This window comes from Larus michahellis, chromosome 2, assembly GCF_964199755.1.
Source record: "Larus michahellis chromosome 2, bLarMic1.1, whole genome shotgun sequence".
Taxonomy (NCBI): domain Eukaryota; kingdom Metazoa; phylum Chordata; class Aves; order Charadriiformes; family Laridae; genus Larus; species Larus michahellis.
Window position 1 is genome coordinate 165,592,658 of NC_133897.1, and position 143,530 is coordinate 165,736,187.

The window sequence follows — 143,530 nt, forward strand, 5'->3', positions numbered from 1 at the left end:
TGAATGTCTTCAGGGATGGGGCCTCCTCCACCTCTCTGGGCAACCTGTTCCAGTGTCTCACCACCCTCATTGTAAAGAACTTCTTCCTAATGTCTCATCCAAACCTGCCCTGCTCTAGTTTATAACCATTGCCCCTCGTCCTATCGCTACATGCCCTTGCAAACAGCCCCTCCCCAGCTTTCCTGTAGCCCCCTTCAGGTACTGGAAGGGGCTCTAAGGTCTCCCCAGAGCCTTCTCTTCTCCAGGCTGAACAACCCCAACACTCTCAGCCTGTCCTCACAGCAGAGGTGCTCCAGCCCTCGGATCATCTTCGTGGCAGTAGGTCCAACCCTTTCCTGGCCACCTCCATTGTCTGACCCAGGAGCTCCCAGGAAAGGGTAATGGGATGAGAGGAGGAAAATAACCCAGGGAATGGGTGGAGAATGTAGCTGGGACACATTTGGGATGGGACGGGAGTGGGATAAGGTATCCAGCCACCCCACCCCACACCTCCCCATGCATCCCTCCACCATCTCTTGGCCAGAGTTTGGCTCTGCCTTTGCCTCCCCCATCTCAATAACCCCCGCGTTAGCAGCACAGCAGCACACAGGGATGTACAAAACAGTGAACGCTTTTTATTTCGCTGCTGGAGTGAAACCACTGTAATTTCATAAAACTCAAAAAAAAAAAGTGATTATTAAAAGGCATACATTTTTTTTTCCTTTTTACACAAGACATAAGTAAACAGACAAGTTTCTTTTTTAAAAAGGTTATAAAGTGTCAAGATCCTATACCTCATCTGCATATTCAAAGTGATGCCGTCTGATACAAAAAGCATTGGGTATAATAATTTAGCTATGGCTCAGACCAAAAAAAAAACAAAAACAAAAACAAAAACCCAAAACAAAAAAAAAAAGTCATCTGGGCTTAATCTACATACTACTACGACTGCCCACGGAGTTAAAAAGGAAAATATGCAGTTCTTTGCCGCACAGAAAGAAACAGCAGGGAAGTCGAGAGTTCATTGGGAGATGGTGGTCTGAAGGGAAGGCGAGCGCGGCGAAACAACCAGGAATGTCTGGAGGAGCCTGTGAGAGGGAGCGCAGCCGGCCCGTCACCCCCTGCGGCGTAAAGAAACCAGCCACATTCTTCTCCCACCAGACAGCATCCCATCCAAATCCACCCGCCCAACTGCACCTACCCGGCCCGCTGGAAGCAAATGAGATATAAGACCCTGGAAAATGCGTGGAAGTCACGAATCTCCCTGTGTGCTTTCCCACTGGGACTACTAAAAAACAAACAAACCCAATGAAAAAAAAAAAAAAAGAAAAAAAAGAAAACGACTCGTTCTATTGTAGATAGAGCAAGACTCTCTGCTTCCTCGGGAAATCTGTTACTCATAAACCTCCTCATACGAAACTCTCAGCCCAAGCACCACAGTGTCAGCCTTATTGCAAGACTCATAATATGAATTTACAAATGCGAAGTCTTTAAATACGTGTCACCAGACCTTTCTGAAATAAAGAGCTGGCCATTTGCAACGGCCGTGTTGCCTTCCTTCCCACCGCTGCCCCCACCACGCGCTCCATCTGACTGGCAAACCTGGAGAACTTGGCAAACAAGGGACACACCAGCCTCTGAACCAAAATGCAGATGAGGGCACGTGTGTGCCACCGGTGAGAGGACACAGCTACAAATTCCTGCTCAGATTTATTCCCCCACAGAATCATGGAATGGTTCGGGTTGGAAGGGACCTTAAAGATCATCTAGTTCTAACCCCCCTGCCATGGGCAGGGACACCGCCCACTAGACCAGGCTGCTCAAAGCCCCATCCAACCCACGTCAGGTTCAGCCATGAGATTCCTGGGCAAAGCCCACAAGCTCTTGGTTTGATGGTTAGGGCATCTCTGCTTCACCATCCCTTGGGTCTCCAAAGCTCTTGCTACCAGTTTGGAGCCCTGACCCTGCAAACTATGGAAAGATGACAGGTTTCCATGGAGGAGTAAAGGAGGTGGATAGAGGTGAGGAGGTATAAAACCCAGTTTATGCCTTTGCTCCTGTAGATAAGGACAGGATAAGGTGGTTGCTTTGTAGCCAAAGCCATGGGGGTATCTGCTCCCTATGACATCTGCCAAGATCCAATGGAGACAACTGAAGCAGTAACAGAATAGGCAAATACGTCAGATTTTTAAGGCTCTCCTTTCAACATCTTGGCATCCGAAGTGAAAAGAGGATTAGCGTAGGAGAGACCCCAAAACCAGCCCAAACCATGAGGCCGTTCCTGCTTAGGCCTTGCTCTGGTGCTATATGTCTACTGAGCTCCAACCTTCCCTCTTCCCCAGCTGTCCCAAGATTTTTGTGAGGGAACTGGGCTCTTTGAGATTCCTAGCCCCAGTTGGAAGACCCCTCAATTTCCCCAGCTTGTTACGTTTGTGTAACCCCCTCTAGGCTGAACCACCGAGGAGCTGGTACCTCAGAGGAAGGAGCCCAAGTCCATATCAGAAAATTCCCAAATGTTTGGCAGTCCAACTCAGAGAAACCTTGGATCGTGTTCAAGCCCTCCATGCAATGACAGCAGCTCCTGGGCTGCCGAGGTGTCCTGTCCATGGAGTGGCACATGGGAGGTGACAGCAAGTTCCAGGACAGGGAGGTGACACCCATTAAAAAAAGGAAAAAGAAAAAAATTAGGACAATTAAAGCAGCATGGTTTTGGGTTTGTTTCTTTTTTTTTTGCAGTGACTCACAAAACTGAAGAGTATCAAGATGCTGCTCTGCCAGCCAGAGGCGCTCAGGATTTGGCCACATGGATTGTACCAGATCAAGGACTGCGCTTACTTTAGAAGCTCTCTGTTTTTAAGGTGGATGGGTTGATGCTACATAAAGCGAAGGAGCACTGCAGAGCCTGCCTGCCCCTGTTTTCCCCCCAGACAAGCCCACCAAGCTGAGATCTGAGCGTACTCTCATCAGGGCTCGGCACCGAGCGCTTCCGCCATCAAACCCTGCATGGAGAAGGTGAAGAGTTCCTTTTGGCCAAAGGAGGCTGAATTCAAGCCCCTCTGTCCCCATCCCAACCTGACCCCAACTCAAAAGCATCGTGGCTGAAGCCCTGGACCGCTTGCCCTGGGCAATCTGCCATGCGATGCTCCCATGACCGTGGGCGAGGAAACCATTTCTCCTCCTCTTGCCAGGGCAGAAACATCTCCAAGCCTCCAAAGCAACAGTTCCCACCACTTTATCCTGAACTCTTCGCAAGACATGGCACAGCCTGTTGTGACTGGGGAGCACATGGGGGCGCGAGGTCTCCTGGCTAAGAGGGATTGAGGCTGTCCCCATCGCAATGCCAAGCCACCTCCTATTGCCCCTGGGGACGAAGCAGCACCTATTTTAGCAGCAAGAGGACACACCTGGGCAGGAAGGGGATGGTGACCCATCCAGTGGGACTGCTGTAATACAGGATCAGGCCTTTTTATCAGCCCAATTTCTCAACCTTCCCAACCAACACAGACCCTTCAACCGTTGCCACCTTCCCCAGGAGACATAGGAATCAACAGCTTGGAATGGGGCAGGAGAAACTCCAGAGACTGAGGGCTGTCCCACAATGTGGAGGTTTGGACAGGCCCGAGGTGTGCCGTATGACAGCTCTGGGGCCATGTGTGGAAGGTCTCCACCTCGCTCAGCACCACAACCCGTCCCATGGGATGGCCATCCCTGCCATGCAACCCGTGGCTCCCATCTGGAGAGGAGCGCGTTGGAAACACCTCCAAGCTCCTCCTCTGCCTGTGTGGTGGTTGAAGCTGTCCCCTACCCTTCTGCAGGTACCAAAGGTGTCCAACCAGCCTTCCTCACTGCTTATGCCAAAAGATGAACCCTCTGAAGCAAATGCCTCTGGATAGTCTATGTTTTGAAAGGCACACAAACCTTTGGAGATACACAACACAGGGCACTGAAGGCATCTCAAGCTGGGCAGCCTACAACCACAAGATGCTGGATGACTAGCCCTCCTTGCCCCAACAGCTGAGACCCTCTGCAGCTGAGGGGATGAGCAGCAGCAAGTCCAAAGGATACCCGGAGCATCCCTTGGACCACACGTACGCCCTGGTGACAGTGGATGGCAGCCAGCTGTGACTTGGTGCCGGGGATCGGTCTGGGGGGGCCATGGGTCACCTCCCGGGCTCCACTGGGCAGCGACGGGAGAAAGAAAGGCCAGAGGACATGCGGAAGACAAACAGGTTTGGTTTCTTTTTAAGTTTTGTTTTTTTTCCTTTAATTAGCAAATTTCTTCTTATCCTCGTCAAAAGAAAAAAACCACCCCCATATCCCCTGCGTGCCCACTGCTCCAGCTGCTGCAAGCGTTCAAAGGCAGAAAGTTGAGAGATGTTTAATGTCCTGGCTCAGGGGCAGCTCTGAGTCCACCCCACCAGGGCACACGCCGGGCGATGGGGGGGCCGGGGGCCGGGGGGGGGGTTGGGGTGCCAGGCGCCGCGTTACAGATGTGGGAAAGGCAGGTGCCAAATTTGGTGACATGCTCTTGCCAGGAGCATCCAAAATCCCCCAGAAAAGCTGCAGCCCAGCCCCTTGGCCAGCAAACGCAACGCTGGAGGACATGGATGTGCCCCGAGATGCGTGTTGCGTCCCCAGGGCACCGCAGCCAGCGTTAGGGTTTGCACCACGGCTCGGTGATGGGGACATGACGGGAAGGAACCCACCACCCTGTGCATTGAATTTGGAAGCTATAAATAAGAGTACCCCACAATTTGGGGGACCCAGTGCTGCCCCTGCACCCCGGCAAAGCCCCACCACGGTCCCCGAGTTTCCCAGCGCCCCTGCCTTCGCTGCAGTGAGCCCCCAACGAGCCCCATCTGCAGCACCCCAGCCGGCATCAAGGCAACGGGGAGATGGTGACGTGGGAGAGGAGCCAGGAGAAAGGGAATGGCGCTGGGGAGTATTAGCTCAGCCCTTCCCGTGGCCACAGGGCCAGCACCAAGCTGCAAGCCCCCTTCACCTCCCCCTGCCATCACCATCTTCCCCCCCGCCTCGAGGCCACTGCACCATCCCCACCTCCGTCCCCGTTGCTGCAGCCCTTATTCATACGGAAGAGGTGGGAAAGGGTTTTCCTGGGGCGTGCTCCGGCCCTCCTGCTCCCCCCATCCCTTCTCAGCTGGCACAGCCCTGCCTGCATCACCCCAAACCAGGCACCCTCCACCCATCCCTCTCAGTGCAACGGGAGGGGAAGGGGAGGAGGAGGAAGGCGATGAAGAACCCATCACGTGAGCTCACTGCCTGCTAACGCCGAGAGTCAAAGGGCAGCGCTGCCTTCCCTCCTCGGTAGCTGGAGAGAGCAGCCTTTTTTCAGGTGTCTGGCAAGACGACGGTGCTGTGGGTGCTGGAAGATGGTGGTGGTGCTCCATGTCCCCCCCAGCCCCAGCCCCGGCAGTGGGGCGGCGTGTGGGGTGCCCGGGGCTGGGCAGGGGGGTGAGGGGGTGGGATGCGTGCGAGTGCCCGGGTGTCTGTGTGCACAGATTTTGGCAAGAGGTCATTGAGGTTACATGATGCAGCATTTGTTCTTGTGGTTATGAGGGTCCTTAAATCGGAGTCTTTGCTTTGGTCGGTATTTTTCCAAGTACGTCAGCTGCTTGCTGTTGATGGCTCCTCTGCGCTTCCTGCCGGGATAGAGAAGGGTTGGAATAGTCAGTGGTGTGGCAGGAGAAGACACCCTCCCCCACCCCTGTTGGGGAGCTGAACCCCCCTGCCTGGAGCAGGAAGGGATTTTGGAGGCTGCAGCCTTGTGCATCCCCCAGGAATGGAGACGAGCACCGACTCCAGCAGCTTTTCTCCCTCAACCTCCTTACGAGTCTTAGGACACAGAGAGCCAGGGAAGAAATACGTGGGGAGGCTGCCCAAAGTGGGGTGCCTGCCAAAAGCCCCGCAAGGATGCTCCCGGCTGCCACCTCAGCCTCCCGCAGCCCTGATGCAAAAGCTCAGGGGGCTCGATGCTGGCCCCCCCTTTCCCAAAAGAAGAGAAAAGCAACCCCAGCGCCCTGAAAAAACCCTGCGACATGCCAGATCTCTCCATTCCTTTGGAGAATCACATAGAATTGTAGAATGGTTTAGGCTGGAAAGGACCTTAAAGATCATCCAGTTCCAGCCCCGCTGCTGTGGGGGAGGTACGCTCCATGAGGGGAGACCTTATCACTCTCTGCAACTACCTGAAAGGAGGTTGGAGCGAGGTGGGGGTCGGTCTCTTCTCCCAAGTAACAGGCGACAGGACAAGAGGAAACAGCCTCTCAAGTTGCACCAGGGGAGGTTTAAACTGGATATTAGGAAAAATTTCTTCACCGAAAGGGTTATCAAACTTTGGAACAGGCTGCCCAGGGAAGTGGCTGAGTCACCATCCCTGGAGGTATTTAAAAGACGTGTAGATGTACCACTGAGGCACATGGTTTAGTGATGTTTTTTGTCAGTGTTAGGTTCATGGTTGGACTTCATGATCTGAAAGGTCCCTTCCAACCTACACAACTCTCTGATTCTGTGACATCTCCCACTAGACCAGGTTGCTCAAAGCCCCATCCAGCCTGGTCCTGAAGGGCTGCTCTCTCCCCCCAGTGCCAAAACGCCGCTCGACTTACTGTCGGATGAACTGGATGGCGTCTTCGTACTTCATCCCGCTCTCGATCAAGGCCAGCGCGACGAGGACGGGAGCGCTGAAAGGCAATGGCAGTGGCATGGTCAGTCCCCAGCCACGCAGCCCAGGGGCTGACATCCCGCCCCGGGGCGGGGGGACAACACTGCGGGGCTGGTGTGGTGGCATTGCGGGCAGTCGCCAGTGCTGGCTTTTAGTTTGTGATTTCTTGCCATTTGGCTGCAAGCGCTGCCCCAGGGAGCGGCTGATTTTGGGGGCAAAACCCTCAGGATGGGTCTGGCTGCTGTTTTGCTGCTCTTCTAATGAGCATGAGGATTTTGGAGGCAAATCTATCGGAAAACGGGATGTAAATACACACGCAAAACCTGACCTGCAGCGGGGGGAGCAGTATAATGCAGCAGCTCTCAAAAAGCATCATCTCCTGGTTTTAGTAGGAGGCATTTTGCAGTATTTCCACCATGAGCTCTTAGCAAAAGGAAAACAACCGCCGGGCACTAGCAGGAGAGCACCCATCACCCCGTGTCCAGCATTTGCCCATGAGAAGTGCAAGGAGGAGCTTGGGCAGCAGCTCCCCCATCAAAGGTCTCTGCTGCACGCAAAATCCCAGTGAAAGGGGGAGCGGGGCAGGAGGAGAGCAGGCGTGGGGCAGGCGGTGTGCCGGGCTCTGACTTACCGCCCCAGGCCGGCCACGCAGTGCACGGCCACGCAGCAGCCGGGGTCTTCGCAGAACTTGGTCTTCAACAAGTTGAGCCAATCTTCCACTATCTTGCTGGGAGGAGGCGCTCCATCATCAAACGGCCAATCCTGCAAGGTAGGGGCGGGGGAAGAAAGAAACACTGTCAGACCCTGGGGAAAAACGCAGGGGATTGCTTTTTACGCTGGGCGATGGTGTTTGGGTCCTCGGCAGCGGGGAAGCGGATGTGTGTGCCAGGAACCGGGCTCGCAGAGCAGCTCTGCGGGGACATAGCAGGTTTTACAACACTTTCCGGCAAGCAGAAATCCCCCGGCCACTTTGACTCAGGGTTTGCAGCCATATGAGTCTAGGTCTGAGGTCGTCCCATTTCCTATGGACGGGTTCAACCTTCAGGAGCACCTACAGGACCTGCAACACGGTCCCCATGTCCTCCTGCCTCTGGAGAGCAGGGTGGCCATCACCTGCCTGCTCCCCATTCGGGGAGCTGCAACTCCTGTCCTTCCCCCCAGCAGCTCCTGTCTAAACCCAGAGCTTGGAAGAGCAAAGCCACTTTGTGGGAAGTGTATGAGGACAGGCTGAGAGAGTTGGGGTTGTTCAGCCGGGAGAAGAGAAGGTTCCGGGGAGATCTTAGAGCCCCTTCCAGTAGCTAAAGGGGGCCTACATGAAGGATGGGGAGGGACTCTTTATCAGGGAGTATTATGATAGGACACAGGGTAATGGCCTCAAACTGAAAGAGGGGAGATTTAGATTGGATATCAGGAAGAAATTCGTTACTCTAGAGGGTGGTGAGGCACTGGCCCAGGTTGCCCAGAGAAGCTGTGTCTGCCCCATCCCTGGAGGTGTTCAAGGCCAGGCTGGATGGGGTTTGGAGCAACCTGGTCTAGTGGGAGGTGTCCCTGCCCAGGGCAGGGGGTTGGAACTAGATCATCTTTAATGTCCCTTCCAACCCGAACCATTCTGTGACTCTGTGATTAAGTTTGAGCAAAGGTGGCTTGGAGATGGATGAAACATGAGGGCCTGATGCGGTGCCAAAATTCACCTTGCTGCAACACATGGAGGGGAAGGTGAAGACATGAGTCCTGAAAGGATGCTCTGGAGACCCCCTAACACAGCCCTGGAGAGCCAAAGGGAAGGACTATTTAAACAGAAACCTTCAGGAAAGGCTGTTAAGAGACAAAAAACCAAAACCCCTTTTTCTGAGCTTCATCCTGAAGCTTCAGGGACTGAACATCAGAGCTCGGTGATGAAATGAGTAGAACGAGTGCTGCATTAAGCTTGTCCTGCCCCTGGGCTCTGCTGCTGGGGAAAAGTGTCCCCCAACCTTGCAACTGCTGCAGCATTTTGGGAAAGGGCCACTTTCTCCCCATAGAATCATAGGGTTGTAAGGGACCTCTGGAGATCATCTAGTCCAACCCCCTGCCAGAGCAGGGTCACCCAGAGCAGGTTGCACAGGAACGCGTCCAGGCGGGTTTGGAATGTCTCCAGAGAAGGAGACTCCACCACCTCTCTGGGCAGCCTGTGCCAGGGCTCTGCCACCCTCAAAGGAAAGAAGTTCCTCCTCATGTTTAGGCAGAACTTCCTATGTTCAAGTTTGTGCCCATTACCTCTTGTCCTGTTGCTGGGCACCACTGAAAAGAGCCTGGCCCCATCCTCCTGACACCCATCCTTTATTTATAAGTGTTGATAAGGTCCCCCCTCAGGATTCTCTTTTCCAGACTGAAGAAACCCAAATCCCTCAGCCTTTCTTCATAAGAGAGGTGTTCCAGTCCCCTCCTCATCTTCATAGTACTTTGCTGCACCCTCTCCAGCAGTTCTCTGTCCCTCTTGAACTGGAGAGCCCAGAACTGGACACAGCACTCCAGATGTGGCCTCACCAAGGCAGAGTAGAGGGGGAGGATGACCTCCCTCCACCTGCTGGCCACACTCTTCTTGATGCACCCTAGGATGCCATTGTCCTTCTTGTCCACAAGGGCACATTGCTGGCTCATGGTCATCCTGTTGTCCACCAGGACTCCCAGGTCTCTTTCAGCTGAGCTGCTCTCCAGCAGGTCAGCCCCCAACCTGTACTGGTGTGTGGGGTTATTCCTCCCCAGGTGCAGCACCCTACACTTGCCCTTGTTGAATTTCATAAGCACTGACATCCAGTTAAGACTCCACGTCTCTCCCAAAATGGGGATTTCTCTCCCAAAATGGATTTGGCAGGAGGAGTGCAGCAGTGGGAGAGAGGGATGAGCAGGGGAGCATCGCTTAGAGAGGATGGGACATGGTGTAGACCATGCAGATGTAGCTGTGGTGCTGAGGGACATGCCTTAGTGGTGACTTGGCAGTGCTGGGTTAATGGTTGGACTCGATGATCTTAAAGGTCTCTTCCAACCAGAACAATTCTATAATTCTATGGTGAGCCCTCAGCAGGTGGGAATCACGGGGCTGTAATCCTCGTCTTTGAGGAGTGAGTCACTAAGCTGCTGCGCTGAAGTCATCTTTGGTGTAAGATGGCAAAAGAAGCTGATAAGTGTCACTTCAGGGCTTGAACAGGTGATGTGATTTCAGCCGGGCTTTGCTAGGAAAGGAGCATGCTGGGCATCAGGGTGTCCTTATGCTTGAGCCAGCCCACCCTGCAAAACCTGTTGCCCGTCCTGCAAGACCATCTCTCTCCTCCCCGCGGTGCTCAGAAAGCACCACTTTGGCCATGAGTGCATGTCACCGGGCTCGCACTGGGGATGACCCACCATACCACAAAATCATTGAATCATAGCATGGTTTGAGGTGGAAGGAACCTTCAAATATCATCTAGTCCAAACCCCCTGCCATGGGCAGGGACATCTTTCACAACACCAAGTGGCTTAAAGTCCCATCCAACGTGACCTGGAACCCTTCTAATGATGGAGTATCTACAACTTCTCTGAGCAGCCTGTTCCAGTGTCTCACCACCCTCACCATAAAAATTTTCTTCCTTATGTCTGATCTAAACCCGCCCTCTTATAATTTGAAACTGTTGTCCCTTGTTCTGTCACTACAGGCACTGATAAAAAGTCTTTCTCCGTCTTTCTCATAAGCCTCCTTTCTATATTGAAAGAACACAAGAAGGTCTCCCTGGAGCCTTCTCTTTTCCAGGCTGAACAACCCCAGCTCCCTCAGCCTGTCCTCACAGCAGAGGGGCTCCAGCCCTCTGATCGTCTTTGTGGCCTCCTCTGGACCCACTCCAACAGGTCCGTGTCCTTCTGATACTGGGGGCCCCAGAGCTGGAGGCAGCACTGCAGGGGGGTCCCACCAGAGCGAAGCAGAGGGGCAGAATCCCCTCCCTCGCCCTGCTGGCCATGCTGCTTTTGATGCAGCCCAGGATACAGTTGGCTTTCTGAGCTGCGAGCCCTTTCTGGGGCTCATGTCCCATTTTCCATCCCCCAGTATCCCCATGTCCTTCTTGGCTGGGCTGCTCTCAATCCCTCCATCCCCAGCCTGTGCTGATACCAGGGGTTGCCCTGACCCAGGTGCAGGACCTTGCACCTCACCTTGTTGATCCTCATGAGGTTCGCATGGGCCAAGTCCTCAAGCCTGTCCAGGTCCCTTTGGATGGCATCCCGTCCCTCTAGGATATCAACCACACCATTCAGCTTGGTGTCACCTGCAAACTTGCAGATGCACTCGATCCCATTGTCTATGTCCCTGATGAAGATACTAAACACTATTGGTATGTCCAATAGAGTATATCCACCCTGCACCATAAACCTTCCTACACTGAAACCCACACAGTGTCAGTTCTCCGGCAGGATTTCTGCCCCACCTCTGACCTCCTGGAAGCGCTACCGAGCAGATGTCCATGGCACAGGACACCTATGTCTGGTACAACTTGGTAACTGCCATCAGCTTTAGAGATTGTGTGTGATTCCCCGTGGCACACAGAGGAGCCGAAAGCAGAGGAGGCGTTACAAAACACCCAGGGAGCGCGTCCAGGATGGCACCACCGTATGTGTGGGCACCGTGGCTGCGGATGCTGGTACCCAGGCACACCACGGCCCGTCAGCCCTCGACCAACCTGTGCCTCTTCTCCAAAGAAAGGGATAGGATATATAGATATAGTCTATATATACATATAGATTTGATAAAAGAGATATCTCTGCATATGTATAGTGATACCTCTATCTGCACAGATGTATCTCTCCATAGATACACACAGGATATAGATAACTCTCTAGATGAGATATACCTTATAGAGTTTCTATATAGTTATCGAAACTTATATACAGTTGTTATATAGTTTCTATACAGTATCTTATATAGTTCCTACACAGTATCTTATATAGTTTCTATATCTAGGATATTGGTATCTCCCTATATAAAACATAACCTACCTACAGATTTCTCTCTCTGTAAGATATGTAGAGAGGTATGTATATCCTAGACATAGACAGACCGGAGGACTCCAGCCAGAAACAGGGTAGGAAGCAGAACTGGGTGTGTAAGCAAGCAGATATGACATCCTACATAGAGATTCTATATGTAGGATACAGCTATCTTTCTCTAGAAGATATGTCCTATAGAGACATAGCATCTGTATCTGGAGAGATCTCCATCTGGAGGATCCATATCTAGAGAGAGACACAGGATCTATATCTACCTATATCCTAGATCCCCTAGCTCTATATATAGGATATATGTTACATAGAGAGAGCTATACAGAGAGGATCTACACACAAAGGACCACCCCAGGAGACACGAGGCGCTTCCAAACCCTTTCCTAAATAATGAGCTGAACTTTCCTCACTTTCCAGCTGGAGCAGAAGTCCCTGGCAGGGCAGTCACGCCTGACATCATCTCCAATTACTTATCAGCCACGACGCAGCCCAGGCAGCTGCCTGCTCTGCCTCCTTGCCTTTTCCTGCTTGCTGCCTGCTCCCTTTCATCCCCCAGAGCTGCTGGAAGAGCAAAAATCTCCCCCCTCTCCACGCTGCCCTCTCCCCGGATAAGATAACGCCGGGGGTAACGGCAACCACGCGCATCTTCCACGTGGGATCAGGCGCTCTCATCCCCTGGATGCTTTTAAAGCCCGAGCGACAGGCAGGGAAGGCAGCTGCCGACTCAAACGTGTGAGTCACAGTTTCGGGTGCGTGGGCAGGGCTTTCTTTTTTTAAAGCACCAGCCCCATCTCAGCCCGGGGAGGCAGGGAGCTCGTCTGCCTCGCCCCGAGGACGAAGCTGGGCTTCAAACTCCGCTCTCGGGCACGTGCGATGCCGCTTCGGTCCATCCGTAAGGCAGGGTGTTCAGCAGGCACCCCAGGGATGGGGGTATCTAAGCAGAGGGGAGATGGGCAGCCTCCCGCGGCACCCACCCTGCCGCCCACCTACCATGACGGTGATGCCGTCCTTCTCCAGGGGGGTCTTGTCGTAGGTCACTTCGCACACTCGCACCACCGTGGTGGCACCGTACTTCTTCAGGTCCTGGGGAGGGATGGAGAAGGAGGGGTCTGAAAAAAACCCTGCCAGTCGCACCCCAGTTAATTCCAACACATCTGAGCCCTGCTACGACCACACAGACCCCTGCAGACCCTAAACCAGTGCCGTGCCCCATCCCTGGACCCTTGAGAAAACCCCCCATGGTCCATCCAGCCTGGGAAGCACAAGGAAACATGAAATCTTTTTAAATCCCTGCAGGTATTTAAAAAGATGGGTAGATTTGGTGCTCAGGAGCATGCTTTAGTGGTGTTTTTGGCAGGGTTAGTTGATGGTTGGACTTGATCCCTTCCAACCTAGACGGTTCTATGATGCTCTGATGAAAGCCCCGTGGCCACGGTAGGATTTTGACCCAGCACCTTCACGGCTCCTTGGAGCCACTGGCACCAATATGGCCGTTGTTTGTTTTTAAGTCCCACCAGTAGGGACTTTACACCCCAGGCAAAGAAACATCCCCGATTCGGGTGCAAATCCCCCAAAGGGGAAATTATTTGTGCCCGATGAGGTTGCAGAGTCGCTGCGGGAATGCAGGGAGGCTGCTGGGGGGTGGTAGCGCATCCCTGCGACCGTGCTCAGCATCTCATAGATTACACAGGGGCTCTTCCTCGACCTCGCTGCCGTATCTTGTCATCATTCCAACGCACTGCAGGCTTGGGCGTCGGACTTGGGCTGTTTCCAGCCCGGCTTATCTCCCGCCGCATGGATTGCCCCCGGATTACGTGCCAGCGTACCGGCCCCGCCGGGCACCGCGTGAGATTGTCCCCCTTTAACGATCTGTCTCCTTCCTTCCCTCGCCAGATCACAGCAAACCCCTGCACACGCAGCAGCTCAGCCAAAAATCTAAGAGGCTGATGGGAAGGGGAATTTCACACCCTTCCCACGGTGCCATCCCCATCGCCTTGTGTGCAGCATGCAGGGTACGGAGTGGCCATCCCCAAACCCCAATCACCTTCCCCTGCAAGTTGGTGGCACTCAAACATATCTTTTCGGGTGTGCATTGGGAGGGTTTCCTTGAGCTCAGAGGATGCCTCTGGTGCCAGCACATCAGACCTCGAGGAGGTTTAGGTCTAAGGCAAAAACGCTTTTCCAGGCTCATGCTCAGCCCCAGGTACCCCCATGAATGCAGTAACATCCCAAAAAAACTCCTTGTAAGCAGAAGACGCTTGTGCCAGCTCACTTGAACCTGCGGGACACCATGTTTCCCCCAGGCACTGGTATAAAGAACAAGTCAAAGCCTTTCGTCCTGTTTCACAGACACATATCCATCAATTCCCCCCCTAAGTCCTGGCTGCTGCCAGTGCTGGAGGCAGTGCTCCCAGGATGGGCACAGTCCTCGGCTCACGCAACACCGAGCCCTCCAGCTCCTTGTGCACCACCCAACGCACCCCGGGCACTGGGAAGACGCTGGGGTATTTAGGATGAAAACTCCTTATTGAGGGGCTGGGAGATTGCGTGCGTCCATGCACATCGCCGCAAAGCCCCGTGACGTGATGTGCAGGCGATGCAACAGGAATGGGGAAGCTCTGCTCCATCTCCGCCATGCCCAAACACCACATCTGGCGTCCTCCAAAACATCCTACCCCAAGAAGCCAGTGGGGAGGGACCCACCACCCAGGGATGCCACCGGAGGCCATGGTACCAAAGGCGATGTCCCGCTGCCTCATCCTACACAGGACTGATCCCTGTTGTATCTCAATGTCAGCTTTTAGCCCCAAAACACACAACTGGGTCCTGGTATCCCCCTTCCAACCTCCCATCCTTACCTCCAAGAAGGTGCTGAGCGTGGCGTTGGTGGGGTTGTGGGTGATGAGGAACCGCATGTTCTTGTAGCAGACCTCCACCGGCGCAGGGCGGTTCATCCGGGCCATGGTGGGATGCGAGGAGGGCGAGGTGGTGTTGATGGTGGTGGGGGAAAAACCCAAGAAAAGCGTGGCGCGGAGGGGAAAACAAAAAAATACCCAACTAACAGCCCCTCTGCACTTCAAAAATAAAAATAAAACAGGGTCGAGAACTCAATATACAGACGTTGTGCAAATAATCCCAGCTTGTGGGAGCGGACCGGCTTCCTCAACACACCGCAAGCCCACCGGGGGAAAAAGCCAGAAAAAATAATATTAATGATAATAATAATAATAATTTTTTTTTTTTTTTTTTTTAAAAATCCCTTTGCTGTAGTGTCGGCGTCCTGGGCGTGTGCGCGACGGCGAGCGGCTGCCGCCTCCCTGGCGCTCTAGAAAGGCCTCTGCATATGGGGGGGGGTGGCGGGAGGGTGACCCCCGTCACGTTACCCCATCGGGGTATGTGGAGTACTTGGGGGGGGCACGGGGGGCCGGGAGCCTACGGGGCGGCGTCGGCGGCGTCCGGCAGCGGTCCCTCGCTGGGGCGATCCATGCACGGGAGCCTTGAATGGTTGAGTCGGAGGGTCGGGATGCTGCGGGAGAGGAGGCGAGGAGGAGGCGGCCGGGCACTGGTTCACGGGGCGGGTTGGCGGGGGCTGCGGGGCTCAGAGCTGCTCCTCAGCACCTCCATAAATCCCAGCGGAGAGCGAGGCTGCAGGGGAAAGAAACGAAAACACGATGGTGAGGGTGTCCTCCTCCCTAGGTTGGCTCCAAGGAAGCCCCTGGACGGTGCTGGGGGGGACACAGGCACCGACGCATCCCGCACGCGCATCCCTGAGCATCCTCATCTTACCCACAGGTTAGAAAGCGAGGCGGTATTTAAAGAAAAAGCCGGAATATGGTCTGAAAAGCTGAAATAGCGCTGGGAAATCAAGAAGGGCAACTCACATTTCCTCCGCAAAAGGGAAAAGCACACGGCAAGGAAGGGGCTTGCTCTCACCCCCCCCAACACCAGCGCCCAGCCCGTGTGTTTAAGCACCCGCGCCACGCGAGCCGATCCCCCCGGCCCCCAGCACCCATCCCTGTCCCCCCACCCCTCACCTTTGCGTCCCCAAAATGCGCGGGGCGGCACGGCGAGTATTTCCACCCCGAATGCAGCGCTCTGCGTGAAACCGGCCGCCGCTGCCCCTAATCGGCCACATGCTCCCGGCGCTGCTGGAGCGGCTGATGGCCACCAAATGCACCTCTAATGCTCTTAGGGCAACTAAGCCGCCCGCAAATGAGCTTTCTCGGGGAAGGAGGGGGGGGGGCGGAGGAGGGGGTGGTGGGCAAGCAAGTTTCACCGGCGCTGGTGATGGATGCGTCCCCCCGCTCGCTCATCCGCACCCCTTCACCGTCAGCGCATCGCTCCCCATGGAGCACCCCGGGCTCGCAACCCGGGGCATCTTTCCCTTCAAGGACGGCGATGGGAAGAATGAAAAAAGAAAATCAATTCCCCGCTGTGGAAATGCCAAAACCTAAGAGAGGATGGGCCTAGGGAGGAGGTGAGGGTGCTTGCCAGCCCCGCTCGGAGCCGAGGGAAACCCGGCGCTTCCCTGGGTATTTACCCGCCAGACTCTTGTTTTGAAGCTGGTCCCTTCCCCGGGTCAGCGGCTGCTTAGCGCCGCGTGGCCAGAGCCTCAAAATAGACCATAAGTACATAAGTAACCCGAGCTGGGCCAGCGTGAACCCCCTCGCCTCTCCTCCCGATACCCCGGCACCCACAAAATTTCACCCTTCGGGTTGTTTGACCCCGATGCGATGTGACAAGGTGAGAGCAGGGAGGAGAGCTGAGCACCGACCAGCTCATCACACCGCCCGGGTGCTGTCGCCAGGCTCCTCCACGCCACAGCATCATTTGCAACCCACCCGCCGGTTCCTGCTTGGCCAGCGGTCCCCGGGAATGAAAAAAAAATCAAAATAGCAAAAAATCTAATAGCAAAGGGGGTAAAAAACAAGCCAGGTGAGGTGGCCGGGGGCAGCGGGGCTGCTCTCCTAAACGCGCCCATTGTGGCTGCTAAAATCCCGCGCTTTCCTGCTGGCAGGGCACTAATGATTTATTGCTGGTAGCCCTGGTGCTGCCCCAGCGCATCCCTGCACCCGTGGCTTCACAGCCGGGATTTTGGAAAGGAGCTTAGAGGGGGCTAAGAGCTGGGAAAGGGCCAAAACTCAAGGGGATTTCGGCACCGAGCCCCCTCCCCCCCCCAGCTCCTCCACAGACCCCCACACGTCCCCTTTTGCCCTGATCCCCTCTGTCAGCCACGTCACATCACTCCTGACTCTTTTTTATTCCCCGCAAAAAACCCTCATAACGCTACCCCAGGGCCAGAAGAGATGGGACGGCGCCAGCGCTGCAGTTGGTGACGGTGACCCGTGGCCGAGCGCGGCTGACCCGCGGGCTCCTTTGGTTAGGGTGCCTTGGGTTTTTTCTTTTTTTTTTTTTTTTTTTTTTTTTTGAGGATGCTGAAGAAAAATTAATCATCCATCTTGCAAGGATGCTCTGTGAAGTTCAAATCCAGCCCGGGCTGTAGGGACGAGCGGGATGTCCCATGGGGGTTTTTTCAGTCCCCATTGAGAAAATCAGATTTAAGCAGCTGACGGAGGCTGGAAGCTCGGCTGAGGGATGGGAGTGAGGTGAGAACTGCCTCCCAGCAGCATTTTGGGTCTGATTCGGAGCAGCTCAGCGCCAAGCTGATGCTGACACCCCCGCCTCCCCGCCCTGGGACAGCTCGCCTTCCCCAGCTGGACCATGGCAGCCGGGATCTTTGCCCAAACCTTGCAATGTTCCTGCAAGATGGGACAGAAACCTGCTCTTTCCCTGGGCTTAAATGTGCTTTTCCAGTGGTGTTCCCATCATCGCTTCACTTGTGGGGTCTGCTCCCCCTGGAGATGAGCTCACCACGGCCGGGTAAGAAATGGTGTTTCTGGAGGGTAATTTTGGGCTGGTTTTGGCTATGCGGCTCCTACAGGTCCAGCCGCTGAGCTGCAGGCCAGCACGGCCATGAGAAGAGCCAGCAACCCAACGAGTGAATGTTTCCCAAGAAAAACCTGCCGGTAACCCCCTCAGCAAGCTTTTTCCTTCCTTCTCCATTTGCTTCAAGGGGAAAAAAAAAGTTTAAAACCTTCCAAAGGGACGGGAGGCGGGAGGGATGGGCAGCCACAGATGCCTGCCCAAAGGGAAGAGCTGCTGGAAAGCGGGTATTGCCCCAAATAACCTCCTTGCAAACCCAATTTCTCTGATGCAAAGGACCTGAGGATCTCCTCCTTTCAGCACCTTCATCTCTTGGCTTTTTCAGCTTCCACCACATTTAACCCCATCTTCTTCCTGCCCGTTCGGTCTCGATGCACTAGCATGAGGCGCTTGCAAGGAAAAGCAGCAAAAAAATCACGTTTCCCCCTCCAAACAACCTCCTACCTCTTTTTAACGGGCTGCAGGGTTGTGTTAACACAAACCGTGCCCACGTTTAACTACATACCGGATTAAACCCACCCATGGAGCCACCCCGTGGGTCCAGGAGCTGCTGTGATCACCACCAGCATTGCACACTGGCAGCGGCAGCTTGTTCCCCATCATCATTCAACACACGGTTCACGCTCCATCGGCGCTCTGGATACCATATAATTTTTTATTGGCTTGGGCGTGCTCGCTGCCAGGAATGGAGGTTCAGTGGGAACCGCCTGCGTAGGAGAACAGCGAGTGCTCCTTTCCCACAAGGTCTCCTCTCCAGTGGAAGCGTTTCAAGTATTTTGGCAATTGCACGTCCTGGCAATTCAGCCCCGAAGCCCATAAATCCCTAATGGATATTCAATCGCAAATCATCCCCAGCTCTGCGGGCTGCGATGCCGATCACCATATTAAGCATGGCAGAACAATGTGGAAAAGGGTATTTCAGCTCATATTAATAACCTGCCAAGTGAATAAATATCCTTCTGACTTGAGCGCTACGGGGGATCTGGATGAAGCACATGAGGACACAGTCCGGAAGCCCTGGATGAGGATGCTCAGCGGTGCAGCGCTGGCCTTTCGGGCTCAAACCCATCGGGGTGAAGCCCAACGAAGGAAATCCAGCGCGGACGACGGAAGGAGGTGGGTACCGTCCCCCTGCTGTGCCCAAGGCTGGGGAGGGATGGGGACCATCTCCCCACAATCATAGAATTACAGAATGGTTCGGGTTGGAAGGGACATTAAAGATCACCCAGTTCCACCCCCTGCCATGGGCAGGGACACCTCCCACCAGACCAGGCTGCTCCAAGCCCCATCCAGCCGGGCCTTGAACACCTTCAGGGATGGGGCAGCCACAGCTTCTCTGGGCAACCTGGGACAGCATCTCACCACCCTCACAGGAAAGAATTTCTTCCTAATATCTAATCTAAATCTACCCTCCTTCCGTTTGAAACCATTACCCCTCATCCTGTCATTACACTGTCATTACACTGTGTCATTACACACAGTGTCCCTCCCCAGCTTTCCTGGAGTCCCTTTAGGTACTGGAAGGGGCTTTAAGGTCTCCCCGGAGCCTTCTCTTCTCCAGGCTGAACAACCCCAACTCTCTCAGCCTGTCCTCACAGCAGAGGTGCTCCAGCCCTCTGATCATCTTTGTGGCCTCCTCTGGATCCACTCCAACAGGTCCATGTCCTTCTTGTGCTGAGGACTCCAGAGCTGGATGCAACACTCCAGGTGGGGTCTCACCAGAGCGGAGCAGAGGGACAGAATCACCTCCCTTGCCCTGCTGGCCACAGCAGGCGAGCACAGGGATGTGCCCATCACTGCCACCCCAACATCTGCAAGCTCATCTCAACGCCTCGTGGGCCACATTTGCCTTTGAATTTCCAGTATTTCGGTCTCCCAACCGTCTAGGGACAGACCCTGCAACAGCAGGGATGGGGCTGCTCTTCCTCCCAGCACCCCCCGAGGCAAAATAAAGGCCAGGGTTTCCTCGCTGCAGTTAACGAAAGGGCTTGGCCGGACCGGTGGGCAGATGCCAGACCCGACGGCTGCGCTGCTGGTACTCGGGCTAGCGGGATGCAGCTGGTGAAGCCAGGTTTTCCTAAACACAGCAACTCCCCAGGCAAAGGAAAAGGAAGCTTTGCAGAGCCAAATTGTCGCTCCACGTGGGCTTTATCAGCGGGACTTGGAACAAAGGCTCTCACTCACCCAAACAATATGTATCTTACCCATATATAAATATAGCTATCTCCCGAGTGAGCACATCTCACGTTCAAAGTTCACCTTCAGAAAAATCTAACAAAACACCCATCTGTACTACGTTTGCTTGACCTCTCTCCTGATTTCAGCCCACGTAGCAAGACACCGACTGGCCCTTTCCCCTTAAGGCTGATCAAGTCCTTCTCTCCCTGCTCCCAATCCCATCTCCGCAACGGGCAGTTCCATCACCCCGAAAACTGCACACAAGTTTCCGAGTAGTCCCGGTTATTCCCATGTAGGAGTTTTGTACATATCCAACAGTGCCACGTGTGACCACAGCAAGCAGGTCACAGGCAGGAGGAGACCTACCACCACCAGCAGCACTAGCAGCACCACCACTGCCACCACCGCCACCAGCATCACCACTGCCACCACCAGCAACACCACCACTGCCACCACCACAACCACCACCAGCAGCACCACCGTAACCACCACCACCACTGCCACCAGCATAGCAGCACCACCAATGCCACTGCCAGCACCAACTCCACCACCATCACCAGCACCACTGCCACCAGTGCCACCACCAATCATCGAGTCATAGAATGGTTAGAGCTGGAAGGGACCTTAAAGATCACCCAGTTCCAACCCCCTGCCATGGGCAGGGACACCTCCCACCAGACCAGGTTGCTCAAAGCCCCATCCAACCTGGCCTTGAACACCTCCAGGGATGGGGCAGCCACAGCTTCTCTGGGCAACCTGGGCCAGTGTCTCACCACCCTCACAGTCAAGAATTTCTTCCTAATATCGAATCTAAATCTACCAGCAGCACTGCCACCAGGGAGGAGAGGTCCCAGGATGCGAAGAGCCATGGTGCCGTCCCCAGCCCGTGACCGCAGCTGGGACCCAGCCAGAGGAAAGCCAACGCGCTGAGACTTCCTCTGGCCACATCCGCGATGAAGGAAACAGGAAAGGTCCAGAAGGAGAGCGACGGAAACAAAACACCCCGCAGGAGCTGGCGTCTGGGGGCAGGGGGGTAAGCGGCCAGCGGCACGTCCTGCTCCAGGTGCAGGGCCGGAAAGAGAAGATGGGGATGTCCTGGAAAAGCCGTGCCTGACACCGCAGGGAGGTGACGGCGGCTGCGGGATATCTGCCACCAGGAATAGAGCAGGGCCCAGCACTGTCTGCTGGGAGAACATCGTGGGGTTTTTTGCCCCAAGGGTCTTTTTTTGTTTGTTTCTTTTGCCACAGGGGATGTTTTCTGAACAGAACATCAAGAAGGAGGATTAAAATTGCACGGGCGCAGGGGGAGAGCGACGGGGAGCTTTCGGAAGCCCACTGAAACCCACCTGCGACATGAACTAGTTCACGCGTCTTCCTCCACATCCTTTTTTAGTGCACGGTAACTGCTGGCTCCCACGTAAACTGGCAGAAAAGAGCCGTACAGCCCTTGGCTCTATAGTCCTGCTCAGATTTAAGGAGTTCAGTGGTATTTAGGCAGGAGGGAAAGATGCCGGCGTGGGGATTTACAAGCAGGAGGCACTCAGGAGACCGGGAAAGAGGGAGGAACAGGGAAGATGAGACAACGAGACAGATAAAAAGAGCACAGTCTTTGCAGCGCTGTGCAAGCCGAGAACACACCGGAGGCCCCAGTAACACGATCGACCCCTTTTTATCTTTTATGTGCACCTTTTTTTCTTTGAAGGGAGGCGGAGACACAGCGTGGAAAGTGCCTAAAGCGGCCCTTTCGGGGTTGTTTTTGCCTCTCGCACGCTTTGGTGCCGGTCCACAACCCCGACAGGACAGGGACCCCATGCCGACACGAGGATGCCCGCGATGGCCACCGGTGCCGGGGCTGCCTCTCCCATCCGGCACGCGTGGGGCGACACTCCAGAGGCAACGTGAGATGCTCCAGGAATCCCTTGAAGAACCCTTTAGCTGCGATTTCAGGTTTTCCCAAAGCAACCCGAATTTTCCCAAAGGAACCCCCCCCAAGCAACCCGAATTTGGGGTGTGCACAGATGGCAATTTTTTTTTTTAACCAAATTCCTTTTTGCACCATAAAAGATTTAGCCGCTGGGAGAAGCTCATAAAAAACACAAAAAGGCACCAAATGTTCAGCACTGGCGGGGGGGAAGGACCCTCCCCAGCTGAACGCAGCCCCCTCCCGGTCCTTCCCACCCCATCCCCGGCAGCGGACGACTCACGGGCAGCCGCTCGCAGCGAGATCCTGGTTTTTATGATCCGGGATATCCCCTCTCTGCCGCCTTCCCCCAGCAGCCGCGAGGAGCTCGCAGCTGCGGCGCCGACGTCAGAGGCTTTTCCTGGCTTGGATTTGAAGGGAAAGGAGGAAAAAAAAAAAAAAAAAAAAAAAGAGGGGGGAGGAAGAGAGGCCCACTCCACGGGGAAAAGTTAATAGCAGGCTTCGGGCTGGCTGCCTCCCAAATCTGCAGAGGGTGCATCCCAGAGGGTTGTTTGTGCCGGGGGGCGGGGGTCAAAAGCTCAGTTGTTTGGGGATGGCTGGTCCACAGGGAAGTCAGGCACCCCAAATACTGGGGGCTAGCTCCCCCCACCATCCTTCAGGGATTTATTTTGGCCAGAGGAATCAGGGAAGAAAAAAAAAAAAAAGCCATTCTGCCTCTGATGGGGCATTTCCAGGCTTCCTGTCCTGCCCAAGAGTATCCTTGGAAAGAAAAAAAAAATAATCCCAAAGCAACATCCTCACCCCAAAACACACATAAGGGGGGAAAACTGACCCAAATGGTCCCCCCTCTGACAACTGCCACTGCCACGTGCCTCTCCCACCCGAATCTCTGGTGCGGCTGAACATCTGCTCAGCTTTTCTTGTGGTTTCTCGCAGCATTTCTAACAAATTTAATACTCGTGGCAGGTGTCTGAACGGCGAAATGCAGGGCGGGGGGGAAGCACCAGGAGCGCGGGCAGCAGCGGCTCACCCTGGGAAGGGCATGGTGGGGGCTGTCATGACCTGCCCTTCCAAGTACAGCTTGAGTCCGTGCCGAGGAGGCTATTTTTGCGAGAGGCGCAGCCTGCGTTCAGTTTTTCCACTGCCTTCCCCAAAACCGGTGTTTTGGCCCCTGGTCTTCAACCGTTCCGTTTTCCACCGGACCTGCACTTTGCTATTTGGCATGTCCCCGCTCGGTGGTGACATCCTGATGTGAAGATGTCCCTATGCCGTCTGGTCCTACCTCCTCGTCAAGCCAACGGCAGCCCTGACCAAAGGGCACCGGCAGCCCTTTCTGCGTCATCGGCACATCTTGCACAACCTCCAACACCAACCAGCCGCGGTGGCTTTGATGGACATTTGTTGACGAAGAAGGGGGCTCCAGGAACTCAAACTACCCAACAGGTGGATTTCGACCTGCAGATAGTGCTGAAAGTACACCCTGCTCCATGACACGCCGGGGGTGGGAACATGGGACAGAAGAAAACGTGCTCTGTGTGTGATAAGCCCCATGAAAAAGTCTTCTCTGGTGGCACCAAGCTATAGCCAGCATTGATGAGAGAAGCCAAGCTTGGGAGAAAGGCAGATTTTCCAAATCAATGGCACCAGGCTGAGATGGTGTTTGTGAGTCCTTGAGCTTCCTCCACCATCCAGACCCTGTGCTCTCAGAAGTTGTCCTCCCAAACCATCTCACCCTTGCTCCCCAGAACCGTGTCTACACATTTCACCCCACGGAGACAGGGTCACACATATCGTGACAGGCTACTAGGGTCGGCAACACCACAAGCCCTCTGCCTTGTGGTGGGAACCAGAGCACTTTTGAAGGCAGCCACCAGCCCATGGGGACAGTGCTGCATGGAAAACCCTGGGATGGCTCCTCCTTGTCCTCACCAGCCCCCACTGCTGCTTCTAGGGTTGTCCCCTTTCCAGCAGGATGGGACAGAGATGCTGCACGCAGGTAATAAGTGTCCCTCCAGGGCTACCAGTAATTCGGAGAGATGCCGGGGGGAACAAGAGGGGTGTCAGCCAGGATAACTAAAAGCTGTGGAGCAAGTGAAGGGAGATGGGAAAATGCCCTGCTGCTGCGTGGGATGCTGCAAGGTCCCACAGTGCCCAGGCATGCTGCAGACCCCTGGCATGACAAGGTCCTAGCACATCCCACCAAGCCTGGCCCATCTCACCAAGCCTGCCCGTCTCACCAAGCACCAAACCTGTAGAGAAGGTTTTCCATGATAACCCCTTCCAGAAGCCTCCTTAGCTCCAGAAAAAAGCCATGGCACAGCTCCCTGGTTGCCACAGGACCTCTGCTCTGCAAAGGCAACACATCGGCAAAGCTGTGCTTTTATAAGCAGGTACATCCGAGCTGCCGGTTTTGGATGCAGGACTACGGGTATGGCCTGATCCTGTACTCTCTCCTACCTGCACCCGGCCACCGCCAGCCACAGGGACAAAACCCTTTGGTCTGAGCCGCTGCTGCTCTTGCACGAGAATCCAGTGCCAAGGGATGCTGTGCTGGCAGGCGCCGAGAGGCGTCCCCCACCCGCAAGAGCTCGCAGAGCAAATAGAGGTGTTTTTTCTTTCAAATAAAAGATCAAAGGCGACGAAAGGCCAGAAGTTCCAGCTGTTCTCGCTGGCGAGACATCGGTGTGTCTGCTTCTGTGCAGAGCCTGCCCGTGGCCGAGCCCAGGTATGTAAAGCATTGCCTCTCCTCCTCATCCCAATTTACACCCTGACAACATGGGAGATGGGGGACAAACTGGAAGGAGGAGAAAGAAGGATTGACCATCACTTTGGAGGAAGAAAATTGAGCCGGTGCAAAGACTTTTTACCACGGCCTGTAGTGAAAGGACAAGGGGCAATGGTCTTAAACTAAGAGGGTAAATCTAGATTGGACATAAGGAAGAAACTCTTTAGGATGAAGGTGATGAGGCACTGGAAGAGGATGCCCAAGGAAGTTGTGGATGCCCCACCCCTGGAAGTGTTCAAGGTCAGTCTGAATCAGGCTTTGAGCAGCCTGGTCTAATGGAAGGAATCTCTGCCCATAGCCCTTTCCATCGCAAACCATTCTGATTCTATGACTGCCCAGTGGCCAGGGTGGCCAGGTGGCACCACGGCCTTTCCCTGAGGATCTCCATGCCAGCACCCTCCCAGCTCACCTCTTCAAACTGAATTCAAGGTTTGCCATGGGATTAAAAATCCTCGCTGGAACAGGACTCTCTGAGCTTTAGGAAAATGTGCTGAAAACCCCTTTTGCATTGGGACCAGAGTCCTACAATGCTGCAGCTCAGGACATGGCCTTGGGCTGCCAAAATGGGTTCCCCTGTTCCAATCAAGTTGGTCTCCCTCCAGGCTGTGAACCAGCAGCAGAAAGTGGGCTACTGGTGCTCCAGATGAGCACGTTTTAAATCACATCCTCACTTGCAACGCAATGGTGCTCTGTCATGCCAAGGCTGCTCTCGGCTGCTCTTTGAAGCAAAACCAGCTAAAAATGGATTTGATGGCACGCTATAGAGATCTGGGAGGTTCTTGTCACTTAAATGAGCTGTCTTTCAATACATAAGATGAACAGAGTTGTCTAATCATATTCCTGTCACTCACAGGAAGGATTTCCAGCGGTGGTTTTATAAAAGCCAGCAAAACGCTCTGGGATCTCAGAAAGAGAAATTGCGATGATTTGCATGAGCAAAAAGCCTGATCCAAATATGAGATGTCAGAGCCACTGTGGGATGCTGCTACTCGCTTCTCTCCCCATCCCAGCACGAAAAGTGAGGAGAAGGTCATGCAGCACAGCCCAGCTGGCTCCAATGCACTGTGCCCAGGTGATTCTGGAGACCATTGAAGGAGAAGGACCATGTCCTCAGGGGAATGGCAGAAAGAGAAGGAAAGACGAGATTCATAGAATCACAGAATGGTTTGGGTTGGAAGGGATCTTGAAGGTCATCTAGGTCACTGGACCAGGTTGCTCCAAGCCCCATCCATCCTGGCCTTGAACACCTCCAGGGATGGGGCAGCCACAGCTTCTCTGGGCAACCTGGGCCAGTGTCTCACTGCCCTGACAGTCAAGAATTTCTTCCTAATATCTAATCTAAATCTCCCCTCTTTCCGTTTAAAACCATTACCCCTTGTCCTGTCGCTCCACTCCCTGGTCCAGAGTCCCTCCTCATCTTTCCTGGAGCCTCTTTAGGTACTGGAAGGGGCTCTAAGGTCTCCCCAGAGCCTTCTCTTCTCCAGGCTGAACAACCCCAACTCTCTCAGCCTGTCCTCACAGCAGAGGGGCTCCAGCCCTCGGACCATCTTCGTGGCCTCTTTTGGACCCACTCCAACAGGTCCACGTCCTTCTGCTGTTGGTGCCCCAGAGCTGGAGGCAGCACTGCAGGGGGGTCTCACCAGAGCGGAGCAGAGGGGCAGAATCCCACCCCTCGCCCTGCTGGCCGTGCTGCTGGGGCTGCAGCCCAGGATATGGTTGGCTTTCTGGGCTGTGAGCGCACATTGCCGGCTCATGTTGAGCTTCTCATCTACCAACATCCCCAAGTCTGTCTCCTCAGGGCTGCTCTCAATCCATTCTCTGCCCAGCCTGTATTTGTGCCTGGGATTGCCCCGACCCACATGCAGGACCTTGCCCTTGGCCTGATTGAACTTCATGAGGTTCGCACGGACCCACCTCTCCAGCCTGTCCAGGTCCCTCTGGATGGCATCTCTTCCCTCCAGCATGTCGACCGCACCACAGTTTGGTGTCGTGTCGGCAAACTTGCTGAGGGTGCACTCGATCTCAAGGTTTAAAGGTTTACAATGCAGGAACCCCATTGCCAAGCATCATGTGAACACTGCAACAAGTGGGGATGCCACATCCCATGGGAATGGTGCACCCGGGAGAACCAAATCCAACAGTAGGATGTTGCAACCCGAAATGACCTTTCTGGACAACGCGGAGGTGAAGCAGTCATCGCACAGTGCTTTTCGGGCTGGAGGAGCCTGCGGTTTGCAATGCCACGCCGCTTCTCCCTGAAAATGCCCAAAAGGTTTCCAAGAGTGTCTGACTGCTCAAAAAATGCCCAGAAACGCTTACTCATGAGCACACTTTGGCTTTGACTTTCTTTCATCGGGATATTTGCATAAAACTGGTGCTGCCTTTAGGGAAATGCAAATTCCCCGCAGAAAGGGAAGCGTTTGAATGTGCTGGCTGCTCAGAAGCGCCAGGCAGGGAAGCAACGCTTTTATCACCTGAAAATTAAATAAAGGCTGAGATGTGAAGCCTCCCCACCCTGCTCAGCAGGAAAACTTCCTTAGCTCCTACAGCCGGATCCAGCAGGGATGGGACAGGCAGGACGCGGCGTTTCATCCGTGCTCTGCACATCCTCCCCGGCCCCAGGGGTACGCTTTAATGGCCTGGAGACACGCAAGCTGCTCCGGCTCTGCTCGGCTCCCGGATGGTTTCAGAGGTGTTTTGACACCCCGGCGTGGGTGGCATTTCCCAGCCACCCTTGCTGCGCTCTGGAGCAGGCTCTAACCAAGCTGAAAGCAAATGAGTTTCCCTGAATAAATTAAGCCACAACCCTGAATTCATCATTTATGATGAAGCCAGCAGCCAGCTACCGATGGTGGTAAAGGTTTTTGGGGATGCACGTGCACATGCCCTGCCTCTGTGCGGGGAAAAAAGGCAAAGGAGGTGAATGAAAAAGCAACCGCAAAAACAAGCAAAAAGCCAAAGCTGTTGTGGAGGGCAAAGTTCCCTAGTTCAAGAAGGACGGCCAACTACTGGAGACAGTCCAGCGGCGGGCTACAGAGACAACCAAGGGACTGGAGCACCTCTCTGATGAGGAAAGGCTCAGAGACCTGGGGCTGTTCAGCCTGGAGAAGAGAAGACAGAGGGGATCTCATCAATGCTGAGCAATATCTAAAGGGCGGGTGCCAAGAGGATGGGGCCAGACTCTTCAGTGGTGCCCGGTGACAGGACAAGGGACAACGGGCACAAACTGGAACAGAGGAAATTCCATCTCAACATGAGGAAAAACTTCGTTCCTTTGAGGGTGGCAGAGCCCTGGCACGGGCTGCCCAGAGAGGTGGGGGAGTCTCCTTCTCTGGAGACATTCCAAACTTACCTGGACGCGTTCCTGTCCAGCCTGCTCTGGGTGACCCTGCTTTGGTTGGCAGGGGGGTTGGACTAGATGACCTCCGAAGGTCCCTTCCAACCCCTACCATTCCGGGATTCTGAGAAAGGCTCTTTGTACACGACCCAAGGGAGAGGCAAACCCATGGAGCCTCATCCCATCCAAGCCAGCGATGTTCCAACCATCCCACTGCAGGCTCCTGGAGACCGAGTCGCTGTGCCGAGCTCAGCAAAACCAGTGGGACCAGCCCTGCCTTGCCATGGGGCATCACAGCTGGTGGTGGGACCACAGGGCAGCATCCCTCCAACGTCATCGGCTGCATGGACCACAAGTAAAACAGGACTGTGCCTAAAATCCAGGCTCCCCCACCACTGTCCTTTCTCTTCTCTGGCCACCCTGTGCTCACCGGGCACCACGGATCCCTTCCTTGGACTCCTTGCTCAGCGGCACCGGGTGTTCCTGCACGTATGGGCTCTACAGGAGAGCCACGGGACCTACCCTGGGTGTTCCTGATCTGCCAGAAACACAGGAGTGACTTGGCCGACCGGGTTAAATACTTGCTTTGAGATCCGGCCAGAGGAGGCCAGGGTGGTCCCAGCCTCTCCACTCCCAGGGGCGCACAGGATGATTTCAGCCTGGGAAGGGAGGCAGACAGCTATTCCCAATCCTGCCTGTCACGGGTGCACCCCGGGGAGCGTTTTTCTCCATCTCTTTCTCATGCCGCTTCCTAAAGAGCCGGGCCGCAGCAAAAAGAAAATGCAACATCGAGGAAAATCCATGGAGACCTCGCAGAAGCGCAGAAACACCCAGCGCTGACCTACTGCTGGATCAATTCCCCCATTAGAAGCTCCTGTGGTACGGAGAAGCAGCTAAATGAGGGCATTCCTATTAATGGATCTGTCTCCATGCTGAAATTCATACTATTTTAACTATCTTAGCAGAAAAAACACCCTACGGCGCCCTACAGGAGCTGCGCACAGAGTACTCGCAGCAGGCAGCACTACGGACGTTTTGCTGTTTAAAAAACAATTTAAATTTGGGATTGCACATGACAACCAACAGCAACACCAACCCAGGGATGGGCTGGTTCAGCCCGAGGGAGCAGAGAGATGAGGGCCACCGAAGATGTCCCCTCCAGCCACAGGGCATGGATGGGGCTCATCCGCTCCAGCACAAAGTCAGCCGCACCCCTGGTTTTACTCAGCCTTAACCGGCACGAGAGCATCGAGACGTTGATGGGCGCCTTGGTGAGGGCACCCGGGAGCCGATCTTGCCTTGGGGGAATTATTAAAAAAACCAAAAAAGTCTATTTTCAGCTTGATCGATTCCCACCCCGTCTCCCCGCAGACAGGCAGCTGTACTGGCACGGCACGGGGACGGGCAGCCAAGGGCCGCTAAATGAGCGCTGTAATTAAATGCTGTGGCACGGTGTGAAACTGCGCTGCGTGTTCCCAGGCGGGAATTTCCCCGGCATTTTCTTTTATCAGCTGGTTGATAAAACACTTCCCACCCCGTTTCCAGATCTACCGTAAGTGTCGGTTCACTAAACAGATGGAGTACATCCTCTCTGCCATCATTAGCATGCTCTAGACAGGCATTTACTAGAAACACAGCAGGACTTCCCCCAGCCTCTTCCCGTGTGCTGCATTTACTCCACCCCATGGTGGCACCTGAAGGACTTTGGGGACCTCACCAAGAAGCTTCCTGTCAGGGTCTGGAAACACCGACCCACCTCTCCTGTGAAGCTGGACATTCCTGGGATGTAAATTAATGTCTCCTGTGAAGCTGGACCTGCATTTGGATGGATGCACCCGTGAAGCCTTCACCCAACTCAACTGCAAAGGGGCACCTGCCCCAAATCTGCTCCCAGGAGACCAGCACAGCGCACGGGTCTTGCACTGGGGTAAGACTAGGAGATTTTGGTTAATACCGAGGATTAACTCTGAGCTCACTCGCTTCGCCGGCACCATGGCAGGCAGGAGCAGCGTCGTGGGCATCGCTGCCTCCAAAGTTGGTGACAGTCACCAAGCCCTCACCAGCAGCACGCCCCGGCCATCCTCCCGGCTTGCGGCCACAGCCCCAAGGACGAGGATGATTCCCAGCAACCGGGACCACAGGTACATCCCTTTGATGCCAGGGCGCTGATAAAACCCTGGTCCTTGACCTGTCCACTTCAATAAAGCAAACACGAGCTCAATGAAATCTCAGCTAACTTTAGCAGATGCCAATTTTAGCAGCTGGCAGAAGGAACCGCTGCCCAGCTGCGCGCGTGACGCCTCTTCTGCATTTTATCCCTCGCAGAGCCTCAGGCATATATTCTGATTTTTTTTAGCGCCTGAAGACAACTTTGGGGAATATACAGCGGTTTTTAAAGTAACAGAGGAAAGAAAGCAGGATTTTAAGGGGATGTAGGAAGAAAAAAAAGCCTTATTCTGAAACGGCATCCGCCAAAAAACCCGCAGTAATAGGATTTGCTGGCAAAACCTGCACCCACGTGCGGGACACCCCAGCGGGGGGCTTGTTATCTCAGAGGGAAGGAGTAAGCTTAGGTGGCTGTCCTGTGCGAATCTTACTGCACATTTGCCACCATTCAGATGGGCTTAAAATGTGGTATTTTTTTCAATTTTCACTTTTGGAAGCAATTTGCCATGCCCCTACAGTTTAGCAAAGAGCAACGTGATGGAGGATGCTCAAGAGCAGCTCAGGGATCCACAGCAAGATATCTCCATGTGAGATTAATCCAGCTTTAAATTACCAGATTTTGAAGTCAAATTTTTAGTCTCCAAATCCCGCCCTTTTCCACGAGTTCATTTTCAGGAAGCTGTCCTATACACTCGCCTCGAAAAATGTTTCTCTCTGGCTTGCGTCCATTAAATCAGATAATTGGGAGTTTATAAGTTCATAACTTGAACCCAAGTCAGAAAGTTTCGTCTTTCATTTTCCAGGGCTGATCCATTGCCAGCCTGGCCCGAAACGCGGGCTTGCTTCGAGCTCGCCGTCATTTCAGAGTTCATTTGCAGTTTAAAGCGATGCTCTGCTCCTGCCTGACGTCTCCTGTGCTCAGCGCTGGCGCGTACCGGCACGGCTTGTATCTGCACTCCCCAACGCCTGCGTGGACCCACCTTGTTGACCTTGATCGAGAGAAATGCCCCTGGATTTGCTTCTTTGCTAAGAAATTCAGAGGGATGTCAAGCAAGGATTTTGATCCTGCGGCTAGATATTGTGTTGTGGGCTGCCCCGTGCCCGAGCGATCACCCTTGATGCTGAGCGCAGGCAGCAGAGACAGGGCACACCACCTTGGGCTTTTACTTTTATCTCTAACGCGGGCATTTCAGCGTTTCCAGATTGAGCTTTTTTTTTCCCTCTGCTACACCAATACAAGAATTCGAGCTTCCTTGTTTCACTGAACCTGGCTGTATTTCTGCTCTGCAAAGTCAACAAGAAGAGCAGCCAGCTTTTTGGCTCCCTTGGAAACTTTGTGGTCCAAGAAAATCAGACGAAACATTTGAATATGCTCAAGCTTGCTCGTCAACAGTCTGATTTCTTAGGGACCTGACCCCGCGTTCAGGCTGACCGATGCTGCACCGACAGCAATATTTTTGGGTCCTGTGTGAAATACTCCTGCAACAGCCCCGCTGCCAAGTCTTGCAAAAGTTCCCAGGCTGAGAGGCTGCCGCTGGATGTGAGGAAGGAGCATCCATCGCAGGGTTCATGTGAGTTGCTGAAACATCTCAGGACACTGGGGAAGGGTCAGAAGCGGGGAGAGACATGCACCACTTAAATACAACTCAGTCAAAGCACCAAAATACATACAGAAGAGCGCCTGACATTTCATATCGCCTGTCACAGAAAGGTTAAGCTTGGAAGGGACCACCTCCAACCTCCCCAACTGATGAAGCTTCATGATGGGCATCTCACCATTGATGCTTTGGCACCTTCATGGACGCCCTGCAGATGAAACAGGTCACCACATTCACGTGTCCCCGACAAGCCTTGATGGACAGATGGGACTCCCGGTCCCAGCTACTTGGATTCTGCTCCCCTCAGGAAATTTAGCATCTTAAGTATATGTCTGGTGTTAAAGGATATAATTTGCTCTCTTGTTGCCCTGCCCAAGGTCGCCGAAGGACACAGACCCACACATAGGGCATTCCAGCCCAACCTGGAGACACAGACCTCCTTTCCCAGATGCCCCCTCTCAGCTCCAAGCAGCACCAAACTGATCCCATGGGGTCCTTCATGTGATGGGAAAAGCACCCCTCAACCCCAAGATGCCGTCATCACCCCGAAACCTCCATGGAGTCTTGTCCGCAAGGCCCGTCCAAGGCGCGGCACCCGGTCGTGGCCGGGGGATGAGGCATCCGGCCGAGCCCGCAAGGTGGAAAGTTCAAGTGGCTGCTGTTTATTTGGCTTTGCAGAGAGCAGTCGCCCAGCCTGAACGTAGGCCAAGCACCTTCCCATCGCAGGAAGCGCCGCGGGAGTCTTTAAATAACCACCAGTGGTCAGGGCTTTGGTTTACAGCTCTGCTGGATGGAAACCAGCCCTCACGCCACATCCGCTTCAGCCCTTCCTGGGTATAAATGACATGTGCTCACCTCCCTACCTCCTAGGTCTTCATCTGTATACCCACCAGGACCATGTGGTTCATGGAAGCTTGCTAGAAGCAGAAAAATATCTCTGAGCGTAAGCATAAAAACACACATGGGCTTTTCCTCCCTTGTGCAAGATGAATTGTATGTCCTACAGTCAAAGCTTCGCTTTGCTTCCGTGTAAACGAGCAGCTCCCTGGGGCTCTCCTCACCCTCCCTGCCCTGCCGTTAAGGTCCATATTGAACAACTCACCATACTTTAACATCCACCTGCATCCTTCCTTCACCACTATAAGGTGCTCCTCACCTTCCTGCCACCAGGCTGGTGCGCTGCCAGTTCATACGGTTAAAACCAAGAATAAAGTTCTTCCCCCAGGAGAAGGGGAAATGCCAATTTTCCCCCAAGAAAATGCCAAGATCCCCCCCCAAAAAGGCTTTCGCATGTATTTCCCCGGGGGATTTGAAGCCAGGAACCGTGCTAAGACTGGGACTGAAAGGGTCACCCAACAAATCCTGCTTTACCGATGGAAAGTTCCCAAACGCTGTTCGCTGGGAAGCCCGGCTGGTTGGGGATTTTGGCAATGCAGGCTTGCCAGGACTCTGGGGAATAGACATGAGGTTTTTTTACCTATAGCTGTCATTAACAGATTAACCTAAAATGACGGCTGGCAAGAGGAAGCTCCGTAAACAAGCAAAATAGCTTTTTACAGTCAGAAAACAAGACCTTGCCTTGACCTCCTCTTGGGCAGATTCACTGGCGCGCAGCAAACCAGTATTTTATTCTAAACTACGCCTCTGAAAAGTAAAAAAAGGCTGCTTCCTTGACACTTAAGTCAGGTAAGGACACAGCGGGCTGTTCTGCCTTATAAATAAGCCTGCTCTTGTATACACACGTGTTTTAAACTAAGCTTATGAAATGTAAACACACAGGCTTTTACAAAAAAATAATCGAGCCTCCCTGAAACCATTTAATCGCGGCTGAGCCAGGCTTCCTTCGCTACTTCAGAGGTCTGTGCAGGGGATGCTCCCTTAGACCCACAAAACCCCTTAGAGACAAATCTAACACTCTCACAAACGCACAATTCCATTTTCAATTTTTGCATTCCCTTGAAGGGTTGCCTAAAAACAATGCAAAAAGGATCAAAATATGGTATTTTTCCTAAGGACCATCCCTGGAGCTGCATTTTCGCCTTGGTTCCGAAGCATGAGGTTATAGGAAGGAGAGGGCAGGGTGGGAAGGGTCCCTTCCGACTCATGCGTACAGGCGTACTTTCCACGCTGCCTACCTTCTTTGCACCGAGATGGGCAATTTTTCTGTTTGTCCCTGTCCTCTACGCTCCAGGAGAGGAGCCAACCATCAGGAAATCTGGGGTGTAAAAATAAAACACAGTCTTGGCTTTGAAGGGGCAGGTGCAAGGGGAGAAACTATTTTTAACCCTTATTTCACAAGAGGGGAATGCCGGGACCCCTCTGCGCAGGGCTTGCCTGAGTTTAGGAGATTTATTTGGAGGCGGTGGCAGGGTCTGACTGGTGGTTAATCCTGTTGCTGGGGGATCGGACATCAAAGCATTCCTGGATCTGCTGGGGAAACGGGAAAGGCGGCAGACGGCAGCTCTGCCTCCTCCCTGTGCGGCTGCTGGGGCGACAGGCGGCACAAAACTGATGTCTGTGGCTCTCCATGACCCAGGAAAGCTGTCAAGATGTCTGAGTAAGCTCCTCGGGCTGGATCTTCCTGCTTGATTTGTTGGGTTTCCATCCTGATGCAAGCACAAGCCAAGTAAATCATGAGGAGAGGAGCTGGGAATGCCCAATGGGAAATAATAGGACCCCAATGGAGACCCATTGCTGCCACCAGCCAGAGAAGGTGTGTGTGACTTTCTTCCATGCCAGCTAGACCCAGACAAGCATCCTTCAGGCTTTGCGCTTCGTTCCCTCTCTAATTAATGGAGAGAGAAAGGGTAGTTGCCATCTATGTGGAGCAAACCAACTTGTGGAGCTATCTCCCCATCCTTTATACTAACTATGGTGGGAGCATGGGGCAGTCACCTCCCCAGTTTAGGAGGTATGGCAGGGTAACAGGAACCTGGAACAAGTTGCCCAGAGAGGTGGTGGAGGCCCCATCCCTGGAGACATTCAAAACCCGCCTGGACACGTTCTTGTGCAACCTGCTCCAGGTGACCCTGCTCTGGCAGGGGGGTTGGACTAGATGATCTCCAGAGGGTCAGGCTTGCTCTGTGCAACCTGATCTAGTTGAAGATGTCCCTCCTTACTGCAGGGGAGTTGGCCTAGATGACCTTTAAAGGTCCCTTCCAACCCAACACATTCTATGATTCTATGATAACTCCCAGCCTTGCTGTGCAAACATCACTGCAATGGAAATAAGTTATTTTGATCTGTTTCTGCTGAGGCCTTAGGACCTTTCCAACTACCCCTTGGCATCATGGTCTTAACGAAAATCCTAGCCATGAAGACGGAAGACAGCAACCTTGAAGAAGGTAGGATCCTACCAGCTGACGGAGACAGGCACAAGGAGTACACCTCAATAATGGAGATGACAGAGCACTGCATGAGTAGTTTCACCTCAAGCTTGACTAAGTATTGGTTTGGGAGGAGATTGCAAGGTGAATACTTTAATTTGAATAAAAGCTAGAAAATGAGTTTGCACTGAGGGCTTCCTGAAGTCTTCTGCCATTTGTTGGGGACACTTTATTCCCCTGCTGTAGGAACACACTGGTAAATGCAATGGTCTGGCCATCAGAGACCAACCACCCAGGAGTCAAACAGCTGGTCCACCAGTCCCAGGGGAGATTCAAGAAGGACCAGCTTCCTTGATGGGGAAGGCAAAGGGAAAATTTTAGGAATTTGCCCACCATGAGTAGAATACCAAGAGCTGACGAGTCAGGCAAGCTGCAAGGCCATGAGACTAGTGGCTGGCGTCCCTGTGTCCATCCTGGGATCCATGGTAGAAGCTTTTCCTACTGCAGATAGAAGATGGTTCAAACATCTTGTGAGCAGTGATCCCAGAGTTAACATTCCATCTTGGAGATGAAGAGCACATGGAAGATTTAGCAGGACACGACATCTTACAAAGAGTGGCTAAGGTTAACATTGTCAAAGGCTGGGCTCAAGACTTCTCCATCCAAGGAACCAAACATCCCCAGGCAGGCAGCCCTGGGGGACTTCTGGGTATACCACATAAATCTCCAATCTCATTAAAGCTCTGAAGACCATAGAATTTAGCTCCTGACCTTCTCTGGAGCAGAAAACGACAAAACGTTTCCTGTTATTTATAGCAGATGGAGAGCCTGATGGGAAAACCCCACTTGTGAAACGTGGGCTGCTTGCCATGGCTGCTCTGCAGAGAACGGTCAAGCTGCTCCGAATTCCTGCCTGACGGACTGCTCCACCCCTGCAGCCACTTCACCCTTGCCAAGACTGTGCCAAGAGGCTGCGCAAGAGGAACAGGAATATGGATCTTGCTCTCGTTGGCCCTCCCAGGCCATGCTTGCATGGCCCCCGACATCAGAAGGACATGGACCCGTTGAATTGAGTTCAGAGGAGGGCCACGAAGATGATCCAAGGGCTGGAGCGCCTCTGCTATGAGGCCAGGCTGAGAGAGTTGGGGTTGTTCAGCCTGGAGAAGAGAAGATCTGGGGAGACCTTAGAGACCCTTCCAGTATCTAAAGGGGCTACAGGAAAAATGCAGAGGGACTCTTTATCAGGGAGTGTTATGACAGGACACGGGGTAACAGCCTCAAACTGAAAGAGCGTAGATTTAGATTGGGTATCAGGAAGAAATTCTGTACTGTGAGGGTGGTGAGGCACTGGAACAGGTTGCCCAGGGAAGTTGTCAATGCCCCATCCCTGGAGGTGTTCAAGGCCAGGCTGGATGGGGCTTTGAACAACCTGGTCTAGTGGGAGGTGTCCCTGCCCATGGCAGGGGGGTTGGAACTAGATGGTCTTTAAGATCCCTTACAACCCAAACCATTCTGTGATTCTGTAAACTGAAAAAGGGTAGATTAAGATTAGATATTAGGAAGAAATTCTTTCCTCTGAGGGTAGTGAGACACTGGCACAGGTGGCCCAGAGAAGCTGTGGCTGCCCCATCCCTGGAGGTGTTCTAGGCCAGGCTGGATGGGGCTTTGAGCAACCTGGTCTAGTGGAAAGTGTTGGAACTGGATGATCTTTAAGGTCCCTTCCAACTCTAATCATTCTATGGTGATTCTACAAATTGAGCAAGGCTGAGTATCCCAGAAGACGGGGCTTCAGCCTTGGAGCTACCAGGGACCTGGCAGCCCTTGAGGACCACCCGTCACTCATATGACGTGTCACCTAAATGTGGCTGACCTTATTACCTTGGAGGTGTTTGTCAGCCTTTTAGGGAATCTGAGGAGAGGGCACAGCCCCGTTGCCCATCTCCAATAGGTGCTACCCACCTCCTCAAAGCATGCTGGGGCAAGCACTGGCATGTTTGTTTGCTGGCAGGCCAACTTCCACCACCCTGGCACGCACTGAAGGTACTTTCCAATGAGCTTAGTCACGCAAATGCAGGAAACCTGGCAGCCCACGGCAAGCTCTTCCTGCAACGGGACAGGCTTTGCCGTGGGCTTGTTAGGTGAGAGCCTCCCAGCACCAGTCCCGCTCAAGATGAGCGTTTGCTGTCACGCTGTCGAGGAGGATTCCCATAGCTTCTGTCTTGGGACAGCGCCAGCATGGGTTCTTCTGCTCGCTTCCAGGCCGAGGGAAGCAAGCTGTTCATCACACGCTGCCGTGAGAGGCTGTGAATGAACTTGCAGCCGCGACGGGAGCAGCCGGCGCTGGAGCTTGCCGGGCTTGGCTGCCGCGATGGTGGCTCTTGATCGGTTGAAATGCTGTGATGTACAACCGGGCCACGTATCGACCACTGCCCTGCCATGGTCTAAAATAAGTCACAGGGCTGGGGGAACAGCAGGGTGACAGTGAGCGTCTCCCACACCAACACAGTGGTCAGCAGCTGCTGAGATTGAGGACCACGCTGGGAGCAGCACAGGTCACACTCCTGAACTTCACCTTCACCAAGATGCTGTTGCTCTTGCCCAGGCAATGATGCTATGGGTAGGATTCAGCTTGAGAGCAGAAACCTGAATTTAGGGACCCAGGAGTCTCATTATAGTCATCATAGAATAGTTTGAGTTGGAAGGGATCTTTAAAGGTGATCTAGTCCAACCCCCCTGCGAAATGAGCAGGGACATCTTCAACTAGATCAACAGAGACTCGCCCTGAAGGAGTCACCTGGTGCCTGGCTTCTTGGTGGGCTTCTCCTGTCCTTCTCTAACTGCCATAGCTCCACCATCGGTGAATCCCCACGGTCCCGTAGCCACTGTGGGACCACATCCTCACCAATAAAACCCCAAACCATGGCCAAGACCCTAGGTGCATCTCCAAAGAGCCCTGCCAGATCTTCTCCCAGGGAGATCTCAGCCCTTGTGATAGACAAGTTCCTCCTAAATATCCCCAGGCGGTTTGCCTGCAACTCCAATTAATAACACCATATTTTGTCAACAAAGTCGGGTCAGCAGCAATTCATAGACTTCAAGCTGGTTAACCTTTTTCCACCAAACAAGCCCAGGGATATTTTCACTCCCTGCCCTTGAGAAGTTTATTTGTGTAGGACCCGTCCACTTACCAGCTTCTGGCAATTTAAAGACACGTAAGGAGTGTAACCGCTTTCTAATAGCTGGGGAAAGACTTTATGGTTGTGGCCAGGGCTCCCCAGCACTGGGGTTAGAAAAGCAGAGACCTGCCAAAGCTGCCTGAGAGAGTCCAAGAGGCTTGTAACTAGCCTGGGAGAGAAACCAGGGTGAGTGCAACGGCCCAGCCATCAACCACAGATGCAATGAAATCTTCTGTGGAGAACTTGTAGAGTTCTTGCTGGAGGCAAAACACAGGGACTGGGGTCATGGAGTCCCAAAAGAAGACCCAACAGAGAAGGCACATCAGAGAAAGCCATCCCTACTTTCAGCCTTTTCCATGTCCTATCAGCCAGGAGGAGATGACCCAACACCAAACCAGTTCAAGCTTCCCCAGTGCCCTCCACCGTCGGGACCACATCTCATCATCTGATGCTCCCACCATTTTGAAGCAATAGCAGATGTAAAGAGCGGAGCCAAGAAAATGGACTATCTTAACCTTTGCTGGCAAAGATTTCATGCCTTACAGAAGCAGAAAGACCATGGAGGGAGACTTCTTCATCTTCCTCCCAAGACGTGTGGGATGCACCTTTCACTGTGGGCTGCCGCAGCTCACAGATGTTTCTGCTCTGTGCAGCCCAGAAACCTTCGCCATGATTCAAAAGGGTTGGAAAAAAAGGGATTTAACCGAGACTCCTGCGCTGCCTGGGCTCTCCTGGAAAATGATTTACAGATGCTGCAACTGGCTGGCGTGCTCTTCACCCAGACAGAACAAGCATCTGGCAGGCCCATTATTCCTGCCTTGCGTGGAGGGTGTGTCCTGGAGATTTATTGTCCAGATATAAAGTGACTGAGCTCTGTCCCGGGAGCACTGTGAGGGAAAAGCAAAGAGTTTCTTCATAAAGAGCCTACTTATCACAACTGCAATTAGTTGCACATGAAGGGGAGGCCAGGAGGGCAAAGGCACCCCAGGGTGACATGGGGAGGTGACACGGGGCTGGCTCCAGCGGGCGCTGCCAGCCGGAGGAGGGTGTCTGGTGTGGTGGAGGAACGGCTGTCCTGGAAAGGGGCAGAGAAAGCCATGCCTTTTAACAGCGGTTGGGATATTTTCTCCGGCACATTCCTCTCCCTCCAGTAATCTTCTGGGAGCGTGGAAAGATGGGTTGTGAAACCCAATTCCTTGCCGCTGGCATCCCTTTGGGGACCCCAGTGGCCAGAGCAGCCTTGCACAGGGGATGGACAATCATCCATCACATTGCAAATGCCGAAGACACTGATAATTAAACCGGGTGATGAGGAGAAAGCTTTTCGCACCATATACCTCCTCCCTGGCCTGGCCTGTCCCTGCAGCAGGGTGGACTCGGGCAGAGCTTCTCAGACTGGGGCAAAGGATAAGAGCATGCTCTGCGTGATGCAATATTTACCTCTTCTTGAGATTTGGGTGAGGTCATGCATTTGCATCACTTGGGGCTGTATTTGCTCGGGGACAGAAAGTTAAATCCTCCAGGTTTCGGAGTAAGCCCTAGTTCAGAGCAGTAGGTGGAAGAAAAGCCTGGTGGGATGTGCTGGGCTCCTGGGCGGCTCCTCCAGGCTAAGTGGGACCTTGCATGACATCTCCATCCATCCCTCCGATGGGCAGGACATCGGGTTGCATCTGGCAGCGGTTTGCCAGGATGCTGATGACAGCCACGCACCGGGCTGAGCCGTGCGCGTCCCTGTGACGTGCCTTTGCCCGCCTCTGGTTTCAATTAAAGCCGCTAATAATTTTAGCAAGAAAACCCTGAACCAAGCGCATCCCGCAGCGAGCTCGCTAACGCCGGCCAGATGTGCTGCTCCTGGCAGGTGTCGCGGTGGCCACAAATGTGCAGGTGGCTTTGCAGGGGGAAAGTAAGAAAAAACCACAAAGTTATGGGTAATTGTCATCAAACCAAGTCTTCTGGGCTCAGGAAAACTGAACCAAGCTGGCCCTGGATGCTTTGCAGACTGGGCTTGGGTGAGGCCCTGGGGCTGTAATGGTTTTATTTAGGGCGTGCAATAACCTTTGGCTCCTATTGTATTTACGTTTGCCAGAAAGACAGTTGGTCTGGCTGGATTAAAGCCGGCGGTAATTACATGCCAATGCCTCCTCTGCAGCGAGGAGGGGCAAAATGGAAAAAGAAAACCGCGTGTGCATCTCCCCCGCTCACCGCTTTGTGCGGAGATGGCCCCTCGCCCTCCCACGAGCAGAAATCCAGCTCGTGCCCAGCTTTGGAAAGTTATTGATGAGGCAGTCCGAAAAGGAGGAGAGATGTGGAAATCACTCCTGGTGTCAAAACGCATTTTGTAAGCGGCCAGCTGCATCCCCTAAAGGACACCCTCCGCCTTGCCCAGCCATCGACCCAGCGAGTGGCCTTCCCCCCTTCCCCAAACGCACGCGCAAAATTCAAAACAGATGCTCCAAAACGCCTGGTTGAAGACGTTCCCTTTCATTTGGTAATTGCTGCTTCCGAGGGAGAAGATCTTAAGTGGTCCTCAAACCCTCTTGAATGACCCAGACACTGATTTTGGTCCTTCTTTGGCTTCAGAGCATCTCTGGCTTTGGCATCTAAGACACCCTGCTGCTCCTCATCCTCTCTCCCCAGCAGCTAATGGCCAGCCTCAGCCTCCTTGCCAGTATTGGCCCCCCTGGGGCTGGTTTATAGCCACCCACTTGCCACCAGCCGCGCGCAACCCCACTGCAAGGAGTGTCAGGATGCCATGGAGATGGGCACCACTGCTCCCCCAGCGCCAGGCAGGCACGGTGCGGGAAAACCAGCCCGGGGCACGCAAAAATGAGGTGCAAAAGGCAAAACTAAAATGTTACTTGCAATAATGGTAGTGATTAACACCTCCACGTGAAACTACAGCAGGAGGAAATCCCCCCGTCCAGCCGCTACAGCTATGCTCCCCCCCCCAGTTTTAACTTACGCAAGACTGAATTTAATTGAGGTACATTTGCACCGAGGTTTCCTCTTGTCCTCTTCAGCCACTGCATTTCTAGCTTTGACAAATAAACAGCCAGTCCTCAAACCTCGGGCCCTTTATTGCTTGTGGTTCCTTCCCCTTCGTTTCTACGAAATGAATAACAGGAGCAGAAGGTTGCAAAACAAGCACTGACCACCCCTGGCTCCAAATACAGCAAGAAAGCAAACAAACGGGGAGAGAGGAAGGAGGAAGATTGACTGCAGGGAGAAAATGCCCAGCTGCACCCACCATGAGTGCCGGAAGCTGTGGATGCTGATTTAGGCGGTGAGAAAACACAATGCAAAAAGCAAAACCAGCGATACCATCGACAAGCGCACGGTGCGATGCACTCCGGTGCTGGAGCTGCGGCGGCGAAGGAGCCCATGGGCTGCTCAAAAACTCAGGGTGGAAAGTTAATGCCCGACGTGATGTACTAAACAGCCACGGCCTGGAGAAGAGGAGCTCGGGGTCAAAAAAAAATAATCACTTAACGTGGAAAGGTCCGCTGGTTTCTCCCCAGGATCTGCTGCTGATCCTCGGTGCCAGATAAGCATCGCTCTCCCCGACAGCGGAGGCGAGCGTTAGGGGAAATTGCGTTGTGCCAGCCCAGCAGCTTCGCTGGAAACCGTGAGAGATGAGAATAATCCTGCTAATAACTGCAGAGCCCAGCTCCTCCTCAATGATGCCAATTTACGCCTGGTTTAATGAGGGCATGGCGTGATGGAAGGACTCTGTGGGGGAATATAAAATCCTGCCTCAAATGGACACACGTTGATACAGTTTAGATTAGGCAGCACGGAAAAAAAAATAAACAAAAATATGTTTCTAACTAAAGGAACTAACTTGGAGAAAGTAAGGAGCTGGTGAGTGATGGCACCTGGAGCATCTTTCTTTCCATCGAAGGTATCAGCCCGACTCTGCCTGCCAAGGAGAAGGCAGGGGTCCAAACTGGGACGGGCCAACCAGCATCCCAGCATCACCAGGAATAAGCACAGAGCTTCCACAGAAAGTGGAAAAAGGCATCTGTGTGCAAAGAAAACTTGCGCCAAAGAGGTTGAACGTGGCAGGGAAAAGAACACGCGGAGGAAATGAGACCCCAAGGTGAGAAATAACCACCCTTGGCGGGGAAAGCAAACACCTCGCAGCTCCTTCTACACCCGAGCAAGCTCCCAGCCACCGCTCTGAGCACAGAGTTTTGCAAGGTCTCATCTACAAAGCCTCAAACTCCCCCTTCGAAGGGCTTTAAATCAAAAAGTATTGCACCCCAGATGGTCCAACGTGCCCGAAAAGGTGGTAAGGAGGCACGTGCATCACAGAATGGCAGGGGTTGGAAGGGACCTCTGGAGACCATCTAGTCCAACCCCCCTGCCAAAGCAGGTTCACCTAGAGCATATTTTGCTCTGATGAACTTAGGTGTTGTAAATCCACTTCAGCCTTTGAGCAAAGCACCTGGCACAGCCGTGCACAGAAAACTTCGGCTTCAGAAAGGCCAGGGCTGAGATTAGCACGGCCGGGAGCACGAGCGCTCCTGCCGCTACCTGAGGTTGCCAACCCAAAGGAGAGGGAAGGGCATCACTGAAGGCTGCCGTCAGAAAAAAACACAACCTCATCCTCCACCAAAACGGCATTGCAAAAGAGGAGCATGCTAATGAAATTAGATGGCTTCAAATTGTGAGGATGGTCAGGGTGTCCTTCTGCAGGCTGGGACCATCACTGGTGAGAATGTGGAGAGCCTGCATAGAATCACAGAATGGTCGGGGTTGGAAGGGACCTCTGGAGATCATCTAGTCCAACCCCCTGCCAGAGCAGGGTCACCCAAAGCAGGTTGCACAGGAACGCGTCCAGGAGGGTTTGGAATGTCTCCAGAGACGGAGACTCCACCACCTCTCTGGGCAGCCTGTGCCAGGGCTCTGCCACCCTCAAAGGAAAGAAGTTCCTCCTCATGATGAGATGGAACTTCCTGTGTTCCAGCTTGTGCCCGTTGGCATGGTTGGTTTTCCTCTGTTGACAAGAGGATGAGCTACAGATGTGAGCTGCTGAGGCCGTCTCCACCCCAGGGATGGATCAAGACCAGGTTAGATGGGGCTTTGAGCAACCTGGTCTAGTGGGAGGTGTCCCTGCCCGTGGCAGGGGGTTGGAACCAGATGATCTTTGAGGTCCCTTCCAACCCAAACCATTCCATGATGGGGAAGCCTCGATGCTCTTACGCCCCCTCCATCCATTCTCAACCAGGAAAAATGGGCTTATTTAGGTTGGCAGACCCCCAGTGCGTGGTACAGCCTGCCAGAGGATGAATACCAGAGCAGGGAAAAACGCCACCCGAGCTAAAAGCCAGCGCGGGTACAAGAAGAACGAGGCCAAATGGGTACGAGTCATCCACAAATAAATTTAAGCTGGAAACGAGAGCAGTTTGCATCCGTGCGAGCAGCAAGGCTCCGGCAGCGGCTTTCCCGGAGGACTCGCCAGGGTCAAACGGCTCATTAGTTTTAAGAAGGAAGCTGGCAGGGGGTTTGCATCACGGCTGCCTGTAACGGCGGGGAGGATCGGCCTCCAAACCAGCCAAAAATCGGTGGTGGCCTCCGGGGCTGGCTTCAGCAGGATGTGGGTCTTCTGCCCCAGCCCGCATCCCGCCCGGCAGCCGTACCTGCGCCGGTGGGGTACCGAGGGATGCCAACCACATCTGCTTGCTCTGGGAGAGAAGAAAGCTGCACAGGGAGTAAAATAAAAAGCCCCAGCTGCGTTTTTCCAGCTGACAGGAGCTTAAACACCGGCTGGGACTTGGGCTCAGGGCCCTCCGTGTAATTCTACTTGGCTTGTCTTAAGACAGCGGCTCTACTCCCCGAGCACCCGATGAGCATTTCGGTAATAGCAGGGGGAATCGGACCTACTCGTCAAGCGTGTTGCTATTTGTGCAAATGCTGCGTACCGGAGGGAAGCTTGAAGAACAAGTCCCCTTTTTATAGCGTGTTGTATGCTGGCAGCCAGCCTGCAAATTAGAAGGAATTCAGAGAGGAGCAACAACAACAACAAAAAAGCCTAAGGGGCTGGAGGGATTAGTCTTGGAGGAAAGGAAAAAAAAAGAAAAAAAAAAAAGAAAGGGAAAAAAAAAAAGAGAACTAAGTGTGTGGTCTGGTGGATGGGACTTTGGGCTGGGATTGGACCCACTGCTGTCCCACGCGTGGCAAACCTCCCTCTGCAATTTGCAGGTTTCCCTACCTGTCCTTAAGCAGCAAGATGTGTTTTCACCTGCCTCAGGAGACAGCCCCGCCACGTCCACCCAGGAAAAAAAATATTTAAAAATTTATATATGCGATAGAAACTTAATTAAGAAGCTGCCAGAGCAAAGCAGAGCCCGCAAACAAAATCGGTTTGAACTGGGAGCGGGCTGAGCCACCCAATAAAGGGTGCGTGGGGAGGAAACCCGGGGTTTCTAGGGTGGTTTTACCCCAAACCGGCTCAGTTTATCCCCAAGCCCTTTGAAGGTCTACACAGAGGTGCAAGCTCCCTGCCTGTACGAGGCCCTGCTATCAGCATCCCCGCTATCAGTGTCCCCGCTATCAGCATCCCCATCATTTGGGGCACTGAGAGGGGCAGGAGGTGACCCGGACCATGGGTTTAATCGCCAGCCTTCAGCCTGGCCGTGCTTGCAGTGGTGGCAGGGCCCCGGAAAGGGACTTGGGCAGGAGCCCAGCACCGTCCTTGCAAGGAAAGGCTTGGCTGTCCCCAGCTCGGGGTACCCAGCCTCATGGGGACAGCCCCATCACCGGCAGGTTGTACCCCCCGGGGGATACATCACCCCGGGGGAGCATCAGCGCAGGGACATCCAGAGCCTTTCGGGGGCAGGGGAGGTGGGGGGAAAGTGCGGATGAGACAAATTTTCCTGTTTGTTGACAAAAATCCCTGTTTTTCTGCCCGCCACATAAGCAAGCACGACGCTGCAATTTGGCACTGCCGGGGTACAAACGAGGAGGGGACGCAGAGGCTGGGAAGCCGGGCTGGACAAGCCTCCCCTTAAATGCCCCCTAACGCCACCTTAAAGAATAATGAACCGGGGGCAGCAGAGGTTACTAGTTTGGTCTGAGAATTTTCATGAGCATGAGAAAAAAAAAAAAAGAAAAAGAAAAAAAAGACCACATTGCTCCAAAGTATTTTAAAAAAAAAAAAAAAAAAAAAAAAAAGCAAGCATCAGGGGCTCTGGGAGAGCAAAGCTCGCTGTAAAGTTTGTTTTCTGTTGTGCCTGTGTTACCAAGCAGAGCCGGCCGAGGAATGCATGGCGAGGGGCGCCCGGCCCCGGGTAAGCGCTGGCGGCCAGGTACGAGGACACGGTGAGGTTCACCGAGCCCCGGCATCACCTGCATCCCAAGACACTGCTCAGCATCCCGCCTTCCCGGCTTAACGCAAGCTTTGCCTCCAGCAGCGCTCCGTTTCTGATCACTGTGTTGCACGCACAGATAATAAACAAACATAATGTATACATTTTTAAAAAGTGTTTTCTAGTCGTTGGGATAATCAGGACAATTCCCCCAGCGCCCTTCCTCACTGTGCCAGGGGTGCAGCGTGGTAGCCGGCAGCTCCCAAACCCTTCTCCGGAAAAGTTCAAACCCTCAAATACTTGGAATTGCTCTTTGAGGGAATTTATTTTAAAGCCGCTTTAATGGCAGCTGGGAATTACCAGGGAGGCACTTTGCTCTGCAATTTCCCAGCTGCTGACCCCGTTCGCATGAAGTGGGCCCCGGGTGGCCGCCCAGCTTGGGAACATGTGCCGAACCAGCTCCGAGTTGCACCCAAATTTCTCCTCACCCCAGGTTGCAGGAGCAGCAGGGAGAGGGCTGTTGTGCTTTGGAAAAGCAAGAAAAATTATCTCCCGCATCCAGCAACTGGGATGTGGTGGGGTTATTTAAGACCGCGTTCCCTTGAGGGTGGAAAATTGCACCCAAGCGCATTGCTTCTTCCCCGGAGCAATAGCAGAGCTGGGAGGTTGTGACGCTCCAAAAACCAAGTCAACGTCCCAATGTATTGGTGGCACGCTGCTTTTTAAGAAGCATTTTGATCTTAAGAAAAAAAAAAAAAGAAAAAAAAGGGGTTATTGAGCAAAATCACTGACGGCAAGTACGCAGCTAAGCGCCGGCAGGACTGCGAGCAACAGGTCCTGCTTGAAGACTGGAAGATGCCACCACCGGAGCTGTGGTTGTTCGTCTTGCAAAACCTCCATGCCCCCCTACCCACCCCGTTGCCCTGAGAGGGTTATGGAGCCCTTCTCTGCTTCACACCTACATGGGGACACCTTGGTCACCCTGGCCGGGCTATACGACTCAAACCCTTGAGATGAGGTGGTAGCCCTGGAAGAAATGCAGGCAGGTGAGATGGTTCTGGTGGTGGGTAGAGGCAGCCCCACGCCCAACTGCTGCCGGATGCCAACCCACCTGCACCGCACAGCCAGTCAAGTCACCTGGAGCAAAGGGGACCCCCCCCCAAAAGCCACAGGCAAGGGTTGGGCTGATAGTCATCAGCCCCCCACGTCGCAGCAACTGTGGCCCCATACCGTCTTTCTTCTCCCCACTGTCATGCTCGAAAGACACTTGTGGAAAAACACAGCAGAAAGGAGAGGGTTTGAGTGGCAAGTTGGCGAAGGAAGGGGGGGGAAGAAAACAACTTGGCACGGAGGGAAGGGCTGAAGGACACAGGCGTTTCCATTTCGGTGCAAAAGTCCCAAGGGTGCTGCTCGGAGCGTTTATTGACCAACTCGCCTGCTCTCGACAAGTTGGCCTTGCAAACCACGGCAGGGAGGGACTCTATTTCTGGTCAAGGCGCGTTCAACGGTGACTCTTTATTAACTCTATCATCAACCAGAGACACGCACAGGACTCAAAACACATGGTCAAAAGCCCTCCTGGAGAGGTCTTTAGCTCTGCAGGCACCACGCCTGGTGTTGGCACACCAAAATCAGGACAAAAAAAGCCATCAGTGCTTCATGTGACCAAAAAATAAGTCGAAAAAAGAAGAAGGTCAAAGACCAGCCAAGCAGGTATAGTCTGCTTAAAAAAAAAAATTAAAGAAAATAATTAAGGTGTGTACCCTTGACTCCGGCACTGCAGCAGATACGGAGGATTGAGTTGTTTCTCTCAGTCTTAGAAGGAAAAATTATCATTGTCATAATAAAATTGAAAAAACTTAGATGCAGCCGGGTCAGGTTCAACACGGGTGAAAGGCACCGGTTTGACTCCAAACCCAGCTGTTCTCCCCAGCCTGAAAGGTTGTTGGATCGATACGATCTTCCCCAGCACAAGTCTGTGCGGGAGCCCGTCATTCCTCCCCCGCCCCCCGCCTCTTCCCTGCAACACGATAACACGCCACATCGCCCCCAGCTCTCAAGTTAAACATCTTATTAACTGCAGTGACGCAAAAGAGGAAATCGCCGAGAACTATCACAAAGATGAGAGGGAACGCATTTACCATCGATCGGCTGCGATACCGCTGCAGAGATCTGCACGTAAAGAAAGAAACAAACAAACAAAAAAAAAAAACAGCATTCAGCCCCTCCTTTCCCCCCCTCTTCTGATCGCTCGATGTCATGGGAAACTAAACCTGACATCCAAACAGCCCAGATACGAGAGACCCGCAGTGAAAAAATAATATTTTTAATATAAAAAAAAACCAACCCAACAGCACAAACCCCACAAACTTGCCTTTCAGGAAACCGTTTGGATACAGACCCTGCGCAGCTGCAGCCACCCTCCGTGTCGTACTCATCCCTCCTGCTTCGGCTTGGAGATGGGGCAGGGAGGGGGAAGGAAAGAAAAGAACAGAAAAGAGGAGACTGGGGGGGGGGGGGGAAGAAGCGATATTGCAGCTGATGAGCCGCGAGAGGCTGTTGGCAAAGTGGTCCAGCAATCGTCTGAAATTCAGACGGTCACGTGAGGATCCTGTCTGCAGCTCCCGCGCAGCCCCGGCTCAGCGTTTCTCAAACTGCACACGCAGCAATTCACCCCCTCGACATCCCCCACCCATTTTCCAACCTGTGCCCCATCCCAAACCCCACCCCAGCAGTTCCTTTTCACAAGGTGACCGAGGGCTTCACGCCGCAAAAGTGGATTTTTTTTTGCCCGCGCAAGGCACACAGAAAAGCATCGCTAAGCTGCAAAACCACCCCTCCTTTTTATTTTTTTTTCAAGTTAAATCCCAGCCCTGCAGGCAGCGGTGTCTTCTCCACCGGGATGCGCGTGGTGGCCCATCGCCCCACTGCATCATGTGGGGCTGGTGGGAGGTCCCCATCAGCATGAAGGAGCATCCAGAAGAACGTCCTGTGCATATATATATGCACATACATACATATATGCATACACCTACATATACACACACATATATAAATATACATATATATATAAATAAAAGGAATACCCTGGGCATGCCCAAAACCAGCCCCCGAGCAGCCACGGTTGCATCAGAGAGCAGCCAAGTGAGCCTCCAGGGTGAGATGGGAACCAGCTTTTTTCTTTCTTTATTTAATGATTTAATTTTTATTTTTTTTTGCTTTAGTTTTCACCCAGGACATTGCTTTGCACCCAAAAGATGCTCCAGGCTACTTCTTCCCCCATCCTGCGTCGCCTCACGGTGCAGCAGCTCCTGGGGTCCCACCAGGACCAAGCCATCAGCAAAGGTCCCTCTGCAAAAGCCGCGTGGCTGCACAGAGCCAGCCTCACCCTCCCACCCCCTAAAAATCTTCAGGACAACAAAAATGAATGTTTTTTTCATGTTTTCTCCTCCACCTGCACCCATTCTTCACCTAAATTAGCAAGAGGAATTAAGAAACCCAATGCTCCACGCTGCCTCGCCTTCACCGCCCGGCTGGAGACGCATTGCATTGCACTAAAGTCAGGCAGATACAGCAGGACTAAAAAAAGAGCATTTATTTTTTTTTTTTTTAAAGCCGGATTGCCTTTCACGGCGACTATATTTATAGGTAGAGCTGTTGAAATTTTAAGGGCTCCTTGCCACAGGAATCCGGTCGCGTCTCGTGGTCACAAAGTGGCGTAACTTGGCAAAAATGAACTTTTAATGGACAGAGGGGTGTTGCTTCCCTCCCTTAAATTTGGATAAAATCAAGAGGGGGGAAAAAGAAAAGATGCAAAATGCGCGGGGGAGCCATGCACGCTCCTGCCGTGTGCTTTAGTCTGTATTTTCCAGGTTCGGAGCGTAGCGAAGACGGGACTTCACACCGGCCCAGCACTTTCCTTTTCTGTCAATGACCAGGAAAAAAAAAAAAATAATGCTTTTGTGGGTGTTTATTTTTGCTTTCGGTTTGGCTACCAGTGGCACGCACAAAACCTCCTCTGCACTTCGTTTTATGGTTGGAAAACCCCAGCGGGGTTCAGCTCCGGAGTGGTAAAACTCACTCTCCTCATCCGAAGCCGCCCAGGAACGCCAACATGCGGCGGCACACAGTGCCCAGAAACCACGCGGTCTCAGCCCAAAAGTTTGCAATTTTCTTACACAACAGCAGGCTATGCCGCTAAAACCCTCTTTTATTTTAATTTATGCTATAAAAGCACGTTACGCCACATCCAAAGACGCTACCACCCCGCTGAGCGCGTCTGGATGCTAAACTTTTATTTCCCTATGGCAACGTGCGCCTATTTAAAACAAAACCCAAACCATAATTAAAGTTATTGATAGGAGCCCATGTTTACTGTTTGCTATTTTAATATCAAGTGCTGTTGGATTTCAAGCCACTGATTTCCATCGCTTGCAGGGGATGATTAAGCTGGAAACCTGCCTAAATGCTGGGTTGGTTTTTTTTTTTTTTTTTGACGTTTCTATGGGCACTTCTGCCGTCAAATCAAAGAAATGCACTTGAGAGGCCGATCCCAGCCTCTCATCAGGGACCGCCTCGCCTCACCTGAAAGCCAGCGAGTGATTTTTGAGCTATCGAGACACGCATCAAAATAAAACTAAAATAGCTGCAAGGAAAGCTTTTTTGCTCCTGCAAGCAGCGCTCTCCGTAAGCACATCTAACGTGGCGAAGGCTCGCGGGGCTCCAGTAACGCAACCATTTTCAGTCTCGTCAAAGTTAACAGAAGCATCACTTTTCCCAAAGGAACGAATTTCAGGTTGGAGCATTGACTAGAGGTTAAAAGTCTCTTCCTCCGCTTCCCACGTGTCAAATTTGGCGGCCGTGACGAGCATCCGATGTCCCCCAAAAGCGGCTGTGTCAGGGACTGTGCAACAGCCCCTGATAGCCAGCACATGGATGGTTAACTCTGAAGCCTAGTGACAACACACTATTAAGTTCCTGGATGTTCCACCTGCAGCATTTTCGATGTACGCTATTAGCAACAATACAACCAAAATATTAACAATCATTATAACAGTGGAATTTAAATCCAGCTCACAACAGGGTAGGGAGATGCAGGATATTTAGTATTCCAACAAGTCACCAGCCCCATTTATCCACACTACTCTTTTTCCACTGCTATCAATAAACACACGACTTCATTAAAGCTCTGTTTTCTTGACGAATCTCCTTTAGCAAGAAGGATGCGCGTAAAACCAACCCAGCAGCTCCAGACACTCAGTCGCCCCGTTTACGTTTCAGCTCCTTTGAGCAGAAAGACGAAGCCGTAACCAAATTAACTGGAAATTGGCAGCAGTGCAAACTTGCCAGATTCCAGCTAATTGCTTGGATTAGTAATTCCAGTCGCATGCAAAATCCATTTTACCTGCGGCATGCGATGTTCTCCTGCTACGCGACCTGCCTGCTCCTGCAGCAGGGCCCACCAGCCTCCCAAAGATCCCAAGCTATGTCCAGACCAGTGAAAGGCTCGTTAGCTTAATGGAAACATGCTAAAATATAGAATCATAGAATCGTTTAGGTTGGAAGAGACCTTTAAGATCACCAAGTCCAACCACTAACCTAACACTACTATGTCCACCACTAAACTATGCCCTTCAGCACCACATCTACATGTCTTTTAAACACCTCCAGGGATGGTGACTTCCCTGGGCAGCCTGTTCCAATGCTTGACGACCCTTTCGGTGAAGAAATTTTACCCAGTATCTACCCTAAACCTCCCTTGGTGCAACTTGAGGCCGTTTCCTCTTGTCCTATTGCCTGTTTCTTGGGAGAAGAGACCAACCCCCACCTCTCCACACCCTCCTTTCAGGTAGTCGTAGAGAGCAAGAAGGTCTCCCCTCAGCCTCCTTTTCCCCAGGCTGAACAACCCCAGCTCCCTCAGCCGCTCCTCATAAGACTTGTTCTCCGGACCCCTCACCAGCTTCATTGCCCTTCTCTGGACCCGCTCCAGCACCTCAGTGTCTTTCTTGTAAGTGAGGAGCCCAAAACTGGAAACAGCATTTGAGGTGGGACCTCACCAGTGCCGAGCATGGCCCAGGTTGCCCAGAGAAGCTGTGGCTGCCCCATCCCTGGAGGTGTTCAAGGCCAGGCTGGATGGGACTTGGAGCAGCCTGGTCTGGTGGGAGGTGTCCCTGCCCATGGCAGGGTGTTTAGAACTAGATGACCTTTAAGGTCCCTTCCAACCCGAACCATTCTGTGATTCTACGAACTGCTGATGCGGCGAGCGCAGCCCCATATCATCTGAGGCCAAGAGCCATTCTTGCCAAGAGGCGGGAAGCATCCATTGGGATGCCAGGACCAGACAGCATGGACCACGCGCTTCCTCCCGGGCCCCTCGCAACACGGAGCCCAGCGTCCAGTCTCCTGAAGGAACCAAGGCCCCTTGGACCCCGAAAACGCACACCCCCCCCCCCCCCCCCGATTCCTGCTACCGGGCTATGGCACCGTCCACACACGCCCATCCCTGCTCCCAAGCAGCCACCGGGGTTGTCGCACTGTGCACCCCCCAGACTGCCCCTCACATGCTGGTACCGGAGTTATAGCCCCATGCCCGCCCCCCCCCGCCCCATGCTGCTACTGGGGTTATTGCACCGTGTACCCCGCACATGCCCCCCCACGCCGCGATGATACCGGGGTTACTGCACCGTGCACGGCTCCCCTCATGCTGATACCGGGGGTTATGACACCGCGCAGCCCCCGCACATGCCTCCCCCCGCAGCTACTGGGGTTATCGCACGGTGCACGGCCCCCCCCACAAAGACCCTCCCACGATGCTACCGGGCTATGGCACGGTCCACGGATCCCCCCCCCCGCCCCGCTCCTACCGGCGTTACTGCACCGTGTACCCCGCACATGCCCCCCCCCGCCCCGATGCTACCGAGGTTACTGCACCGTACACCCGCACATGGCCCCCCCACGCTGCTATCAGGGTTATGACACCGTACAGCCAACGCACATGCCCTCCCCCTCCCCCCCCTACGGGGGTTACTGCACCGTACACCCCGCACACGCCCCCTGCCTCCCCCCGCTGCTACCGGGGTTATTGCACCGTAGACCCCGCACATGGCCCCCCCCCCACGTTGCTACCGATTTTACCGCACGGTGCACGCCCCCCACCCACCCCCGCCCCGCTTCCGGGGCCACCGCGCCGCGCACGCCGCCCGCCCGCCCACCCACCGGCCGGGCCCGCAGCGCCCTGCGCGGCCTCCCCCCGCACACCGCGACAGCTCGGCTTCCCCCCCGACCTCCCCGCCGCGATCGCAACACCCTCTTCGCCACGATCGCGCCGCTCCGGTGGTGGAAGGGAAGGAGGGGGAATCCCGAACGGCAGCCCCCCCCCCGCACCGGGCCGCATTGTTGCGCGGGCGGCCACACGTGCCGCCGCCTCGCCACCGCCTCCCCGCCGCCGCCGCCGCCGCCGCCGCCCCCGTCCTCCCGCACTGACCTGCTCGCCGGCCCCGGCTCCGGCCGTGCTGCCCCGCTCGACTCCGCTCCGCGCCGCCCGCCCAGCCCCGCCGGCCGCCCCGCGCCCGCACATGCAGCCGCCGCCGCCGCCGCCGCCGCCGGCCCGCGCCCCGCCCCCGCCGGGCCACGCCCACGCCACGCGTCACGTGGTACCGGCGAAGCCAATGGGGAAGGAGGACGCCCGATGGGGCGGGGAGAGTAGGGGCGGTGGGGCGGGAGAAGGGGCGGGGCTTAGCGAAGGGTATGGGGAGGAGCTACGAGGTGGGCGGGGCCAGGGAAAGGATATAGGGGCGGGGGCTATGTGATGGGCGGGGCTTGGAGAAGGGTATAGGGGCGGTGCTATGCGGTGGGCGGTGCTTAGGGGAGGGGATGGGGCGGGGCTATGTGATGGGCGGGGCTTGGGGATGGGGACGGTGCAGTGTGGTGGGCGGGGATTATGGGATATAGGGGCGGGGTTGTTCTGTGGGCGTGGCTACGTGGTGGGCGGTGCTAGGGAAGGCGTGTCTATATATGGAGTGGGTGGGGCCAGGTGAGGGGGCGCTGTGAGGCGGTGGATGTGAGGGGACCGTGGGAGGAGGAGGAGGAGGAGGAGGAGGAGGAGGAGGAGGAGGAGGAGGAGGAGGAGGAGGAGGAGGAGGAGGAGGAGGAGGAGGAGGAGGAGGAGGAGGAGGAGGAAGAGGAAGAAGAAGAAGAAGAAGAAGAAGAAGAAGAAGAAGATGATTGGAGAGGAGGAGGAGGAGGAGGAGGAGGAAGAAGAAGAAGAAGAAGAAGATGATTGGAGAGGAGGAGGAGGAGGAGGAAGAAGAAGAAGAAGATGATTGGAGACAGCCAGCATGGCTTCACCAGGGTCAAGTCCTGCCTGACCAACCTGGTGGCTTTCTATAATGGAGTGACTGCATCAGTGGACAAGGGAAGAGCAGCGGATATCATCTATCTGGACTTCTGCAAGGCCTTTGACACGGTCCCCCACAACATCCTTCTCTCTAAGTTGGAGGGATGCGGATTTGATGTGTGGACTGTTTGGTGGATAAGGAACTGGCTGGATGGTTGCATTCAGAGGGTGGTGGTCAATGGCTCGATGTCCAGATGGAGAGGGGCGATAAGTGGTGTCCCTCAGGGATCCATACTGGGAACGGTGCTGTTCAACATTTTTGTCAGTGATTTAGACAGTGGGATCAAGTGCACCCTCATCAAGTTTGACGATGACACCAAGCTGAGTGGTGCAGCTGACAGGCCGGAAGGATGGGATGTCATCGAGAGGGACCTGGACGAGCTACAGAGGTGGGCCCAAGCAAACCTTATGAAGTTCAACAAGGCCAAGTGCAAGGTCCTACACTTGGGTCGGGACAATCCTCGTTATCAATACAGGCTGGGGGATGACGTGATAGAGAGCAGCCCTGGGGAAAGGGACTTGGGGGTACTTGTGGGTGAAAAGCTGGACATGAGCCGACAATGTGCGCCTGCAGCCCAGAAGGCCAATTGCATCCTGGGCTGCATCAAAAGAAGCGTGGCCAGCAGATCCAGAGAGGTGATTCGCCACCTCTATTCTGCTCTCCTGAGACCCCAACTGGAGTGCTGTGTCCAGCTCTGGAGCCCTCAGCACAAGAAGGACATGGACCTGTTGGAGCAGGTCCAGAGGAGGGCCACGAAGATGAACAGGGGGCTGGAGCAGCTCTGCTGTGAGCACAGGCTGAGAGAGTTGGGGTTGTTCAGCCTGGAGAAGAGAAGGCTCCGGGGAGACCTTAGAGCCCCTTCCAGTACCTGAAGGGGGCCTACAGGAAAGCTGGGGAGGGGCTGTTTGCAAGGGCATGTAGTGATAGGACAAGGGACAATGGTTTTAAACTAGAGCAGGGCAGGTTTAAATTAGACATTAGGAAGAAGTTCTTTACAATGAGGGTGGTGAGACACTGGCCCAGGTTGCCCAGAGAGGTGGTGGAGGCCCCATCCCTGGAGACGTACAAGGCCAGGCTGGATGAGGCTCTGAGCAACCTGATGTAGTTGAAGATGTCCCTGCTGACTGCAGGGGGGTTGGACTGGATGACCTTTAAAGGTCCCTTCCAACCCAACACATTCTATGAGTCTATGATTAAGAAGGAGAAGAAGAGGAGACGATGACAACAAGAAGTAATATAAGGAAGACAAAGAGGAAGGCGAGGAGGGAGGCAGGGGCAGGCAGCACAGGCCTGGGCTCGCTGTGGCCGTGTCCCCCTTCCCTGAGGGAGCATAGGCCGGGTGCGGGGAGGAGGCCGCCCGTTCCTGAAGCGCTATAAAGGATTTATTGAACATCTTGCTGTTAGCGGTGCTGGGTAGGTGTGGGGCATAGGGATGTTGGCCATTGGGTCACCATCCCAGGGACTGGCATGATTCAGGAGCTGCCAAGGGCCTCGCCTCGTGTTGTCGACCTTTGTCTCTAGAAATCCCCCGTCTAGATCTGTGGCATAGTGTAAGGAACTGCCGTAAATTCAAAGGCATGGGAACAGAGCACCCGACTTCAGTGCAAGTTGCTTCTTTTTGTTTATTTCGTATTTATTGAGGACTCTTAGCAGAAGTTACCACGGGGGCAGCCAAGGGCTTTGCAGATATTAAAGGAATAGCAGGACAGGGCTTTTTGGGGTGACAGAGGAATGAGGTGATTCCTCAGGAGTCATACACAAATACGTCGAGGTGAAGGGACAGCAGCGGAATTTAGTGACATGGTTTAGCAGTGGTTTTGGCAGTGTTATGTTGATGGTTGGACTCGATGAACTTAAAGGTCCCGTCCAACCTAGACGATTCTGTGATTCTATGTCTGCACACTTCCCATGTCTTTCCTCTTCAACATGTCCAACAAGCCTGGTAACCACAGAGCACCCTCTGCAAACACGCCCTGTTTGCTACTCAGCGAACCCATCAGGAGATCCTCAGATATGCTTTAATTTCAAGAATATTTTTTCCTCTTCCCTGAAAGGCATTAAAACGGTGCCATCTAAATCAGAACTGCCTGACAGTGCCTTATGTTTCTGAGAAAATCCTTTGTTAGAAGGGCCAGGAGGCTTCCTCTTTGGTTAAGGGCCGACCTGTCAAGATCTACAAGAAGTCCTCCAGCAGAACTTGAGAAAGGCTGATTTGGCATATGGGATGTTTCCAACAGAAAAAAAGAATAGAAAAAAAAGGAAAGAAAATGTTCAGAATGTCTTAATGCATCATAAAAAAAAAGAATTAGTAAAGGAAAGGTGTCAGTTTTACCGAGGTTTCTTAATGCAGTGAATCTTATGCAACTGCAGTGTATGTCTATACGTTTATAAAATGGGTCCTTTGCTAAAACTTTTGCATCTGTTGACCAATGTCAAAGCATATTAGAGACATTCAATTTCTGCAAGTTTGAAAACAGGCAGCTGGGTAAAGGGATGTCCTTCGACATGCCTAACTCTCTCCTTCCCCTTCCCTTCTCGGGGGAGGCGTAGCATAAGCTTAACCTTGATTAGACATCAGCAAATTCACACCTTGCAATAGTCATCTGCTGAAAACAGAAAGAAAACTGTTACTTCCCCTGCTATTGACATTTAGGTTTTGCTATTTGACTCCCTGCTACTTTTTCTAGGTGAGAAAATTATCTCTTATTCGCATCAACGTTTTTAATGAATTACTCAGAGCGTGGCTTCCGGCGGCGGTAGGATCAGTCCAGCAAACTTAGCGAAAGCCCTGGAGGGCAGAAGTCCTCCTGCTGTTCCTGGTGATGGTAGGACCAACTGAGAAACCCTCCTGCGAATGCTTTCTTTAAAAGCATAAAATTGAAAACTGAAACAAACAAACAAAAAATCCAGCACAAAGAAAAACAACTTTGCAGCTGCTCAAGTTGGTTGGGTATTTTTGGTCAAATCCTTTCTTGTTAAAACAGCATGACCCCTTTTCCTTCCATGGGGATTCCCAGGCATGATGGGGAACTGCATTTGGCTCTGAGGCAATATGTTTGTTTTTCTTTGCTGTTTGTGAATCTGATAGACCCGCCTTCCTTTCAGATTCATCAAATGCCAGTAATCTGTTTTTATTTAGTTGGGAACCTGAGAGCGGTGGTTGGCAAGCCGTTCTTTGCTTACCATTTGAAATGTCACATGGCAAATTCTAGCACCCGAGCACAATCTCAGCTTGACAGCTCTGGCAAAAGAAAAAGGGGCAACAGCGTAAGCCTCCACCACATCGCCTCAGAAGTGCCGTCAAACCCAGCTTGATCCCTCTTGCATGGGTGAGGCCGAAAGCTTGCTGTGCCTGAGAGAGCGTAGCTTCTCGGCCAGTGGTGTAAATTCATACCCAGTTTTGCTGCTGCTCTTTGGTAGGGAGACATTTGTCCGTTGTAAGCTGGAGGGAAAATGGAGGCATTTAAAATTGATATGCAACGCAACTGAGGAACACCTTCAGGTCTCCTGGCAAGCCTGAGTCCATCTTCAGTCAAGCCCTGCCTCGCTTCTCCATATTTTAGAAAAACGGGCAGAGAGAAATGTTGCCACTGTCAGGTCACTGCCTTAAGAGGATCAAATAGGCTTCATGTTAGCTGTAATTTCCTGAATTTGAATGGATTTTCAACAAAAATATCGACAATCTCCTGTGCACGTTATCATCCTTGAGCATGTTTTTCACGCGTGAGGCACTGCAAAGCAATGTGGAAGGACTGTAACCTCTGTGCAGATACTAATCCCAGAGGGTTGTATTTGCGTTAGTGGAAAGCCTGGCCACGTTTTAATGTGCGCTTGTCAAAGTGCTTGTATTACAGCTAGGACACTTTCCTGGACCAAGCCCATGCAGGCTCCGTGTTTGCATAAAGGATGGAAATGCAATCCATACACCTGCTTTGTCTGAGTTTCTGTAATCTTTATTTCCATGGTCCTTCCCTACCCCCTTCTGTCATTTCCATTTCAACCAAATGCAGCTTTCTTCAAGCCAGGACACCATTAACACTGAACTGACGGAAAAAATTGCTCTCCTTTTTGCCACCTGCAGACAACATTTCTCAGGGCTGCTGCGTTAGAGAGGGAAGAAGCAACAAAGTGATAATTCAGGGTTGGTAAGGTTGCAGGAGGAACTACTCCTCCAGGGTAGGAAGTGAAACACGTATTCTTGATATGTCAGTGTTAACGTTTCTGCACCGATGCCTCTTTCCCATCCAGTAACTGAACAAGTCTCAGCCACTGGAACTTGTGTCTCGGCTCTCTACACCAGATATTTCTGCTCCTTTGGTGAAGCAGTTATCACATCCTGTTCCTCTGGAATTTCAATATCTGGATGAGGTTCCCAGTCGCCAGCCCTTACACAGACATCTCATTCACCTGCACTACAAGCAACTTGGGTTTCTCCAGCTTCCAGAGGTCCCAGAAGCTGCTGTGCATTGAGTAGTGGATACGTTTTCTTTCTGGGAGAGATAAGGAAGTGGGGAAAAAAAAAAAAAAAAAACAAAAAAACAACTATGCAATGGTTCTGTTTCAGGTTTTATTTTATATTTTTAAGTTAGCTTTTCCCCCAGGAGAGGCTTAAAATGGAGCACTTACCTTTTCAAGAAGAGTCATTTAATAGCTGGACCAGCACTTGGAATTCACTTGAAGGCACTGACTAATTCAGCACATGAACGAAACTGAAGTTCACTCATACGTGGTAACGCCTTTCCTTTTCCCACACTCATCAAAACCTTGTTTGCCTGCTTCACAGATTCCCCAGGTATTAATAGCCAACGAAGACTTCAGAACAGAAAGAGCCTGGGCCAGAGGCTCAGAGGTTGTATTTGCATGTAAGAGGGATGGGGGAGGCTATAAAGGGATCACTAAGGAGTGCTGCAGATAGCCTGGCTTCTTGCAGCTGCCCTCCTACACAGCTGAAGCTCACTCCTGCTTTCTCAGGCACATGGCAGAGTCCAGGGCTTTCGTCTGGGTTGAGAACGTGGTTAAATCCTTGCAGGCACCACAACGTGGAATGGCATTTTAACCACATCAGGGAAGGCAGGATGGGTCTCCTAGGGCAGGGCTTCTTCACATGCGGTCCCTGCACTACTGGTGGTCCCTAGTGTGCCTGAAGGTGGTCTGCAAAATGATTGCAATTAAAAAAACAAAACCATACACATTGCATTCCCACGCCTGCAAGCCAGCAATCAGAAAGGAGATGAAGTAACAGTCATAGATAAACATGTTGAGTTGTCGGTCCCGGCTGCAGTTCTTTCAGTGATGCTGTGGTCCTCAAGTTTTGTCCTTTTTTATGAAAGAAGGTTCACTTGGTTTAAGGAGGTTGGTGGGGGGCGGCTGGTTGCCCCACTTCATCTGGCACTGGAAACCTGGGCTGGTACATGCTGCAAGAACCCTGCTCGCTGCCAGGAGTTACCTGCAGCCAACCCCACATACCTATTCAAAGAGCCTTCGTTTTCCTCATTAAAGGACATACCTGCATAATCTTCCTTGTATGATAAGGAGCAGTGCCTACTTTCTATCTCACACCCAGGCCTCCAGACTTAGCCAGGCCTAAGGAATGGACTCTTCTGCGTAACCAGCTCTACCTGGGAGTGTAGACACATCCTAAGGACATGATACTATCGGCGTGGCGGGGAGAGGGTGTGCCCCAGGCGTCCAGCAAAGACAAGCACTGCAGCTGACAGGCTGGTACGGAGACAGCAATTGGAAAAGGGTGAGAAATACGGAACTCAGAAATGTCTCTGTGCCTCAGACGAGTTTCCTCCTTGGTCCCATGAGAAAAAAAACACAACGGTGGTTCATTTTTTTTTGGTCGAGGTTACTTTGCTGGGAAGAATTTTTGAAAGGTGCTGCTGAAAATCAACTGAGGGAGGGGAGCTTGCCTACCTTCATCTTAATCTTGGTGATGAAGTGTCTGGATTACCAGCTGAAGCTCAAATAACTTGACCTGGCACCACTCAAAGCCAGCAGAGTCCTGAAGCTGTATGTGGTGGGGTAGATCTCTGGCCCCAGCTCTGATTTGTTCTCCTGTGAGATCCATAGGATCAGGCATGCATTCATCCCTGTGTGGATGCTCTTAGTACAGACGAAAGCATCTTACTGGGGTTCATCTTAGACCGCTCTGGTGAAACCTAGAACTTTGGTAAAAAACAAGCACCTGGAGCAGGATCTGGCCTTTCCAAGGAGGTTTTGGTTGCGTTCAGTGATGGATGTAAAGGAAACTCATGGTCCCTGGGATGGCGGAGGCAGGGAATGAATGAATCAGTTTGCAGTTGGGAGTGTGGGAGGTAACAGGGCTTTTTTTCTCTTGTGCTTCTGGTGATCCACCACAGGTCTGCACTGTTCTAGGAGACAATAGCGACTGGTCTTTAAGCTTAAACTGGAGAGGTCTCCACTTTCGGTCTTCATGGGCCCTGGTTTAATACTGGTGGTGGCAGCAGCGTGAACAAGCCTTCTGCTACCTTCCTCTCCGTTTCATGGAAAGCGGAGGCAGGCAAAGGTTAAGTGACTTTTGCAAGGTCACGTAGGAAATCGGTAGGGCAGGAGGCTGGTCATTAGGACATCCTTTCTCCAGAATATAAGAACAGATGGACCAGAGGCGCAGAGAAAGAACGGGACTTGCCCAAGGTTGCGGGATCGTCCCACCTCCTGAGGCACTTGTCCTGGCAGCAAGATTATCACATACTTCCCATATCTCTGCTGCAAGAGGTGAATGGGAAGGGGTGTGTGGGGGAAACAAGCCCGTTGCTATTAATTCAGTTGAGCTTGACTGGACATGCACAAGCAATCTGGAGAAGGAAATAGTTCTAGTTCTGTCTGGTTCAGCAGAAACTCCACCCACTGAAGCTTTCCGGCAGGAAATCGAGTTACAAACATTACATGATCTGAGCAAATTCTCATACACTGATCCTACCCTGGGGACAGGACACTTCTGCGAGCTGCTTATTGAGGCAGTAGTTTTAGATACCTTAACCCTTTCTGGAGTGTCACTCTGAGGGCATCACAGCTTCTTGCGCTAGCCAGGCTGTAGAGATCACAAGCGAGAAGAAAATGGATTAACAACTGTTGGGATCATTCTTCATCAATAAAGAAATCCTGAATGCCCTGTCTTTATGTGGAGGAAAGAAGGGGAGGGCTGGGGAGTCTTTCTTCTACTTGCTTTTCCTACTGAAAAATTGAGATCTGTCGACAATATGTTTCCTGGAACACCCTAAAGATGACCAAAAAACGTGTGGTTTCTGGCACCAGCCCGACCGTGCAAGTGAAACCTCTCAATGGAGAAAGCAACCAAATTGTACTTGGACTGTTTCAGACCCATTGTTTTTTATTAGCAGAAATGCCTGAAAAACAATAGGAGAGAAGCTGCCATCGTAAAAACTCAGAGACCTACTGCTTCAGCTAAGGGTTAAGATAAATCGTAATCTACATGTTTAAATTATATAATGAACCTCAAGGAAATAAACCTTGACGCTTGCTAATAGCCCTGAGATTTAAAGCGAAAAAGCATAGAGAGGAAGAGAGCTTTTCTTTTTACAGAATAGGAAGCAAAAAGGAGCACAGCTCGTATTTTTCTCTTTATCCAGTTAGCAGTAATGTAGACGAATGTCTGACCCTGAGGAAAGGGGGAAGGTGGAAGCTGCCTGCAGCGATAGCGAGTCTGTTTTTCACATGATGGCTCTTTCTGGGGGCTTGCAGCCCCTCATCACGCTGCTGGAGAGTGGGAAGGTGGGGATGGCCGCTGCTAGCCGTGCTTCCCGCCGGAGCACGCGGTGAGCCGTCTCTCAGGTTTCCTTTTTGTTCGTCTGAGAAGCAGAGCGTCTCCTGATGAAGGTCACGGCTTTGATCCCCACAGCTTGCTCTTGTGTTTATGGATGGCCATTATTAGTAACAGGGGCTACTGCATGCACGACTCCGTGCCTGCCCTTGTCTGACTGCAAGGGAGCAGGGGCAGGATCACAAAAGAAAGTATAAATAGAGTCATTTTAAAAGCCTGTTAAATAGAAATAGACTTTTAGGGAGGAGAGAGAAAGGATGAGGCGTGTTACCATGGTAACTGCCAATGGTTTATTTAAGAAGGGCGAAGAAACAAACACCACAAAAAGGCGAAGTCAAGAAGAGCTGAAGATTGCTGAAGGAATCTGTCAGGATACAGACACCGAGGGGCCAGGTAAGAGCAGTGAGCTTCTACTAAAGCTGTGCCGAAAAAATTCATCCCGCTTTACCTCTTGCAAAGTGGTCTGGTCAATGTTACTACGAAATGTGGATTTCCAGTTGGGGAAACTGTTTTTCCAGGTTTTTTTGGGGGGGTGGAGAGTGAGTAAATACATGAGAACAAATGTCGGATTGGTGAAATCATCAGGAGTAAAGGGCCTCTGCCCAACCCGAACCCTCTTAGTGCAAAGCCCAACTCATGCTACTAGTCATCTTGATAGTAGAGGAATAGCGGAGGACACTTCCCTTGTGTTGACGTTGGAGAAATATTTTTTTTAATATTATTTCTGTAGGTCCAGAACCAAGTTCAGCTTTGACACGGGTAGGTCTGAGAAGCAGGCACTGCTGTGATTTTGATCCCGCTCCTCCATCTGGATCAAATATTTTGAAGACTTTGCTTCTCTAAGTAGCTCTTGCATTTCTGTCTCCAGTTGTTGCAGCAGAAACACACATTCGGGCTTCCTCACTTCTTTCTCCAAGCTCCCACTCCTTAAAGGAAGATCAAAGTAAGCTTTAATCATAGGATCAGGGACATTTTGCATTGGAAGAGATCATCTGCAGCAGAAATAAGTGGCAAACCCGTGCAGTTTGCAAGGCAATTTCGCAGGGTTCTTGGAAATGAGATCAATTGGTCAAACAGATCAGGGCTCGTGTCCTCTTTGTGTGTGTGGTAAGCGCAGGGCGAGGAGAAGGGCTGCAAACTCCACCTCAGAGCGACCTGACCTTGCAGAGGGCCAAGAGCAGAGACGTCTGAGGGCTGCTTGGAGCAGGTCTGACTGGACGCGGTGCTGTGCAAGAATGACTGTACTGCTCTGGCCCCTGGGAGTAAGAGCTGCTCCCGATCTGGGCAGAGCTTGCCCGTGTCTGAGTCAGCCACATGGCTGGGAAGCTCTGGCTCTGTTTCTGACCTTTCCACAGCACAGTGCTGTGGAACCTTGGGTCACTTCACTCGGCTGGATCTGCTTTTCCCACCTGTAGAGGCAAGGACCATGTCGCTGGTTTTGTGCCCTGCCTCAGAGGTGTGTAGTCTGTACACTTTCTGGGAGTGGGAATATCTTCCTGCTTGCTGGTACAACGCTAATCAAAGGGGGAACCTGATCAAGAGGGAGCTTTCAGGAGCTCCCACAATGTCAGCTATTAAAAATTGGACTTGAATGTCCTTTTCTGTGTGCATCAGGAACATGGGAATCATCTTTATTGTTCCTTCCCCCCCACCCCACCCCGGGAAGCTGTCACTGGGTCAGGAGCGAATACCAAACACTGGAAATGCTGGCAGCTGTGGTGGACAACTGTGCTGCCTGCCTTCCCTTGTCCCGTCTGCTATCTTGCTTTCTCCTCAAATGTTTTTGCTCAGATTATGTATTTCATAGGTAAAAAGGCCAATCGCAATGGTTTACATTCGTTCTCCCTGTGCCCAGGAGGCTTCATCCTGTCTGAAGACTGCCTTGTGCTAAACGTTCACAGGACGGAAAGATGCTTTCTACCCCGAAGAGCTCTTAACACAAGAAAAGAAACAGCAGATAGAAAAGCAGGTGTAATGGTACCCGGAAACACCACCACGGGACTGTTCCACTCTCGACCTTAAAGGCTTGAAGACCAGAAGTGACTCGAAAGTCCCTGCGGTTGGGGTGTCTTTTGCTGTTTTGTTTTTAATCTTTTAGTTTCTAAATCAGTGTGAGGATTTCCCAGTTCCTGACTCATAATTTTGAAAACCTCAGGGCTGGTACTACTGGAAGAGTTCAAACGGCAGCGAAGCCACAAAGAGAGAAGAAGTTTTGCTATGAGGAGAGCTAAGAATTGCAAAAAACGTTAGTTTCTTCTGAAAACTGCACCAGCAACTTTATCAGGGAAAGGGAAACAATTGCAAAAGTCTCCTGCCTCTCTGCAGTGGGAGACAGCATCGACTTTCCCATCCAGTTTGGCTTCATGATACCATGTGAAGCAATGCTGTGTATTCACCCAAAAGAGCAGGAGACTTTCTGTTGAGTTTCTATCAAGATGCTCCTTCCTCTCACCAAGGGGGAGGCAGATCTTTTTAAAACTTTGGAATATGAGCTGAAAGCCCTATTTTTCCTTAGAGTAATCCAAAAGACTGTACTCTGTTTCCTTCTTCAACACCTCTCTTCTCAATGAGTGCATTGCAGTAGCAACCAAAGCTCCTCCACTTTACTGATCCCCTGGATGAAATTGGATACACAGCTTGAAAGGCTGATGCCTCTGTGAGCCCATTAACACAGACATGTTTGCCGGGAGATGGAAATGATTTCATCCAGAAAGGGCCCTGGGTTACCTAACTCAGGCCAATTTTTGTGCAAAACCAAACCTACGGGTGGCATATTTATTTTTAGGTTTTGAGATAAATTCTCTTCATTTTCTCCCCCAGAGCAAGAGGCAAATCAGAACCCGACTGCTCCGCTTTCTACATTTCCCTGACCCTATGGAGAGTTATTCCATATGCCCACCCATGCATGAGAAATTCAGGGTGAGCATTTTCAGAAGGTTTCACACAGCCTTTGATGTCTCTTAGCCTGGGAAATTGGTCCCCCTCCTGCTTCCCAGCTCGGAAGGTCTCACTGTGGTATCTGCAAGAGATAACGCTCCCGTTCGCTGTCTACACTCTCGGCCAGCCTGACTGTTTCCCTCTCTGCTGCGGGATGGCAAAAGGGATATTTCCCTCCAGATATTGCAGAAGGGTCCTTTCTGAGAGGCTGGCCCGCCTGCAGAGCTGGGCAGTCTGCGCCGCTCCTCTCCTCTCTTCTCACAGAGATTGAGTTATGCCAGGCTTTGACCTAAGCGAAACTGCTGACGGTCACAGGGATTTGACTAATCTCCTTAGGTCGCTGTGAAATTTGTGATTCCTTTTAGGGAATAGAATTTTTTTATTTTTTTTTTTTTCCCTTTGGACCAAGTTGCAATGTAAAAATAAACCGAAGCCCACGGTGGGAGATTAATTTCCTCCCGAACTCAGGAAGGGCAGTCAGTCAACACAAGACCCTCCTGGCCCATCCCAGGAGGACGCTACTCCTGGATTCATTCCTGCAGGCAGCTGCTGTCCGACCTTGCCGTAAGACTTCCTTCCCCAGTGCTCTCCTCCTGGCCCTGCCGTAGCCCCATGGGGTCTCAGTGCAGCCCGTGGGCACAGCCCAAGACGTTTCCTTCCCTCCTGGCTCTGCTCTGCCTCAGAGCCCTCTGCTAGCAATCCTTCTGGGGGTGGGGAGCTGAAAGGATAAAGTCCTAACTTCTAGTCATATTTGACCCATCTCCTAATGAAGGGAGAAACCCTCTCTCCCCAGGTATCTAACCTCCAGGGGCTGATGAGTAATTTTGCTTCCATCTTCGTGGCTCAGAGAGGCGCTCTGCGGCCTGTCCCTGTAGCCCAGGGTAATCGTGTTCTTTCTGTGCAGAAAACCCCTCTCGTGTGGTTCTCCCCATCACTCCTGCAGCCAGCGTGCTCCCGTCCTCTTCAGAACACGGGAGGGTTTGCACCATGCTCATGATACATCTCCTAGTTGACCAGCATTAGTCCACCTTTCCCGGCTCTCTGATCCTTCCTGACTCAAATTGAGCTTAAGGCAGATTCATTATACCTTATAAACTCCCCGAACACTCTGAAAAGGGCTGCAGTTTGGCATTGTGCTCTTGCACCTGAAACACTGCAGAAACACGAGACCTGCCTTCCGTGTGTAGTTTTGTAAGTGGGTCTTTGTGGCAAAGAAAACTCTGCAGACCCCTTGGTGCATATGGTTGCTGCGCAGTGCTAGTATTAGTCAAATAATTAAGAACTGGTTGCTCACACGAATGCCAGAGCTGGGCTCATTTTTGCTGTGCTCCAGGGGTTCTCATTTCTAGACATTCCCATGAATTAAGCTAAGCAAGCTGGCAGGGGAGAAACGGTCTCTGAATGTTGGCATGAAAAGCCCTACCGCAAATTCATCTGTCATTGTCCTTTTGCTTTGAAAGTTTTAAGCTCTTCAATTAGGGAGAAATGACAGTGCCCAGAGTGGGATTCCTTTGCTCTTATTTTGGCATGTAAAATTGAGATGTCTGACTTCAGATGAACTAGTCACCATCGGCTGCCTTTATTGATGATGCAGAGAAATAGGAAGAATCAGAGTGTGATTCAATCTACAGGAGTATCTGAGAGAGGTCAGATGAATCATAGTCTGTAAGAGAAGCTGAAGCTGCGTGGCCAGACATAAAATTCTGTATTTTAGATGTCTGAATTTAAGTGAGATGAATTCCACTCCTGTGACTCAGGTTGTCGATCGCACAAGGCAGTGACAAGCTGACCACGCTGAGTAATGCGGCTCTGATTTCATGACTTGCCTTCACCCCTGCCTCTTTTCCCTGCCTTCGTAAGGGCACAGCACTGTCCTCTTGATTCATTTCTTAGCCCTCAGTGGCAGGACCATGCAAGTTAGCATCTAGCTGGCCACTGAGCACGTGTCTTCTGGGGGAGCAATCATGTGGTCTTACCTTGTGCTTCCATGTTGCTGTGTTTTCTCTTCTTCAAGATAAGGCATCTTTGAATTTATAAAAATGCTAACGCGTAAAGTAGCAGGCAAAGTCTAAAGAGCTCAAGACTGCGATGCTGAGAGGTCAAGAGCAGGCTGAGGGCTCATGCTGGCTGGGGCAGCTGGGGAAGAGAGCCTGGGAGAAGGGCAAGGAGAGGAACACAGTGGTCGCAAGCCTGTTAACATGACACTTTTCAAAGATGGAAAGCACCTAGCCCAAGGTAACAAGAGAAAACCCTACGATCATGGAAAATGGGGCTGAAAGGTGCAGTCGGAGGCATCATCTAATCTACCCCAGCACAGGAGGTCACACCCAGGTTTCCAGTGGCAATCAGTGAGAAAGACAGAGGTGATTTAGCCAGAAGGGCGTAGAGACTCTCCTGCTTGTTTCCTGATGCCTTGGATCTGTGTCCAGTGTTTCGCATGATTTATTGTGCAATGAGCAGCGTTGCCTCCCTGTGAGCTGCGATGCTGGGGATTTTATTCTCACAGTGCATTACTAGAAGTTTTAAAGTTTTCACTAGAATTCCCTGGCTAGGTTATTCCCTGGCTAGGTTACTCCCCAGCTGGGAAGCAGGATTAACAAGCAGTCGGGTCCTCCTCCTCTGAACCTCAAGGGCATGTCATTGACGCCACACTGCTCTAGGACCCTGCTTCCCCAGTGGGAATCTGTTTCTTGTTCCCTGTGATATGTAGCAATCCTATGCATTGGAGATCTGAAATAGATGTGCCAGACTGTGACAGGGAAAAGTGCCTTGGGCAGGGCAGATTGGAGAGAGCTGGCAGGGACCAGAGTCACAGGATGGCTCTTGGGTGCATCTCTACCTCTCTTGCTTCTTCTGACAGGGAGAGGAGGACACGGCTGAGGGCTGTGCTTCTCCCTCTGAGCCAAGGACATGAAGAAGCTGTGCACATGCCTCTGGGGATGCAGTTCCAGCTGTGAAAGTAACATCAGTGTACAGACCAGGCACACAATGGTGCTTGCTGTAAAGGAGAGGTCAAAAGAAGCTGGATAGGTGATGGTAGTGGTAGGCAGCACTGTCCAGGAAGGGAAGACGGCTTTGCAGCAGGGACTAACCCTAACTGACAGGCTCAAACTCAAAACGACACACTCAGTGAGAAGCCTCTGGTAAGATGGAGATCCCTTGATGCTGAGCAGTATGCAGAAGCAGACAGATTTTCAGATGGGATTGTATGTGGCCTCTCGAGACACTGAGTCCTCTCCTGGCTAGTGCCAGCGCTGTCTGTGGGTCTCTGTAAACAACAGGGGGGGTCCTTGAGATGCACATGAGCTGGTTGCCCATCGTCTGGGCCAGCTCCTCCTGCCTAGAAGTCATATAGTCAAGTAAGCGCAGTTGTTTGCCTTAAGTGGCAAAAAAACCCCAAAACTGCTGGTGAGGGGTCTAGAGCACAAGTCTTATGAGGAGCAGCTGAGGGAGCTGGGGGTGTTCAGCCTGGAGAAAAGGAGGCTGAGGGGAGACCTTCTCGCTCTCTACAACTACCTGAAAGGAGGGTGTAGCGAGGTGGGGGTCTATCTCTTCTCCCAACCAACAAGCTATAAGACAAGAGGAAGCAGCCTCAAGTTGCGCCAGGGAAGGTTTAGATTGGATGTTAGGAAATTTTTTTACACTGAAAGGGTTATCAAGCATTGAACAGAGTGCCCAGGGAAGTGGTTGAGTCTCCATCCCTGGAGGTATTTAAGAGACCTGTAGATGTGGTGCTGAGGGACATGGTTTAGTGGTAACTTGGCAGGGTTAGGTTAATGGTTAGACTTGATGATCTTGGAGGTTCCTTCCAACCAAAACAATTCTATGATTTTATGATTCTAAGTGCTCAGTGCTGAGAGACAGGGCCCACTGGGCTGGGGAGCTGCTGCACCCATCTCCTATTAGGAGGTCCTTAAAAACCAGAAAATGCTTGCTTCTTTCACAAAGCCTAAGAGACCTTGAATACTTTAAATCATACTAGCTATTAGTACAGCAATAATTAAATAATGATGAATGCTCCAGCGGGATGTGCTCAGTAGTTCTGCGACCTTGCTGCTAGGAATTGTCCCCTCCTTTCTGCTCATAACCCTGGTGTTGCTCCAATTAACCTTTGAACTACTGAACAGATCCTCATAATCCCCAAGAGATTTCCATGCCAATCTGGTGGAGACTTATGGGAAAGAGCAGTGCCTTAAATTGCTTAAAAGCTGGTTGGGATGGGAAAAACTCCTTTCCATTTCCGCATTCTTTGTAGCTTTGAGATACTGAATGTTTGGTCTAAATGTATGTTAGGTGGTGCATTAGCCTGTGGTGAGGCCTGAACTTTATCCTGAAATACATACGGGGTGAGAGGAGCATTATTCATCCCTACATGCCGTACCTGCTCATGTGGGCACACCTTGTTTGGTCAGTGGGTGCTGAAGGCATGTAGCAGTGGGGAAATTTGGATCCCGGAGGAACGGGTCAACCTCGCCTAAAGTGCTGATGGTTTGTGGTACTGTCAGTTAAATGTCAGTCACCTGAAATGCACTCTGTTCTCGGGGTGCTGAGATGCCGAGGGCATTGAGAAATCAGGCCCTTTTACCATGTCTCGTGATAGGCAGCAAAAGGACTGAAGTTCTCTGGAGGTTTGGGCTTTGTGTCCAAGTGCTCTGTAGTCTACAGGCATGGGCTAGGTGTTGTGTCTTTAAAAGGCATCAAAATCCTGATCCAAATGTTCTTGTCTCAGACCGGTGCAATTCGAGTGGCTATTGCCGGGTTTGGTTTACTGTGTAAGGGAGCGCAGGATCTGGCCCAGAGGGAAGGCTGAGAAAACCGTCTCCACCTGAAGGTGTCAGCCCAGGCAGAGGAGTTAAGCTGGCAGGAGAACCGCCTTGACGGAGGCAGTGAGTTGCACGTAGAGATTTGGAGCGGTTCAGACCATGCTCTCGTGTGTTTGTGTCTCCCCTCAGTTCCCACGCCTCTGCACTTCCTTGTTTAGCCCAGGCCCGGAAGCAAAACTGCTGAAATGCAAGGAGGAAAGTTATTCTCATGGTGTTTCCAGCCCAAACAGAACCAGGAGGGAGAGAGGAAATCTCATGAGAAAGCTTGACAGATTTCCAGCCCGGTCCCACTCAGGGCCATGGAGCTTCTGGTGCCTCATCTGAGCTCTGGGCCTGGGGCTCTCACCACATTTCCATGCACTGGGAAGTCCCACAGCACTGGAGTGACAGTGATACTGGTGTCCAGGACCTTCCTGCAGTCCCATGGAGCTCAGATTTATTCCGCTCCAGCCCAGATTCAGTGAGGAGCAGTGGATTTGCTGCTTGTTCCCACCATGGATGAGGATGGTGAGGCTGTGGATGACTTCTACAAGCCAGAGATGTTCCTGATGTAAAGGGAGACGGAGCTCCTCCTTTCTGGCAGCACTGCCGTCACGCTTAGGCAGGGTATTCACGAGATAACGAGAGACTTGGAGTGGGAAAACAAGCTCAAAGTCCAGTGCTCTGCACTGGAGGAGGCATTGGCACCAAACTTCTAGGTATGTCTCCTCAGATACCTCCACATTTCCCCATGTGAGACGTGTGGGCCATCAGGGAAAGTGATTGGATGGTGGGGACCGTCCTGGAGCAGCTCTTTTGAATTCAGAGTCCTAGAAGTTGGCATCTCTGCAGCTTCTCCTGTCTTGCTGATGCTCCATCAGCTGTGCGTCACAGATGAGGCCTCCTGACTGTGTGGGAGCAGAGGGTGTCAGGGGATAAGATGGATGATGCTCCCAGGCACTGTCAAACATCGTGCTAGGACCTGGTAAGAGCAAGAAGTACCTGCTGGTCCTTGGATGGTGCCTGGTGAGGCCAGGATGGTCAGCTCTGGGCATTGCTGTGTCACACAGTGCAACCCTAGTCTCCGTTCTTGCTCAGGCCCTCTGGATGTTTGGTCCCGTTTGTCTTGATTCCCTTCCCAGCGGCAGTCTGTGCTCTGGTTAATTGCAGACTACATTAAAACAAAAAGTGTTTCCTCATGTATTTGGCTTTAAATTTATCACCCCTTGCTGCCACTGAATGATGGTGGTAATTAGGAGGTTGCTGCGTCCCCAGCTTTTATTCTGCAGTGCAGCCAAGGCAGCAGCAATTAATCCCCTGGCAAACACAGGGGAGGTGAATACAGCAGCGCTGGGGACAGAGATAATCTTGGGATAATTTATAATTGCAAAGCCATGCTCGGAGCCGGGGGGACCTCCGGGAGTTGCTTTGCTTTTCGTTTCAGAGGGAAGGCTGGCTGACAGAGGGCTGGCGTTGGCTGGCTTATTTGTCCTGCGGTTTGCATTGGACCACTTCCATTTTCTGGCACTGAGGAACTGGTTTTGGGATGGATTTTATCTCACTTTAGGAGAGCTGTGCAGCCTGAAGCAGGTCTCAGCTGAGCAGAGGGAGAAATGCAAGCTCTGATTCATCCCTGTTGTTAACTGTGAGCAACTTGCCCCAAAGCGGTAGAGAAAAAAAAATAAACCAACAGAGGGGCTGGGATTCATGCTTGCTATCTTACAGATCCCTGAAGAAGCTGCAGGAGTGATGTTCTGCCTTCTCTTTGGTTGTATAAGGACCCTAGGGAGCCAGCTTTTAATGTAGGTGCTTCAGTCAGGTGTGTTTGAAATTCCCCCGAGGCCACCTTAGCACAGATCTCAGTCACATCAGAAGGGACAAAGCAGCTTGCACACACAAACGCTGTGGGTTGCTGCTGGTGGGAGACAGTGGCACCCTCAGCTCGTTCTTCGTTGCAATTGGATTTTCTCCCTGCTCCTCAGTGCAGTCTTCGTGGTAATGGTTGCCCTCCCAGGAGGACAGGGGTATGGGCTTGGCCGGGAAGAGCTGAAGAAATCCTGGCTTCCCGTTTCTCCAATGAGACGAACGCAAGTTGTTTCAAACGTGATCAGAGCGCTGTAACCTATTCCCACTGCTTTTTTTTTCCGCTTGGGAGCTGACCTTGCAAGGAATGATGGAATTTTCTTTGGGTTAGAAAGGAGACTTCTGGCAGTCCCCATCCACCTTTCATTAACCACCACGAGAACTGCTTTTTCTACATCACACCTCTGGTTTGGTCAGGTGCTAACCACTGGGACTGGGAGGTCCTGGCAGAGCAGATAGTGTCCGTTGTATTCAGCTTATGTTCAGCTTTGTTCCTTATTCTTCTTTAATTTTTCAGTTGTTGGAGAGTGGGGTTAATTTTTCAGTTGTTGGAGAGTGGGGTTTCCAAGAGTACGTTAGAGAAGAACAAAGCTGGAGGATGCTTTGCTATCAGCCATCACAACTCACCACAGCTGGGAGCCCCACGCCTGCCTGGCCAGCAGCACCCACAGTGGCTGTGGGCTGATGGACAGTTCAGAGCGTGAGAGCAAGGTTCAGCTGACGTGTTTTCCCTTTGAGACTCGGAAGACCTTAGTTGCATGTGAATCCATTTCACAGGTGTTCCCTGGAATAGATAAGCATCACAGGCTATTTTTTAACCCATGGATGAAGACATTTAGGCTCAACAATGTTGTGGAGCAGAGCCAAAGCTACACAGGCCTGTAGTGAAGTTGGTGATGCATTACTTGTGTGCTTGAAGTTAAGTGTTGTCTTAGGGTCTGATGGACTTGGGTTAGGAATGACATCCCAGCGCTCACTGAAGGCAGTGGGAATATTTAGCAGATATGTACAGGATTTTCCAGAAGGATATTTTTCTTTTTCCTAGTGACCTGTAACAGGGTTGTTTCATGCTGAGGATCAGGGATGATGACGACGATGAATCTCCTGAAGGTATTGTGCACAGGCACAGTAAAAAGGGGATTACCAGAGCCAGGAGGGCAAATATAGAATCATAGAATCATAGAATGGTCCAGGTTGTAAGGGACCTTAAAGATCATCTAGTACCAAACACCCTGCCACGGGCAGGGACACCTCCCACCAGACCAGGTTGCTCACAGCCTCATCCAGCCTGGCCTTGAACACCTCCAGGGATGGGGCAGACACAGCTTTTCTGGGCAATCTAGATATGGTAGGAAACACCTAGTCCTACAAAGAACAAACAAGGGACAGGCAATCAAATGACCTCTTTACAAACACATGGTAGGTACCAAGGAGATCTGTAGCAGTCATTAGGGGCTGGTCAAGGAGAAACTTTCAGATCAATCAAATTCTCTTTGTGAGTCTGAAAAGGAGAGATGTGGTAGCTGCCACCTGCCTTGACTCCAGCAAGGCTTTCATCACTCATCTTCTCCTAAAACAGCTAAAGCACATGACTTAGACGCTTGTTAACCTGGCCTCTTGGAAGGGAAGGTGATGGTGAGCATGGGTCTGCAGGGTGGATGATTGAATATGGAGGAAGCTTATTCAATCTGCAGGACATGCAGAGTCAGGAAGGATGGAGAATGGCCCTGAAGGATGAAACTGGGATGGAGGGCGGCCTCAACACGGTGGAGGAACTGCCTAGAAAAAGTAGGATGAGATTCAGGCGGGAGATGCGTGGGGTGGAATAAGGCGGGAACATCCAGCTGCACAAATACAGAATGGGGAACAACCGGTTTGGGCAACGGATTGCCAGGGGAATGTGAGTCAGGAAATCCACCCTCTTCTGGAGAGAGCAAAGAGCATACTGGGAGGTGTAAACAAGCATATAACCTAGCCTGAAACTCAAAGTTTAGTACTCAGAAATGGGACAATATGTTTCTGACTCTAAGTCTAGAAGTGTGATAGAAAGACCTGGGAAATATGACCGAGGAGGAAAGATTTAAAGAACTGGGGGTTTTGTTTTAAAGAGGAGAAATCCTGTCTCTGTGGGTCATTGTGGTGGTCTTTGTGATATAAAAGGCTGCTGTATACCAAAAAGAAATGTTAATACTGTCTGTTGAATTTCTATTAAAAATGTATGCTGAATTCTCCTGAGTTTAAATATAGCTCGGTTAATAGAAGAGGACATTCTTCTGGGAACTAGAATCATATACACTTAATTAATGATAATGAGCACTCCAGGATATAAGAGCCTGTGCAAAGATTTTGACTGCAAGGTGTTCCAGCAACACTTAACTCACTATGGACATCTGCAATTTGATAGAGCAGTTGCCAAACAGGGGTGGAGAGAAGTGCTAATTATATAGACTACGGTAACTTCTATTCCTGCCTTTGTTCAATATGATATTCATTGTCAGCTGAAACCTCTTGGGAACTTTGCTCCTTTCTTTTATTGAATCTGGCTGTTTAATGGCTATTCAAACAGAGCTGTATTATTCATTCTGAAATAGCATGCCCAGTAGATGAACTTATATTTTTCTTTAGGTCTTAAATTCAATCTGTTTTGAATTAATTTGCAGTTCCGAATGGCTTGAGCAATATGAGGCAATGTTTTGGTAGGTGGGTTGTTTTTCTGCCTGTCTGTGCCCCTATAGATGTGAACAGATAAACTGGGGTGTGGAGTGTCTGTTCTCATTGAACAAGTGGAATGGTGAGGACAGGGAGCAGCCGTACTCAGTATTTCTCCAGTGAATGGTGAGTGGTACTTCTCTTTAGGCACTTATGAGTGCATGGTCTTCACCAAGAATGCAACCAAAGCCACCTGGGCCTGCAAGCATGAGGCCTTGCACTCTGATATAAAGAAATATTCTTGGCTTCTGTAAGGCTATTGTCCCTAATGAAATTAAGAGGAATATGAAATGCTTACTGCGCTGTGGACTTACTGCCCAAATCCTGCTCAGGTGGCATCAGCAGAGGAGAGCCCCGTGGCGCTCAGTCTCAAGAGCTCTTTGCCATTCTAGGATAAGTTGTTGGGGTGTCCAACACCTTCTGATCAAGGAGGAGCATCTTCAAGCTGTTGCCTTTGATAGCCTCACTGGACAAGTGGCATCTCAGGACTGGGAGTGGTGCTGATGGCAGAAGATTCCTCAGATGCTTGGGCTGCTCTGCCACTGGCGCTTCAGACATGCGGGAGAACCGCACAAGATGACAGCCCTTGGATGTGTAAATAGGAATGCAACAAATTAATGGTGTTTAGAAACCAGTGCAGATCAATTTTAGGACAACTAAGTACCAGCTTTCGGCACTATGCGCTGTTGGGTCACATTTGTAACAGTCTGTCCTCAATTGCCAGGGCACCAGAAGCTCTGGTGTCCACCATGGTGTGCTTTAACAATAGATGTGTACATTTCCCAGGTTCTTTTCTCTCCCTTTGCTGGTGGACTTCACCTGCTGAGCTACTCTGAGATAAAACAGCAAGGGGAGAAGGCTCCAGCCCCTCCTGCATCTCACATGGTCCAGCATAACAGCAGCGCTGTGCTCTGGCTTTCGTTTGCTGGTGGCGGTGGATAGAGGTTGACAGAGCCTTGGCCTCATCGTCCTGCTCCTCCTCCCGTTCTTCATCCCCAGGAGCTGGGACTTCCTGTGGTTTGGCAGGAGCTCTGTAAACATGTTCCCCAAACTGCCTCCCCCTGCCTGCCACCGCCGCACAGCCTTGCAAGAGAGGAAACACTGCAGCCGGGAATGTGGAAGGGGATTTCCACGGGCTTTAATGAGGTTGGCCTCCTTCACTCATCTGCGGGATGGGGGGCTGCCGGGATTCCTCTTGCTGGCCCTGGTCAGCCCTGGTAGAGATCCTGCCCCACTTGGTGTAGGGCTGAGACAGCACCCAAACAGCACCAGGGGTGGTTCTGAGTGTGGAGCTACTCAACTGGCTCCGTCCCAGCTTTGCAGCCTGGTGGCTGCCCTCCAAGGGCTTTGCCTTCCTTTTGCAAGGGAGCGGGAAGGCAGAAGCAGCCCTTGGAGGAGAAGTCGTGTGAAGGAGGCCTTCAGCCAGGGGAGCACGGGTAGGGAGGTGCAGAGCACCCTGGTCGCCTTACAAAATGGGGTGGTCCAGACACCTCTGTGTCATCTCTGGCAGCTGCCCCTCTGAGGACCCATTCCCTGGCCATGGATGTGTGGCATAGGCCATCTAAAACCAATACAACTGTACGCTCTTCTTGCTGAATTAGGGGTGCATCCCAGTGGGGACTAGTCTCCAAACCCTTCAGTTGCCCTCAGGGGTGCCCAGGCAAGAGCAGTGCTAGCTGGTGTGGGTCATGGACTGTGCACAGCGTTAAACAGCTGGGTCTTGGATCATCTCATGAGTCCTGGCTCTGCTGGATTATAGCCAAATACCTAGCTCTGTCCCGCAACACCAGGGAGACTGTGGACACCTTTCTCCTGTGCCACCTCTTCTGGGTTGAGGTATCAGATCCTGGGCTGCAGGCATTTTTTCCGGTGCTGGGAGCATCTCCAGGTGCCTGGATGATGTGACCTCCAGAGATCCCTGCAACTTGAATCACCATCCCTTGGGTGTAGGGGGGGGAGTGGGCTGTACATGACTTTCCCATGTGGGGACCAGGAGAGGGGGACAGGCAGTAAATGCAGTGCATGGGTGACATCTAATGTCATATTGGGGTAACACAGGCTAGTTTTCCAAGCTTAATCCTACTAATTGTAGGGGCTTTGGAGGGAGCCGGAGGATCAGGCCCATCTAGCTCTAAAGGGGCACCCTTCTTCCCAGGGGAAAGAAGGACCTTTTTCTTCCAGGCAGCAAGAAACAGCTCGCAGCATTTCACTCTCAGCTTCATGCCAGGGAGCTGTGACCCCATCATCCTGCTCTGCACAGACCTGGTCTGCTCTGAACCTCTACCGTTCTGGTGTGACCTGCCCCAGATTCTCCTGCCAGGCAGACCGTCACCCTTCCTTGGTGGCATTTGAACACCTCGGTTATGCTGAGGCTGCCTCCTCCTTCCCACCTCTTCCGCATCCCCATGCCCACCAGCCCTGCCCCGCAGCTGTAGTGGTAATTAGCTCATCAGGGCTAATTTTTCATGGGCAGAAGAGACCTCACCAACTTGTTTTTTAGGGGGGGTGAGTTTGAACAGCTCTCTCATCTCCAAAACATTTTGGGGGAGTGAGAAGGGACTTTGAAGGTTTTACTTAAAATCTGGGGTTTGATCCAGAAATGACTTTGTACTTTGGAAAGCTCAGTTTATGCTTTGAAAGAAAGAGGTTTTGAAGTACTGCAAGGGAAATTTCAGGACTGAAGGAAGACATTTTGCTTGATTAGATCCACTTTTCCAACACTAACATTAATATTTGACTTTTTGCCCTGCTTTGTGAGAGGGTGTGCGTGTGAATGCATATATACGTATATAAGTATTTAATTTAAAAAACTCTTGCAAGACAGGAAAGAGCTGTGAAAGAGGACTCCTTGACGCTGTCTCTTCCAGGACTGTGGGAACAGCTCCTCGTCTTTATTGCTACTGTCTTGGAAGATGTCCAGGTCAAGGACTATTCCCATCTCCCTGCTTTGTTACGTCTTCACAAATAGACACTAATCAGCAAGACTATTTCTCTCTGATTGGAGAAAGCAATTAAATTTGAGCTGTGGTTCCCTGCCTGCACTTAGCCTGAGCTTGGCTACTTCTCTTTCAAACATGAAGAAAGCCTTTTATTGGTCTGCAGGCTCTGGTGGTGGCACGCTGCTGAAGGATGCTGTCTCTGCTGGCCTCTGGTGCATCATCCAGGAAAAGACCCTACAGAGGATGAACCTTTACAGATGGCAAAAACCAGCATGTTCATAGAATCATAGAATCATATAGTTGTGTAGGTTGGAAGGGACCTTTAAGATCATTGAGTCCAACCACCAGCCTAACTCTGACAAAACCACAACTAAACCATGTCCCTCAGCACTACGTCTAGCCATCTTTTAAATACCTCCAGGGATGCCGATTCCACCATTTCCCTGGGCAGCCTCTTCATTTCAGTGAAGAAATTTTTCCTACTATCCATCCTAAACCTCACTTGGTGCAACTTGAGGCTGTTTCCTCTTGTCCTATCGCTTATTACTTGGGAGAAGAGACCGACCCCCACCGCTCTACCCCCTCCTTTCAGGTAGTTGTAGAGAGCGAGAAGGTCTCCCCTCAGCCTCCTTTTCCCCAGGCTGAATAGCCCCAGCTCCCTCAGCTGGTCCTCATAAGACTTGTTCTCCAGACCCCTCACCAGCTTTGTTGCCCTGCTCTGGACTCGGTCCAGAATCTCAATGTCTGTCTTGTAGTGAGGGGCCCAACTCAGCCCCACTGTGATTTCTGGTTGAACTCACTCAGATCTGTTGACCCGGCAGCCCCTCCTGATGTAAAGAAGGAGGATAACAGAGAACCTGTTACTTTCACAGCTGGATAAATGTTCACTTGGGCATGTTGTAGCTCAGTGAAAGGCCTGTCTGCCACCAGAGTCCCTTCTCCATGGATGAATTTGGTGATGTCCATGCCTCTGGTCCTTCCCCACACCATTCCTGGTTTTTAACCAGGGCCTGATTTTTGGCCAGAAGGTACATGGCACATCTTGGCTCCTGTTCCTTAGCCTAAGTCCTTTCTTCTCCTTCCCTCCCTCCAAAACCAGGTGGTTTCCCCCATCCTGCCTGCACGAGCCTGGACCAGTGATGAACCCGTCCCCATCTCCTTGGTCCCTGGGCATGGCTCCAGGTGCTGCACCAGAGCCACCATGATGGCCCTGCTCCTGCTGGTGTGACCACATTGTATTTGCGGGCCAAATTGAAGAGTGGATGGAGTGTACAGCTCAACGCAGGCACTTTATCAGCCCAGAATGATGGGAATAACACTTTTTTTTTTTATTTTCCCCAGCGTGCCGTGCTGATTGGAGGCTGGAGCCGTCACTTTCCCGGAGGCTGATGGAGAGCTAAATTAATTTGTTACTCTTTATATTTTCAGAAACTGCTGCGGCGCCTTGGGGAGCCACTTACAGCCCCATCAGTGGCTCATTGATGCGGTCTCTTGTTGAGCCCAGGAAAACGAGCACCATTAGGACCAAAACAAACCCCGACTGTTCCTCTGCTGCATAATGATAGTAATTAGTGCTTGCTGGCACTTTGCAGGCATTAGTTAATTATTCCTCAGAGCTTCCTCTGGGAAGTTGCTATTTTTAGTGTGTTTTACACACAGGGAAACTGAGGCAGAAGATTTAAGGCTATTGCAGAAGGGGCAGAGATGGGGACAGAGGCCAGCGCTGTGGCTGCAGTCCTGAACTTGCCCACTTCTTCACCGTTTGCCCTAAGTCTGCTGAAACATGTTCAACTTGCACGATTAAATCGCGTATTTCCTAGTGATGGAAGGCTTGTTTGGATTGGAAACAGCATTTTTCTTTTTTTTTTTTTTTTTTTTTTTGGAAAATGGGGCATTTGCCTTAACCCACCAAAGAAAACATTTTTTTTTTTTGCCTTCAAACGGGCCATTTTTGGACAATGAAAATCAAGGATATTTTTGGCTTTCCTGTTGCTGCTCTCTTATGCCGCCTTTTCAAGGCAAAACTGAAGAAATTGAGAAAAGGATACAACTAAAAATGTCCAAATGCGCACACACAAAAAAAGGGTGCTAAAAATGCTGCATGTGCAGGAGGTCATTGGGACCCAAACCCCTGTTCCCTCAAAGCCTGCAGACCGAAATCACCTATAAAGTTGCTGAATTCTTCCCTGATGGTTTTTAAGCAGCTCCAGTATTTTGCATGGCAAGTTATTCTTTTAAAGCCAATCATTTATTGCTCCTTATCTGGGTTTATTCACTGGGGTTTTACTGATCCATAAAGACCCTTAGTCGCTGGAGAGGACAGATGCTTGGTACATTTGTCAAGGTAAGTGAAAGAAATACATATATGCCGGCTTTGTAAAGATGCCAGACACAACATTGTTGTGTGATTTTACTGTTTCGCAATATATGAGGTTTTTCTGATACTTCCAGCTCCTGGGACCCTCTAATGCAAGATATTCTCAGGTTTCATGATCAAAAAGTAAACGCTCTCTGAACTGCAAGCCTGAAATACAGCAGAAAGCCAAGGGTAAGACACCAAGGTTGTTGCTGCTACTGCTGCTGCTGTAATTATTATTCATAAATGTCAAATTCTCTTGTGGGTTTTCAAGCCAGGCATGTGAGTTTTAAGGCCCGACTCAGGATTTTTCGGTGTCTGGAGCTGACTGGAGTGTCCCCGAGTGCCAGTCACCACGGTGGGAGCAGTCAGCACAGCCTAGCACAGGTTCTAGTTTCCATCAGTTCATTTCTTGCTTGGCCCTTAGGTTAATAAATAGGACATTGCCGATCATTAATAAAACATATAAATCCTAGGGTTCATATAGTCAGCTGCAAAATTTCCACTGACCTGGGCTTGTTTACCAAACAAGCAACCTTAAATAGGGTGGCTACTTATTTCCAAAAGTTTAACAGCTTTTCTATAAAATTAGTTTTTCAGTTAATTAACAGGCTATGGCGTTTTGCTGAAATTGCTATACATGCAACACCCCCCTCCGGTAAATATATTTAGGATTCAGTGTACATATCGGTCTACCTGCCCTCTCCTTTCTGTGGTCTTCATATCTCTGGTGCATAAGTATCTGCCAAAGTCCTTGAATCAAACATCTGCCGCCTCTAGAATAATCAAGGCCAAGCAGTGGGCCAATAGTGTTATTTTCTTGCAAATGACCCATATCTTTTCAATGTGCTGCAAAAATCCCTCGGACCTGAACGTCTTCATGGCATATCCCCAAATCACGATCTCAGTCCTGAATCTTCTGCTTTGGCCTCATGGTGGGTTGTGAGGGTCCTGTTAGCACGGGTAAGACTCTGGGGGAAGACAAGGAATGTGCAGAGTCCTCCTGCTGGAGACCAGACACATCATTGGCTTCTCAAGAGATGGTGCTTCTCCTGCCTTGAAAACATCCTTTCTCTGTTCCTTTCCCCTCCCTCCCCATTGAAGTTTCTGGCGAGTTGGGGTTGTTTTCCTGGTCCATCCCAGGTGCTTTGGTGTCTGCCCATCCAGAGCTTGCCTTGGAAGAGGTCACAGCCTGTTGCTGTGATGTAAGAGCTTCCATCTACCTCCTTCCTCAGCCTTCAGTCAACACCACCACCTTACCTCTCTGGAGCACCTTCAGCTCTTCCTGGACACTCTTCCCAAGGACAAAGTTATGGTCAATGAGATGTCATTTCTCCCAGGAAATCTCCTCTAGAAACTGTTTTAATCTCACAGAAGTTACTTGCAGGTCCCTAAGGGAAGAGAAGAGTACCCTCTTTCCAGGTGATTCGGGCTATGGTAAGACCATTTGCTGCTTTCCTTAGCTCTGTAACGAGGCTGGTGCTGGTTGCACGCCTTTGTGGCATGCCATGGTGGGTCAGCAAAGGTTCTCACCAGGGACATCACTTGTTCAGGCATATGCGAATAGAAAATGCTAAACCCAAGCTCCTGCACCCCTGAATGTTTTCAAATAAATTTGAGAGGAAACCAGAATCAAAGAAGGCTGTCACTTTTCTAAAACCACAGAAATACTTTCACAAGGAGCATCCCTCACACCCCAGCTGTGCCTGCTTTTCCATTATAAACCATCTTAGACCTTTCCTCAGAGCCCGAGCGATTCCTGCAAGGTGCAGCTGAGAAGGTGAAGAAGTAGAGCATAAAAGGGCGGGAGGCGCTACTGAGGTGGGACAGCAGCTCTGAGCAGACCTCTTGCAAAGGGACTGTGTTTCCAGATTTGAAGCAAGACCTGGGCAAGATCTGCTGGTAGATGTTGGCAGGAGCCCTTCTGCTGTTGTCCCTGGCTTGGAGCAGGAGGTGACTTTTGAATCTACCCATGGCAGAGATGCAAAGGGTCATTGTTTCTCACAGAGATGTTCAACCACATGCCAGCTGGTGGCCAGGATCAGTGGAGCTAGGACACAACACAGGTTAGAAGATACTCTGGTCCATTTCTTGGCCTATGGTCCTTTGAACAGATCTGGGATTAAACTTCTCATTGAGAAGAGGATTAGAACTGTTATCCAAGGAATGGCAGCCAGTTCTCCACCCCTCTCCAATCCTCAAAGATCCGTTAAAGAAGCTGTGTTAGAGGGCGGAGTGAATCGGTATGGAGCAATTATCTGTTTATCAGGTTTCTTCAAGCTCATTTCCTTACGGTCTATAAGTAGAGAGAGGCTAAATTGATATTTGAAATGTTGTTTTGCAATGTTATTCTGCAGTTCAGTATTTATTTGTTGTTTTTTTTTTTCTCCTTCACTGCCCCGATTATATTCCTATTTTGACTACTTCATGTTTATAGATTATTTTAATCATGCTGAATTGCTAGTTTATGGGTTTGAGCTCTTCTTTGTTCTTTTTTTTGGAGAATAAGAACTACAATAACCACTTTTCTTACTGCAAAAGGAACCTGCCTATATCTCTATTTACATGGAATGGCCTTGACTGCTTTTATTTATTTTTTCACACCTATTTGGGTATAGAGATAATACTCAGACACAATCTGTCCAATTCTTCCTGCAATATTTCTTAATTTTTACCAATAGGTTTCTCAGCAGCCACTGAAGGTAAATCAGAATTCCCTGGGGCATTTTTTTATTTTGTCTGAGAAATAAGGGCCAGCCCCTTGATATGGAAATCCAGGTATCTTGTTAAAGATAAGGACACCTCTCAAAGGAATCATTCCCTTATTTATTTTAGGTGGAAAATGAGACTAACATAAGTGAAAAAAAAGAATAAAACCACAACTCCTTTCTCCAGTCTTTCTATTGCAACCTGCAGAGCTGGGGTCTGGCCTTTTATGCACTTGCGAAGGAGGAGGTAGAAGGATGGAGGTATCAAAGTGGTGGTGGGCGCAGGGTAGCAAGGCAGGGAGCATATGTAGGACAGACAGGGGTTTGGCTGCAGACTGAGGATGCCTGTGCTTAATTTCTAGGCTCATTTATGGATTGCCCCAGTGATTCTGCAAGCTGCCTTTTGTCTCCGTGCCCTGTGTAGCGGTGGGTGTTTTCAGGTTGTTGCTGGAGATCTGCAACAGGCAGACCGAGGCTGTGTTTGTATGTAGGTGAACCCTGGTCCAGGGCTATTCTCGGAGCAGGTTCAGGGATTCAGTGGTTCCAGCTGAGATGTTTTGGAAGGGGGACAGACTTTCACAGGCAGGCTCTGGATCCGTGCCCAGAAACGGGGCCGGGTGGACGTCAGAAGTTTTGGTTCAGGGAGGAAGGTCGTGTGAAACTGCCTCTCGGATCTGCCCGCCCTTGCGCTTGCTGTCGTTTGTGGCTGAACCCAAAGACCTGGAGCGAAGCACAAAGTTTCACCCGCACGGTGCCCGGGATTTACATCCTCTGCTGGGAGCCTGCTTCTTCAGGAAGACTTCCTGATTGATGGGGTGTGTGATCACCTACATCCACAGAGTACACGTTGTCATGTTTTTAGGGGACGGCCTTTGATGTCTACCTCCCTGGTGCTTAGGGGCTCTTGGGCTGATCCTTCACAGCCCTCTCCTTCCCCGGGAAGGTCTCTGCCTCTCCAGTTTCACAACACTGTGTGTGTGTGTGAGTGCCTGCTGGGCTGATTCCTGTTTTGAGAGATATCGAGGTGCTGGAGCGAGTGCAGAGGAGGGCAACGAAGCTGGTGAAGGGCCTGGAGAAAAAATCTGATGAGGAGCGATTGAAGGAGCTGGGACTGTTTAGTTTGAGGAAGAGGAGGCTGAGGGGAGACCTCATCACTCTCTACAACTACTTGAAAGGACATTGTGGAGAGGTTGGTGCTGGTCTCTTCTCACAGGTAATTAGCGATAGAACAAGAGGGAATGGGTTCAAGCTGCAGCAGGGTAGGTTTAGACTGGACATTAGGAAAAAATTCTTCACGGAAAGAGTGGTCAGACACTGGAATAGGCTGCCCAGGGAGGTGGTGGAGTCACCATCCCTGAATGTGTTTAAGAGTCATTTAGATGTGGTGTTAAGGGATATGGTGTTAGGGAGAACTTTGTAGAGTGGGGTTGATGGTTGGACTCGATGATCCCAAGGGTCTTTTCCAACCTAAATGATTCTATGATTCTATTCTATGTTTTCACCTGTTTACCAGAGCCTGTTGTCTTAACTGGTAGGTTTTGCTGCTGACCCAGCAGCAACAGGCTCCTTTTGCTCCTTTACTGGGTGTATTGGTTATGGCTCAGAGTGCTGAAGGGATGGAGAAAAGCACAGCAGCTGCGAGGTGGGTTGAATGAGTAGCAAACAGGGTTGTTGGACATGTTCAAGAGGAGAGACATGGGAAGTGTGCAGACATAGAATCATAGAGTCATGGAATTGTCTAGTTTGGAAGGGACCTTTAAGATCATTGCGTCCAACCGTTAACCTAACACTGCCAAAACCACCAGTAAACCATGTCCTTAAACACCACGTCTACCCATCTTTTAAATACCTCCAGGAATGGTGATTCAACCACTTCCCTGGGCAGCCTGTTCCAATGGCTGATAACCCTTTTGGTGAAGAAATTTTTCCTAAAATCCATCCTAAACTTCCCCTGGCACAACTTGAGGCCATTTCCTCTTGTCCTATCGCTTGTTACTTCGAAGAAGAGACATCCACCACCCCTGTGTGAGTTCTGGATACCCAGCAATGCAGAGTCCTGCCTTTATGTGAGATGAAGGTGGGAAGCTGAACAAAAGCATCTCTTTCCACCATGATAGCTATTTTTCTGTTTTATTAACTCACAACCCCCAGTTTATTGCCCAGTAAAAGCGAGCATGCTCTCCTTTTCCTCCTTTAATTAGCCAAATTAGCTTTATTTGCCAAATAAACCTTGGAAATGAAAACATAAGCTGTCTGATATAGATTTCCACCCCCAGTAGTTGATCTATGACCCAATAAAAAATATACAAACCTTTAAACAACATGAAAGGAAAAGACATACGATTTTTCGTCTAATAACTCATGGAGGAATTTTTCCCCTATGCCTCTGCCTAATGTACTAGTTGTGTTCAGGCAACGTATAACAAAGAGAGTATAAACAAGGCATTTAGTATTGGGTGGGTTTTTTTGCTGTGTAAGGGGAGAAGTTTGGCACATTGTTTTGGAGATGGAAAGAAGGAGACATCCAGATCAACCACACCAAGCATGAGGTTGATCTGACTCCACAATGCTGGCATCTCCATCTCTCCACGGGTTGCTTTGCTTGCTGTTGCAGTCAATGGAGCTTGGGCAAGCCTCAGCATTGGGCTGGAAGGATGGAGATATCCATCTGTGGGAGCTGGCTCAGACCCTGGAGGTACAGGCTGTCCTCCCAGTGTGAAGCAGACAGGTGACCCCCACCCTGCTGCTTAACACCACTCAGCCACAGCCCCAGGGACCAGAGGCACTATGGGTTGCTCTTCTTGGGGCAGGAGATCTGAGTGAGTGAGGGCTATTGTGCCTTTTTTAGCTTCCCAGATCTCTCCTCAGTCTGAACTTCTTTTAAATGGGCCACCGATCTGCTCAGAGGAGATGATAGGCAGGACATTACTTATATCTGTGTTTTGTGAACCCTGTGATTTCTGACATGGTACCAGATGTGGGTTGTTTGGTTGGACTCGATGATCTCAAAGGTCCTTTCCAACCATGAAGATTCTATGATTCTATGATTCTATGTCCACCAAGACTATGTGGTGCATTAATATTGCAGAGGATAGACTATAGTGATAAGATGCTTCACCTGGACTGCTCCAGTGCGCCCTAGAAAACTGTCAGTTTTAGGTGTTCCTCTGACATACCATATCTATGCTTTCCTGATCCTGGAGCTGTGCCTCAAAGTTGTCTTTGGAGCAGAACTACAGAGCAACCTTTAGAGGGGTTGAACCTGTATGGTGTCATGCAAGAAAAGTAACTCAGCTGTGCTATAATGGAGCAGGGGAGGAGTAAGACCATGCAGGATGGCACTGCTCAGAGATCTTGTGCTGGCCATGAGTCCAGTAAAACTGTGGCTGGGAGAGAATAAGTAGAAAGAAGGGAGACTCTGATAGGTAGCATGGCACATTTTACTCAAGCTTAGTAGAAAAACTTCTCCTTCAAAATTTTCAGAAAGAGATTAAAATAGCAGCAAGCAAAATAAGGCATTTCCCAGCAGTGATGGAGATGAGGGGACCGATGAAGGAACAACATAAGTTGCTGTTGTGTAGTCAAGCACTAATCTTTCATCAGAGAAGGACACAACCAAAGCCGTAGAGGTAGAATTCCACCGTTCATCTATGACGTCCCCACCCCACTCCTATATCTGTGGAAATGGCTGTGGGACAACCATTGCAGCATGGCAGAAACAGAGGGACATGGCGAATGGGAACCGAAAAGCTGCTGTCTGGGTCCCACCCAATGGCCGTGTAACCCTAACGCCCAAGCCCACACAGAGGAAAATTTGTTTACAAAGTCTTATCACCTGGCTATACCCACCCAGCTTTCAGAAACCCCTGGCTTGGAAGGGAGGATGTGGAGGGGAGAGGGACACACTGGCTACATATGTCCCTGTCTCCCCTTCTTCTCCTGTGTCACCTCATTTGGATGACTGACTGATGCACCGTGCAGCAGATTGCATGGCTGTGACTCTCCAGCATTGAGCAGGGAGAGATGAAGCCTGAAGGGATAGGCAGGGGAACCAGAGTCTTTCTTTACTTGTTAAGTCCCCACCCTGGAGTGTAAGGGACACCTTGGCCCCCAGGAGCATCCTGGTGGCCAGGGCAATGAGCAGCCACACAACTGCAGCAGAAAAGAGCTTTTCGGTGCAGCAAGCCTAGCTCCGCAGGGAAGAAAATACTACCTTAATGTGGAGTAGGTCTGTATTGACTCATGGGAATGAGTTTGATGTTCATCCAGGGATCAAAACATGCTGCAGAGCCTCATAACTCGGTTGTACCCACCAGGAGTCAGAGGGAATAGCTGGTAACTGTTGTCCTGCCCAGGTCCTGTCTGAGACACGCTGGTATGCTCCAACTGGAGGAGCCTACCAAGCAGGTATTCACTAACCTGCACCCAGCGTTGTTGCTGCTACTCTAGTAACTCTTCCCGGCTCTGACTCATGAGTAGCTTCATGATCTCTTTGTGTATTTAATTGCAAGTTTTCCCTCCATAATTTGCTGGAACTCCTGTAGCATAGTCTGTGGCTGTGACTTGTGTGACCTGCGGTGCAGAGAGGATGACTTAGATGGGGAGGAAGGCTTTAGTATCAAACTATGCTGGATGTGGTTGTGGTTGGATAGAAGTAGCTCCTGCCTCTCCTCGCATCCCAGTGTGCACCAAAGCTCTTTATTTATTATATATTATTTATTACTAAATTATTTAATTAATATTATTAATATTATTAAATATTATTATTAATATTAAATATCAATATTATTATTGTTAAAATATTTAATTAATATTATATTTATTATTATTTATTTAGGGCTCTGGGGCGACCTTATAGCAGCTTTCCAGTATCTGAAGGGGCCCTACAAGAAAGCTGGGAGGGACTTTTTACAAGGGCATGTAGCGATAGGGTGAGGGAAGAGGGTAGATTTAGAATAGATATCAGGAAGAAGTTTTTCACTATGAGGGTGGTGAGACACTGGCCCAGGTTGCCCAGAGAAGCTGTGTCTGCCCCATCCCTGGAGGTGTTCAAGGCCAAGTCGGATGGGGCTTTGAGCAACCTGGTCTGGTGGGAGGTGTCCCTGCCCATGGCAGGGGGGTGGAACTAGATGATCTTTAATGTCCCTTCCAACCCAAACCATTCTATGATTCTATACAAGGAGTCTTATTGCATGCATCGTGGTAGGTGAAATTTAAATAACAGACTTTGCTCGCAGGCCTTTGCACACTGGCAAAATTGCTCCAGCATTGAAGCAATGAATTGCCATCTATAAAAGCGCAATCTTCAGAGGTGACCTCCACACCCCTGGCACTGGCCCATGTTAATCTACTTAAATGCAGAATTTTCACTTGGCTTTATGGGATCCTAGTAAGTTGTTCACTGGAGGAGGTGGGGGACCAGAGAGGGGAGGGAGAAGAAAGGGTGATTTATATTTGCTGAAGAGATGCTTTTTTTTTTTTTAAATTTGAAAGCTCAGATCTGTGGGCTCTTTGCCCTCTTTGGGCCATTTTGATGAAAGACTCTTAATTGGTTTTATTCTTTTGTCTTGGAAATTTAGTATATACCATAAGCTTCTGGGGCATAAAGGATGCTCAGGCACTCAGAGAAACTGCCAGGTATGAACCCCTGGAGCTCCAGCTCCTGCTCTTCTGAGATCCCAGCAGTCCCTTTCTTTGCCTCAATTTTCCTCTGTACATATACGGAGATAATGATTCTTTTCTGGTAATGTTTTAATATTAAAGTGGATTTTGGCATGGCCCCAGCCATGGAACTGGTCGTTTTTCACTTGTGCTATAAGACAAAATGATTTCCAGGGGAAGAGGTTAATTCACGGGCTAGCATGGTAGAAAGATTTCTTGCTGCCAATAAAAGTCTCGTCCTGGGAATGAGATATTCAACAATACTGGGCCTTTGATTTCAAGCTGTGTTTTTTAATGCCCATCAGCCAGCACTCCCTCAAGTTCGCCTTAACCTCCAGCATAACGCACAGATGGGTCTGGATATGACCTGGTTTTTAGGTCGCTGGTGGCCGTTTGATGCTGACTCTGCAAAGTACGTGTTCTTACTTGCTGAGATAATAGAGGAACACAGATTTTATGCTCTGACTTCTCCCCTGCTGTGTTATGAGGCCATGTTCGGTGTCCTGAGCTGCTCTGTGAAGCACAGAAGTGAGAGCAATTACTTCAGCCGTATGCTGGAGACCTGCTCACCCTTCCAAATCCCAGAGGTCGTTTGCAAACCCTTCACCACGAGGGTCCTGACTTTCCATCACTGTCCTGCTCTGCAGTTGTTCCTGCCATGTCAGAGCTCTGAACGCTGCTGAAGGGAGCATTTTAAGCATATTTTTTGCTGGTGAAAATATAGTAGAGGATTTGTTTTAATTTTTAAATGAAGGTATACTGGTTCTTTGGGTAATAATTTTACTTAGGTTCTAGAAGCAGGGTTGGAAGAGGAAGTGGTATATCATCTGACAACACAGTTTATTGTCATTTTTTTCTCTGCTTTGTGAAATAACTCATTAATATCCACATTTTTCTCTGCAAGAGTCCGATCAGCCTCGTCTTCTGTGTGATCGCTTCCTCAAAACCTCCACAAATGTCCCTTTCCATAGTTCTTGAACAGAGTGAGTAGTGTTTAATGTAGGCTTTAAAAAGTTTTTCAGCCTACTTGACCCAAACCCCATGGATTGCAGTATAGAGGTTAAAACCCTGCCTTAGTCCTGCTTACTTCTTCATGCACCTAAGGATTTATTTAGCCGTGAAAGGTTGCTCTGAGCTCAAAATCCTTTGCAGAGACTGCTTTCTCAAACAGCTCCCCTGGTATAGGGATGGCCCAGATCCCTGTGACCTTGTCCTCCCTGTAGGAGTAAGCGGAGTTATTTTAGAGAAAAAGTCCAATGTAACAAAAATATGTACTTGGCCTTCCTGAAGATGAGTTGACTGAGAGGGGAGGCAGGAAGCGAGAGGAGCACCCACCGCTCCCTACTACTGGCATGTCCCCAGTTTGTGACGCCCGAGTGTAGCTGACTGCTGCACCCGAGGAGCCGTTGATGGTCAAGCAAGAGGAGAGAGGTGATGGCACCATAGGGTGTGTGACCCAGACGTGGCTGCAGCCCTGTGAACAGCATTGGGGGTCATCTCATGCTGAGCACAGCCAGTTTGGGAGGGACCTCCTCTTTGGGAAGGTGATGCCGGTCTCCAGAAGAGCTTGGCCAATTTGGGAGGGACCTGCTCTTTGGGAAGGTGATGCCGGTCTCCAGAAGAGCTCATCAGGGTGGGTTTTGCTGAATGAGATCTGCTTTCAGGCTAATGCCACCTCCGCTGGCAGAAAAATCAATGAGTGATGCAGAGTTGCCACAGAGTGTCTGATGTGCAGAAACCGGCATGAACAGCATCACCGTTTTACACTCAAGGGACAATTAATAAGACAACCACTGTAGAAAGGGTTCCCACTCATTGTGCAGGAGGTGTGGAGCATGACAGAGTTTAATCGCCCTGCTCCTCAGCCGTACTATGTGATGGTGTTGTCATCGAGAGAAGATAATTATGACTCTGGCAAGAAATTCTGTTTAATAGTTCTTATAACATCCAGGAGTTTTACAAATGTGCTTTTAGGCAGCTGTAGCAGACACAAGGAGCTTGAGGCCAGACATGTGCTAAGTCAGGTGCAAATGCAGCACTGGCGATAGGAAATAGGAAGGAAATGACCATGAGGAGGAGGTGAGCAAGGCTGGGCAATGCTAATTTTAAATGATCTAGAAGCCTTCATACCACACGTCTTTCCTTCTCGCTGAAGGGCAGGGCCCAGGAAGGATGTAAAAGACACTTTCAAAACTTGTATTTGACACTCAAATTGCTTTACACAGTGTAGGCAACAAAGAATCCATGGATGGAGGTTCCACCTCACTTAGGAGAGGGGAAGAGGCAGACGCTATCTGAGATACCGCTACAGCTAAGAAAGATCTTTGTTCTGCAAAAATGTAATAAAATCTAACAGCATATTTTCCTATAACTAGGCCAGTGATGCAAGTTTATCTTCAAATAAATAACTATTTCCTGCTTTAACCTTATGAAGTGATCAAACTGGTTCATATTTTATGCCATATCTAAGGGTGTTGGAGTCCTTTGAACAGGACTGTTGGTGCCTTATTGATTCTCTGATCAGCGAGAGTCACCACATTGCTTTGTGGTGTCTAAAGGGTGCCAAGATACATGTCCACATGCGCTTGTTTGATACGTGCTGTCAGGGAAAGAAATGCCTTTTGATAAATTGCAACAGTTAAGCAAACTCCGTTTATTCATTGAAGTAGCGAGGCTCATGTCTAACTGTCAATGCTACCAGTTTGTCGAAAGTTTCTGGGTTTATGGGCGACACTCTCTTTTCCAGATGTCCAGACATTCAGGATGAGGCATGATCTACACTGCACCATGTCCCACCAAACATCAGTGTCATTGGCACCCCTTCAATCCTTTGTAGGTCAGCAGCTTGCTGCCATGATGACCTCTTGGGATTCCTTGGAGAACACCCCGAGCTTTTGCTCCAGAAGTACAGATCCTCAATCCACTCTGTGTTAGCAGGTGGCCGTGTGAAGGCGATGAGGCATGGTTATGGGGTCCCATTTCTGTCCCGTGAAGGGCAGTGGTTCTTGCCTCCATCATTCAATTATGCACATACAACTTTATTCAGAACATGCAGTGCTCTTCAAAATGCAGTGTTAAAGCCCTGCTTAATCATTTCAGGAAGATTATTTTTTGGAGGGTGACACAAACTCTATTTAAATTAGAAATCGCATCTACTTTTCATGCCTGAGGATTCGTAAGAACAACGAGAGCTCCTAGGCATAAATAAGGGTGCGAGTGATTTTCTCATCATGAAATTACCACTGAGGTTATTATTGACTAGCTTTTGTTTTTCCTGATCATTAATGTTCTGCTTCTCTGGATGGCTTATTGGCAAGGAGTGCAGTTAGCATCCTATGCAGCAAACACATGCGAGAGGCAATATAAATGTAAAATGAGTTAAGTGAGATGCTATTATTTAATGCAGACTTGCAAGCTTAAAATGTCAGGTAGGAATTTTGCTCAGAGAAAAGAACAATAACTGACCCAAAAGGATGGATTTGTTTACCAACTGCATTACACCTCATGAGATCATTTACATTGACACTGGGTATGAATCCTTTTGGAAGCGTATTACGTTATTTTTTTGCTAGTGCAAATGACAGCGCAAAGGTAGGATTAATTTGCCAAACACAGATGCCCAGTGCTATCTGAGATGCTCGATGGCATCCTAAAATCTCTATGGGCCAGGTAGAAATGACACAGGACTTATGAGTGACCAACCTCTTCCTGGATCAATAGCTCAAAGGCATCTGCATTAGAGTGAATCATTCTCAGGGCTCAGATATCACTGTTCATCAGTGAAAGGACTTGGTTTTTATGGGCTTCCAGTGCCATTTGACATAGCTCATGGCACCCAGACTGGGTTGGTAGAGAGAACAGAGGCCATACAGGAGAGCTGTGCCTGGCTGAAGCTGTAGTTGGAACCAGAGAAGATTGTCTAGGGTGTCTAAAATGGCACCAGAGACCTTTGTTTAAGCAACTGAGTGCTGCCCGTAGTCTCCATTGATTTTCATGGGAGCTCAGACGCCAGCCCACAGGCATATGCCAGCACTTACACGTGGATATCCTAAATCTGAGTGCTACTTGTGATGTCAGGTGGCTGGGAAGGCTCTAGGTTTTCTTTTATTCAAGGCTGGTTTTGAAAGAGCCTGATCCAAAACCATACAAAATCATCAAGGGCCTGCCCGTGTGGCTGGTTCAGCACGGATGTGGGTCCAACCTCGACCACTGCTTGCATCGCTTACATGAATGCTGAGATACAAATGGTCTGACGTGGGTTGAGGAGAATGTGAGGTTCCTACCCATGCAGCGTGGGCAGATGACGCATGGGCAAAGTGCAGTCCGCGGGAAGGTATCTGAGCTTGGCTTTCTGCAGTTGTGATGTGTCTGCTTTGAGTCTGGGCTGCAGGTGGTCTAACCCCTTCCAATGTAGACTTGGCCAGATCACGTTCATGGTCAGATCTGCTCTTCATCTTGCAGTTTGCACAGACTCCTCTGGATCCTGGTGTCAGGGTTGTAAACAGGCTTAAACTTCTCCCAGTTCTGTTATCGGGTAAATCTACAGCAGAACTGGAAGTTGTAAGTGGGACTGGATGGGAGGCTGGAGGGAGAAAGCTTTTTTTCATGAAACTAACAGGTGAAACTTCCAGGCTTTAGCTAGTCATTAGTTAAAGTATTAGGTGATAACTGTAGCTAAAATACATCGCCATTAAGGAAGGTCTCATTAATCATTTGTCCTGCCAGTGCTAAGCACGTATGCCATCAATCCATACCAGGACAGACTGGTGTTGCACAGTTTGGCCACCATTCACAGTAATTTGATAAGAATGATAAAGCATATTTATCTCAGTTAGCGACAATGAGATGTAAATTAGAGGAATTCTTCTCTTTCACCCCACTCACAGACACTTGAGTGTTTTCCCCCAGTTACTGGCAAATAACAGCTTATTCAGTTATGAAGCAGTGCTGAAAATAAACCCCATCTCTCCTTAAGCTCTCTCTTTGTTCCTTCTGTGTGGTATGAGAGATAAGTGAAGACCTTTCTCCTTACAACAGCCTTCTAGGGCAGCAGCACTAACCTCATTTTATAGAGGCAGATCTGAAGGACACAGAGAGATCAAGCAACTTTCTAAGAGCTGTAGAGGGAATAGGAGGTGGCACGAAGACCTGAACCTGCTCCTCAGAGGGCTGGCATTGCACGTCAAATCAGCAGGAGGATTTTTCTGTCCTTTATAATTTGCAAAGTGATGATAACAGGCTTCTCTGTGTGGATGATTGGAAATTCCTGGAGGTGGTGGTGGCAGAAACTGAGATTTCCCCTGCTTCTTCTTGATTGAAAGGAAAATCAATGTCAGTGGTATAGGCTATGTAGTGATGTGCTGAGCTCTTCCAGTGCTGTCCTACCTACTTAGTGCATGCATCAGGGCCAGAGTTTCACTGTTCATTGAGCATGCAATAGCCAGGAACACAGTGCAAACAATAGCAGCATGCTTGTCTGACTAACGTAAAAAATCCACATAGTTTGTTTCTTTGATCTACCAGTGCTTTGTAAACCCCTGAGCTGCTCACTGTGCTCCGTGGTTGAAAGAAGTTCCAACCCTGGCACCACTTTGCTCTTAACTGTTCCATGGTGGGTGTCAAAGTCCCCTGAGTACACCTCACCTCTTCCTGAAAGAGTCACGGATGGAAGGAGACTCCAGACTTTGGGTGCGCACCCAAGGTTTCAAGGGTAGAAACCTTCCTGCTCCTACCAGCAGCATACCAGACACCCTGTGTGGCTGTGGGTTGAAAAATCATAGAATCATAGAATCATAAAATGGTTCGGGTTGGAAGGGACCTTAAAGATCATCTAGTTCCAACCCCCCTGCCATGGGTAGGGACACCTCCCACTAGACCAGGTTGCTCAAAGCCCCATCCAGCCTGGCCTTGAACACCTCCAGGGAGGGGGCACCCACAACATCCCTGGGCAACCTGTTCCACTGCCTCACCGCCCTTACAGTAAAGAAAAATGTGGATATTTCAAACATATCTGGAGCGTTAGAACTGCTCTGGGGACAGTTCACCACACAACAGAGTGACATCAAGGTGGCATTGACTGGACTACACAACTGAGTCCCAGCAGGCACGTGGAGAGGTTGGGTTGTCCATCCTCTCTGCTTATCTCCTAGAGTGACCAAGGGGGTCAGATACCTGAGGAGGTCCTGGCAGTTTGTCCAGGGACGTAACACGGGAGCCAGTCCTGGTCTGCGTGGGCAGCAGATGAAGCCCAGCCACCATGGGCTGGCTGTGCCTGTTCTAGCAATGCCTGCGCACGGCTATTGTCTGCAAGGGCACACACCACCAGATCCCTTTTTCTATTTGCGGCTCCCTGGGTTCATGCCATGTGTTTGAAAGTCACTTTCCCAGAGTAAGTTGACAAATAAGAAAAGCCAAATACCATTCTGCTTGCAGAGCAGGAAGAAAAGCGTAACAGGTTCTTCCCTCTTCCTCGACATTCAGTGCAAGCACAGATGTGGATATAGTGTATAATTCCATGGGAATGCAGCTGTAATTTTGTGTGACTTAATACCCACTTATTATCCCAACTACTGGAGGGGAGAAAGGATATTTCTAGATGGTTTTAGTAGACACCTGGCCTCTCTGTTTTAGTTTGTTTTCCTGGTAGCAAGATCCCTTACCACTTTCCGTGTGGGCAGTTAAAGATGAAAAGAGCATCTAACATTTTCTGGCGTGAGCTGGGTGGATGGATGCAGAAGAGCCATGGCAAGGCAGGATGTTCTTGAAGCTGGAGTTTTTCTTGGATGTCAGCCCAGGATTTTTTGGAACGGGAGCCAGTTTTACTGAAAGGTTCATGAACCCTTGAGGACTGGGCCCAGATTTCCTCTGTCAAAGCTCCACGCAGCTCTACTGGGACAGACTGGTGCATAGCATAGCTGTAACCATTCCAGGAGAAATTTTGGCCCTGCAGAATTCAGCTTTGCTGTATTTGTCCATCATTGCTGCAGGTGAGATGGGACGGCAGCGCTCTGGGGAAAGGGGCTGCAGTGCTGGGCTGTAACCGGGAACTGTGTGCTCTACAGTGGGACTCTGCTGAGTGGGAATAATATGGTCAACGAAGCGGATTTATGAAGTCTGGGATTTCATCACACCATGTCTTGTGTTTTCTCAACTATTTGCTGCCATCCTTTTGTCCTTTTCCCTCTTCCCCTCATTGGTTATGGCCGCCACTCCTCCATGGTGGTCAAGACTTGCCTCCTCCAGAGGCTTTCACACGGCGTTGGGCTCTGCGCTGTGGAGGATGCAAAGCCAGATGGGACCCTGTTTGAACACACTGTAAGGCAGGGAGAGCTGAACCTGGTGAGATCTCACCGACGTTGCTCACTCAGCAAGGGTTTCGGAGTAAAAACTGCCCATGGACAACTAGTTGTTATTTTGGAGAGGTTTATTTCAAAATAGCTTGGGATTGAACTGATGTTTATGCATCTGGGGAAGATCAGGGACTAAGGCCCTGGAGGTGACAGGAAAGCTAAATTATATGATGGTAGGGACATATCCAGTTAGACCTGAGTCCAAAGGTCTCTGTATAACACTTTTGGCAGCCATAAGGCTGACTTGAAAAGACGAAGAGCGGCACCATATACAACCCACATCTCATTTCTTCACTTCTCTTCTGGCTGAAAGCACATTGCTTTCACTGAGTATCTCTCTCTGTTGTGGTGCCCTCCCCACATTTCCAGTTCTAGTTGCAATTCCCAGTGTACAGCTACGTTGCGTGTCACCCTTCAGGTTTAACCTGAAAGCCAACATCCATTGCATGGAGGCACTCAAGCCTCTGGATGGCTTGCATTTGGCTGGGGAAGAAACAAGGACCATCACAGGGATTCTACCTTGAGCTGATGTTCCATCACCAATATACTTTGAGGTCCCCATGGAGGAGCCCCTGGTGATCAAGGAGTGAGGAATTACCAGACATAGTCAGCTAATTGTCTTTGACAGTAGCCCATAGCACACACCTGGAGGTGCTACAGGTGGTCCTGCCATCATGGGGTAATCCACCAGCGAGGAGGTGTTCCTCCTGACCTCTATTAGTTGGAGGTTGCTACTTGCCCTGAAGCATGAACATTTCTCAGCCTTGGCAAAGCTCTAGAGACTCTAAATCATAAATAACAGAAGGCTGGATTTTCTCGTTTCCCATGTAGAATGGGTTTCCAAAAAGGCCTGAGGCACTCTGGTATATTGGCAGATCTGTAGCATGTTCGATTGCAGGTGAATCAGTAACAGACATAGTGGTACAAGATTTGTGATGTTTGGACATCATAGCCAAAGGTCTTGTAACAATCAGACTCATATTTTCACTTCTCTGGATATATTTATTCTTGAATTTCTAAGGTATTTTTTCCCATGCTCTGTTAATTGCCAAATGGAGGAAATTAAGTTACACCATTCCGGGGAATAACAACCTCATTGCTTGGTTTCCATCATATGTAATATACTTTATAATTTAGGCACATGCTGAAGTTCTTTGCCAAATTATAGCTTTTCTGAGCAGAGAAAGTGCAGTTTTCTGCACTTTTGCTATAATATGCCTCCTTGCTGGTAATACTGCTTTGACAAATGCGCCTTTCTGCTTTCGCTGATTTGATTGATTTTACGCTCAAGTTCTAACTGTGTTGGAAGAAATTACTCATTCTGGTAATAATTTTGATAAGCTTATCAAGGAATTTTCATCCAATAGAGTTACATTTTTAGGCAACTCTAAATGATCTATTGTCCTAAGTTCTCTGGACCCCCACCTTACTGGAGGGCAGTAGAATTTAACTCATAATTTATACTGAGTGCGGATGTAGTTGCTGTAGAGCTGGCAGTAAATACTAATCCTGTATCCCAGCCTTCTTTTCCTTCTTGGGAATAAAGAGAATTTTCTTAAGTACATTATACCCTTCCCATGTTAAAACTGTGTTAATCATGTAAGCCATTATATTTTGAACACGTGACTCAATGCCTTGCTAGGCTTGTATCTAAATGAAAGAGCCATTTATCAAAAAAGGTGCCTTTGGGAGAGATAGCTTTTTCGTTTAAATTTGGATTATCATATTGTTTGACAGATCCATTAAGACCATCTACTCAACCCAATCAAAGACCTTCATAACAATGTGAAATGGTAATAATAAGGCAAGGTTCAGTTTTCCTCACTCAGACAAGGGGAAGTAATTAAATGAACATCAAAACTTATTTTAAGAGTGCTGTCTAAATGTGGCTTATTTTGCTTTTACAGGCTCAGTTGATTCCATTCTCCTGTGGCTCAACATTTCAGTGTAAATGTTCGCATCTGAATTTAAAACAAAACTTTTTTTTTATCAGTAGTTTTCCCACCCATTTATGCTTTTTCTGCCTGATGCCAGCTTCTATTTTTTTTTTTTTTTTTTTTAACAGGGAGTTCCTTAGCACTAGAAACTCCAGATATTGATGTCATCATAAAGGACTGTGTTCTTGGGAATGATTTGGAGTAATTTGGTTATTCAGAGAAGTCAGTATTTCCCTGATTGGAGCCTGGTGGCAGGCTCTATAATGTCCTCTCCAGGTTACTGACTGCTCCAGCTCATCTGCAGCACGTCCCTGAGCACTGAGTGTGTGGATAACTTGTCCACCATCCCTGTTTTGGATGTATCCCTCTTCCTGCTCTATATTCCTCCACTTATGCTTTGAACAGAGCTTTCAGCCAACTCTTCCCATGTTTTTATTTTCATCCTGTATTGGCTGGTGTCATTCTTTCTCACTCAATTAGCTCTTCTATCAAAAGCCAATAAGTGTTGCATTAGATGACTTGTCAAGGTTGTCTTCCTTCAGCTGTTTTTCTCCATGATTTTTTTTATCTTCACATTCATGCCCATCTCCTTGTTTGTGCAGCACCCAGAGTACCACCCTGGCCTTAGTCTCTCCACTCTGCATGTATGGAACAAGCATCACCCAATGGCTCTGTAAGTCAGCTAGTTATTATATTCCGTGTAGGATAGCAACCTTTCCTTGTTTGATCTTCTTAATGGAAGTTGGATGTACACCTTCAGTGTTACCTGTTATGAGCTCAGTTGTTCCTTTTTCAGAGCGAAAGATGTAGACATCTTCAATGACTGTTTAGTCAAGTTAGCCTTTCCAAAAATTTAAACTAATACTCCTGAAGGAGAATGTTATTTAATAAAATAGTTTAATTCCATCTTTTGCTGTCAGTGGTGTCTTGCTTGGCATTTTTACCGTGGCTCCATAGAGTTATGAATCACACAAGGAAATTGTGAATGTAAATCACATATTGCAATGTATAATTTTTTTCCAATCTGTTTTCAGGTGGTAGGGAGAAGAGTTTGGTGTCTAAAACAAGCCGTGGGTTCAGTTCAACAGAAACATCAATCAAGAGCAGTGAAGGAAGGGGAGAAGATGATTCAGTTGCCTGCATTCCCCTGTGACGTCCTAACGCCTGATCGCAAGGAATGAGTTGGAGGAAACCATTTGCCTTCCCTTCAGGGACAAAGTGCACGAATCCAGTAAAACTAGCCCCAGTTTCCTCTTACCTCTGCTAGTTTTTAATGTCAGGAAATGGCTCCATTCCTGATGCTTTGGCAGCAGCGTAGCAGTTCATGCCCTTCGTGCTGGGTTTCTATTTCAACCCTAAGGTTTTTGTTCTGCAGCACAGCAGGGTCATTAATCAACAAATCAGTAAAAGCACCGTGAAATCACTCCAGTCACATCTGAAATGGAGAGTAATCCCCACTTTGGTAGGCAATAACACTGCTGAGACGGGTACATTGGCAGGTAGGTGTTTCCTGGGCACAGGGTCTGATTGAAGGGGGTGGCGGTTCTGTCATTTGCCATTTCAGGTCGTTGCAGTCACTGACCTTGCCGCTGCTGTTGCTCGGGGAGTGGAGCACATCATCGAAGCCGGTTGGGAGCTCCAAAGTGTGACCTCAGGGGCTCTGCCGCAGTGGTGGCTGCAACGTGGACAGCGTGTCCCTGTCCTCCTCCCCACCGCCACACCATGAGCCCCCACGAATTAAGGGAAAAGAGCAAGATGGGCGAAAAGGGGAGAGAAACATCCTCACTGCCATGAAGACAAACATGGGTATTGGGAAATGCCCCCATCGGCGCTTCAGCTAGGGTCAAGCTGGAGAAGCATTTGATTACTACTTCTGCAGAGCATTTGCTCCACAAGTTTGCTTTCTTCCCCAGACAGGTAGTTGGGAAGCGTTAATCATGGTCTCCACTAATCCCCTGTACCTGCCTGCTGCCTCTGCCGCCTTCCTCCCATCTGGGAGGCTCTGCCTCGGCAAGGCCTGTCGTACATATGAGGGAGCCTATAATCTCCAGGGGGGCTCTGCAGTCCCTGATTTGAAAGGTGGAGAGGTTTTCTAGCTGAGCAGGAGAGGGCAGCAAAACATAGAGATTGAGAGAGAGAAGGAGATCCCCTTGCAGAGCTTGCAGGAGTTCATTTAACAGTTTCAGGAAGCGTGCACTGGTGTGGAATGGGATTTGGGGTTGTCCAGTGCTATTGCAGACCGGGCAAAGTGGGCTGGGGTGGGCAATTTGCTGTAACTCACATTCAGAGCGGTCCTGTGGAGGGAGGTGATCCGCACTAGGCTGAAGAGGGACCCTCCTTGCTCTTTAGAGGATGGTCAGAGACATGGCAACCTCGATGACCTGCCGAGAATGATGCGCAAGAGCCAACTGCCTCAGAAAACAGCAATATTTCCAGTGAGAAATGAGAATACGGGGCCTTGGAGAAGAAGGTACCTCTCTTCTTTCTCGCCCCACGACATGCAGCCAAAAGCTTCCAAATTGCTGATAAAGGCGAGAAGATAAGGGCGAAAGTTTCAACAAAAAAAAAAAAAAAAAGAAAAAAGACCAAGATCTTGGCAACAGTGGGAACAAACACAGTCCATATAACAATTGGTGTGGAACAAATAAGGAGTGTTGAGGAATGCAGTTACTGTGGCAACCTGGTAATAATAGATAACAGCAGTACAGAGGCGGAAATAAAAGTGAGAACAAGGAAAGCATCTAGAAATATGAATATGTTAGTCAAAATCTGGAGTAATAAAAACCTTGTCAGAGCATTAAAACTGAAGCCATGCCACAGCATCGTTATGCTGCTGGTGTTTTATTTGGCAGAAGTACGGCCAGAGACAACCGCTCCTGAATAAAACAGCCGAGTTTTCATGCATGGTGTGTATGAAGAATATTAAGAGTTAAGCGGGGAGAAATGGTTATACATCTGAAAGCATGGGAAAGATCAAGATGGATACCAGAGGATCCTGAAATCACACCCCAGAGCATTGGAAAGCAGCAGCTGGGCTACGCAGAATAGGAGGGAGGTTTGTTGCTCGGGGACAGTGGTGGAAATTAACAGAGGGATTGCCGGATCTGCGTTCACGTGGGCTATAGCATGGGACACAGCGTTATACACAGACCTGGTGTTAAGCTTAGTATTTAATCGTTAGACTGCCAGATGGAGACTTAGGCTGCCTCTCCCGGCTTCCAGGAATCAGGTACCAAAGGCAAACCGTCAGCAAAGATCCCGTTCCCACGGCACTGAATGTACAGATCTTCTCTAGCTCTAATTACTGAGACTTGTTTGGGCCAAATGCTGACATGAGGTAGCACTCTGGGGGTAAGACCAGTGGAGATACGCTGCCACCATCCACTAACCCCATGAGGAGGCTCTTCAGAACCAGCCTGCTCAACCCGCTGGAGATATCCGTAGATTGCCTGCACACTCTCGCAAGGATATATGTGAAAATTAACCTGATTGCTGCTATGGTTTTCCATCACATTGAATTAGGAGTCAAAAGCTGCCTTCTGTGGACAGTGCAGAGCAAAAGTACCTGATTTTCCCAGCAAAGAGGCCAGATGACTTACTCCAATGCAAGGGGAACGTTGTACAACGAGGCCCTGTAGGTCAGCAGGAGAAAGGGCAGCCATGGCCAGTCAGTGGGCAAATTAGTTGTCCTGGCAGCTGAATGTGATTAGACACTGTTAGTGTAGCACATTCGTTTTGACAGTAAATAAATGTTCCCTTCTGTGGGAAAAGCTGCCATTTTGAAAATTGCTTTTGTGGCAAAATGAAACTTCAGTGAAATGAAAAGAAAAAAAAAGCCATCAAAACCATCAGTGATTGTACAAACATTATGTCGTCAAGTAATCGATACTATTCAGAGAAAATAAGAAGTATACTCATTTTCTTTCATCTCAGCATTTTTTCAGATGGCCCAAGGAACTGCTACAATAATAGGCAAATATATAAACACAGTATTGAAAGGATTGTAGATCGTGTAGATGTTGTGCTTAGGGACATGGTTTAGTGGTGGACGTGGCAGTGTTGGGTTAGCAGTTGGACTCGAGGATCTTAAAGGTCTTTTCCAACCTGAACAATTCTATGATTCTATAAAATTAGGGTGAAATAAAACAGAGTAAGAAAGTCAAAACAAAACATCTCTGCTTTACTGAAACATTTCAACATCAGAGTGAAATGAGAAAGTCAAAACAATCTCTGTTTCTCCAATTTTCCCATCGGATCTTTCACCAAAATCAACATGTTTCAGCACAATGCCTCCTTTTCCACGAAATGTTGTTTACAGGTGGAAAACTGTTGTGTGACAAAGTTACCAGCTTACTCTAAAGGTGGCTCCTTCAGAGTGGCATCTTCGTGGCCAACAGAGTTGGACAACTTTGGGAAGGGGGCCATGGCTTCTTTCCCAGCTCAGCTGCCCGTGCAGTGCATCCTGCCTCTTGGGATCAAGGACCTTCGTGAACAACCTTTCCATCACTTAGCAGCGAAGATGAAGAGACAGCAAAGGTATTCTCTGATTTATCGGGCTTGGTGGTGTCTCGCCTTGCCTAACTTACATCAGCTCAATTCAACTGCAACCCTGGTCTGAAGTTTCCAATGTGTAATGTTGCCTTTTTTTTTCTATTTGGTTTAGGAATCTGCACCACCAGAATTCATTCAAAGAAGGAACATGTCTAGTATAGTGGGGAGTTTCTGCTGTGGTTGATATTGTTTTCCTGACACACTCATTTGAAATTCAGCTAACATACAGCATTTGCAAGCAGGGAGGGAAGGACTGCCATTTCAGCAACAGTAATATGTAAGTGCTATCATTATTAATAACAATCTACATTTCAATACTGCTTGGAGGCCTCAAATAAGATTAGTGGCTCATTATGTTAAGCTATATGTAAATACACAGGCACAGAGTGTTTTGTAAAGTAGCCCTTTTCTAGACCAACAAGACAAAATAAGGGAGAGTGAGAGGAATTTTTATGACTCTGAATTTATAGAAGGAGAAAAATTTAGATTGGGTATGATTATGAATAAAACTGGCCAGAAGAGACAACTAAAGTTTGTCCCTTTCAGGCCAAGGTGATCAGCTGACTTGTGAGAGTTTTGTGTTTTATAGAGGTTTTCAAGAATGTTATCTTAGGTTAATGTTAATGTTGTCCCCCCCCCAACCTTACCATTGAAAGCAACAATAAGTGAGTGCTGTTCATTGGAAAATGTTATTCATATGAACTTCCTACTGAAATAGTTAGATGTTGTCTCAGGAGACAATTTTTGGGGTACCATTCCCTCTGTATATCTTTAAGGTGGAATCACAGAAGTCTGCTTACTTTTACAGAATAGCAAAACAAAAATTTTGAATACAGCAAACAAAGAAGGACCAGTGTTCAGTGTTTTGTTTTTTTTTAACCCTAGCACAAAATTTTCCAGAATGTCTTCTGTGTGTTCTCCTCCAACCATAGCCAATATGAGCCTAAAACAGCCTGAACTGTTTGAAATTTCTGTGAGGAATAGTTCCATCAGTTAAATTCTTGCAAGTCCAGCCTGTGGCGTAGTCAGAGTCTCTGCATGTTTTGTGTGTGCAGCACAAAATACTGCAAAAAAAACCCCAGAAAACAAAAACAAACCCGCCCTCACATTCATAGAATCATGGTACGGTTTGGGTTGGAAGGGACCTTAAAGATCATCTAGTTCCACCCCTCCTGCCATGGGCAGGGACACCTCCCACCAGACCAGGCTGCTCAAAGCCCCATCCAGCCTGGCCTTGAACACCTTCAGGGATGGGGCAGCCACAGCTTCTCTGGGCAACCTGGGCCAATGTCTCACCACCCTCACAGTCAAGAATTTCTTCCTAATATCTAATCTAAATCTCCTCTCTTTCAGTTTAAAACCATTACCCCTTGTCCTATCGTTACATGCCCTGATCAACAGTCCCTCCCCATCTTTCCTATAGCCTCTTTAGGTACTGGAAGGGGCTGTAAGGTCTCCCTTGAGCCTTCTCTTCTCTATGCTGAACAATCTCAATTCTCTCAGCCTGTCCTCATAGGAGAGGTGCTCTATTTGTGATGGAAAGCTCCAGAGAGCTGGACCTGCTGCCCCACCACAGCAGTGAGAGATTGGAATCTGTTCTGGGGAACCACCACAGCCCTGAGCCCTCTCTCAGTGGTAGGAGATACCCCGTTCTCCACAGCAAAAGAGGCAGCAGACCTGTGCAATGTCACAGGTGGTGTGTGGGGACATGCTCCTTGTTTGGCTGTGGTGAAGGAGAGACTGTGGAGAAGAAAAGCAGGGGCTTGGCAGGCAGAGGAGGACAAAGTTGGTACAACCCCTATCACTCCTCTTTCCTTTGATAAGCTGCTCTCAAAAGCCATGGTTTTGGTGTGTACCCAGGAAATGAAACCAAATTGTTCACATTTTCCAAAATCATAGTTTAAAAAATTCAAAACTTTGGAGCTGTCAAGGGGTGATGGATGCTTACAGGAAAATGGAATCAACCTGTGGCAGGTTATGTTGTTCATCCTGGAGCGGTGATGAAGGCAAATGTTCTTAAACCATTCGTAAAGTGATATTTTTGCAAAGCAACCAAAAGGCAGGATGTAGGTAAGTCAGTTGGCTTCCTTTCATGTATGCAAACGCAAGAAAATCTCTTGCTAAAAAAACAGCAGAATCCAGCTTCCAGTTCTGATCTTTTTTCTCTAGTAAATGAGTGCTGATATTTTGTTTTCTGCTGGGCTTGGGGGATCAGTGCAGAAAGCAGAGTTCATTTAACTAACTGGGACAAAATAACAAGTTTATTCCTTAACAAACAAAACAAAATATTCAAGCTTATGGCTGGTAGCAATGGTTCAAGAGGGCTTGAATCCTGGTATAGTCTCTGGAGAGAAAATCTTTCTGAAGAAACAAAAAATAGCAACAGGCAAGAATTTCCTCTCTACAGATTAGAAACACTCAATCAGTTTTAGTAGATAAAATGTTTTCTTAACTCCTATGGCATTTCACAATTGATGAACGTTTCCAAAATAGAGATAGTTAAAATATTATCTCTTTCCCACAAGTCTTTTTGGCTTTTATTCTGGCTTTTTACAGTTGTGACACAGGCAGTTTAAATTTATAATCTCACCTCTCCACCAACTATGCTGAGATGACTAATTAACGTGGCTGCCACGTATAATTGCAGTAACGCATATCTTGTACCCTCACATTGTGTTTTGATGTATTTTTGCTATCATTTTGAACCAGGGATCCAAAAGAAGACAAATATTGTTGTGTTAGTCAGTGTTTCTGTTCAGCTGAATAACAGGCATAAATGATCTCAAGGTATCTTAGCTCTGTCTGTTACTTAAAACCATAGGAATGATACAGGATGCTTTTCTACCAGGCCACCTCTTCAAAATTATTCATGATTATTAAAGACTAGATGACGGCTGTACACGTAGGAAGATGGTCAGAAAACAGATGGCCAGAAACTTGCCCTATTTTCCCCCTTAACTTGTCTTCAAGGAAATGGTCACGAAACCAGGGGTTTCTCTCAATATTTCTATGAAGTAATAACTCCAAAGTTATTGTATAGAGAAAAGTTATGAAATGCATTTTAGTGTTAAAACTCAGGCACCGATGTCTGGAGAATCGTTTCCTCCAAGAACCTTTCTGAGCTGCATCAATCACAGAGGTTTTCCTAAATTCATGGCAACTATAGTCACCAAAAGCAGGAGTCTTCACCAGCAATAGGTTGTGTGCAGGAATCATCTGGCACAAGGACTTCAGCTCAGATTCCCAGCAAGAGACGTTGTGCCTTACCCACCTGATTTCACATATTACACTTCAGGTTATTTCAAATTCTTTTGGAAATTGTGGGGGAAAAAAAATCATAGAGATGCTGAAAAGAAAAAGGAATCCTCCATATCTAAATGGCAGAGGTTTTTTTTTTTTTCCTCAACTAGAAGAGAGGGAAATTTGGCAGTGGGTTGGGTCTGACTGAGGTAGAGTTAATTTTCCCCGTAGCAGCCCTCATAATGAGGAGCTTTGTATTGGTAGATGACCCAAACTGACAAAAGGGATATTCCATACCATATTATGCTTCCTCAGCAATAAAAGCTAAGAGAACGGAGGAGGAATGATGGGGGGCATTCATTATTTATGACATTTGTCTTTTGGAGCAACTGTTACGCGTACTGAAGTCCTTCTTCCTGTCAAGTGGCTGGACATTGCCTGCTGATGGGAAGTAGAGAATAAAATCTTTTGTTTTCCTTTGCTTCTGTGCACAGCCTTCGCTTTTGCTTTATTAAAATGCCTTTCTGTTGACCCAAGAGGTTTTTTTTTTTCCCCATCTTGTTTTCTCGTCCCCCTGTCCTGCTGAGGAGAGGAGCAACAGAGCGGCTTGGTGGGCACCTGGTGTCCGGCCAAGGTCAACCCACTACAGACATCAGTCTGAGCGTTGAGTTGATAATGAGAAAAAACACGTAGACCAATGATATGCACCCACCTGAAGATAATCTGGCAGTCCAGGGGAAATATGTGTGTTTATTAAAAAAAGTGGGGGGAAATGAAGCATTCAGCCAACTAAATGCTATGAAAGCATTTCGTCTGCCAGTCCTGGAGATGGGACATATATTTCAGTAGTATAAGATTCCACCACATTGTCTTGCAAATTTCTCTCCGTGCTTTCCAGAGGGGATGCCGAATCTCTATTGGCTACGGACAGTTTTTTCTCAGTGCTGAAGGAAAGACAGCCAGGTCAAGAGGTAAAAGCATGTCTGGTTTTCTGAAAAAAGCGGACATCCGGGGGAAACAAGCTTTTGTGTTGTAAAGCTATTATGCAGTAGCAAGCTCATGTCTGCTGCCATTACTCATGGAGGAAGTCCTTAATGTGTAAGCCCTGTTACTTTACACAGTTTTTAATTTATCTTGTCTTGCTGTCATACTGACCATTGGAAGTACTTCACCAGTGCTTTTAATGGCTGGTCCTCGCCTGAACCCTATCGGCTGTACCGCTCTGTTACTGGAGACTCTTTGCAGAGTGCCTGCCTTACTGCTCCTTCAGTCTCATCTTTTCCATCTTTCTTTTCCATGCTGACCACAGCCTCTACAAACTTGGGTTAGCCATCGGACTCGATAACCCATGTGGGTCCCTTCCAACTTGAGATATTCTATGGTTCTATAATCTAAGGTGCCTTCCCTTTTCTGGTATGCAGTGTGCTTTCTTAATGTCTTCAAAGACCATGTGTTGCCCTTGCAATTCCCCAACAGTGAAGCAACCAAGGAGAAAAACTTAAAGAATGAAGCTGCATTCTGTTTTCTTTCTATCTTCTCTTCCTCCATGGATGGCTCTTTGGCTTGTCTTCATGTAGGCTCTTAGGTGTTGTGGTTTGGAAAGTGTTCTCAAACCAGGACATTGGGCTTGTCTTCAAGCAGGTGGGGTCAGGATTCAGTGGTAGTAACTCACAATTATCTAAATATGATCATACTGGAGAAGTATAAAGGAAGGGAGCTTCTGACATACGAGGACAGGTTGAGAGAGCTGGGACTGTTCAGCCTGGGGAAGAGAAGGCTCAGGGGGATCTTATCCACGTGTATAAATACCTGATGTGACGAGGTAAAGCAGACAAAACCAGATACTTATCAGTGGTGCCCAGTGTCAGGACAAGACACAACTGCCAGAAGCGGAAATACAGGAAATTCCATTTAAACATAAGAAAGTATTTTTTGGTTTGTTTGTTTTTATTGTGAGGGTGGCCAAACAGTGGAACAGGCTGCCCAGAGAGGTTGTGTGTCTCCCTCCTTGGAGATATCCAAAACTCAGCTAAGCAAACTCCTCTAGCTGACCCTGTTTGATCAGAGGGTTGGAGTAGGCGATTTCCCTGCTAACCTCAACAATTCTGTCATCTTCCCACAAAAACATCCCAAATTATTTTAAAGCAGAGACTCTTTATACCTGAAGATCAAAGCAGTTAAATGAAAGGAGGGAGGCTGTTAAAACTAAGGTTTCATCTAATACCCTTTAATTTTGAAATGCTTTTTTTTTAAATCTTCTTCTTGCTTAGTCAGACATTAAATGGGTTAGGACCATAGTTATATTACAATACTTTTGATATTCCCTTGTGTACAGCAAATACATCTTCAGAGATAAATGATCTAAGGGCTTTTCCCTCAGTAAATCCCTGGCAGCTTCAACCTTTCAGCCCTTGCAGTGATCTTCTTCTGCAGTCACAGCTAGGTCAGTACCACTGTGTGTAAGCACCAGGCACTGCCTAACAGGCCAGGCTTTAGTTTGGAAGAGACCTGAAAAAGATTTGGAACTTTTATTCCAAAATGCTGGCACGTCTACAATGATTTCTGGTCAAATTCCAGTAAAGACTCTGTCCAAAACCAAACAAGAAAATAAACAAACAAAAAATCCCACAGCTGGGTGGTGTGTTTACATATCTATTCTTATATAAGAGTGTCCAAAAAGCTAACACTTCTCTTTATTTGGAGGTGATTTAATTTAAAAATAGGTAAAATTTCAGAACTGCAGACAGATTTCCTGCTTCTATATCTGTTGTTAATAATCCTTTCATTCATCATCACAGTGTTGTGGTAACGCAGGGAGGATGAAGGGCTGTTGTTGACAGTCTGCTCCTCTTCCTTTGCCTTCTTTTGATCTGAATTAATTTATCTGTGATGACAGTGGGTTTTCCGGATAAATTTGGAGTGTAAGTCTCTTTCCATCACTGTTGGTAAATGTACTGCCGTTGCTGGACATGAATTGCACCATACAACTACTTTCAGGGAATTCTAGAGTCAATAACCATCCATCATCCTGGCAAAGTCTCAGCCCTTACATCTCTGTTAACTACAGCTGTTGCAGCTTTGCAGTAGAAAAATGGCCTTGCTGAGGAGGTCTGATTCATTTTTCTAAGGACTTTAAAGATGATGATGAGAATCTAAAAGCAGAACCTGGTTTGTGATACTAGGAATGAGCAGAAAGCACTGGTGGGAGATGGTCTTATCAGATTTTTTCAGTGGGAAGGTGGGATGCTATCAATCCAAACTGGCCAAAGATTCTACTAGAACTTTATAATTAGGATCATGCACAGCTCCTGCAAGCTGCTTTGCTGGGTGGTGGACATGACACTGCGACAATGAACCCTCACAGTCCTCCCTCTGCTTGGAAGAGAAGAGGACCTATAGGGGGGAGATCACTGAGAGTTACAGAATCACAGAATGGTCAGGGTTGGAAGGGACCTTTGGAGATCATCTAGTCCAACGCCCCTGCCTGTTTCTACTTACAAGAGATGAGGATCCACAACAGTTTCAAGCTGCTCAAGCAAGAAACCAGTGGTCTGGCTCGGGCTTATTTTCTGGCTATTCATAAAGTAGATCTAGTTGTCATGGGAAGTGATGAACTGATAAAATGAGGGACTGATGATATCTTGGCACAGAGGAGAAAACAATGACAAGGAAAACACCTTTCCTGTGTCCTGTCCTTCAACGGGTGTCCGCTGCTTCCCATAGGACTGTTATGCTGGAGACACTTACCCAGCAAGCACATTAGTTTCTTGGATTTTCTGTTATCAAGCATATGGGGCATGTCAACAGTGACTTGGGTCCTATCCAAGAAGGGAAGTTCCTAAAATCAGCACAGTCACCAAAGCAGATGATGGGAGGGTATATCAGAGAAGAACCATTTTTCTCTACGACCCGTCCTTATCCTTATAATGCTCTTTAATTACCCTGTACGCGCCATACCCTGGGGTAGGACAGCAGGACCTCTGTTCCGGGTCTGTGAAGGTGTTCTTGAGTCCTTCCAAGGCTGTAGACAAATGGCAAAGGAGTACTGTGAAGCCAATGCGAAGGGTTTGGGTGTTGTGTGTGACTGGCATCTCGACCCCTCCTGCTTCCAAGAGAGACTTTATCTCCTCCAACATCACTTCTGTAACAGGAATCCGTCTAAAAATCCCCCCCAAAACACAAAGCGATTTGAAAAGTTCACACTCTGGAGCAGTGGCAATGAGCAGTCGGTAAATTGAAATCTCACTCATATGATATTCATCCAGTACCTAGTCTTTGAAGAATTTGAAATATAGCATGGTGTGTTCAACATTTTATTAAATATTAACCATGCCTAACATGAACGTCAATCATTGGCAGAAATCTTTGCTTAAGAAATTATTTCCCTCTTTAAATTCCAACAGAAATGGAAAGACTTGGAGCTGAGAGAGACATTTCCTTTTCTGAAAATGCTGTTACTGGCAATCCTTAAAGGTGGGATCAGGGGATTTAATAAATGTAATTTACTTTTTATTACTGCTCAGAACTGGAGCTGCTTTGGAGTGAAATGGGCATGTGCTGTGGGAAAGTGCTTCCATAAATCTATCCCCATCAAATGAATCTGCCCCAGAGAGGTATTTTAGAGCAGTGTTTTGAAATGGGAAGGGTAAATCTAGGCGGTGGTTTGTGGGAGCCGTGTGGGTCTGCGCCCTTTGCTTCTTTAACCCAGTCAATCACATCCAATTCTTATATCTTAGAAACAGTTGGCCAGCCAAATTGTCTGGGAACCATTCTCTCTGATATCTTCCTAGAGAAAATTGATTAATTAACACGTTTATCTAGTGTTGCTCCTACGCTCCAATGGGTATTTGTTGTGCAGAGGGAAGATAGGCCCTGTTCCAAGTCATTCCTTCAAAGCACCATCTGTAAATTTTAACTGTGTTAGCTAAAGGCTGCAATTCTCACGCAGTCTCGAGTAGCCTTCTCCTGGTTCATTCTCTACTAACGGGTAGTTTTTACTATTTGTAAAACATAAGATCATCCAGAAAAATTACATAGCTACTAAACTGAACACCTGGGGGAAGAGATGTCTCAAAGGAAATTTAGGTTAGCCAAAACCGGTGTCAGGATTTTTCCTGCAGCAGGGCAGGATACAGCTTGAAACAGCCCTTTGTCTGTCAGGCAGCAACGTGTCTCTGGGAACCAAGAAATAACAGCGCAGCTGAGGAAATATTGAACTTGTAAGGAGAAGCGGTGGAGAAAATGCTGAGAAAGACACACCTGCTACTGGAATTGCTGATCTGTGTCATTTGCAACATCCTGAGAAAGTTTTGGTGCGTTTGGGTTGTTTTTTTTCCATTCAGCAAACTGCGCACATGGCATTGCATTATTGCGCCTTCTTAGATTTTCGCTTAACATAGGCCAGTAGATGTCCACTAAAGTCATTGGGTCCAGCAGTTGGTCCACCTGTGTAATAGAAAGCCAGTGCAGAACTGGAGTAAGAGCATTCAGTCTAGATCCTTCCACTTCCAAACATTTCCCAACATCTTCTTACAAATTTAATACTTTTAGGGCCAAAACCCTGGGGATTTATGACATTCTACAAGAAGAAAGCAGGAGAGATCAAGGACATTTCCATTGCCTTGGGTCCTAGCCACAGCCCGGAGTATGTGGGCTGTAAATCCCTGTAAGATCGTAGGAGGTGAAGAGTGATTCCATTTGCCTCTGTTATTCTGAAGATTGTATCTTGGGTAAGTATACCTGAACAGGAAGAGAAAGGAAAGTAATTCCTTGAATGTCAGTGGCAGTTTTACCCCACTTCATAAGGACGCTTTAGAAAATCCCTCCAAAGCTTTCATTGCTTGAAGTGGGACTTCTCCCTTCGTCTATCCAGCAAAGAGATTCTTAGACCATTTCTCCCTGAGACGCTGAAAAGAAGCTCTGGTCTCCTGACAGTGAAGAAAATCCAGAGTGGGCAAAGACTGACAGAAGAGTGAACTGGAGGTGATAAAATGACACTGGTAGCATTTGTCCCTTTCTGCGTTGCAGCTTGACTATATCCTGCTGATCTCTGAATTTTTCTGTAGAGGAAAAACACACGGCTGCCTGTAGAAGTCCTGTTAAAAGCCTCCAGATGGCCACTGATACCATATAATGAATTTTGTTTTAAGCAAAAGCTTGTGAGGATTTGCATATTTGTAAAGCTCAGTGTGATGGATTAGTGCTGTGAACGTTAGCTCCACCAAAACAATAAACAGATGCCAAGGCTCAGGTGCGGAGAAAGGTGTCTTAGGTGGATGCTCCGCATGGTTTGATAATCTAATTCAGATTGCTGCTTAATGACTTATCACCACTCTTTTTAGAAGGATATCCAACTCTGAATAAGGGGCTCAGGCAGTGGAGGTTTTTCCTTCATCCCATCATAATAAACTCCAATAGTTAATTGTCCCCTGTTAGAATAAGCATCTAATTTCCATTTCAAACTTTGTGGACTTTCAGGTTGAAACTAATATCTAGATCTTTGTATGATTAAGAAACTTCCTCCAGCAGAAAGATTCTGGCAGGGCAAGAGCTTCCAAATCATCATAAAGTCTCTTTTTCCGAAAGAAAAATGAAGCTAAGTCTTGTCACCCACCTTGCTTCAAGTGCCTGCACTAATGGTAGACAGGATTGCAAAGGGTTATAGTATTGCAGCTTTAAACTGGAAGTCAGCTGGGCAATGATGGAAAATGAACAGGTTGATGCCAATTTGACTGAGATGAGAATGTGGTCTTTGGGCTTAGTGTCACCAACATGGAGACAAGTAGGTTGGAGAGGTGGCTTTCCCCTTTGTGCAGTAAGTTTGGAAAATGAGCATATTTTTTGTTTTGTTTTTTAAATTTTGATTTTGAGAAATTTTACTTGTATAGGCTCAGAATCCAACACAGCTGGCTCCAGATTTGTCTCTCTTTGTGATGGCATAAAAATAGGCCATACATGCAAAGATGTTTAACAGTGTGCCTTAGGAAACGGGAATCCATCCCTTTCTAAAAAGAGCTAGGGAGAGAACTTTGTATCGAAGAAAGCAACCAATATGCAGTGAAATCTCTCGTGCCCTAAACGCTGCTGCAATTCTACAGTTGAGCAATTGGAGAGCTCGTAGGTTGTCAAAAAGGATATTCAGCAGTTTTACCGTCTTTGCGCCTTGTCCCTAATATATTCATTGCTGCCGTTCAGATAACGAGGTGTTCTGATTACCCTTGTCGGCACTGTACCTTGTAGAAGGAGGGGACGGCTGGCACCACCTCAGAGCTAAGCTGCCTGGCTGTGTAGCAATCAGCTCATGAAAGCTGAATCCAATGAATGGCTTCCTTCAGAGGGCTCAGAATCAGGCAGGAATGTAATTGAACAAGAGTAATAATGTACTTATCGATCCTTTCAAGGTCTCCGATTTCCTTGAAGGCAAAGGAAGTAATGAGCCTCGAGGAGCAATCATGCACCTGCGGTATTGAAATAATGGAGCTCCCAGTTCTGAAATGTTTGATTCCTGCCACTTCTGGAAACCTGCTCCTCACTTTGGCATGGAATAACAGTAAGAGAGGAAAGCTAGACAGTATACAATCAAAGATTAGCGCTTACAGACCCTGTGTGCAACGGCATGGGAGTTTATGGTCTAAGGACTTGAAGAAAGATAATAGGTGGGCTTAACGAATTGTGGGCAGGAAGATCATGAGGTCAGAGAGAGAGAGTTACAGCTGTGGGAAAAATCTGGCAACAGCATCCAGGCTGCAAAAGCCATGTGCAAAGTGCTGCAGCTGATTTGAAGTGATTGCACTTTGAAATGAAAACTGATTCCAAACACTTAATTTGTTTCCTGGCTGCTCCTAATTATAGTTCATTAATACCGCTATCATCATACATTGTGGCACTTGGCTCTTATTTAGCACTTTTGGTCAAACAATGCTAGGATATTTGATGAACAGTGAAGAAAGACAGCCGTCCTCCTTCCCTTGCAGATATAATTACAGAAAAAGCACCTTTGCTTCTCAACGGCGTGCTTATGACTTCTCAAATGGTTGCTCCTGGATTTGATTTCATGTCACAGATGGCAAGGATAAATGGAGGATTTCTTAAAGACCAGAAAAGGGGCAAGATGAAGTAGAAATAGCACTGACTCACTGCCCCATGGCTTTTAAAAAGCCTCCTGTAAACCAGTGTCATCTAGTACATCACTGTTGTCTGTATGTCTAATCCCTGTCACCTTAGCTGGAAAGCTTATTGTGTTGGGGATCATCTTTTTCTCTTGGGTATCTCCAGTTCCCTGCCTCTTGTCTGTACTCAGAGCAATGAGCTGCTCATAAGAGAGGTAATTTCCTCTATTCTGCTTCTGCCCGGTAGACATGGTACTTAGGGACATGGTTTGGTGGTGGTTTTGACAAGTGTTAGGTTGATGGTTGGACTAGACATAGCACTTAGAGATACGGTTTAGTGATGGTTTTTGTCAGAGTTAGGTTGATGGTTAGACTGGATGATCTGAAAAATTACCCTTCCAACCTGGGTAATTCTATGATTCTATGATTCTAAGGTCCCTTCCAACCTAGATGACTCTGTGATTCTACAATACCATCTGAACATCCTCCATGTGACACAAAAACAGTAGCCAGTCCTTTAAGACTGCATGAAATTCTTCTGTATAAGCCGCAAATAAAGACATATTCTCCACCCTTCCTCTGGGATGCGACTTGGATACCAGCAGGCAGGCTGCAGTGCTGCTAAATTGAAATAATGTCTGTTTCTTTGTTGATCCTGTGATTAACCAAGTCTTAAATGTGGTTGCTCAGCTGCTGATGTGAGGTTGCCGGATCGGTCATAGCCCATCATCTGCACTCAGGACACCTGTCACCCAGCGAGGCTCTGTGCCATGTGTTGTCATCTCTCCTGGCCATAGAAATCATGAGATTTATCCACTCCTGAACTATAAGAATGGGAAACCGGGAATGACAAACCAGCTAGAGTCTTCTAAGCCGTGAACTGCAGTTCCTTATGCTTTACAGGACTAACTAAACTACTTGAGGTCATAGCATTTTGAAGTGCTAATGCTGCCTTAGATAAAATAAGGACTCTTCAGGAAACTGAAAAAAGACACATAGTTTCCCCAACAGTGATTAGTTTTTGAGTTTTTAGGGGTTTTTTGATTTTTATTTTTTTTTCCTGATATTGACATTTCAATTTATGCTAATTTATACCACTTGAAAAGCCCAAATAAATCACTCGGGAGGAACTGAAGAGAGGGTGAGTGTAAGGAAATTAAAATTATAAAGTTGATGTCTGTGCTAAGATAGCACTTGAGACACAAAGCATTTGCAATCACTGTAGCATGCATCTAGTCTGTATGATACTTAATTAGTTTTTCAACAAGTGGTATGAATTCCTTTGAAAATTTGTGGACCTTTGTTTACTGCCAACCAGCCTCCTCATGTCCACACAATAAATAATCATAGAGCTGGGGCCATCTGGAAACCTGAAAACAGGATATTTTTCAAGTCTTGATAAAGAAGGATTAAAAAAACCCCAAAAAACCAAGCAAGAAGGTATCAGAACTTTCTCCATTTTCCCCAGTTATTCCAGATAGAAAGAACTGTAGGAAGCGTCTTCAGATGGCTGGTTTGATCCATTGACTTTTCTCATCTGTGGTACCAAAAAAATGTTTGCATCAACTGGCAGAAAAGCTGAGGGAAGTGATTTCCAGATTGTTGCCCATGAGGCCACAGTAGATGTTCTGAAATTGGATCTAAACAAGAAGTGACCATGGGCACAGTCCCTCGAGCCAAAACTCTTGAGAAGAACTCATTTGAGATATTGATAATGAGACAAAAAGAAAAGAGATACAGTGCTGGTCAAGCCCAGGCTGTCAGGTTCTTGCCCAAAATCTGTTCCAGAATGTGGTAATCCGATGATTAGAGAAGACTGGGATGAATATCTATTGCCAAAATTTCCTTGCTATCAATGCTAATTAAAACACAGAAACAGGTTGCCAAAAAAGACTGTAGAGTTTCCATCCTTGGAGATATTAAAAAAATTGACAGGACAAGGCCCCGAGCAATCAGATCTAATCTCAAAGCCCTTTTTTGAGCAGGGGGTTTGGGCAAGAGGACTTCTTGAGGTCCTCCCTGACTAATTTTGTTATGACTCTGGAAACTGTGTGCACACGTGTTAAAGGAGGATGCACTGCAGAAGGTGCAGGGAAGGGCAGTAACGATGACAAACAACACTGCTTCATAGAAGAAAGCTTTTGTAGGTCAACCACGACCTATTCTTGTCCCAAATTTCTTCAGAAATCATTCCTAAACACAAAACTCTTACACCATAACGAGCAATACTCTTATTGTGTAGTTGCTGGTATCTAGTGTGCTCGTAGAGATACCTGCGTATATAAGGATATATGAAACATAAGGATGAGCAGGAGGTGCACTTTGCACTGGAAGATGCACATAGTTGTGAAAGATGAAGGAGTTGCCCTTTGCTGAGGCAACAAGTTGTTATTTATTTAGTCAAGTGCCGGAGATAACACATGCAGAGAGGCATTTGCCTCTCCAAATGCTTGTTTTAATTAAGAGGAATAGCAAGACTGTCACCTGAATAGGAAACAGAGAAACCAGAGCTGGAGAGGAAAGCTAAATACGTTCAAATGTCTGGGAGAGGCTGGATCTGAGGACAGTGGTTACAAGGATGTGACCTACACAGTGAGGGATACAAAAAGGAAGAGTCTTTTTGAAGCTGAATAACAGAGAAGTCTACAGTAAATCAGGTGAATAAAGGGACAGGGGGAGAGATCTCACTGTTTGCACATTAAAAATGATTTTTCTTTCATTTCTTTGTGTAGGCTTTTTATGAACATTTTGAATTTCTTGCCGTAGGTCAATGAGAATGCCAGAAGTCTGGGTGGAGTAAAACAGCAGTGGCTAAATTAAAAGGGGGGAAAAATTCATCAAAAGCCATTAAAAGTAAAGATCAGAGCTCTGCCAGAGGAAGTCCCTAATGCTAGAAAATTATCGCTCTGTGCTGGCACTGAGCCAAATAACCATTCACAAATTACACTAGGTCTTGCTCAACACTTTTCTCACCCCTTAGGGTTTAATATATGGGTCTAGGGCTGACCTGCCGAGAAAGACATTAGTTATTTCAGACCATTTTCTGGCAGTCACATGGCACCCAGAACAACTCTGGAAAAATCGCCCAGAAAAGCCCAGAGATGAGAGGTGACGACAGCACTCTTGTTCCAGCGCAAGCAATGAATTTGCGTCAGAAATTGCCAGCTGAGGAGCTATGTTGAGGATGAAACAAGGAATCTGATTACATGAATATAGTTGCTCCCCTTATACATCACTGTATTGGAAATAGGGTACCCCAGTGCCTTGGAGGAGCTGCAGACAGAACCTGAACTTTTAATCCCAAAGGAACTGACTGCCCCTCTACTCTGCTCTTGTGACACCCCACGTGGAATAATGAGTTCAGCTCTGGAGCCCTCAGCACAAGAAGGATGTGGACCTATTGGAGCAGGTCCAGAGGAGGCCATGAAGGTGATCAGAGGGCTGGAGCAGCTCTCCTGTGAAGACAGGCTGAGAGAGTTGGGGTTGTTCAGCCTGGGGAAGAGAAGGCTCCGGGGAGACCTTAGAGTAGCTTTCCAGTATCTGAAGAGGCCTGCAGGAATCACAGAATCATAAAATATGTTGGGTTGGAAGGGATCTTTAAAGGCCATCTAGTCCAACCCCCCTGCAGTCAGCAGGGACATCTTCAACTAGATCAGGTTGCTCAGAGCCTCATCCAGCCTGGCCTTGAATGTCTCCAGGGATGGGGCCTCCTCCACCTCTCTGGGCAACCTGTACCAGTGTCTCACCACCCTCATTGTAAAGAACTTCATCCCAATATCTAATCTAAACCTACCCTGCTCTAGTTTAAAACCATTGCCCCTCGTCCTATTGCTACATGCCCTTTCAAACAGCTCCTCCCAGGGAAGCTGGAAAGGGAATATTTAGCAGGGCATGTAGTGATAGGACGAGGGGTAATGGCTTCAAACTGGAAAAGGGTAGATTTAGATTAGATATCAGGGAGAAATTCTTTACTCTAGAGGGTGGTGAGCCCCTGGCCCAAGTTGCCCAGAGAAGCTGTGTCTGCCCCATCCCTGGAGGTGTTCAAGGCCCGGCTGGATGGGGCTTTGAGCAGCCTGGTCTGGTGGGAGGTGTCCCTGCCCAGGGCAGTGGGGTTGGAACTAGACGGTCTTTGAAGGTCCCTTCCAACCCAAACCATTCTATGCTTCTATGAAATCATCTCACTGGCCAAACTGGGGCTGTATAGCAAGACTCCTCTCCTATTGAGTCAGAGGAAGCACTGTGATGCCTGTGATTCAACAATATTTCAGCACAAAACCTAACCCCTTTACATGGCTATTAATCTCACATGCCAGATCTGAGCGTACTTGAAAGCCTTTAGCCGAGACAACGCAGCCACAGAGGTTGCCCGGAGGTCAAAGCCTGCTGCTGTGGAAATGAAATATTTGCTTAACCTTTTCTTTCAAGAATTTATGTGATGCACATTCATTCAGGCTGCTTCCTCAGTGCTTTGCTGAAGCTGCTAGACAAGGGAGAAACAATGCAGTATATTTCTGGTAAAGAACATGATTATCCGCCCTAAATAAACATATGGTAGGGCTAGGACAGGGAGTACACAGCACAGTTGCCCCAGGGAGAATGCTACCAGCTGTAGCCATCCCTCTTCAGGCCTGTGTTCCTGTGATAGGGCACGGGCACATCTTGCATCGTTCAGACAGTTCAATTGCTTAGTGTTTCTGGACACTGGGTAGCAAAGATGTGTACACCAGTAATGCACAGTGCTTTTTTTCTCTACTCATGGCTGCAGGTGGAGCAGAGTGATAGTGGGTGCTGCCCACTCATTGCGCATCTGGGAAAATAAATGTATCTCCTGCAAGAAAACTGCTGCCCCTGCTCACCAGACCGAAGTCCAACTCAAGAAGTTGCTTTATAATTAAACTCAGGGCTAGGAAGCCTTTGCTTTGGGTTCAGAACTTGCAGCTACTGCATTTTTCCTGAAAATATGTATGAAATCAGTATTACTGGGCTTACTTTTGGCCCATCTTCATGCAGGACTAACTCCCTGGCACTGTCTCAGCTAACTCCTCCTGAAGAGCATGAGTTGTTGACTTTGTTAAATCTGATGCTGGGTTACACCAGCAGACAATGTTGCCCAGGGTACATCTGAGCCCTGCTATGACTGTGGCCCAATGGATTAACATTTTTGCATTGTCCATAGGAAATGTGTGGCTATATGATTTCACTAAAATCTGAAACATGGTATAGCACCTCTTGGGATTTCTGTGCCTCTGTTACACTCTGGTGAGACCCCACCTGCAGTGCTGCCTCCAGCTCTGGAGCCCCCAACATAAGAAGGACATGGACCTGTTGGAGCGAGTCCAGAGGAGACCATGAAGATGATCCGAGGGCTGGAGCACCTCTCCTGTGAGGACAGGCTGAAAGAGTTGGGGGTGTTCAGCCTGGAGAAGAGAATGCTCTGGGGGGACCTTATTGCAGCCTTTCAGTCCTTGAAGGGGGCTTATAGGAAAGATGGGGAGGAACCCTTTATCAGGACCTGTTGCAATAGGACAAGGGATAGTGGTTTTCAATTAAAAGAGGGGAGATTCAGACTAGATATACGGAAGAAATTTTTTACAATGAGGGTGGTGAAACACTGGCCCAGGTTGCCCAGAGAGGTGGTAGATGCCCCATCCCTGGAAACATTCAAGGCCATGTTGGATGAGGCTCTGAGCAACCTGATCTAGTTGAAGATGTCCCTGCTCATCGCAGGGAGGCTGGACTAGATGACCTTTAAAGTTCCCTTCCAACCAAAACTACTCTATGATTCTGTGATTAAGGGTGTTGCCCTGGTATAAGAACGGTTTGAGGAAGAAAAGACCGTTTCTTTCTCAAACAACTTGTTTGTGCTGCTGGTATCTGCTTAGGAGCTTCTTCACACCTTCCTTGCACTCCTCCCATGCTTTGACTTCTTTGAATCCCTTCCCCATGTAAATTCCTACCTATCAGGATGAAATTAGGTCTCTGCAAAGCAGTCTTCCAAATCATTTTGTACCCTATGGCATGGAATGTCATCTACAAGCAGCAGTTACTGGTGTGTGCTAGAGTGACCTCTGAACTTTAGGGCAGCATGAGGTGTATTTTCAAATATGTAGCTAAAGAGACTAGTGTTCAGAGTGATGGGGGAGCAACAAACCTTTGTGCCCCTGGGTGTCATGGGACAAGGAACTGAGTGGGGTTTTCATTTTGCTTTGTGCTTTTCTTTTCCACAAATGAGAAACCAGCTTGAGAGAACCAAATGAGAGATTTGCAGCCCACTGCTGAGGCTTTTGTGATGGTTATTCCCATTTTAATCTGTCTCCTGGGCATGAATGTTAAAAGTACTGATGCACTGAAGGCCTGGATCATGGGTTCAGTGTCTGGCTAGCACAACCTGTGGGGCCAAAGCTTTCACTGGAGGTTGTGCTGAAGCAGGCTAGCTCTTTGGTGAAAGAGTAATGAGAGCCAGAGCTCATCTTTTCTTGTTTTCTGAGCTACATGGTGTTTTGATGAAGATATCCAAAGAGTTTTCCTCTGACTTGGCCTTTTTTGCATTTTTCCTTTGTTTGGCTTCTCCGGCGTTCCCACCTCAAGGCAGATTTCACATAGTCTGGGATGGAGATCTCATTCAAACCCCATGTATGTCATTCAAATTCCAGTCCTCTTTGGCCTTTTGTGGATATTAACTGCTTTGTGTTTTATTTATTTGTTTGCTTATTTATTTATTTATTTATTTATACCTGACAAATACAACCTGAAATGCAAAAAAGCAGAGGGATTGCACATGGCTGCCACACTACACTTTGTGTGGCTCTCTTCCTGGTGTTACTGACCTTCTGAAGAATTTCTGCCACTCAGAAAGGCAAATGTTGCTGATGTTCCTTCTCTCAGGCTTCTCAGTTGTTTTTTTTTTTCTTTTAAAATGCCTGTTTTGTTTTTTTTAACCTGTTATCCATAACTGCAAAAAGCTGCCCATCACATCTACCCGGGGAGCGTCTATCAGTGGGTACAAGCGTGCATTTATTGTTTCCTTCTTTTTAAAAAACAAACAAACAAACAAACAAACAAACCTTTTCACTGCATTTAATATCCTTTTATACTCTCAGAAAGAAAATATTGTTCCTTACTGATTTCATCTGACAAAGTGCACACTGGTTGGTTTGTATTTATTTATTTTTCTTCCTTCCTGGAATTTTCAAAGGAGTGAAACCACCTCTGCCATATTTACTCTTCTATTTGTCCATGAAAATCAATAGTATTGTGCGTTCAATGTATCAAAAACATTCTTAGGCGTAAGACAATCTTACCCCTGCCTGGTGTTTTGTGGAAAGAGTAGACCTCCTAAAGAAACATTTTCTATTGAGAATTTGCTTTGAGATGTGCCCTTTATAGAAATGCATTCTTAGAATTAGAAATTTGAGAACACTACAAGGAATCCCACTGTGGGCAAGGAAAAGAAAAATGTTCAACCCTTGGCATGTGCCAAAGTTGTGTGCACAATATTGCTTCAAAAACTGACAGAAATAGTAATTGGCTCTTACTGGAAGATTGGCCTGAGGGTTGAGAGGGAGTTTCTATGCAGGGAATGTGCCTGGAACTCAAATTCATGGTTCCCCAGGCAAGTGCCGAGCCAGTCAAGCTACCAAGAGAAAAAATGACTAAAATATGAAGCCATGTTAGTTTAATGCCTGATCAACCTGGAAATTAGAGTTGTGTGAGCAGGATCTTGAGCACATAGGATGCAGGTCATATGTTTCTGTTTCACCAGCATTTAAGACTATTATGTCTGGGCCGAAACACTGCATGGTCTGGAAAAAAACCTCCATTTACTTGTTGAAAGAATCTGATGTGTTGGAAAAGTTTTTGCTCTGAAGTATCCACATTACGAACTATGGACCTGTTGAAGGCCGCAAGATCACTTTGAAATTATGACCAGAGGGAAAGAGTGTCCGTGCATATGCAAGCTAAAAAAATAAATGGATGAGAGCAAAAAAAGTTCAGACAGACAGCATTGGCACAGCATATGCTTTCTTGTTTGAGCTTTCTTTGTTGAAGAGGACGCTAATGATGGTATTTGCTTAGCTTGGTGAACGTCTGTTGCTTTCTACTTTAGGCAGAGGAGACTGAAGGGTCTTCTGGTTGAACCAGTCAGGAAGCTGCAGAGGTGGCTGCTCGCACCTCCCAGGATGACACAGCCCATCACAGAATCATAGAATCATAGAATCATTTTGGTTAGAAAAGACCTTTAAGATCATCAAGTCCAACGACCAACCTAACACTGACAAGTCCACCATTAAACCATGTCCCTCAGCACCATGTCTACGCATCTTTTAAATACCTCCAGCGATGGCTACTCAACCGCTGCCCTGGGCAGCCTGTTCCAATGCTTGACAACCTTTTCGGTGAAGAAATTTTTCCTAATATCCATCCTAAACCTCCCCTGGTGCAACTTGAGGCCGTTTCCTCTTGTTCTATTGCTTGCTGGTTGGGAGAAGAGATCAACCCCCACCTCGCTACACCCTCCTTTCAGGTAGTTGTAGAGAGTGATAAGGTCTCCCCTCAGCCTCCTTTTCTCCAGGCTGAACACCCCTCATTCCCTCAGCCTGAAGTTCCACTGCTTCCTCAGGTGCGAGGGAGCAGCCAAGGCCCAAGGAGGAGGCAGGTTATGATGCTGCAAACTAGCAGACTATGCTGGTGAAGGCTCTGCTCATAGATACTTTGCGACTGTTGCATGAAGAGCGATGGTCACTTCCAGTGTCTGGCAAACTTCAGAGGAGTTCCAAGCATCAGGGTGAATGCTGCTTGGCAAACCCAGCTCATTTTAGAGCACATTAAGATCTACAGCTTTGATATGGAAAGGAGCTGGGGAGAGGTCACCCTGGGCTCCTTCTCCTCCTGCAAGACAACACGAAACACCAGAGGATAAAAGAGTAAGGGAAAAAACCCAAAGCTCCATCTAACAAAGCAGGATTTCACCCAGCTTGTTGGGTTGTCTGTGTTTGATGAGCCAGCGAGACACATCTGAATGGATCTTGCAGCTTTTTCCTTTGGAACACAGCTTCATGATTTTCCCTTTTGAAGCTTCTGCATCGCTTCCCATCTGTTTGCTTACTCATGGAGGGAAAATGTATTCATTATTTACTTCTCTCTCTGAAATCATGTTTGTGGACTTGATTTCATGTCTTCGAAGCTTCCCTTTATGTCCTGTAGAGCTCCAGATTCTTGTATTAATGTACATTTTTCTTCTCTTTAGGAAACTTGATCAAAAGTTAAACACCAGTTAGAAATGTATGCTATGTCTAATTTATTAGATGAATGTAGCCATCTAAAAAACTAAAATTCCTACTAATGCACATCCCAGTCTTGCAGAAACTTTTGTGTTTCATCCCACTGAAATGTAGTTAGTGCAACTGCTCTCTGCATATTGTTAGGCAGATGCCTATGTCTGAATGCATGCGAAGAAGCCAACAAAACACAGAGGGGGCTAAGGAAAAAAGTGCCAATGGCCTTGTTTTACTGCAAACTGCTTGTGCTCCCTAGCTTGAAAATCACTTGGCTGGATAGACGTGTCCTTCCTGACTCACCAGGCTTCATGATGACTTCTCTTCTATGAGAGAGAACTTGTCTCTCTACCTTTTATGAGAGATAACTTGTCTCATAAAAATTACAGCAGTACTGCAAAGCCCATCTTCACACATAAGAGAAGGCCAGAGCAGGACATTATCGGTTAGTTCAGAAGAAACTTCTGCCTTGACAAAGAAGTCAAGTGTCGGGATTTTTGTCAGCAAAGGGAACATTCCCATTCCCTTGGTATTCTTCGTATACTGCCCTCAGGCACTGCAGTCCTCCAGCAAAGGCTGGAGCCCAGGACTGCCCTTGTCAGAGTCATTAATCCTTTCCCAAGAAACATTTTTTTGTTGGCATGTTGTAATTCCACGTCCTAAAGGTCTAATTAGTTCATATAAGCGACTGTTCTTGATGAAGAAGTTATACTTTGCAAATCCCAGAGCCTTCCACATGAAGAAGTCAATCACTGCCTTGCAGCAGAGGTGGTACTAAAATCTATGTTCCCTCCTGGGCTCAAAACCCTATAGAAGCCATGAGCTCAGCCTGGCTGGTGTTCATTTGGAAAATTAAAATTTCAGTGAAAATACATGCAGAAAGCCAAAAAAGTCAGATTTTGTTTCTCTCTGGAAAGGAATGATATCTTGCCTTAGCAACTAGCCAAATCCAAAGCCTGTAATTTGCAAACAGCCCTTATCCTAAATTGTTTTCACTCCACTTGCTTATCCAGCACAAGCTGCATGGAAGGCAAACACGGGCTATCTGCGGGAGGAGGTGTTGATCAGGACATGGGCCCGGAGCTACAGCAGATGCAAGGCTGGGGTACCGAAGCCAAGGCGAGGACATGGCGAAGTGATGGGATGCAGCAGTCTGAACGGCAAGGCAGGAGCCAGACCCACAGGTCCATTGAGGATCAGGACAAGGAGCTGAAGGTGCTGAGAGCAGGAGCTAGGAGTGGGGCTGAGCAGCCCAGAAGAAGAAATAAGAATTGGGGCCAATAGCTGTGGTAGTCCAACAAGGAACAAGGTTGAAAGAGCGGGAGGTGGATGCAACGACAATACTTGGATCTAGATGGGGAAAGGGTAAAGGGGCTAAAAGTGTAACTCTGGATCAAAGCATCTGGAATTTTAGTTTTATCCTACCTATGATTTTTTAGGAATCATTGCCTTGGTCTCCTATTGCCAATAGCACAGACCTTCACACTTTGCTTGAGTGGGTACAATTCCAGAAGGCAGCAGAGGAAGGTGTGGACAGAAAACTATCCAAGGGTGAAAAGTGTGCAGGTAGTGAGCCGGTGGGACAGGTAAATTGAATCCAGGTGCTGCACACAGAAAATAACATATATGCCCTAGTTACAAACATGCTGTGGCCATAGTGTCACTGTGTACGTAGTGAGATGGCCACACAGAAATGTAGTCCTGCAATATGTGGTTGAGTCCGAGCATCTTTCTCATGTGGTGGGGTGATGGGAAACCATAGAAATACCCTGGTAAACTGACAGAGTTTGGAGGCATATAATCAATAATCATCACTGGAATGAACGAAAGCTGCAGTGCTCCAGGCCATCATCGCTGCTGGTTCCTCTTCGACTTAAAAAGTTAACTGTGTCTAGAGTCTAGTTTCTATGGCAATGTTTTATGGGTAAATAAGGATCAAAGTCCATTCTTTTTTCCAAAGGACAGATAGCAAGTCGGCATGTGTATAATTAAACACTTTTGCCTGAAATGGGTGATTCGTTCTGCCCCTTGGCAGCTGTCCTTGTCCTGTGCTACTCCTCAAAAGATATTTAGACATTGTCTGGGAAAGAGCTACTTGAAAGGGGACACAATTACTTCAAGTTAAGATGCACATGGTCCAGCCAGCACCAAATCAGTGCCCAAATCTGTGTCCTTCTTACCTTTCCAGTGTAGACCACTCTGTGTGGCCAAAGAGCTGGATGCAGAACAAGGACGAGTCTGTAGTCAGAGCTTGCCAGGAAGCTTTTGAACACGTTGTCGAGCTTGTGACAACCTCTGCGACCTCTGCGGCCGATATTTGATCTGCATGTCATGTACTGTCTCTCTTCACTCTTGTCCTGTTTAATAAATATTCTGAGCGTGGACCTGTGTGTGTGATCTTACCGCAGCCAGCAGATACCCAGCAGGGTCTCGCCTCCCTCTCCCCGCTGCAGGGAAAGCAGCGCAGAGCCCTGAAATGTGAGGCAGGTTAAAAACAACCATTGTTTCTGCACATAAAAGTGCATCTTTCAGAGCCTTGTGACTTGCCGGTGCCCTGCCCGGATGGCTGCTCTGCTGAGGCAGATCTCGGATTTGAGCTGGAAAAGGCGTAAGTGATGGCTGGGGTCACGCACACGATTCATCATCATCCTATTAATCAGGGTGGATTCTTGCCCCCCATCCGCTCCCAACACACACATCCCTGACTGCATTTCAGCATCTCAGAGACCTATTAAAGAGCCATTTTTGGAAAAAAAAACAAAAGGAGCCATGCCCAGCAATGCTGTATGAAAGGGAGTATTTGCTGCTGTGGTAATGTTTGCCATCAGAGCAAACAATTTCTTACAAGCCTGCAGGAACATGCTGCAACGCCAGGATGCTAATGATCAAATTACCGTGCTTGAGTGGGTAGCTGGGTGGGTATTTCACCTCCCTTCTGGCACAAGAAATGTGTCGATGGCATTTGGTCAATCCTAGCACAAATATTGCCTGAAGACATGGTTGGTTGAGGAAGAAGTGGGGGCAAGTAAAGCTCTAATAGTTTGTAAACTGTTAAACGAGGTGCCCTAAGCCAACCTGTAAATGCTGCACTTTTTCCTTGTTACACCAGAGGCCTTAGGCCAACAGCTTCTGAGACAAAGATAGTCCGACTTGTTGGAAGTCATTTTGTATCATAGACCTGTTTTGGACTGAGCTCATGCTGTTTCCTAAGAAAGACATCTTCTTTTGATAGATTTCTGTCTTTGACAGGGCTACAAGAGATTTCTTAGGTACTCATTACACCTCACAACAAAAATAGCATTTTACAAAGCAAGCAAAGCTTTAGAAGCATCTTCTTGAGAGTATGTGTTGGCACTGGCAACTAGGAAAAAAAAGCGTAAGCTAGGGGAAAAAAGCAACCCAGACTTTGAAGTAGCAGAAGATAAGACATCTTGTTGATTTTGTAGATTTATTTAGCTTACTTTTCCCTTCCCAAATCATGTCTCCTTGCTTTCACACTTTCCTGCCATCTCCCAGATCTGACTTTGGGAATCTGAGATTCTCGATGTGGGTCCCGAGGCAGAAGGGACTAGGGCATTACTGGGACTTACTGGGGTCTGGCGTTGTTGTCCCTGGAGCCTTTGAATGATTAAAATGATGCTGGAAGCTGAACGCTGGGTTAATATTGCAAAGAGGGGTCTGAGGGTTGGGATCGTATTGGTGGGAAGAGGTGGGACATGCTGAAAGACCAAAAGCTGTCTGTTGGAGTGAAAGGTTGTGTGTGCACTGAAAGGAGGGCAGGGATATTGCTTACATGAAAGGTGTAGCAGGTCCTAGGTTAACAGAAGGACATCAGAAAGGCTGTATTAGCTGTGTAGCCTAGTGTCCTGTTTCTGACAGTGGTCCAGGGTGACGCCAGGTATAAGAACAAGGTAAGCATATATTTCCCTAAATTACTCATCTGGTATCTGGTGGTCAGAGATTTCCTGACCTCTGTATTTTGTAAAATCAGTGGCTCTCTTGGCATGAACATGCCCATGAATACTCACCATTTGTCAGCACCTGTGATGTCCTGTGGCAAAGACCTCCCAGCTGCACGATGAATCTTCTTGGGTTTGTTTTGAACTTGATCCATGGGTTGATTGGAAGCCTATGTCCTATTCTTACTCTGTTTCTCTGCCTTATCGTCTCCACTACAGAATAAAGTACAACAGTGGAAGAAGTATCTGATGAGACTAAGGAAGGGTTCCTCCACCAAGTCACAACAGAGAGCATGCCCAACAAGACTTGTCACTATTGCTTTCTTCTCTAGTGACCCTGGGGAAGCCAGGAGGCATTAAGGAGTAGAGGGATAGAGGAATGAAAGGATGGAGGGACAGAAAGATGAAGGCATGGAAGTATGGATGGATGGAGCACACCCACACTGTCCCCACAGCTCCCACCTGTGTGCTCAAGTCATCACTGAGGCCCACAGATAACAATTTTAAACCAGGTTAAATTTCTGGTTACATATTCAATGGAAACAGTGCAGATGGCAACGCTCTTGATGGTCTTTATGAAAGGGTCCAGCTCCTGCTGGACACTGACCTGACGAGCACCAGCCAATACGATTATCAGTGTCCTCAGGATTCTTTGGTTAAATAATGAAAGCATATGCTTTTTGTTTTTTCCCCCCCCTTTGTTTTTTTTCCCAATCATTGTTTTATTCTGATTGCATCCCCCTCCAGCTGCACATTAGCATTCTTCCTCTCTCCAAATCCTCCTCCCTCATTTCCCACCCACGCTGCTCCCTTTCCTCACTTTTCCACCGAGCTGCTTACCATTGCACAGTGAAACAGGAATGACTGTGTGGACACTAGTGTGGAGTCGTCACTCACCATTACAGCACAGGAACCAGCAAGACAATGGCAGCAAGAAGGGCAGACTTCTCCTTGCTGTCTCTCTTTGCTGTTAGCAGAGCCACCATGCTGACAGGGCCATCTCCAACATGATATTGTTTCATTTTCCTTTACCTGGCGGCGGAAGCAGTGGCCAAGGTGTGTTGTCTTGGGAAACTGGTAGCTCTGTGGTGGTGCATCAGAGACAACCCTTTACTGCCACGTGCAATAAAACAGGAATTTCCACCTGTAGTATGGTGCATTCCTCACGGCTTTGGAGCTCTTACAGCCACCCATATATTTACCTGATAGGACACTGCCTATTACTTGATAGAAAGACCTCCAAAGAGTATGGTATGTCACTGGTAAAGACTTACAGCCAACACATTCTCAGCAAGTGACGAGCTGGTCGCTGGTTGTGGAGGTGCTGGTGGTAGAACAAGAGTTTTGGTCAGGGTTCATCTTTTCAAAGCCTTCCCCAGCAGATGTGGCTGTAAGATCACACTGAGAGCTGCAACTTGGCAGCGCACCCTGGGTACGTTTTAAATTGAGAAATGGGAAGCGGTCTGAAGTGAACGGAAAATCATTTGTTTTGCTCCCTTCGTTTGCAGTGCGTTTTCCCTCTAAATTACCTGGCAGGATAGCTCAGTCACTGAGAAAGGAGAAGAAAAAAGAGACCTGGGAATCCATTTCACCGTGTTTCAAACAGGGCTGAGTTTCAGCTAATAATGCTTTCGTGTGTGGCAAAAGGGAATCTGCTCTGTGAGTGAAAGAGTGCTCAGGCACTTGCATGCAGTGAGCTGAAGAAGTATATCATGCTTTGGATATATGATGCGGGTGCACCCTTCACACATCAGTTCTGACCTCTGCTGGGAGGCAGTCAAACGAACCCCCACGCAACGAGAGAAAGGGGTTTGTTTGCCAGAGGGTGCTTTTAAGATCAGATGCAAGCAGCCTTCTGAGATGCCTATCTCAGTGCCTGCCCGTGAGAAAATTCTGCCACCGTCAACCTTTTTGAAGTTAATATCTGATCTTAGGGACCTTTTGGTAAAGGCTTACTGTTCAGTAGAAGAGATATCAGCCCTTAGAAGATGAAATTCTATACATTTGCTGGACCTGACTCACTTGGACGTGTATATGTGGTAGGTATGAGAATAACTAGGCTTTTTTGGCTCTGCGTTGACTGCGAAATAAAATCCAAAGAAATGCATGAGGACTCCCCTCCCCACTGACGCTGTCTTTCAGTCAATTCTTTTAAAAACAAAACCCAGACCTGAACATTGAGGCTTGAGGCTGGTGTGTCCTTTTAAAATGGAGCTCATGAATGTTTCTTATGTGCAATCTTTAACAGGACATACTGGTACCTGAAGTTTTGGAAATCCAGCATGGGACAAGTTTCTGCCCAAGGACGGGCTCTGTAGTAGGCACTGCTATTCTGGGATATAGGAAGCTCTTCATGAAGAATAAAAAAGATATAGTTGCAGGAAGGTTTTGTTAGACCTGCTTTAGTGATGGCTCTGTAGTTGAGCCATTGACTTAGAGACGCCTTCGGTTGTTTGATCGTGTCACTTTTGGACATGCTGTTGACTCTCACTTCCTCATCCATGATATGGGGCTGTTGGACTGAAACCAATACGATGTTTTGTGTTAACCAGTTTTATTAACCAGCTTGGACTAGATGATCATTGTAGTTCCCTTCCAAGTGAAATATCCTATTCTATTCTATTCTATTCTATTCTATTCTATTCTATTCTATTCTATTCTATTCTATTCATTCAATTAGATTAGATATGATTTAATTATTTTCTATTTGATTCTTTTCTATTAATTTCTATTCTAGCTCGTATCTGCGTCAGGAGGCAAAAAACGTTTTCTCTCTCTCACATACACTTTCTTCCAAAATTTGTTAGCCTCCTCGTTGTTAAGTTCAAGACACATCCTGGCTATAAGTCTTAGCACAGATGTATTAGTAAATGTCACTAAGAAAAGCACAGGGGGAATAAATACAGAAAGATTTGGGAAGGACATTCCTGGGCCCTTCATCACACCTTGCAATATAGCATGTAGAGTAAAGCACTTCTACATAGTGGTCACAGCGGACAACTCAGAACTGTGAAGCAGCCAAGCCAAGAGAGGGGACGACAGGGCGTGTAGGGCTCTTCACAAATCAAAATAAATGTCTCAGGACTTACAGAAAATCTTTTATCATGCTGTATCTTTCATTCACAGAGGTGGTGTCCCAATGATGATTCCAGTGGCAAGACTTAGACCAGTAAGACATCCCTGTAGGAAACTTGGCTGGATGGAGTTCTCCTGCAGGCTGCAAACTCTTCCACCCGATGTAACTCTCCAAGGGCGAAGCTGCTGGCTCTTTGTGTTAGTTTAGATCAAGGGAAATTGTGTTGCCCTGTTGTGTATAGGGTAGAATTTATATGACTGCAAATGGCCTTAAATTTTGACATGTAAAAGCATATCACTTAGATGCTTTTTCAGTCAGTGACACCTAGCTAGTAAAGTAGGGACACAACTGTGTCAACGCAAAGCAGTTGTCCATGTTCGTCATTTCAATGTCTGTTGCCTTTGCTTAGCTTGCCACTTGGGCTGCCTTGAGGGTAATCCTCAGTGGCTGAATAACGAATACCTCCTGTGATTGTAAATGCTCTGGGATATTTTGGCAAGCCTCAAACTGCTCCCACCTTGCCGGAAGGGTATTGGCATTGCAGAAGTCTTTTATCCTGTCTGCCAGCCCCAGATGGCTCAAGTATCTTGTGGCATGAGATACACAAGTGTAGGTAAACGAATTTTTCCCAGCAAGACCACTGTAAAGGCAGATGTATTTATATTTATATTAACTGTTATATTTACAAGAGTTAATGCGACACCAAATCCCTGTGTCTCAGCTAATTTGTGACCTTTGAACATAAGCTCCTCAGAGAAGAATAAGACTGGCCCATTGATTTATTAACCATTTCAATATATCTACATTTTTTATCAGGTCATTTGATGTCGCAGGATACAGAGGGTGTTGAAGCTGCCTCCTTGTTCCACGGAAAGGTTAACAAAGAGAGCTGTCACCTCATAGGAGTTCATTTAATCGATTTTTGAAAGCTCTTCTGGTGAGGGTTTTCAGCTTTCCCTGGGTGAGCTTCTCCAGTTCCTGGCTGCTTGGATAAACAGCTTGCAAAAGTCTGTGCTCTTATTTCCGTGAGCTTACTTCAGACAAGGAACGTCAAGGCTTGATTTACCTGAGGCAATCACCAATGTAAAGCACAAGGCTGACAATTACCATTGAAGAAGCAGCAGATGGGAGGACACTTCTGCTACCTGACCTTACTTCCCGCTCAGAGGACAGCTGTCACCTGTGACAGTCGTGGCTCTCTAGCAGCGCTGAGTTTCTTGTCTCTGCTAAATGGACTCTATTTACTCTTCCGTTCATTACGGTGGTTAGCTGGAAAATGTCCAATTTTGTGAGGAACAGCTGTTACTTTAAAAGTGACAGGCTCTAATTCATCTAAAACAATCTCTGATCTCAGTGGTACAACCAACCAAACGGACCTGTCCCACAGAAACTCTGCTGCAACAAATAAGTGATGCATTAAGACGCTGAGGAAGGCAGAAAGCATTTGCAGTTTGTCAGGAAAATAAAACAGCTTAGGTGAATAGGGTCTGCAGTAGTAGCAGTACTTAGGCAGCTCATTTTGCATCACATTTTTCTGTTGGGTACCAGCATGGTCCTTAAGAGAAGCAAAAAAGTAGGCAGGGGGCTTGGATTATCTGCCTGATATTGTTACCTTTTCTTTACGACTTTGAGGAAGCCACGATAGGACCAATTTTCATTGTGTCAGTATTTTAAATAATTTTCTAAAATTATCATCTTGGAGGCTCCATCAGAAAGTAGAGTTACCATGGCAAAGTGACTTCACCCTTCATTGGCTATGTGATTATTGGCCACAAGACCTTCTTTTGGCTTATTATAAATGGGAGGTGAATTGTGTCAACTTAAACTTTCTTCGTTTTTTGTCAGTAAGTGACCCACAGCTTGTGGAGCTGCAGTAACTCGAACCTGTGTCTCACCTCTCTGTTTTCCTGGTAGTTTTACATTCAGTTATGACAACGCTTTGCCTTTCCGTAGTTCCTCATTCCCATGGATTTCATTAAGCTTAAAAAATGAATGAACGTAGCTTCACCTCACTCTTAATTAGACAATTTTTCCCCTTTTCAGGTTTCCAGGGACAAAAAGTCTGGTTTTATGCAAAACATTTGCTTTCCTTTGCAAAATGCCACGGATGAAAGTCATGGGGAGTGTTATTTGTTTCTGCGACAAGGGTTCAGAGGAGTCTGGAAGCTGTGAGCCTACACAGAGCTAACAGACACATCAGAACTTGCAAAACAACCATTCCTGCTTAGATTTAGTGGCTTCAAAGAACAGAAAAAGCCTATGACACCTAAAGCGTGGAGGGAAGACAGGGGAGAGCCCACATTATCAGTCTGAGCTGAGCCACATGCAGGCAAGGAGACAAGGAAAGGGACCAGTTGTAATTAGAGGTAGAGAAAGTCTGCCCTGACTTCCACTTGAGATTTGATGAGGATTGGACAGGGAGATGCCTGGCATACCTCTAGGCCACCAGATAATTTCTCTCTAAGATACAACCTTGTGCTGATACCTGTGTTGTGCTTTCATGTCCATAAAACAGTATTCCTTCCCGGGCTATGAAGTGCTGGTTGGCAGAGGAAATCACAGAGTATAAATGACTTGCCACCTCTCCCAGGCTGTTCTCCAGAGGCAAGTCCCAGAGCCGAGTTGAGAGGGTTGACCTGTGCTTGTGTTTGCTGAGATTGCAGATCTCTCGTGGCTTCTCTAGGCATTCCAGCTCTCACAAATTCAGCACTTTTTGCATTCTTGGAAGTATGTAAACTAACACTGACAGGTTATTTCAATTGACTTCCAGCTCTGTGGAAACCTGAGAGGCAGAGATTTTGCTCAGCCCTGCCCTTGGCTTTCCTAGGCGCTTCCTACAAACAGACGTACCAGTGTTATTGCTCTGTCCAGAGAAAGGTTATGGGATCTTCTGCTGCCAGGACCTCCTCATGCTGTTTCCCCACTTGTTTACCTTCTCCTGATGCCCCAGCACAGCCTGGAATAAAAGTGTTAATCCATGCTTTTGTGCTTGAGTACGTGTGTTTATGCACACACAGGGTAGAACCCCTTCCTCCCCCAAATAAATAATTCAAGGATCTTTTTTGTTTACATAGAGATTCATTTAAAGAAAATAACAACATAGACAAGAGAGGCAAGCACTCAGAAAAATGACCTTTCCACTCCTTCATCTTTCTTTTCCTCCTCATCTAGTCCCAATCTCTAGCGTCCTACCAGCGTTGCCTTCAACAGTTCTTTTCTGCCATAACTGCATTCGGTCATTTTACAGCTTCCCTTCCTTTTACGGGGTTTTCTTCTGCTTGCTGCGGTACAGCACTATTCGTCATACTCTGCTTCTCAAGGGACCCATTAGTGTTTTATCCCTGGACCGCTAGCAGCTAGCCGCATATAAGATGTCTTCACTTTTCTACCTATTAACTCTCAAAGAAACTGCAGGTAGTGATGGTGGTAAAAAGCCTGGACTTCTGACAGCTCTTGAAGACAAAAATAAATAAAAGCAACGCAGTTAATCAATTGGCAGCATTTACAACAAAACTCAGAAAAGGTATAGTGCACCAAAAGGCAGGCGCTTTTAATCCCTAAATTTTGTCGAAAGGCTGCAAAAATGTCTGAGAACTGTAAAAGTGTTTTTGGCTTGCGGATAGCCTCTCAAGTCACTGCAATTTCCTGATGATATAATAATAAAATCCAGAAAGACTGCTCAGCCCAGCTTTTCAGATCAAATTGATTGACAGGAAGGCTAATTCCATGGAAACCACAAAATCTGCCCCATTTTCTTGTTCTAAGACCCTCATGCATGAATGAGTCTCATTTACCTCTGCACAATTTAGCATAATTGCATCGCTCTATTCTAAGTAGAACTTTTTTTCTGGCAAAGATGGTTAGAAAGATGAGATTGAACGCCTTCTGGAAACTGCATGATAGAAAAATCGTGCAGTTTTTAGGGTTTTTAGGGTTTTAGTCTCTGCATTATAGAAAAATACAAACTTCATTCTCCCGATTCCTTCACTGTTTCAATCTCTTGCATTTCCATGTTGGGTAGAAAAGGGAGGTAGTTCCTATCTGGTACTGATTTTCATTCTCCACATTCAGCTCCTCCTCAGACACCAGCACTTGATTCAAATCAATATCAGGACTCATGGAGAAAATCAAGAATATTTCTGCCAACAGCACTGATTAAGGAAAGGAGAGGGAAATTTGGGGTCAGACACGGGGAGATGTTGATTCTTTAGTAAAGACATGATAAGATGTTTTCAATTACAAGAGTAATTGAAACCCGCAGACTCAGCATGCACAATTAGATGCCTCTCTCATCTCGGGAAACAGTGAAGTTCCTGTGGCTGTTTCAGTTTGTGAAGTAGGCGCTGACAAAAATCTATATTTTTGTTAATCTGTATGCTTGGAGTGATATATAAATAATTACGGAAGAAGTCAATGGCAGCTTCTGATCCCAGTCCCAAACTCTGTGCGCTAGCCGCAGGAGAGCACGCACCAGGATGGCGACAGCAGGAAGGAGAAGGCAGGAACTCTATTCCTTCATACTTCATACTCTATTCCTACTCTCCTCGAGGCCTTGCAGTTTTGGGAGAACTACGAAGATTTCTTCTGGAGTCTTGATTGCCACCAGGGTCGAAGGCACGTTGTAGCCCCATGGGCAGAAACTTCAGAGATGTTTGCATTGTGATGGAAGCGGACCACTTCCCACTTTTGGGGCTTTCTTCCCAGTTGTATTTCTTTTTCTCTGAAGAAAATGGTGACTGCCACAGCGGTTGGGCCAGTCCTCAGCCCATCAAAGGTTAGACGACCGGGCTCTGAAGGCGACTCTGAGTTTTGATGACGAGGGAGCAGAGCTCTCAGCTGAGACGCTCATTGCAAACGCTGTTGTGCAGCAAGTTGCCCCTCCGCGCACCAGAGCTTTTTCTGTGCCTGCTTCTCATTCCCAAGCTTTTACTGCTGTACTAAATCACTCCTGGAAATTATGAATGCTAATGGCAGAGTGGCCAACAGCAACGCTGCCCAGCAGGAGGGGAGTTCTTGGGCCCTGAATGATGAATTTGCATTGCTGCAGCACCAGGGATTCTCATGAAAGGATCAGGGCTCCGTTTGGTGGGGATCTGTATGAATAAATAATAGCAGAGCTCTCAGCCTTGGGGATAAAGAATGTGCAGCAGCATCTAAAACCAGTAAGCGAGGAGAAGGTATGAGAGTAAAGGAAGAAAACTGCCTATCAGGGACAAATAAAGCCATTTGTTCTGCTTAGCCTCAGCCAAATCCTTGTGCAAGTCTACCAAGGCTTCATAAGCAGGTAAATCACACACAAACATGCCTTCATAACAATGAAGACAATTTAATTATATTAATGAACTGTTGTATAAGATGGTTTATTTTCTAAATAAACTATGTTATAGATGAGGTGGGACACATACACACCACCACTGATGAGAAAAAGGAGCTTGAACACAGTATTGGCTTTTAATTCCAGGACCTGATTAACCACCTGAAATTCATCACACCCCTGGTTTCGAGTGTAAGCCTCTCAGATCAAGTTCTAACACAGTAAACCTGGCCAAAGGGACAACCAAGTCACCTATAAAGCCCCTTCTTAATGGCAGCATAGCTTCTGGGGCAGGGAAAAGACAGCAGAAGGGAAGCTGTTCAAAGAGTATCAGTATGGGAGGCATAAAGGAAAGTAATTTCTAATATTTAACATTTTTAAAGTTCAGTACCTTCTGGATAACTTTTATCTAAGTCATTCCCTTTCAGAATGCCTCCATATGCAGAAAATAACATGAAGGACATTATTTGTTCCATTTAAAAAAACCCACCAAAATAAATCTGATCTTTATACCTAGACTCATATGCAGACAGAAGAGCAAAAATCTCACTTTACTGCCTGCATACAACACATTTCCTTATATAAATGTGACTGTGTGGCATCTTACCCACAAGTCCATGGTTACGGAAGATGAGGTTTGGATGACTGGAGGGCTAAGCTACAGTGCCCTGTCCAGGCTGTGGAGCTGACAGTCGTTCTGCTCCGAATGGCTTGTTGGATCTGGGCACTGTTCTCTACAGCAAAGGGAGCCACAGAAAACATCCTCTGCTGCCTCCTGCAGTTCTGACGTGGAGAAAGTCCTCGCTCTGCTGGAAATCAGGCGTGCAAAATTCTCGTTGTGTGCCTTCAGCTATTTTAATTGACGTAGAGGAGATGAAGAAGAGAATGCTGTAGAAATGCTGGGCTAGAAAAGATTTCTGGTCAAGCCACTTCCTCAAGAGGGTATTGACTTGGATTGAAACCATGCCAGTCTAGCCTTTCCCTAAGCAGCTCTGCTGATGGAAATTTTGCAGCTGCTCTGTTAATGTTTTAATAATTTCTGTAGGTTTATGCTTTCTTTTCCTAATTGGTTTGTAAAGTTAAATGCTTTAACAATTTTGCACTTCTCTCTCAAGAAATCCATTCCGTTTTTTTCTTCTTGAGATGTTTTCCATTCTCTGTTTTGCTTCTATTGTTGCTTCTTCAAAAAGATCAGTATCTTGCCGTGGCTAGAAGTGGACAACGTATTTATGCGATGTGGGCTTTTTTAAGAGCTTTGTCTATTTATCTAAAAACGGAATCACGCTAAAAGATCTTTTTTTTTTTTCTCAATAAAGACTTTTGCGTGGTCATTACACAGATGAAAATTCGTCTTGTAAGCAGAGACTGTCGTATGCCTTTAGATTAATGGTGTAAAACAACACCTGTGGGACTTATAAACATTAGACGATTAATTGCCTGTAAAACTTCTGTTTCAAAATTTGAGGTGCCTTGTGCTGCTAACAAATGGTACAGGACACGTTGCACTTCTTTACTAGTGGGATCTCAGATACCCGTTTGGGAAAGCTACAGACTTGCAGAGTGCTTGCATTGTACTCTGATACTCAGTGGGAATTTAAAGCACACAGCAGGAAATACTGGTATTTCTTTTTAGTTTCGAATAATCCTTCATGCTTGATTTCTCTCCAGAGCATAACAAAAGGACAGCCCATAGCCCAGGAGCCCCATTACAAAATCCTTAAGGGATGCTGGCATGAAATTCTGGTCTGGTGAATATCCCATGGTGGATATTTGAAAGGTAAGCATTGCTCAGATATTTATGGCTTAATGTTTTGAATCAGCCTTATCTTGCCTTCTCTCATGGTCTCTGTAATGACTCATGGTACCATTAAGGTCACTTAGATCACACTTCTTGAATAGATGCACGAAATACAGTATATCAGGTCTCCAATTCTTTTCTCTGCAAATGCACAGTATTTTTTACCTGGCCCTTCCTTCCCGTCAGTGTTAAATGGTGTCCAGATAAACTGCCAATGCAATGTTCAGTATGAATCCTCCAGGCCAGAAAATCCCCTTGTTTGCTGTCTGAAGTGCCACATTATTTATATAGGAAGAATTTCTTTACAATGAGGGGGGTGAGACACTGGAACAGGTTGCCCAGAGAGGTGGTAGAGGCCCCATCCCTGGAGGTGTTCAAGGTCAGGCTTGATGAGTCTCTGAGCAACCCGGTCTAGTTGAAGATGTCCCTGCTTACTGCAGGGGGGTTGGACTAGATGATCTTTAGAGGTCCGTTCCAACCCAAAACATTCTACGATTCTATGATATATCTGGTGAATCTGTTCATTAGCTAATTCTGGAAGAGGGATGTGGGCAATCACAGTATTCAACAAAATGCAATGAAACTCTCATGTGAAGTGGCTGGCATGAGAAAAGCTGCCTCCCTGCTGTGTTGTTTGGTCTCCTCGAGCCTCTTGGAAATCACTGCAAATGTAGCAAGGTGACAGACATCATCCATTAGCATGTTAATATGCTTTGCACTTGATGCCAAGCCTTGATGTCAGTGCTGAAAAGCAACCACAAATTTGATGTGTGCTGACCCCCGGCATCTCAGAGGGATATTGCTACTGAGCAGGGAGGAGAAATCACTGCATGCAGGGATGCCAAAGCAGTCAAATGATGTCACTTCTTAAACAGCTTCATCATGCTGGAGCACGGGAGACAGCTGGGCTATCTCAACCCTTTTCACATGGCTAGAGGTGTTGTGCTCTGCCGAAAAAAGCGTTAGCTGGGCTTAGCTTTAAGAAAGGACATACAAAGTTGTTTCAAGAGGGAATTCACACTCAGCTCAGTGCGCTGGACAAGTGTAAATTGGATTTAGTGGTCAAGCAGAAAGCTGTTTGTGAATGTTGGGGGCTCTACATCCAGGACCTGATTTGTGCTCCGACTTCTGCAAATAGTTTCTCTACGCCTTCACAGCTGACAAATACACCCTGCCATTGCTGACCGTCTGCAGATCGTGGACCAGGGTTAATTGAAACAATTTCAGTTGCTAACCCAGTCTAATTGATTTTTCCAGAAGTTTCTGAGCAAACAGCTATCTATCCTCTGTCTTGAAAATACTAACTCAGCGACGGACCTGCCATGGGAGTGGTCATTTTTAAAGCAGTGCTCTTTCTTTCTATAGTTATGTAGGAGTTCTCTTCGACCTTTGTTGTAATAGACTATAATTACCAGTGCCATTGCATTTTTATTTAACATAGTTGTAGCATAAACAGTGTCCGGGAGGATGCAGCTGCTAAGCCTTTATGGGAAACGTCTGGGAGTCACATAGTATGTCCCACATTTTCTATTTTGAAAATGTCTCAATTCCATAAGGCTGAACTCTTCCATAGGTGGATAATCCAGTCTCTTCCATTGGTGGGTGCTTAGGCTTCATCTTCCAGCTAGCAGCTGGTTTGCAGAAGAGTTCCCTCTAATTTGCATTTTGTTGCCTTCCTGTGGGTGTAATGCCCCCGTATCAATGTCACAAGAAAACTTGTTCAAGGCCAAGAGAAGTCCAGGCATTGGCACTCGTGTGGAATTAGTTTGTGAAGTATCTACATCACCCTTGTACAACATGCTCTCCTTTAAACCTGCAGATGTCTGGAGCAATATTATGTAGTAAAAATATAATATTCTCTTGAGAGCAAAGACCACTGCTCAAGCAATATAAAAGGTAATTTTTCCACTATTTGAACTTTCAGTGGGAAAACTAGGGGTATTGATACACTCCAAATGAAGTCCAGGTTAAGTTGATGACAATACCATTTCTGAACAATGAACTGAGAGTTGTAATATAGTACAGCCAGGAAAACCTCTGCATTGATTTTCACAAACCCAACTGTAACCCACATATCCACTGTCTCATCCTCATTTATGGCTTCGATCTGCTCCTGTTGTGGATATCTTGTCATAGAATCTTAGAATGGTTTGGGTTGGAAGGGACCTTAAAGATCATCTAGTTCCAACCCCCCTGCCATGGGCAGGGACACCTCCCACTAGACCATCTTGCCTCAACTCTGCTGAAGTCTCTGGGCTCTTGGGTGTTTCTCTCTGGACTACTTTTGGTTCTGAACAAGTTTTCTTGTGACATTGATAGGATTGAGGACCCAGAGATGGGATTAATTTCACCGACCTTAGATGGTGCCTGCATTTTTAATCATTGTCAGACTCACCGAGCTCACCTTATAGGCACTGCAGAGGAACAGGCGTTACCCATCTGACTGATTTTTAACATTGGAATTATACCCTACGATGTACCATTTTTTTCCATTGACTCTAAAAGCACCTTCAGAGCTAGTTCACATGTAGACACGTACCTTTTAGACCTCTTAATGAAATGAAACCAAATCACACAATCTTTTGACTAAAGAATGTAATTGTATTTGGAAATGATGTAATTTTAGTCTTCTAATCTGCTTTCTCTTTTTTTCTGCTTTTAATCTGCAATTTTTAATCTGCTTTCTCTGAAGGTGTTGTTTCTTGAAAAATAAAATTTTCCTATTTTCCTTTTTTGTTCTTTTTCTCTTTTTCTTTGGCTCTTGTTCCTCTTTTTTTTTTTTCCTTTTTTTATTTTTCTTTTTTTTTTTTTTTTCCTTCAGGTATTACTGCATTACATCCCTCTTTCTTAAAAACTTCTTAAAAGAGTTTTCTAACTTTTTCTTTACTTTCTGTTCAAAATGCAAGAAAGTTCAGGAAAACTTAAAAATAGAATTTCCACATGCTAATATTTGATAAGATGTTCAAGAAAGAATTTTTAAAATTCTTAGGCAAAAGTTTATTTTACATTTTCAACGAAAAGCTAACTTATAATGAAAGAAAAAGTTATTAACTCTAATTATAACAATGAACTCTAATTATAATATTTCATATTTTCGTCGATACTCAGACTGACTGCAAATGTAGGCACAATGAAGTCTCTTTTACTGACATATCCAGAAATAGTTTTGTCTATAAAATTTCGATGACATGGGCTAAAGAACAAGTTGTTCAATTCTTAGAAGAGTTTTTTTTTACTTTCTCCTTTCCTTTCTTTGACTGTAGAAAGGACATACAGTTAAACAAATGAATAAAAATAACAAAAACAGACAATGCAGACACCTGCAGAATAAATTGTATTCAGCTTGTGGAATTAATCCAAAAGATATATCATCCCATGATTATTTCTATGGCAATATTTCTGATCTGCTTATGATGGTTTCTTGCGCAAGTTTTAATATACAAGATATGAGCAACGTGGCAAAGCTGAAAAAACCCCCCAAGTGGTGGGTCAGGCAGGATGGGTTGATAATAGAGGGAGGATGGTGTGGAGATGCATGGTCCACGCAGCCCTGCTGGGACGTCACGAGGAACAGCGTGTGCTGACATCCCAGTGTCAGAAAGATGCTGCTGCAGTTTAATAAGGCAAAGCACAAGCAATCAAGAAAGTTGGGACTTCTCTGATTTCAGAGAGATGCAGGGGAGAGCTGGTGTAGCTAATTGGATGTTCAGCCATTGAAGAGGCGTGCATGTTTTCTTTATGAATGCAAATTCCGTCTGGGCACAAACCCCCGAGCAGGAGAAGAATTAACAAAGGTACCTGGTGGTTTCTGCCTAGACTGCAGATGACTTGAACCTGGTGCAGTCTATTTCCATTTTTTTGTGCAGGACATAGTATAGGGGGATCATAACTAAGCTCCAATTATTACTATTAATGAAAGAGCATATAAAAAAATATCCACTGCTCTCTAAGATCTGCAGAGACTTTTTAATTTCAATAGCAGACAGTGAATCTTAAATTGCATCTTTTTAATATAGATGTAGCTAAACCCCTAAAAGCGGCTGGGTGTAAATCTAAAAAAAGATTGGATCACAGCGAGCCACACCAGAATTTCTACTTGGTAAATATGCAAATCACAAAACGCTGCACCACTCCGCCTATTAAAACATGATATATTAACTGAAAACTTACTGTTGGTTACTATGGGAAGGGGATTTAGCTTATGCTAACTTTTTAATGGTGAATTTGCACATTTTGGGGGGGATATCTGAAATGGGGGTAGGTGGTAAGATTGTGTAATCAGCCAGCTTATCTTTAACTTCTCATCCAATTTCCATTTTGAAAGTCTTTAATGGAGAAGCAAGGCATGTTTAATTGATTGCCATTAAAATCTTCAAAGGAATTGGCAAGATGAAAGTTGTTTCTAATTACTGCATTATGATGTAAGCTTAACGATACGCCGCTTCTCCAAATTGATTTTATTAGAATTTAAGATGAGGAATTAATTGAGTCACTGTATTGATCCATTTTATTTTTCCACCATTTAACGTGTCCAGTGCAAAAAAAAGCTATTGAGCTGTGGAATAGTAATGAGGACTTAAGAAAGAAATTCGAAGTGAAGATGGATTGGCCGATAAAAATAACTTACAAAAACCATAATGAGATAGCAGAATATAGTGGCAGCAACCAATTTATCTCCAGGTTAATTAGGGTAAATTAAGGTTAATTCTTTTGTTATTTAACTTTTATTTCTTTGTCTCGCTTTGTCCTACCTGTTTGTACTAGAATAACTCCTTGTCCTGGAAAAGCAACATTCTGCAAATCTCCTTCCAGTTCTGCGAAATTTGCCGTTGAAGATCTCCCTAGAATTACCCCATCCATATATTTCAACTTTCTTAAAAATCTTCTTAAGGGTATTTAATATTGCTTTCTTGGTTTTACTCTCTTAGAACTGATTCCTGTTTTTTTTTTTTTCTTATATGTCGGTGCAAGACAGGTATTTTTAGAGCATGAGACATATGCTCCATGCTCTCTCATGTACATTCTCCTCAGGTATGGGCACTGAAGATATCATGGTTGGGTTCATTTTAATCACTTGCTGATTTTTGAGTTATGGTTTAGTTTGTCACCTAAACCATAAGTACCAGGTATGAGTATGTTTTTATTGTACAGCAGCTGTACAACTACACATGGACACAATGACTCCAAGAGTGTGGTTTAACGTAAGAGGTCTAGCCCTTCAACAAAGTGGGTGAGGCATGCCCATCACATCTGCCGTGGTGAAATAAGAAGAAATTTGGTGATACAAATATAACCCATTAAATTATTTTAAAGAGTTGTTTTCTGTGTTGTACTGGGGTTACTATTCATAACATCACAGAATCACAGTATGGATGAAATAGGAATGGACCTCTGGAGATCTTCTAGTCCAACCCCCAGCTCAAGCTGGGACAGCTAGAGCAGATTGCATGGGCCTGTGTCCAGCTAGGTTTCAAGTATCTCCATGGATGGAGACTCCACAACCTCTTTGGAAAACCTCTACGATCACCAAGGCAAAGATCATCTTTGTGTCCTGTGCTTGCAGAGTGCAGCAAACAACAGGGTCTCATTCCGTGTTTAGAGGACATGGTTCCACCCTGTTCTTCTTCATAAAGAACCTGGGAGTGCAAGGACCTGGGGTGCTGGTGGACGGCCAGCTTAACGTGAGCCAGCAGTGTGCCCAGGTGGCCAAGACGGCCAACAGCATTCTGGCTTGTATCAGGAATAGCGTGGCCAGCAGGAGCAGGGAAGTGATCGTCCCTCTGTACTCTGCACTGGTGAGGCCTCACCTCGAGTACTGTGTTCAGGTCTGGGCCCCTCTGTACAAGAGGGACATTGAAGTGCTGAAGCGTGTCCAGAGGAGAGCTACCAGGCTGGTGAGGGCTCTGGAGACCAGGTCATATGAGGAGAGGCTGAGGGAGCTGGGCATGTTTAGCTTGGAGAAGAGGAGGCTGAGGGGAGACCTCATTGCCCTCTACAACTACCTGAAAGGAGGTTGGAGAGAGGTGGGTGTTGGCCTCTTCTCCCAGGTGAATAATGACAGGACCAGAGGAAATGGTCTGAAGCTGCAGCAGGGGAGGTTTAGATTAGATATTAGGAAGAATTACTTTACTGAAAGAGTGGTCAGGCACTGGAACAGCCTGCCCAGGGAGGTGGTTGAGCCACCATCCCTAGAGGTGTTTAAGAAATGTCTAGATGTGGCACTTCAGGGCATGCTTTAGTGGCAGAGATTGTAGGTTGGGTTTTTTGTGTTTTTGTTTTGTTTTGGTTTGGTTTTTGTGTGTGTGTGTGTATGGTTGGAGTCAATGATCTCAAAGGTCCTTTCCAACCATGAAGATTCTATGATTCTATGATTCTATAAATCCTGCAAACAGAGCATTTCCTCTCATTTCTCTCTTAACTAAAACTTGCCAAATTCAATTGAAATGTGTTCTGAGGGTAAAATGGTTCTCCAGAAGTTCATTGCCGTAGCTGACATTTGAGGAGCACCGTTTTGGCTTTGCTGCTTGTGTTGGGCAAATTAACTGGTCTATTTGAGATTTTGAAATTGACCTTGATGCTTTCTCTATCTTTTCTATTGATTATGCAAACTGGAATATACTGTGTATACAAAGAGATTGCAATGTAATTAAATACATGATTTAGAATTGTATTTTAAGCTCTTACCCAATTTAGGAGAAGTTGTGTCTTTTTAAGCCTTGAAGCTGTAAATTTAAGGCTGAATTCTGCTCATATTTAAAGCTGTAACACTGTTTAGAAAGAAATGAGGATAGACATACTGAAGATGTTAATTATAACCGTGCCTGGTTATCCTTGGCATTTATATCTCTTCATCAACACTGCTATCTTTCCTTTGAAGACAGAAATCCCCATATCAATGATGTTCTCATTCCCTGTGTAGAGAGAAGAAAAATTGTAATGAAAGTGTATTTTAATGGTCATTTCAACAACAAAAAAAATATTATCCTGAAGTAATATTCCGTTGGAAAGACTCTTTAGCAAAGGGAGAATGATGCCAGCTTTCTAGCCAAGTGGGGCTCTAGGAGATAATTTGTCTCTTTTGTCCCTAAATAATTTACACGTGACGCAGAGGCAGTCTATTTGCAGCCATATAGCAGATACTTATCAAAGCTCTATCTAAGTACCTCCTTTGTTAAAAACGGTAGTAGTCTCTTATTCTAAATAACCATCTCCAGTGGTCATGACATCTCACACGTTTACTAACAAGTGACATTAGGATGGAGTAATTGAGAAAGTGATTGCAGAAATTGAGTGCTGTATTCAGGAGGAACTTTAATGAGCTCCTAGAGGATCAAAGACTC

The 143,530-nt window shown here is 48.3% G+C and overlaps 1 protein-coding gene across 4 annotated transcripts; it reads right to left on the bottom strand.

Moving 5' to 3' along the window:
- Nucleotides 1-594: 594 nt before the first annotated feature.
- Nucleotides 595-53,024, bottom strand: PTP4A3 (protein tyrosine phosphatase 4A3). 4 transcript variants are annotated; one of them, XM_074577937.1, is made up of 6 exons: nt 52,889-53,024; nt 14,524-15,310; nt 12,656-12,748; nt 7,293-7,423; nt 6,606-6,680; nt 595-5,639 (listed from the first exon to the last, which is right to left on the bottom strand). In XM_074577937.1, the coding sequence occupies exons 2-6, from the start codon at nt 14,626-14,628 to the stop codon at nt 5,522-5,524; spliced, it is 522 nt and encodes a 173-aa protein (XP_074434038.1). In that variant the 5' UTR covers nt 14,629-15,310; nt 52,889-53,024; the 3' UTR covers nt 595-5,521. The 4 variants fall into 4 exon arrangements, with proteins under 4 accessions (XP_074434038.1, XP_074434041.1, XP_074434039.1 ...); XM_074577940.1 differs by lacking the exon at nt 52,889-53,024 and adding an exon at nt 47,807-48,000; XM_074577938.1 differs by lacking the exon at nt 52,889-53,024 and adding an exon at nt 21,991-22,607.
- Nucleotides 53,025-143,530: the final 90,506 nt, after the last annotated feature.

What these genes read in the sequence shown, in the direction of transcription:
- PTP4A3 (XM_074577937.1), bottom strand. Translation starts at nt 14,628, where the DNA reads ATGGCCCGGATGAACCGCCCTGCGCCGGTGGAGGTCTGCTACAAGAAC. An exon ending in TGCGTGGCCGGCCTGGGGCG is followed by an intron (nt 6,681 to 7,292) that starts GTAAGTCAGAGC and finishes ATTGCCTTTCAG; the next exon opens with CGCTCCCGTCCTCGTCGCGC. An exon ending in GCCATCCAGTTCATCCGACA is followed by an intron (nt 5,640 to 6,605) that starts GTAAGTCGAGCG and finishes CTATCCCGGCAG; the next exon opens with GAAGCGCAGAGGAGCCATCA.